General features: G+C 36.8%; 2 protein-coding genes across 2 annotated transcripts; one reads left to right on the top strand and one right to left on the bottom strand.

The window, feature by feature from the left end:
* Nucleotides 1–27,948: 27,948 nt before the first annotated feature.
* On the bottom strand, nucleotides 27,949–61,420 carry Rpgr (retinitis pigmentosa GTPase regulator). The gene is made up of 15 exons (XM_077793831.1): nucleotides 61,344–61,420; nucleotides 58,126–58,251; nucleotides 57,605–57,697; nucleotides 56,154–56,216; nucleotides 54,908–55,066; nucleotides 53,346–53,495; nucleotides 49,740–49,898; nucleotides 45,170–45,325; nucleotides 41,987–42,111; nucleotides 40,231–40,416; nucleotides 38,937–39,096; nucleotides 33,284–33,381; nucleotides 32,825–32,890; nucleotides 28,407–30,564; nucleotides 27,949–28,373 (listed from the first exon to the last, which is right to left on the bottom strand). Exons 1-15 carry the CDS (start codon nucleotides 61,369–61,371, stop codon nucleotides 27,949–27,951), a joined length of 4,152 nt encoding a protein of 1,383 aa, XP_077649957.1. The 5' UTR covers nucleotides 61,372–61,420.
* A 21,858-nt stretch (nucleotides 61,421–83,278) lies between these two features.
* On the top strand, nucleotides 83,279–142,283 carry Otc (ornithine transcarbamylase). The gene is made up of 10 exons (XM_026387574.2): nucleotides 83,279–83,460; nucleotides 97,159–97,297; nucleotides 98,774–98,855; nucleotides 109,053–109,140; nucleotides 123,425–123,578; nucleotides 125,850–125,972; nucleotides 132,164–132,217; nucleotides 132,298–132,447; nucleotides 135,823–135,960; nucleotides 141,249–142,283. Exons 1-10 carry the CDS (start codon nucleotides 83,384–83,386, stop codon nucleotides 141,306–141,308), a joined length of 1,065 nt encoding a protein of 354 aa, XP_026243359.2. The 5' UTR covers nucleotides 83,279–83,383; the 3' UTR covers nucleotides 141,309–142,283.
* Nucleotides 142,284–144,179: the final 1,896 nt, after the last annotated feature.

The raw sequence follows: 144,179 nt of genomic DNA, 5'->3' as shown, positions 1-144,179 counted from the left end.
TCTTTTCTTTTTCTTCTTCTTCCCTTATTTCTTCCCCCCCCCCCCCCCCCCCCCCGCCGCCGCTGGTCTTACTGGGGACTGAATAAGATGAATTGATCTCTGACAAAGATGCAAAGGCAATGCAGTGGAAAAAGGCTACCCTTCTCAACTAACCATACTATAACAATCAAGCATCCATATGCCAATAGAAAAACAACTTTGATCCATATTTAGAAGAAAACAGAACAGAAAATCTCTGTGACCTTGGCAAAGATTTCTAGAAATGACACCAAAACCTCAATCCATAAAAGAAAAAAATAATAATGTTAAGTACACTTTATCAAAATGAAAACTTTTGCTCTTTGTGTAAGGGTCCGGTGAAGCGTCGGAGGAAGAGACCACAAAAGACTGGCTTCATGCAATAAGCAGGAGGGAGTTTATTGAAGATCAGCGCGCTGAGGCTCAAGGCTCACTCAGGAAGGGAGAGCGGCCCAGAGCCCAGAGCAGAGGTCAAGCAGAGCTTAAGTACACTTTTTGGGGAAGGCGGGGGGCTTTGTATACATCAGAACAAATCATCATGAGGCGCGGGAAAATTGAACAACAACTCTGAGACATGATTAGTACATTCATTGGCGGGAACAGATTGGGCAGGGGTGATAGGTCACTTCTAAGCGGGGTACACATTGAAACCGATTGGTTTTAGGGCCTAAATAACTACGTGACAAACTACACAGAGTCCCAGGTTATTAGACAACCAGGGAGTCAGTGGAAATATTTACTGGGCAGTTCGGGTATTGTCCTAACAGAGGATTTTAACATTACCTGGTCCTTCACTTTTTAACCCAGGCCTTGCAGTTTAGAAACTTTACAATGCCCGGTCATTTACACTTTAACTCAGGCTTTGCAGCTTAGAATCAGCTTAGAAATTTTACCTTTACATTTGTAAGTCAGCGCTAGGAGAAATAAAAGATGAGGCACAGATGGGAAAAATATTTTCAAATACATATCCACTATATATAAAGAACTACTAAAACCAATCATAATAAATAACTGCCCAATTTTTTTCTTTTGTACTTGGAATTGAACCTAGGGATGATTTAACATTGAACTGTATCCTCAGTCCTTGTTATTTTTTTTATTTTGAGACAGGGTCTTGCTAAGTTGCTTAGGACCTCGTTAAATTGCATAGGCTGGCCCTGAACTTGTGATCCTCTTGTCTCAGCTTCCTGAATTGTTGGGATTACAGATGTGCCACCATGCCCGGCTTTAACCCCTCGAAATATTGAATAGACACTTTAACAAAGTAAATATGCAAATGGCAAATAAGAGCAGAAACAATGTTCAACATCATTAGAGAAATTAAAATAAAAACCATAATGAAATATCACTAGATACCTACATTCTACATATTTAGAATGGTTAAAATTTAAAAGAATGAGCACATATTCCAATTGTTGGGGCAATATGGAGAATCTGAAATACTCCTACTTTTTGGCAAGAATATCAAATGGCACATCCAAAAGATTTAGGTAGTTTCTTTAAAAAATTGACTACCCACTCACCATATGATACAGCCATCCCACTTGAAATAAAGCTAAGTGAATGAAATCAGACAAAAAGAGTATATACAGTATGATTCCATTAATATAAATTTTAATTTATATTAAACATGCAAACTAATCTACATTAAGAAAATCTTTTAGTGATTGCCTGGGGTAGGGGAAGAGATGGGTGGAAAAGAAAGAATACAAGGGGGTATAAGTAAACATTTGGGAGTGACATATTTGTTCATCATATTAAGTAGGGTGATAGTGTGACTATATGTCAAAACTTGTTCAACTGTGAACTTTAAATACTTGCAATATATTATATTTCAGTTACATCTCAATAAAGCTCTTTTTCAAAAGTGGGGTAAAGATCAGATTAAATTTGTGGCTTTCACTAACTTCTTTCTTGCATAAAATTACTCAGGGAAAATTATGATTAGGATTATGGCTTTCTCTGTCTCTTGTAGACTCCCTCACCATGAAATCAAGAAAGAGAAAGAACAAGGATTAACAAAGCAGCAATATATGTGCCAGGTCTGTTAACTATATCCCCCAAAGAACTATGGATGTGGCCACTACATGGAATTGACTGCAATTATACACTAAGAAGCCCTGGACTTAGGGCTTGCCTAGCATGCTCAAGATCGTGGGTTCAATCCCCTGGTATTACGGGGGTGGGGAAAAAGGAAATCATACCTTTTAGTAGGGTCACTTTTAAAGTATACAATTCAGTGGTTTTCATTGTATTCACAAAACTATACAACCAATGCCACTAGTTGTAGAACAGTTTTATCATCTCAAAAAGAATCGCCACACCAATTAGTAGTCACTTCCTTTTTCCCTCTTGTCCCAATCCTAGAAACCATGAATCTACTTTCTTTGTCTATGTCATTCAGGGACCTTGGCTTCTATCATCTGGTGGTTTTCTCATTCTCTTTGGACCTTGGTGAAAGAAAAGTGACCACAACACTTGGAGCAACCAAGAGATCTTTATTACAGCAGTGCAACAGAGGAGAAAAGAGAGAAAGAGGAGAGAGAGAGAAAGAGAGCAAGAGAGAGACAGAGAAAGCAAGAGAAATAGCAAGAGAGATAGAGAAAGCAAGAGAGAGAGGGTCCCAGCAGGAAGGAGTTTTTATAGACCAAATCTAATGAGGTCTCTGGGTCTGCAAGCTGCCTTGTTGGCACAAGGGGGGTTACGTGTGTTCGGCCTTGAGCAGGGGGTTGAGTGTTCAGCCTTGAGCGGGGGCTTGGGTGTTTGGGCTTGAAGCAAATAGTTGATAAAGAACCAGACAGAGGGTTTGAGAGGCCAGGTCATCCTGCAGCTAACTTTGTTTGGCATGCCCTGCAGACAACTTACTCAGCCTGTCCTGTACCTAACACTTGGCATTCTATGGGCCTGAAATGGCTCATATAACTTCTGTCCACATTCCACTGGCATTCAGTGACATGAGTCCAACATACTGTGAGGGAAGTTGGAAAATGCAGGCTAATTGTGAGCCCAGGAAGAGAATGAAATTGCCTTCACTCAACATTCTTACTCTCTATGCCATCCAAGCAAATTCATGTGCTTGCACAATTAATTGAATGAAGGAGTATGGAATATCATTTTATACTTGTTATAATTTAAATCCATTTTTAAAAAGACAAACAGCATAAAACAGTCACGTTTCCAAAGAATCCTCTACTTTGCTCTTGAGGTCGGTCTCTCTCTGGAGCATGGCTGTGAACTTTAGTCCTGCCCTGATGGACTCCAGGGGATGCGGTCATGATTGTTTACACTGTGCCTTTCACAGGATACTTCTTTTTCATGGTGAACAGCCCCTCAGAACCCTCTTCCTCTCCTGCCTGCAGCTTCCCAATCCTGGTCTCTCCGATTTGCTTCAGGTTTTTTGACCCCTCCCCTCTCTTGCTCATCAGGTCCCAACTGCGGACCTCTTGCCCTCAGGCTAGCACCAGGTGGGCGGTGCCCTGGTCGCACTGCTCTCCCATTCAGCTGAGAGCGGTTCTTGCGCAGGGTAGTCACTGTGCGCATTGTGGCAGCTGGGGAGGGGGGCGGGGAAGGAAGGTGGGAACCAGGTGCCTGTTCAAGCTGAGATCTGGGCTGAGAGCCACGCCCACCAACAATGGCAAGAGAGGTTTTCCAACATGGAGTCGGTCTGCTTCCAACTCTAGGGTGTCTGGTGAGGTTGGGGGAGCTGGGATGGCCTTGTGCTATGGCTAGATTGCAGCCCTGTGGCCCGCCTGGTAGCGGGCGCAGCTGATTAGGTGACTCTGTTATGCTGCTTGAGCGCCGTGTATGCACTAAAACTGCGGACTTTGGTTCCAGAGTCCGTAGTCTTCCTGGAACACAGAGGCTCTGATTTCTGTGCAGCTGGTCGCAGCTCTGATGGTTTCTGCGAAAACCTTCTGTATAGGGGTCTTGTCCGTCGCTCTGAGATGTTGTATTCTGTCTAGGTGAGACCTTGTGGAGACACCCCCTGACTGCTTTCTTGGTTTAATTGCACGAGCAACCAGAATCAGTACCTCCTCTATTCCACCATCTTGAATACCCCCCCCCCTCTCTTTTTAATATTTATTTATTTATTTTTTAGTTTTCTCGGCGGACTCGACATCTTTCTTTGTATGTGGTGCTGAGGACCGAACCGGGCCGCACGCATGCCAGGCGAGCGCGCTACCGCTTGAGCCACATCCCCAGCCTCTCTCTCTCTCTCTCTCTCTCTCTCTCTCTCTCTCTCTCTCTCTCTCTTTAAAATTTAGAGACAGGGTCTCCTTGAGTTGCTTAGGACCTCGATAAGTTGCTGAGGCTGGCCTTGAACTTGCCATCCTCCTGCCTTTGCCTCCAGAGCCACTGGGATTACAGGTGTGCACCACTGTAAATCACCTTAGTAGAATATCACTTTTCTAGTTAATTCTTTAACTGTCTTTTGCCCTGGCAATTTGTCTTTTTTAAGGCTCAGAAATATTCCATTACATAGACCTACTGTGCTCTGCTTTCCATTCACTATTGAAGGATATGTGGGTTCTTTTTAGGTGTTGTGGATTGTGAATAGAGCTGCTAGAAAATATTTGCATACTTTTTTTTTTGTGTACTTAAGTTTTCCTTTCTCCAGGACAGTTTTTGTTTTGTTTTAACTTCAATATTATTAACACTTTGGGGTGGAGAATTCTTTTGTTTTGGGGGACTCTCCTATGCATTATAGGGTGTTTAGTAGCATCCCCGGGTCTCACCTCCCCAGATATCATTCTTTCCCTCCAAGTGTGACAACAAAAAATGTTTCTGGGTATTGTCAAATTTCCCCTGGGGTGTGGAAGGGGGAAAATTTCCCTGGCTGATAACTACTGTCTTAGGGGAACAGAAACATGTAGTATTACTTTAGTGTGAACCTGCTAGTGACAAATGCCATCTATTATCTTAAAAAACTTATATCTAACATTTCTGAAATTATGTTTCTCTGGATATAGAATTCTAATTTGGAAATCAGATATGGTGGTATACCTCTGTAATTCCAGCTACTCAGGAAGTGGAGGCAGGAGGATTGCAAGTTTGAGCCCAGCCTGGAAATTTTCACAAGACCTCATCTCAAAATTTTCAAAAAGGGGCTGGGGATGTAGGTCAGTGGTAAAATGGCTTGTGTTCAATACCCAGTACCTGTCCCTCCCCCAATCTTATTTTGGTTTATGATTCTGGAGACTGGAAAGTTCATGATCAGGTGACCACTCTGGTGAGGGCTTTGTTTATCTCTCTATTCATTCTTTCTATGAATCTATTACTAAATCCATACATGGATGTCTTAATTTCATTGCTTATAATTAGTTATAGAAAGTTTTATAGCTTCAATGTTTTACTAAAATCCACATTCTTATATTCATTCTTTAAAAATATTAAACCTCAGAAGCAATTAACAGTTCTTGTTGGACAGTAGCCCCAGGTACCAGGCACATCCATTTGGGCTTCCTTCCTCTCCCAAATGGTAGTCCCACAGTTCTTTACTGTCTTGGTAGCACTCTGATACTTGCAAATGCTTTTTAAATCTATATACTTTTGTCCAGCTTTTCTGTTCCCAATGGTAAGGTGGTCTCAGCAACTTATTAGGAATTACTGGAAGACTAGAGACTTGCTTTTTAAATGCATACAATATAAGACAACTGTTCCTGTTTGTAAGAAGTCATTGCCATGGACAAAATATGGGGAGGAAACTCTTCTATATTAAAAGTCATAACAACCTAATGCAATACATAGATTTTTATTGAGTCCCAGTTTAAATGAACTAGCTTATAAAAGACTTGAGAAGAAAGGAAACTTGAATATGAGATTGGGTAATAGCTGACATCAGAAAATTTTTCACTGTGTTAGACAAGGTACTAACATTGTGGTTATATACAAAAATATACAAAATGTCATTTTTAGAACTGCATCCTGATGTATTAAGGTGGCATGTCAGGATGTCTAGCTAAAATAGGAAGAAAACATAGCAAAGTGTAAATGACAAATCTATATGGGTATTTATTAATTTTTTTACGTTTCTGTATATTTTAAATATTTCAGAATAAAGAAGTTTTAAATAATCACAATGGATCAATTAATTTTTTTTTTTAGTTGTAGGTGGACACAATACCTTTATTTATTTATTTTATGTGGTGCTGAGGATTGAACCCAGTGCCTCACATGTTCACTAAGGTGATTTAAATTTTAATAAATATTAAAATAAGTTTTAATATTTATTAAAATATAAATCTATTAAAAATAAAATTTAAAATCTATTAAAATAAATTTTAATATTTATTAAAATTTAAATCACCTTAATAGAATATCACTTTTCTAGTTAATTCTTTAACTGTCCTTTGCTTAAAATCTGATATCTCTACTACTGAGCTACAACCCCAGCCCCATAATGGATCAATTTTAATAAATATTTTTTACAGAGTAATTTTTCTAGCTTTAATGTCTTATCTTTTTCTTTTTTGGAACTGGGAACTGAACCCTAGGGGCACTTTACCACTGAGCCACATCCCTAGCCCTTCTTATTTTTTTATTTAGAGGCAAGGTCTCACTAAGTTGCTGAGCCTGGGCCCAAACTTGTAATCCTCCTGTCTCATCCTCCTGAGTTGCTGGCATTATGGTGTGTGCCACCATACTTGGCTCTAGCTTTAATTTATAAATCTTATATTATCTAATATTTACTGAGGAAATCAACTTAAACATCTATGTGATGTTTGAAGTTTTCCCAAACTGGTTTAAACTTTTTTATAATTGTCATGATTTTAAATTGCTATATGTAGTGAATTAAATATTATAATAACAAATCAATATAAATGTAATGGCAAATTGGAAATTCCTATGCAAGAAATTTCAATGATTTTTAAATAACTGTAGACTAAAAATATACCAGAATTTTTTTCTGTTGTAATAACTTTCAGGCCACAGGGAAAAATCCTATAAAATCCTTAAAAGTAGTTTACTACTATTTTTACAAGTTCTCAACAAATTAGGTGGAAAGATTGCTTCTGAGAAATCTCAAAAGGTTTTCTAGAGATTCAAAAAATGATGTATTTTGGGGTAGATTTTTACCACTGAAAAATATAAAATTTTTCTTAAGTAAAAATAAGGTATCTCATTATAACTTACACATTTCTTAAAGTTAGAGACAGTTTTCTAGTCCATTGCTACTAAAAATATCTCATCTAAGCTGGGCATATTGGCACTTACATGTAATCCCAGCAATTAGGGAGGCTGAGGCAGGATCACACGTTTGAGGCCAGCCTCTGCAACTTAGCAACACTCTCAAAATAAAACATTAAAAGGACTGGAGATGTAGCTCAGTGGTAGAGCACCCGTGGGTTGATTCCCCAGTAAAGCCCCCAAACCTGCACCCCTCAAGACATCTCATCTATTGTAATAAACAAATTATCCATACCAGATGAAAATGGAAGCTGTTGAAACTAATGGGAATGCAGCTTGCCCTGGTCAGGTAAGTTTTCCTGCTGAATTATTTCAAGGTTAGGATAATGTTTCCTGATGTTTTCCATAATTAATAATGAGCTACATCCCCAGTCCTTTTTATTTTGAGACAGGGTCTTGGTAAGTTGCTGAGGCTGGCCATGAACTTGTCACTTACTGACTTCTTATTTATTTTCAATACTGGGGATTCAACCCAGGGCCTTGCACATACTAGGCAAGCAATATACCACTTAGCTACATCCCCAGCCTGCTAATTCTTTATTTTTAAAAAAGTAAAGCACATTTTAAAGTCTATCTAAGTACATACTCAAAGCTTTTAAAGTATTGAGCCTGCTCTCTCTTTATTGTAGCTTCTTTTTTTTCAAAAGAATTAGCTTTTATTTTTAAATCATACATGTTCATTAAACAAAAAAATAAAATAGAAAAATACTTAGTGCCATTAATAATGATAATAGCAAAACAATGAAGATGGCTACTCTTTTTTTAATGTTTTTCTATTTATTTATTTATTTATTTATTGACATATCATCTTTCTTACATTTGATTCAAGTGGGTTATGAACTCCCATTTTTACCCCAAATACAAAGTGCAGAATCACATCGGTTATACATCCACATTATTGTAGCTTCTTCCAGCAGAAATATCTTCACTACATTCCTTCAACTCTTCACATGAAAAATCTTTAAACTATGTGCCCTGGAAAAAGGGATTTTTTAAATATGGAAGCATTTTCAACTTTGATAGTCTCACAAAATCAAAGTGGGATGAAAAACTCTTAAGTTGATGAGTATAATAAAGGAAATCAGTCTGGCTCTGTCCCAAAGTAATTATTGTGAGTCTTATCTCTAGTTCTATTGCCATTCCATTCTCCTGTGGGCAGAGGTCTGACAAGAACTTGGGTTCTCATTCTTATTGCCAGCCCCAATGATTATAAAACTAGCTGGACAAACTTTTCCCTTTTGATGGTGTTCACTGCTTCAGTCGGAAGAGACAGAGCCTCTCCTGCTCATGGAAAGACTTTGTTTTCCCTCTATGGATTTATAATAGCCTAAGGGTAAAACTATACTGTAATGAACCATATGGTAAATGCTTTAGAGGAATACTTTTTAAACCTTTTTTTTTTTTTTTTTTTTTTTAGAATTTTAATATTTATTTTTTAGTTCTCGGCGGACACAACATCCTTGTTGGTATGTGGTGCTGAGGATCGAACCCGGGCCGCACGCATGCCAGGCGAGCACGCTACCGCTTGAGCCACATCCCCAGCCCCTTTTTAAACCTTAAAAGTGTGGTGCAGAAATTTGTAAGAAATAAATCCCCATCCAACTCTAAAACCCTAACTGGGTCAATTTATTTGGTAATCATTTAACTTTCAATACTTGCTCACTATGTCTGGAATCCCAATAAAAGTGACCTCACTATAATTCCTGCTTTGATTGGTGTAACTGGTGACACATTAAATGCAAGTTTCAACACACACAGTGTATCTCTATTAGAGATGTATCATTAAAGATCCAGGATTTAGCAAGAGTCTCTGTATTTTAGGAAAGCAATACTAAGAATTTAAAGCACTTAAACTATAAACAACTGAGGTTTATTTTGTATGACCAGGAATTCTCAACTTGAAGCACTATTATGGGTTGAATTGCATACCCCAAAAAAGATTTGCTGAAGTCTTCACCCCCAATAATTAATTCAGAAAGTGATCTTATTTAGAAACAGAGTCTTTACAGAGGTAATTAAGTTAAAATGAGGTAACTATAGTGGGTTCAATTCTAATATGACAGGTGTTATAAAAAGGGAAATATATAGGCTGGGGTTGTGGCTCAGCGGTAGAGCACTTGCCTTGCACGTGCGAGACCTTGGGTTCAATCCTCAGCACCACATAAAAATAAATAAGTGAAATAAAGATATTGTGTCCAACTACAACTAAAAAATAAATATTTTTAAAAGGGAAATATGTATAGAGATACACATAGAAGACAATATGGAGAGACATAGGGAGACACCCCATGTGAAGACAAAAGATTGAAATGATGTATCTACAAGACTGTCAGCAGTTAGGAGACCTGGAGGAGATCCTCCCCTAGTGCCTTCAGAGGGAGCATGGCTCCACCAACACCCTGATCTTGGACTTCTGGCCTCTTGAACTGTGAGACAATAGGTACCTGTTGTTTCCAGTTACCCAGTTTGCAGTCCTTGTTAAGGCAGCACCAGAAAACTAATATAACACCCTCCCAGAACTATACATTTTCTTCTTCATATATAGGAGGGTCTTTCATGACTGTTAATTTTTTCTTTTATCTTTCATGTTTTGACATGGATTTGTAGGATCTTTTATAAGATCTTAAAAATCCTACAAACTACTGATATTTTAAAAATTAATATCCATTTAACATTGATCCTGAATATATAAGAACAATGTCAATGATCCCCCAAGTTTCGTATCAATGGTCTCTATTTTCAGGTCAAATTAACATTAATAAGAAAGTCTGGGGCTGGAGTTGTGGCTTAGTGGTAGAGCACTTGCCTGGCATGTGAGGCCCTGGGTTTAATCCTTAGCACTGCATATAAATAAATAGGTAAGTAAAATTTAAAAAAATGAAGGTCTGAAGCAACATCTTTATAGAGAGGAAAGAGGAATAAATAAAGATAAGAAATATGAATAGTTGGGTGTTAAAATTCATTTAACTTTTTGTAAAGTTATAAGGTAATTAGTAAATGCAATTTGTTTTATTTGATTGATTGATTGGTACTGGGGATTGAACCCAGGGGTGCTTTACACTGAGCTACATCCCCATTCCTTATTTTTTATTTTGAGACAGGGTCTTGCTAAGTTGCTGAAGCTGGCTTTGAATTTGCAATCCTCCTGCCTCAGTCCCCCCAGTCACTAAGATTATAGGTGTGTGCCACCATGTCTGGCAAATACTTTTATTTTTGAAATTAGTATATTTAGTTCAATCAATGTTTCTTTTAAAGCATTCTCAAATATGTTAGCTTACTTTTTTGTTTTAAGTTTAATATTCACTAATCTCCTTTCTATCTAATTAAGAAACTTAGGTTTTAAAATTTCCCTATTATCTCCAACTGATCATTAAAATCATATCCCATATTCTTCATTTTTCTTCCACATAACTGTAACTTTCCATTTTCTTAGTTTCTGGCATAACACCTAGCACATAGGAAGTAGTATTTCTTCAATGTAAAAGCCAGATAGGAAACCAAATTTAGAAAAGAAATATAAGCATTCACAGTCCAAGGGTACATGATTGGTATGTTTTTATGAGTTTTTGTAAAAGCATTGACTCTCACCATTAAAACTGACACTTGAGTGTTGATTCTCAAAAAACCACCTTATATATATAAATTACTTTAGGAACCTCCAATAGAGCAGGGTTATTTTATCAGTTCAGTGAGGTTTCTCTCATGTACCTCTTCCAAGTGTTTCTTTCCTTGGAAATCAGCTATTTGATTTCTTTCCTTCTTTTATTTGTGGACCCAAAGGACTCCTTACCACTGGCCTACATCTTTTTTTTCTTTTAATTTTGAGATAGGATCTCACTAATCTGCTGAGGCTGGCTTTGAACTTGTGATCCTCCTGCTTCACCCTACTGAGCCACTAGGGACACAAGTGTGCACCACTGCACCCAGCTCACTTCTCTTTTTTAAAATAAACTTTTCCTCTTAATTTTTACTTACATTTTACCTATTTATTTGTAGTACTGGGTATCAAACACAGGCCTTGTACATTAGGCAAGTACTCTGCCACTGAGCTATGTCTTCAGGACTGACTACTTTTATGTTGGAACTCTAGAGTCTCTTTTGTGAAGGGGCTCACCTGACTTAGGTCAGGGCCACCTTGGATCAACACTTTTTTCTTTTTTTAAAAGAGGGAGAGGGAGAGGGAGAGGGGGAGAGGTAGGGGGAAGGAGAGGGAATTTTTAATATTTATTTTTTAGTTTTTGGTAGATACAACATCTTTATTTTATTTTTATGTGGTGTTGAGGATGGAACCCAGCGCCTTGTGCATGCCAGGAGAGCACGCTACCGCTTGAGCCACATCCCCAGCCCAGCATTTTTTTCTTTAACTTAAAATTAATCAACTAGGAATTTTACTTATATGTTCAAAATCTTTCACTCTTTCCATATGATGTGACCTGACCAAGGGAGTGTCATCCAATTGTATTCAATGGTCCCATCCATATTCCAAGGAAAAGGATAATTCAAGGGCATGTGGCACCAGCAAGTAGGAACTTTAGGGTTATGTTAGAATTGTGCACTACAAATGGTATGTCTTAGTACCATTTGTGAGCTGTACTTCTACTTGGCTCTTATAGTTTGTCTTGGTATTTTTTGCAATATTGTACTAGTAAATATCCAGAGTTTTAAAATTGCATTTACTTTCAATAAAACTAGAATTCTACTAAATGTAATATTCACACAGAAGACTTTGAGATTTAAAAATCATATCTACTCTGGATTAACATTCTTACAATCCTTGTGCATGAAACACAAGAGTTTTGTTCTTTGTTTAAATGGGGCAACGATTAATGTGATTAAAGAATAAAGTGTTTTATTCACAAGCTACATGGGGAAAATGAAGGTGGCTTGAGCCATTAAGTAAGTAGCACCTATGAGAAAGGAAAGCAATATTTCTATCAGAATAAACTTAAAATCTTTATCCTTCCCATCCTTGTGGCAGTGCACTGTGTCACTGAACCAAATTTGATTACCACTGTCAATGCTAGAGACAATGGAAATGAGCAAGCCTGCCTATGTTTGGGTCTTTTAAGCTAACAGTCTGTGGCAGGGTCAAATGCTCCAGATCACACCATATAATCTATAATATTTTTAAGGTCTTCAATCACCTCCCTAAAGAAAGGAATGAGAAGCAAAGAAATTTCAACACTTAGTAGTTTCTCCAGAAATATGTTAACACAGTTGCATTAATATTTTCTTTACTCAGGGGTAAAGATATTTTGTGTCTTTCAATATTTAAAAAATTAGATGTTTTGCTTCCATTTGATCAATAGAGAACTCCATGTACCTCCAAATTTTATTCATACTCATCCATTTTCACAGCAGAACCGACCAAAGTTTATTAAAATAAATCATTACAATTTTGTTTCAGTTTTTAAAAAGTGCAAATACATTAAAACTGTTAGTGTCATAAGATTGCAAACATTGTCTTATGAAATTATAAAGATGTAAACCTGTTTAGTAAAAATTATGAAATATTAATTCAGTTTTCACATATAAAAATATATTGTTTTATGAAACACTGAACAGTTAAGGCCACAACACTTTTTAAGAAGAGTTTGAGATGTACATATTTTGAAACTGCTGTTAAAAATTAGCATAAATAAATATCAAAACTGGTCGTACTATTTAAACAGATCCAAACATATTAACTTATATTTTTAAAAGTCTTTTATCAGAAAATTTCCTTCAGAAGTCATACCATTTTTTCAAGTATAAATTATGAATGTGCTCAGTGATCATGAAAACATAAATGTATATTTATAGTACTGTACAGGATTTTGACTTTGCCTCCATAGTTGGTGGTGAAGTATCCTGAAGGTTTTGTCCCATGTGGTTCTGGTTTGCATCTTTCTTATTGCTTTGTAAAGCTATTTGATCTCCTATTGGTTTTATCTCTGGGAGTGGCTCGCTATTATTCTGCGTAATTTTCTGACCTGTCAATGACATCCGCTTAAAGAGGAATATCTGGAAAAGACACACAACCAAGATATTTCATTTCAGTAAATCAACTGTTCACTTAGTATTGAGGGGTATCATTTTTTTTTTTTTTTTTTTGTGTGTGTGTGTGTGTGTGTGTGGTACTGACTGGGATTGAACCACTGAGCTACATCCCCCAGGCCTTGGTTTTTTTTTTTTTTGTTTGTTTGTTTTATTTTCAGACATGGTCTCACTAAATTTCCCAGGCTGGTCTTGAACTTGTGATCAGCTTCTCAAGTAGCTGAAATTACAGGCAGAGCCATGGCACCTGGCTAGGGGTATAATTTTTAACAAGTACAAACATGATTTTCTCACACCTTTATGGGGCTGTACATGTATAATGGTATGTTCTTAGCATCCATCTGTCTTTTCTCTTTTACCAAATTGCGGTCCTGATTCCACTCTAAAGCAAGACCTTTCAGGATTTAACATCTAACAACATTAGCATCTTGGTAATATATTATCATTTTTCTTCAAAGGACACATTTAATATTTCATTTTGTTGCATTATAAGAGGAAAAAAAGAGGAAAACAAGGATATCATTTATTATAATATTTAAACTTAACCAGGATGGGTTGTTTTGGGGCATTTCTGCCACTGCCAGTGTATCACAGTTACATTGAATTTCTATTGTAATGTGCTGGTGAAGGAAGATATATTTCCCTATTCCTGTGGATCAGATCTTTTGGCAAAATGTTAGTGCTGCCAAATAATAGCAGTCTGCATCCTGTGGGACTGAGTAGGCAGTAGGAATATAGAGATGCTGCTTAGTTGAGGCCAGGGCTGTAGATATGCAGAATACTGATAAAATTCAGTAACCTAGGGATTCTTGGTATGCAGAAAAGAAAATATTAATAAAAGAGACTGAAGAGGAGCAAAATATGAGAGGCAAGCTCAGGGAGAGGAGCCAACATTGAGGATGGAGGTTTGTAGGAGCAAAACTGGGAAAATGAGGCAGCTTGGAAGTCAGGGGAAGAAAATACAAGAAGGGAGTGGCCAACAGGCCTACATACAGGAGAGATCAAGCAAGATGATGACATAATTCATCTAATTTAGGCCCTTTGAAGATTTAGCCAGAGAGATAGATAATAGCATTATTTAAAGAGTTACAATACAAATAATGGTTCTGACAATATGCCAAAACCCGAAAAAGAGGAAATAAACACTAGATGAAAACGTGTCTCTTTCAGAAGCCAAAATGGTGACAATAATAGTAGCTAAACCTTTATCTTTAAAAATAGGAGAACTAACGTGAAAACTTGTAACCCCAAAAGTTTAGGGTCTATGAATGAAAATGGAAGCATTTGGAGGCATTTCTGTTTTTGCTACATTGGAAGAATACACATCTTGAAAAATTCTGCCACCACTAAATACCAAGAAATGCTAAGTATAAAAAGTAGAGTTTTATAATGTGTGAGTAATCTCTGAAAAAAATTAAAGGAAATCCCCTGTGGATGAAAAATAAGGAAGGAGCTTCAAAAAGCCTCAGAGATGAGTATTGACATAGTTTGGACTCTTGCTCGGGTTTAATCTCACAAAATGTGGGAAATTGGAGCTGAGACCCCTAAATAATGTGGGTATCCTCTAAGGACTATGTCTTTAACATAAGGCCACAAACATTGGGGGATAACAAAATGTCTCTCTTGGCCAGACATTTGAGTGAAGAAGAAAAATGTTTGGTTGAGGTGAGTTTCAGGTTCATATTACCAGTGTGAGTGAGTGACCCTTAACCCTTAGGTGCTTCAGAACAGACTAATAAACATTCTCTATGGATAGACTCACTTTAATCTGACTTTTATAGGATTTCCACAAAACCTGATTAAACATGAACTTATAATCCAAATTCCAAAACACATATGGAAATAAGTCATCGCTAGCAAGTCAGCCAAAGCAAGACACAAATTTCAATCTTAAGGATGAATGACATTGGACTTAAGAAACAGTACACTTAAATTATTTAAAGCACAAAACAAGATACTAATTTTTAAGATAAGATTGGTAAGAGAAACTATGGAATCAATAAGAACCCTGAAATTACCCAGAATATCACTTAGATATAGAAAATATGGAACTGACATTGAAAGATATGGACAAGGGCTAAGAATGTAGCTCAGTGGTTGAATGCATGTCTAGTATGAGGGAAGCCCTGGGTTCAAGTCCCCCGTACCCCCCAAAAACAAAACAAAAAAACCCTAAACAAACCATAAAAGACATGAATAACAGAATGAAAAGTTTTATATCAGAGTTTGAAGAGGAAGAGAAGAAAGAATCAAATATATAATGGATGAGAATTTTAAAAACTATAAAAAATGTTATAAATTCTCAGAGTTAAGAGTAATAAAAAATTTCAAGAAAGTTAAAATAAAAAAATTTTCACCTAGGTAACTCATTGTGACCTGAAATATATCAAAGAATCTAAAAAGGCAGCCAGGGAGGGGCTGGGGTTGTGGCTCAGAGGTAGAGCACCTGCCTTACAGGTGCAAGGGCCAAGGGTTCGATCCTCAGCACCACATAAAAATAAACAAATTAAAAATAAAGGTATTGTGTCCAACTACAACTAAAAAGTGATTTTTTTTAAACAAAAGCAGCCAATGAAATGACAGACTACATACAAAGTTATCAGCAATTACATTAAAGCAATATTCTTAACAATGGAAGCAAACACTAAGGAAAAATAACTGCCAACTAGTCATTCTATCATTCAAGAACTATGGTAAAATAAAGATGTTTTCAAATGAACAGAAACTCAAAGTATGAACTACCAAGAGACACCTATGACAACAACTTCCAAAGGATTTCTTCAGGAAGAATAATAAGGATGCCAGAAAGGACATTGGAGATGTAAAAAGAAATGGTGAGTAAAGCAAAGTAGTAGAGAAGACAAATAATAACTTGATTTGTGAAATGAAAAAAATTAAAACAGGGTATGATATGACAGCTTGTAAAATGGGAAGGAAGAGGTGATAGGAAAGAAAACTATTCTAAGATCCTATCTTTCAGGAAAAAGATAGGAACTCCGATTAGTTTTAGATTTTAGGTAGGCATGTCAAAAATTTCAAAGACAAAATCCAGCTGTATAGGTCATTTACAAGGTATCTAAAACACAAGTAAAAGGTGGAAAGAAGATCTATCAAGCAAATGCTAACTAAAGGAAAGATATTTTATTAATATGTAAAACATCAATCTGAAATTCTTCACATATTTTTGGGACATAAAAACTTATATTAAGATAGTTAAGGGGCTGGGATTGTGGCTTAGTGGTAGATCACTTGCCTAGCATGTGTGAGGCCCTGGGTTCGATCCTCAGCACCACATAAAAATAAATAAATAAATAAATAAATAAATAAAGATATATTGTGTCCAACTACAGTTTAAAAAAAAGTTAAATGTTGTGGATCACCATATGAAAAGCAAAAGGGGCAATTTGATACTTGGTTCTTAACACTACAATGGAAAATTCATTTCACTCACCTTTTTGGTTTTTTTAATATCCTTATTTGGTGTTGATTCACTAACTTCCGAAGCTTCTGAAGAACTGCTCTTTGCACGATCATACACGCATCCTACAATTGAATACAGTTAAAAATATTGTTCCAACTGATGAGGAAAAGAAAAAAGCTGTTTACTTCAGCAAACTCTATTGACCTTGACTTATAGGGTAATATAAAAAAAAGCTCACCACTGGACAATGTCTATATAGTTGTAGTTCCTAAAAAGGTGAGTTAAGGTTAAATGCCCAGAATGACTTGACCAGTATTGAAATGTTTCAGTGATCTGTATCTAAATATGGTCACAAAGGTAATAGAAAAAGTTAGAGAAGACTTCTGTAAAAACATAAATCACTTTTTAAAACTTAGCCTAGTTATATTTAGATTCTTTGTACTCAAATGGACTTGTTATTTTAGGGTGTTTCAAATTTTCAAATTAATCCACATATTATGTGGTTGAATAACAATCTTTAAAGTACACTTATAAAGCATGCTAATATTTTAACATTATAGACTTCTTACAGCTTATATTTAATTTCTTTTTTGGGAGGATAACAGGGATTGAACTCAGGGGCACACTGAGCCACATCCCCAGCTCTATTTTTTTTTTTTTTTAATTTAAAGACTTTAGCACCTCACTTTTGCTGAGACTGACGTTGAACTAGTGATCCTCCTGCCTCAGCTTCCTGAACCGGTAGGATTACAGGCATGCACCACTGCGCCTGGCTTAATTACTTTTTGACACTATTGGCTATATGCTAAAAATATTTAAGAGGTGATAAATACTTTAACATTTTGCTTAAAATATTCTAAAACTTACTACTCTTTTTGTAGAAGTTAGAAGGACAAAAGGATTAAAAAAAAACCCCTATTCCTTCCCTTGCTTAAGTTTAGACCAGATAGGCAGTATTATGGACTTTTTTTTTTTAAACTGATTGACTAATTGTGATACTGGGGATGGCACCCAGGGCCTTGAGCATACTATGCAAGCACTCTATCACTGACCCACATCCCCAGCCCATGCACAGTTATTTTTAATGAGAACATGATAAAAACCACACCCTGGTGTAGGGATATTAAAACATAATGTAGGGACCATGAAGCAAAATCACAGATGATTTGGGTCTAGAAAATGTAGGTCTTGAGGGCAGTGACAATTTGCTCTATTCTGTGGCACTTGTTCTCTAATGCCAATAGCCTGGCTTGGGAAAGGACTTCTTTTCAATGCTCATGTAAGGCTGGAGACTCAGGTCTGGACCCCGGCAGAATAACTGGATGGCCACAGGGACTCTTGGCCAACATAACATGGGTAAAGAGATCCACAGTGCTCACCATAGATATAAACTGGGATTTGGGGCAAAATCTCAACTTAATAATACTGATTGAGTTGAAAAAAAATAGGGAGTAAAAAAAGCTGTCCTAAATCTCTGAACACTGACACATGAATACACACGAGTACAGTGAATATCTGTATATGAAAGAGCTGTGGTAGTTATGAGATCAGATAAGGGTGTGTTACATATTTCATAACTTGCTATGAGGGTCCTCTGACATAGAAATATAAAAAGCGGGGGCTGGGGTTGTGGCTCAGCGGTAGAGCGCTTGTCTAGCACGTGTGAGGTACTGAGTTGATCCTCATAAAAATTAGTAAAATAAAGGCATGTGTCCAACTACAACTGAAAAAAAAAAACTTTAAAAAAAGTAATGTATGTATTATAGTTACCCAATCATGGTGCACGCACAAGCACACACACACATACATGTTCATATGTATGTATGTTATGTATCTAGATTTTTAAAAAATATGCTTTTGAAGTGAAGTATGTTCATACCTTTTGGATTTTCATTGTATTCACGAATGGCCCGTTCCTCTAGGTTGGCTTTTTTCTCCTATAAATAACAAAGAAACAATATGACAAAAAACATTTATGTGGTGGTAGAAAACTTAGTCTTAGTTTTAAAGCAGGGTTCCAGAACAAGCCTTTATAATGACTTAAATGTGTGACAACCACTTAACTTTACTGGGTTCTTATAAAATGGGGCATTTTAGATGTTGATTAACTGCTAATATCCTCCTAGCTCATAACTGTATGATATACATATATATGGATATATATTTATATATATCATACTTATACCTACATATACTATATATTATATATAATTATATAGCATATATATTATATACATTACATACATATAATATATATGCTATACAATTAAAGAATTCTCAAAGAAGATTCAGGAATACCAATTAGTATATGACTTGTCTTAATATTTTAAAATGTCAAATTGGTGTTTATAGAACAGTGATATTTTGTTAAGTTAAAAGTACATGCATATAAAACAAGGCATGTTTCACAACTACACATTCAAATAAAGGACAGATATGATTCAGTAGTTGTCTACGTTAGGGAAAAGGGAGACAGGCAGAGGCCTAAAAGGGAATGAATTTAAATATGAGAGAAGACCTTGGGTACAGAGCAAGGATGAGAGTATTTCAGCTATAGGCAAGACTAACTCATGTTCTTCATGAGAGTCCCAAAAGCGCAAATGAATTAATACAATGTCATTTAGTTTTGGGTTTCAGAATTCTGTGCCTCTGAAATGAATCCACAGTACTGTTAGCAAAACAAATGATTTCAAACCTACCAACTGTCTCCTAGAAAGGTCATTCTCAGACAAAACCACCAAATGCAGATTATATTTTTGGAATTTCTAGTTCCACTTTCAGAATAGTCTTTGTTTACTCAGTGATTCTCCCTCTTATTTCTCCTACATATACTTTTGTCTAGAGTGCATCTAAGGAAGAACTGATCGCAACCTCAGATACTGCTGTGACCAACTTTCTTTGCCTATATACATATACATGCGTGTGTGTGTGTGTGTGTGTGTGTATATATATATATATATATATATATATATATCCCATTTCTGCCACCAGCACGAGGCTCCTAACTTTGCATTTCAGACTGGGTGCCCAACTTTTTGGTTCACTTCCCAACAATGTACTATTGTGGCCCATACAAGTTTATTTCCACTCATGTAGGGAACAGAATGCTACCAAGCAGTGCAGCAAATATGCTCTAGATGTTTGCTTGACTCATAAACTAGCCAAAGCCTTTTCCTGGCACATAAATGAAGTTATTCACATAACTATTTCTGTTCCCAAAGGAAACTGTAATCTTCCCTCTGCAGGGACCAGGGAACCCCATGCTTCTCTTTGACATGATCTCAGGACTTAAGCATCCATCATCATACCTCTGTATCAACTGCAGCTGGGCTATCATGGATACTGTTCAACTTCTCTGTTTCACCATGGTCATCTGCAGAAATACTCTCATCACTTCCTACAGATTTCTTTTCTTCTGTCAGATATTTGTCATTAATATCCTTATTAATGTCTTCTGATTCTGTTTCAGTTTCTGAAGATTCCTCATTCTGTGACAAAATTGATCATAAGAGTAAGAATTTCTTTTTTAAAAATTAGAGATTTGATACAGCTGTCATAAATAATTCATACCAGCTAAAAGAACATGTAGCAAATAAAATCACATACAGAAGCTGAAAGAATAAAATACTGTATAATCCATGATGAATACCAAGTTACTGTATTTTATGCATGCTTCTCTATTTCAATTACTAAGATTCCCAAAATTCTATTAGTACCTATGGCAAGGTTAAAATGGGAAAAAATGAAATTCATTTTCTTAACTGTCTCCAGAGTGCTTTTAAACTTGAGAAGTTAAAAAGCTTTTTATTTACTATAGCAGCATAACATTATTATGCTCATTTTCTAAGACATAGGGATTTAGAATTCCTCCAGTGGTCCAATTCACTGATATTCCATAAGAGAGGCAAGTATAACTATTTACATTTCAGGCAAAAAGATAAAAGGATATAGTTTAAATGCTTTGCTCTTGGTTATTAAAAACAAAGGGAAAACCAACTGGAGATAGAATTTGGTTTATCTGGCTACTATTCACCCAATCCAAATTATAAAACACCCAGTGTAAGGATCAAACAGATGGTTAATAAATCATATAATGATATTAAGACATAAAATATTAATTTTAGTCTTTGTTCTATACTGAAAAACATATTTGCAGTCAGGTTAGGTAGGGTTAACCATGAGGTAGATACCACTTACCAAAGACTTCTAAAACTTTTTTTCTGCATGTTTTCCCTCTAAGTGTATTATATGGTATATTATGACTAGCCAGATACACATTGTGGGTAGTTAACATTATCAGGGACAACTTCACTTTGAAAGGGAATAAGGAGCAAGGCTACTAGATCAAAGGGTAATGGGTGATAAATAGATATATTCATAAATATATATAAATGAAAGGCTAACTAGAAATAACAGTGCTCCTGAGAAATAGAATTCCAGACTATGCCCCCCATGCCTCCACCCCCATCTCACAGAGGGAGGGTCAGTGAGCATTGTTCCCAGAATAATCCTCACCTGGAGAGCCGGCTAATCTAGCACCTGGGTCAACTCCAATCAGGCTTGTTAACTAAGGTATTAATGTCATTATAGGATAAGAGCATGCTATTATAAAAAGGGATTTGGAGTTTTACCTTATTTAAAAATAAGCAAAACACAGCATCTGGTGTAATGAATTACAATCTTACTCATTAACTAAGAAAATCTATAATAAAAAAAAAAACTTTTGGAACTGCATCATTTTCTAAAATTTGAGAAAGCTATTAGAAAATGACATTGTTCACTAAAAATTACATCAATTGTAAGACTTTGAGCTTACTAAGCACATTTAAATTATTCTATACACATCTGGACAACTAGTTTAAATCACAGAAAGCACTTTACCTTCAAACTGAAACAATTTAGGAGAGATTGGCAGAATACTGTCATTTTATAAAAATAAAGGGTGAAGTTTAAGCACATTCTTGGCACTAGAACCATATAAGGCATGTAAGGTAGTCTGAAATGGTCAAGTATGTGTCTTATGTTAGGACATCAGTAAAGAAGCAAGTGGGCCTTGACCTCTTGGTTCAGACACAGCACAATGAGCTGAAGTCTTTGGTATGGTTCCAGGTAACATTTAAAAAAATATTTCTGAAGGAGATTATCAAGAAAGCCAACATTCCTTGTAAGTTTCAGTTTGTATAAGAATATAATTACAGGGCTTGGGGTGTAGCTCAGTGGTAGAGTGCTTGCCTAGCATATGTGAGGACCTGGGTTCAATTACCTGTATTTTTAAATACCAGGACATTAAAAAATCTACATTGCATATTTTAAGAACTAGAGATTGGTGTCAGAAATCAGCATGGTGGTTACCCTGGGGGGGGGGGAATGGTAAAAGACTGGAAGGGAGCTTCTGGGGAGTTGATAGTATGCTTTTTCTTGATTTGGAAGCTGATTAGTTTGTAACGTGTGTTCAGTTTGTGAAAAATGCATTCAACTATGTATATATGGGATATGCATTTTGTGCATAGTATAGTTTTATACAGTTAAAAGAACCCTAAATTCCACAAAATTATAAAGCATAAAATTCTGTGCTATAATTCTGTATTTGTGATATGCTTCCATGTCACTTAGTGAACTTTTTCCAAATAGGTTATTATAGCCCTAAACATTTGCATCTTAAGTTATATCTGTCAGGAAAATGTCCTTATTTTTAAACTTTAAGTTCAGGGTTTTTTTAAGGGTAAGTTTTATTTTTTTCTTTGTGCATTTGGGTGTGTGTCTGTATGGCACTGGGGACTGAACCAGGGCCTTGTGCATACTAGGCACATGCTCTACCACTGAGTTACACCCCCAGCCTTCATATTTTAACTACACTAGAAATTACCAAGGTAGTAGTGAGGAGTGGGAAGGACATTAAATACAAAGGTTTAAGCACTGTTTTCTAAGCCTTGTTCTATCACTCACGGCCTCAGCATGACACCTAATCAATGTACTTTACAGGCTATCTGTAAAATGGGAAAATAACATTAGCAACACCTTATTCGGAGTGTTTGCGTAAAGATTAAAAAGACTACTTACACAAAAATAACATGAGTAAATAGTGTATATATTGTACATAAATATTAGTTATTTTATACAGGGCCCTCCATAAAGAATATTTCTAGTGTACTGAGGACTGGCAAAAAATAAGTTGGACATTTTTTGCCCTTATGTCCTAGATCTTGTCATTAGAAAATAGTTTATTTAAAGTACCCTTGTATTTATTCTACCCTCATCCGTATATCCTTTTCTTCTGAGCCAGGAGTCCTGCAGCTAAGCATGTGAGAAGGCAGCTGCATACCTGTTAGAAGAATCCATGGGACCTTAGCAAATTGGGGGTGCGTCAGCCTTGACTCTACTTCAGGCTAGGGTTGCCCCAGAGAATGATGCTCCTAGGCACTCAGGCTTTCCAAGCGAAGTCCAACTAATATTTTAATAATGTAAAATCTCCCCATATTTCAACATTGGCAACCAATCCAAATTTCTAAAAAATCACTGTGTACATAGGGCAGATCACACTCATGGGCTACCAGTTGTGACTTCGAAATTCTTGTCTTGATACCATTTTAAAATCTCTTAAGTCTTCCTTCTTTCTAGGCACTAATCTCTTATTCCATTCTTAATTCTGTATTTTAATTGCTGAATGTATTGTAATTTAACTCTGAAAGATACAGACGTTCCTGCTGATAGGCATTTTCAGATTTATTCTTTATTTCCCTCTCTTTTTCTTTAGACAATTTATTTCCTTTTTGTATCTTAGATAAATATATGATGCATGATCATACTTTCTGTGCTAATTACTTTATATAATTTGACAATAATGTTGGTACACAGGAAAATCTGTTGTGTGACAGCACTAACACCTACATTTTAGGTTAACCACTCGAGTGTGATCAGCCTTTCACTGCACTTCAAACATGGAGGGGCATTACTGACCCACGTAATGGTGTATAAAAGCAGTTTTACTCCACTTCTTGCTAAAGGGTTATCAATATTATAATCTAATTTATTCCCAAAGATCTATTCCCATAAGTCATTTTTGGTTGGTATATTGTATTTAAACAAAAGCCAAGTTCATAGGACTAAACTCATGCACATTAGTCAGTGACTTGAAAATTCCTGACTGTACCTTTGTGTGTGACTTGGTGTGATCAGAAACGATAATTACAGTGATACAGAATACTATTGCTGAGCGCCCATAACATACTTCATGTACTAAGTACTCTGATCAAAGGACCCCTCCTTTATTAAAAGAGGAAATAAGACTCAGAAAGGTAAACAAAACAATAACTAGAAACCTTTTCCAGTGATGCAGGGCTAATCAGTGGAAGGCTGAGATTTGAATTCAGGTCTGGACCCTAGAACCCATATTATTTCCCAACTCTGCCCAAATAATTTGAAGATCATATGGGCTGCCCTCACAACTATTTTTCCCCTCCAACACTGATATTTAAAGTATCACAGACTCTTCTTGTGGTTCATAAGCTCCTGCCAATAACATTGTTATGTACCACTGTACATATTAATAAACAAAAATTTAGAATATTTTCCTCAAAGTATCCAAGTCTTCAGAATATATATTTCCCTTTCTAAACTGAGAAATATGCCAGGAGCACTCTATGCCTGATATTTATTTTTCTAAGTTTAGAACTGATTCCATTCCATGCAAATGTCCCCTGTCTTCATCCTCCCTATCTTATTCCAGGCCCTCTTCATTCTTTGTCTGGTTACAACTGCCTCTTAACTGGGACTCCCAACTCATCCTGTCCTCTTCAAATCCATCTTCCATATTGCTACTAGAATGATCACACAAAAAACCTTTAACATCTTGGTTAACAAATACATCAGGCCCTTTGCCTCTCTATTTCTAAGACCAAAGTATACCCTAGGCTGTCATTACTTCAAACTTTCTCATGACTCCCATCAGCCTGGAAAGTCCTCATATCTCCTTGACCCGTTTACCTTATTGTTTTATTTGACATGACTCAGTTCAAGTTTTCCCACTTGTTCCTAGGAAGCTCTTTCCTAACCATTGTCTAGCAGCTGAACTTCCATGCCAAACAAACACTAATTTCCCATTCAGACTACAGAGTTCCTTGAGATCAGGAGCCACATCTTACTCCCTGCATACCCAAAACATGAAAAACTTTTCTTCTTACTCATTAAGTAATTTAATGGAAGAAAAAAATCATAGAGTTGTTTTGGGGGTCATATTGTCTGGGCAGTCCTGGCAAAGAACACAGGGGTACCAGGAAACAAATAGCACAGTTAAGAAACAGTTAAGGCAGAGCTGCCTTGGTGTTCCCTGATGTCCTTTGGAGAAATATATACCTAAAGTCCATGACAGGTAAGAGGGCCATAAGAGGTGGATTGTAAACTGTTCTTACTTTTTGAGATTGACCTGACTTGGGGAAGCTTCTGTTGCTTTTTGGTGTTTGGTACATAAGTATTTGTTGAATGAATAATAGGTACCAAATATTAAGCCATGATTCAGGTACTGGAACTGAATTTGCACAATGAAAAGAATAAAGGAAGTAACTACAGCACCTTCTTCTGGGTGCACATTTTATTTTTTATATATACATGAAGAGCAGTTTATCTCTATCATGAATTAACAAAAGACATTTCAGTTGTACTCACCTCAAGTGCTGCTGTTCAGCAGCAGCAGGTGCTTCTGCCAGTACTCCTCAGCAGCTTAAAAAGTCTTTTTCTGCCAAAGTCCTTATTAGGAAATAGTAACTCAATGGATTCTACATATATAACTTATACTTACTTCCCTCAGTAATGACCAGTGATAAGCTATAGTAAAAGCTCAAGAAACCAGCAGATAGGAATGATAAAGAAGCAACCAGTGATTTTAATCTAGGTAATCCAAGTGTTAATTCATGAGGGGCAATGTGGTCTCATTCTTAACTTCCTTTCCTTTCTCTCCTTATCTTTATATAATATTTACAAATATGCAATTTATATATATATATAATATTTATAAATAATCAAATCCCTTCTATTCATAAAGGTCTCGGTTCTTTTACCCACACCATCCCACCACTAACTAGCAACAAACTCCCTTCCATAAACTTCAGAGGGCAGGAGGCCTGCCACATACATGATTAAATAAATGTTCATTGAGCAGTGGGCACTGAAAGTTTGCATGCTTAGTTTAGTCTAACTGTTAGTATGCTTGAAGGTGGGATGATTTTGGTGATTGAGACATTTTTTTCTGAGAAAAAGAGATACCAGCAATTCTGGTTCTGACAAAGCTGTAGTTGGTAAGGAACACTTAGCGTTCCTATAGAATTACTTAACTTGCCCATTCTAATTTCATACTTTTCCAGGTAAAGAAACGAAAGCCTGCAAAGGTTAAAAAAAAAAAAACTGGCTCAAATTCATATAGCTTTAAAGTACAAATCTAGAAGCAGGGCCTTGGCCTCAAAATGACTAGTATACTGATTTTGACCAGAACATTATCCCTATAGAAACTACTGCTTCTAAGTTTTTGGCCATGGAAATGGAAAGAAATGTTGTCTAAAAGTGGATATCCAGACCAGCTGAAATACTAATACGTGGACACATTAGAACATGATTTCAGTATTGCTGGCCGGTTATCTCTTAATTGGAAGATGAATGCCGCTACCTTTAAGTTTAGTAACTTGAGTTTAGAGTTTCTCATCTTCCTTGAGTTCCTTTATGGGCTTCCTTTTGAACTCTGTCTCTATCATCCATCTTACTTAATCACTTTAAGTCTACTTTTTCAATAACCATGTTTGGCACATAAATTTTATTACAATATTATTAATCCCACTTCTCAAACACTTAATGAATGTGGTAGAATTTGGTTGAGGGCTGCAATGCCAAATCAATGTATTTGGTTAGATATGGGAAGCTACCAGAGATTCCAGCAGTTAAGAGACAATTTATAGCTGTTTCTAGAAAATTCTTCACTTTGATTCTAGTCTTTCTTCTCTTTTTCATTTTTACCTAAGAGAATCGAATGTGCAAAGTATTCATCTACACAAATTTCATAGGAAGTTTACCATCAAGTTTACTTCTTTGATTAAAATATAAGAAATCCCTCATGTCCAAAATATGGAAGTGACTGGGAAAGGAAATCAGTTGAAAAGGGAGCAATAAATACACAACAATCAAACTAACTGCATTTTATACACTGAAAATTTATGGGAAGACTAAAATTACTCTAGTGGAAATTAGTCTAAATCTACTTTAGCCTCTTTAAATTTCAATATCTAGTACTAGACAGTTTCTTTTCACACACAATTACTGACTGTATACATTTAATCTTTATTTTACTGGAAACATCCTGATATACAATAGACAAACTGAGAATTACAGGATAGTTAATGAAGAGTACATACAGGGCAGGTAACAGACACTGAGTTTGAAGGTTCTGACAGTACAGTTAGAGCTCAGAAATGATAGTTTAGAAATACAGAAGACAAGAGACATTAAAGCCAACAAAACAACAATTGTTAAGAGTAGAAAACAAAAATTTATAAAAACTTAAGTTAACTTTAAAGTATATATTTTTCTTCCTTAAAAACATTATACAAATTACAAAAATGATAGAGCAAATCTGCTTGTCAGAATGGAAAGAATGTTAAGAATTAGAAAAGACCATAGTTATATCATCTCATCCACTCTATTTCATGAATGAGGAAACGAGCTTACTGAATCACTTTGCCCATCTGATAAACACTTAAAAGTTATACATACTTTCAGATTACACATTTAAGTAAATCTCCATTTCATTAGGTATACTAATGAAATGGAGAGCTCAATTAGGAGGTAAGCCCTGAACATAGCTGTCACTTTGTAGACACAGACTGAAAAAAATGTGCTAACACATGTATAAGAACTCAGAAATTCTGATAGCCCTTAAGAATCTATACTATTTTTAAATGGACTGATTATTAATACAAACAAAATACTCTTGTAGTACATTTCTATTTCCAAAATGTGACTTAATGATGAAAATATAATGTCAATTATCTGTTATGGTCTTTTAATATTTTCTGGTTATAAATTTATAATTTGGGGCAAAACTACAATGAGATGCCAGTTTAGAAGAAACTAATTTTGCAGTGCCTCCTTCTGCCTTTGACCCCTTAACACAACCTGCATCAGTTGCTTCTTTACCACATGTAAAATAACCACAAAACAGAATCAGTTTAGTAAAATGAGTGCCAATCACATGCAAGGTGTTCAAATGATTTAGCTGGCCATAATCAGGTCAAATTTAAAGTCTATTACTTTAATTCCAAATAATGTGGTAATACATTATTCCAGAATTTTTTGGAACCTGGTGGCCCATTCTCTAAAAGTTGTTTTGACTGCACTGGCCTTTTGAACCTCTGCTCTTTCCCCTTTCCCTGTGAGTTAGTAACAGACTTTTTTTGATATGTTCTATGTCTGTCACATTTCATAGATCCTTTTATTTTGCTCTCTTTTTTGGACTCTTTTCTGTTACCCTGACTTTCCTTCTCTTTTTCACCAATTTCCTGGTATTTCCCCTCTTCTTCCTCATTGTCTACCTCTTCTTCCTCCTCCCCTTCCCTCTCCTTCTTTTTCCTATTCTCCCCTTCCTCTTCTCCCTCTCCTTCCCTTTCTTCTTCTTCTTCTTCCCCCTTTCCTTCGTTTTCCTCTTCTTCCTCCTCTCCTTCATTTTCCCCTTCTCCTTCTTCCTCTTCCCCATCTCCTTCCTCACTCTCCCCCTCTCCTTCATTTTCCTCCTCTCCTTCCTCTTCTTCCCTCTCTCCTTCATCTTCTTCCTCTTCCCCCTCTCCTTCCTCTTCTTCCTCCTCTTCCCCCTCTCCTTCCTCTTCCTCCTCTCCTTCCTCTTCCTCCTCATCTTCCCCCTCTCCTTCCTCTTCCTCCTCCTCTTCCCCCTCTCCTTCCTCGTCTTCCCCCTCTCCTTCCTCATCTTCCTCCTCTCCTTCCTCTTCCTCCTCTTCCCCCTCTCCTTCCTCTTCCTCCTCCTCTTCCCCCTCTCCTTCCTCTTCTTCCTCCTCTTCCCTCTCTCCTTCTTCACTTTCCTCTTCTCCCTCTCCTTCCTCATCTTCCCCTTCTCTTTCCTCTTTACCTTGCTCCTCTTCTTCCCCATTTTCCTCTTTTCCTTCCTCTTCCCCTTGTTCCTCTTCCCCCTCTCCTTCTTCCTCTTCCCCATTTCCCTCACTTTCCCCTTCTCCTTCCTCTTCACCTTGTTCCTCTTCTCCCTCTCCTTCATTTTCCTCTTCCTCTTCTCCTTCTTTGCCCTCTCCTTCCTCTTCATCTTCTTCCTCTTTTCCCTTTCTTTCTTTCTCTACCCTCTCTCCTTCCTCTGTTTCCCCATCTCCTTCCTCTTCCTTCCCCTCCTCTTTCTCTTTTTCTCTAAATCTTTCCTCCCCTCCATTCTTTTCTCCATCTTCTTTCTCCTTTCCCCCTTTTCCTTCCTCTTCACTTTCTCCTTCCTCTTCTGCTCTTTCTTTTCCCTCTCCCTTTTTCTTCTTCCCATCCTCCTCTTCTTCCTCTCCTTGCCCCTCCTCCTGCTCTCCTTGCTCCTCCTCCCTTTCCTCCTGCGCTCCTTGCTCCTCCTCCCTTTCCTCCTGCGCTCCTTGCTCCTCCTCCCTTTCCTCCTGTTCTCCTTGCTCCTCCTCTCTTTCCGCCTCCTCTTCTTGCTCCTCCCCTTCTCCATCCTCCATCTCTTGGTTTCTTTCTTCCTGGTGGCCTTTGTCCCCCTCCTTTTTCTTCTGTTTTACCTCATCTCTTTTCTCCCACTCCTCCTCCTCTTTTAGGTACTTGCCTTCCTTATCCAGACTCTCCATTTTTCCTCTTCCTCCATCTTTCTCCCCTTCCTCCTTCCCATGCCATTGTTCCACTTCTGAACTACCCTCCTCACAGATTTGGTTCCTTTCACCTTCAGTCCCATCCTCCGCCTCTCCCTTGCCTTCACTCACCTCTGCTCTGTCTGAAAGGTCATCTGTCAGGGTTCCTGCTTCCTCCTCCTTTGTTTCTCCTTCCACCTCCACATTTTCCTTATGTGCCTCTACCACTTGCTCCTCTATTCCACTTCCTTCTGAATCCTCTGTTCCTTCCTGCTCCTCTGGTATCTCTGACAAGTGGTCACACTTAAAATCATATTTTGTCATGAATCTGGATACTCTGGGTTCAGTCTCGAGTCCTTGTTCGACATATTTTCTGCTGAACCACATGTGATGATCAGTTTCCAGTTCATCCTCTTTCTCTTCACTATCAAATTCTATTGACTCAGGCTGATCCAATATGTCGGCTGTACCCATCTGTCTCTGGCTTTCACATTCCATGTAACTGTCTGGCTCCTCTATCAATTCTCTTTCAGGGTCAAAGATCATATCTTGCTGCCTACTTTTCCTTTCCTGAGTAAAGCCTTTGTCGTCTTCATCCTCAAAATTCACATCTTTTTCTGGTAACTCATCAAAGAATGTATCATATGGTAAACATTCTATATTCTCTTTTCTTTCTTGTATATCTTTCAGACCTGCCATTTCCATCAGCTCAGTTTTCTTCTCAGACACTATTTCTTCTCCATCACTTTCCTTTTCTGTGTCCTTAGTATCAAGTTCATCAACCTCACTTTTACTCTCATGTCTAAATATCTCTTTTTGCAAGCCCTCTTCATTGATGTTGGCCTCAGTGTCCTCCTGGTCTGAGTCATTATCTACTTCCTCATCTGTAAACGTTTCCACAGTCTCAGCTGCTTGCATCATGAAGATCCCTTCATCTACCTGTTCCTTATATGATTTCCCTTCTTTCATTTTTGATACCTCTTCATATTCATATTCATTACTATCATCATCATTTTCAGTACAAGCTGCATGCTGAATCAATTGGTCAACTGCTTCTTGTTTCTGTAAATTTTTTGAAGTAATCATCATACTACTATTAGTTGACAATGGCAACTTTTCTTCTATAAATTACTGCTACAGTTTTACATTTTTAAAAGTAGAATAAAAACATCCAGATAGAATAAAAATATCAGATATTTTGCTGAGGTTTTATTTTCTTTAGGAAAATATAGCAGTATATCTAATTTTGACTTAGTAACATGTATCTGTGTTTGTTTAGCTTTCAGTTTTAATCATGTGCCTTAATTCTGCCAATCACAATTCCAATATTTATTATCTACCCTTTTTCTCAATTGGAGTAAAGCCTTACATTATGACATTTCCAGATTGATTTTGCAAGATGCTATTTCAAAATTTACACCGCACTTGCATGAATCATTTCAGTATAATTTTTCTACCTTCTCTATCATTTTTAATTTCCAAAATTTGATTAGTCTTTGAGTTCATGAAATCCACAAAATTAATCAATATATGAAAATTTTTAAAATTGAAAAATGAGTAGCTTATTTTTAGAAGAAAAAAAGGAAAACTGCACATGAAATTTTTTTTTAAATCTATAAGCTAATAACAATGTTTTTCTTTCCTAAACAAAATCTTTGTATGAATTTTCAAAAGTTTTACCCTATTATATTCTTTAAAATAATTTGCAAACATGAAAAATCACTAAAAAGAAAAAATACTTAGGGCAAAATGTAAGATTTAGGTAAAACTATGAAATCACACATTGAGATTTGAATGATATATCAACAATATAAAAATAATTTCCTGCTGAACAAAATAAGGCAAAACCAAATTGTTGACCTAAATTCTATAAGTTAATGAATTCAAATATTTGATGAATTTGGATCTCTGGATGGTAAAAGCTCACAAAATCAAATTTTATAAATTGTGATGAGTGTTAAGGCATAGGAAGAGGTTGAACTTTTACCAAAGAAATAATTAAAACAGGACAAGTTACGAATTAACAAACTGATATAGAGAAATGGTATAACAAATATGTTTTACTCACTAAAGTAGGCCTGATAGAGCCTAAACTTAAAAGGACTATCTAAAGTATGAAATACATATCAGCTTAAAAGGAAGTACTTTTCTCTTCTATTATGTTCTAGGTCTGTCATTTCAAAAGTGCTAAAACTTGAAAGTTCTTTCCAGAGCCCTAAGAGAAACAGGCCCAACAGTCAGAACTGATTTCTAAATGTATGTGCCTTTCTTTTCCCAGAACAGTAAGGTAGCCCAGAAGAGGCAGAGCCCAGAGTCTAAGAGCAGAGAAAGGAAAGAGGAAAGATGGAAGTACAGTCAGTAACTAAAGCAGTTAACATTCATTGAGCTTCCACAACTGCGGTGGAAGCCATATTCAAAGGCATGCTGTTATTCACCATGACTCTCACTGATATACACAGGACTAATGAAGACTGGCTCTAAATTTTTATGATTTATCAAAATGCTCTTTCATTTCAGTGGCTTTGGTTTGAAGAATTTTTATCTTAATGTGGCAAAGACACTAGAAATAGAAAATGTTTTTTACAGCCTCCTTCCTTTAATTTACATTTCTCTGCTTTATTTTCCTAATCTCCAAACTCCTCATCCTTTTATCCCACTAGTTCTTAAAGCCAGGGAAGGCAAAAAATCTAAGGGAAGGCCTTTATTTCTCCAGGGTTGTGGAAGACATAGACTACTCCTTCCTCTTGCTATTTGTTATTCATTAAAGGTCTCCTTTTCACCCATAAACAGTCTCGAGTTTCCAAATATTTATTTTAATAATGTTTTATGCTATCCATTCCTTGATAAATTAAAGACAAATCTAAAAATTAGAAGTGATTATCAAATATTTTTACTAAAATCACAAAATATCAGACCTAGAAAAAAATGTTAATATCACCCAGTAAAGTCAGCATAGTAACTCACCCAAAGTCATATTCAACCAGTCAGAGAGCCACTCTGATAAACAGTGGCCTCTTTCTATAAGTAAGAAATACAATTATGAACTATTGCTAGACAGAAGAAAATATAATTATCACAACTTAAGTTAGTAACTCCAAAGAACAAATTTCAGTAATGAAATTCTAGCATTCTTGCTGCATCACAGAAAATACATACCAACAGAACAAGCCAAATGGAGGTCATCTACATTGTGCTCCTCTGTCCTTTAAATTCTTAAATAAATGAATACTTACCTTTCTTGTGGTCTTCCCAGAAACTTTCAAAGCAAAATAATTTAAACTGTTCTTACCTACCATAATAAAAATAACACTCTATATTATACCTTTTGTTTTTGAATTGGCGAAAATGTTAATGACTTGTCATCAGAATTCAGGTTCATCATATGTGTCTGAAATAAAAAAGAAGTATATGTTCTCAAAATATAGGCTATATATAGGCTAATGCAGGCTATATATATGATCGTGCATTCTAAATACACACACACACACACACACACACACACACACGCACAGTAAAATGAATGCCAAACAGTTCAGACAGTAATATAATCTACTCTCAATTGCCATGCTAATGGTGTGAAGATAGAAATAAATTTTATCATACATTAATTGAACTTTGTTTGCTAATTTTTAACCAATAAAGTTGGTTAAAATTAGCAAAACCAAAGAAATAGTTTTTTTTTGTGCACGAGAATATAGAAGACATATACATACATGTTCACACATAAACACATGAACCAAAATTTATACCAAACTCATCTAGATAGATACAGAATCATTACCATATTTAAGATATCATTAGTTTCTTCAAGGCTTTCTGAATCTGCTGCTGAAGAATTTTCTGTCTCTTTCTCTTTGGTCATGTTATCTTGAAGAAAGTCTGAATGATGAGAAGGAAAAAGGAAATCCAGATTTCAATAGAAATATAAAAAGCAACTAGACAGAAATTCTATAATACAAAGTGTGAGTACAATTTTACCAAAGGTCCTTTGATTTAATGTCAGGGGAGCTGAATAGAAGTCAACCACAGTGATAATGTGTTTTAAAATCTCTTTTTCAAGGTTTAAAAATTTTAACACCAATTAGATAATAACTGTGTCATTCATATGGACAGGTTAATACTGTTCCTTTGGGATACCTACAACCCACATATTGAGCACTGGATGCTAGGCCAAAGAAAGATCCCAATCACCCATATATTCCTGGATTTTTACCCCAGTGTAGCTCCCCTATACATCATATCAGGTTGTATGGCCAATTAAATAAAGCAGACATAACTATGATGTCATTCTAGCTCTGCTTTGCTACACGCATGCATGTTCTCTCTTTTGGATCACTTGCTCTGGAGGAAGCCACTTTGTGAGCATCTTTACATAGAAGCCTATGTGAAGAGTACAGGAAGCCCTCTGCCAATGGCAACATGAATGAGCTGGAAATTCAACTACAGCCCTGTATGACAGTGTGACTTTAACTTGATGAGTGAGCCTGAGCCAGAATTACCCAGTTAATGCGATCCTGGATTCTTGACTCTCAGAAACTATGTGAAATAGTGTCTGTCATTTTAACTTGCTAAGTTTTATGGTCATTTTTAAATGTAGCAACAAATAACTATCTCAAGTACCTTTCACAGAAAATGGCAAGTTATTATATCATAAAGCAGAAAATTAAAAGTCATAAGCTCTATTTGGCCTTACATTTTTCTAAAATTTCTCACTATATCCTCTTTGATCACCTGTCTACTTATTTGAGGGGAGTTTCTTAAATGAAGTCTTAACTACAAAATGCCAGTCCACACTGATCTCTCCATTTTAAATCTATTCAACTCCATGAGCAAGTACTCATTTTGTATCTATTCCATGTGTTGTAATATGCAGAGACAGTACTTAAATTTTAACTGCTAATTCTTTTGTTGTTCATTATCTATATTTAAGTTTTACAACAGATGTTGATATACATAGACTATAAGTTCATTAAGAAGTAGCAATTATCAAGGGAATATAAAAACATAGAGGAAAGAGAAATCATACATGAATGTTGGGAATCAGGAATGGTTTCACTAAAAAAATACATGGGAGGATGAGTAGTATTCTGAGAGGCAGGCAGAGATAGAGCTGGAAAGGGAATAAATGAATTCCCATTCCTAATAAAGCCAAGGAGTAGGAAGAGAAGCACATGGAAGGAAGCAACTTGTGTTGAAGGCTGCCAATGTCCTAAGAACATATACTCTTTTGTGTGTTGTATTAATCCTATGATAACAAGAAAGGTTAAACATTATATTCTCATTTTGAGAATGAGAAAAGTATACTTAATTTACCATTATGGTACTTAATGTCAATCTCAGGTCTATGTAACTCCATAGCCCATATTCTTTCCAGTAAGTCAGACTCTGAATTGCTCAGTTTGATCAAAATCAGGGGTTACATTTTTTTTTCTCTAAAAGACCACACAGTACATATTTTATGATTTGTGAGCCATACAGTCTCTATCCTAACTTAACCTCTGACATTGTAGAATGAAAACAGCCATAGACAACACATGAAGGAATGGGTATGAATGGGTTCAAATAAAAGTTTATTTACAAAAACAGGTGGATGGCTAGATTTGGTCCATGGGTCATAGTTTCTAGACTCCTGATTTAAATAAAGGTTATAAGAAAAAAAAGGTTACTGAGAGAGAGAGCCAGAAAAGCAGTTGAGAGTTATAAGGAAACATTTATTTTCATAAATATCAGGGATCCTCTGAAGACAGTGGAGCAGATAGGATCTGAACTGGACTTAAGGGAGATTAATGTGAAAAGTGTTACACTGGATATACTGGAGGTAAGAAAATGTAGGTTTAGAAAATAGAGTAGCTTTTTTAAGCTGATGGCTTTGTCTCAGATGAGAAAACAGAAATCACTAGACATGATGTGCTTGATCTTCTCACCAACATACACTATTACCTAAATTTGTGCCCAAGTTCTCATTTTCCTGTTAATGTAAAATGTCTTTCCTATTACCAAAGACTGCTCTGCATGTCAGCCTCTTCTGTCTTCCAAGAGCTTTGCATCTTGTCTCCTAGGGCTACCAAGATCTCCTGATTATAGGTATACACATGTGTTCCAGTTTTTCCCATGGATCCCACAGTTCCCTCTAGCTGCCTGCCAAGTGTTCTGGACTATCACATGACCAAATAAGCAAAATAATGATCTATACAGCCTATCTCCTCTTCACTTCCTCATTCCCTATTCATGCTTTAATACTTATCATTCTGGCTTCTGTGATCTTTCCTTGGAACTGCTCTTTGTTGAGGTCACCAGTAATCTCCAGGATACCAAATGCACTGGATGTTTCTTTGAGTTCTTTTCCCTTAATCTTTGAGCAGAGATTTGCATTCATGCCTCTACTTTTTCCTAATTTTCCTCCTCCTCTCTTACTGACTGACGAGATCGAGAAGGATAAATATTCTTATGTCTATATCCTGGTCCCTCTTCTCTTCTGACTACTCTCTGTTGATTTCACCAACTTTGTAGATTTTAAATACCATTTCTCTACTGATGGTTTCCAAATTTTATCACTAGTTCAGAGCTCTTTTCTGAACTTTAGGCTATTTTTCAACCGCCTGCTTAATATTTCCATTTGCATGTCTCATAGATACCCTAGGCTCAATTCTTAAATTTCTTCCTCAAACTTGTCCATCATCCTATTGCTTAGGAACTACCCTTGATTCTTCCCTTTATGTCATCCCTATATGTAATCTATTAATACGATAAGCAAGTATAGTTGGTTATATGTCTGAAACATATCATCTCAACTGCAAAGACCTTGGTCCACACATTGCTATCTGTTGCAATAAAAAATCTGACAAGTATTCTTCTTCTTCTTCTAATATGGCTTCCCTAGAATCCACATGGAGGTAGAAATGATCATTTTAAAATATCAATTGGATTGGAACATATCAGTCCACTCTTTAAAACCCACTAATTGCTTTTTATTGTATTTAAAACCATTCAAGCTTGACACAGTAGTGCACACCAGTAATTCCAGCTACTAAGTAGTGCACACCAGTAATTCCAGCTACTAAGTAGGTTCAGGCAGTAGGATCAAAGTTTGAGGACAGCCTCTACAACTGAGAGACCCTGTCTCAAAATAAAAAAGACTGGGGATGTAACTGAGCAGTAAAGTATCCCTGGGTTCCATCCCTAGTGACATACACACTAACACACACACACACACACACACACACACACACACACACACACACAGAGAGAGAGAGAGAGAGAGAGAGAGAGAGAGAGAGAGAGAGAGAGAAAACCATTCAAATTGAATAGGCTCTTTCTGGCCTATAAACTGAGGAATAATTTTTCACTGTCTTTTCTCCAACATCATCCTGTTCTGTCTTTTCCCTCACTTTATAGCCCTACTGGTCTTTCCTTTTCTTTGCCTCTTATTTTCTCTTCCAGGAATGCAACTACTGTCAATTTATGTGGCTATCTCTTATTCTTTATGTTTAGCATGAATGGCATCTTCTCAGCAAGACCTACCCTGATCCATTTTCTTCCCTTATAAAGACAAAAGTCTGCAAATGATTTAGAACAAATCACATTATATACTGAGTATAACTTATAAGCTACTTATTATAAAGAAAGTTTTATCAGTCACAAAAAGATAAGGGAAAATTTTCCTTTTGATCTAGGTACAAAAATATGTATATATTTACATTTAAATCTCTTGAAGTGGGAAATGACTTTCTTTCCCCAAACCACATACTTTTCTTCCCTGTGTACAGTGCGTGTCAGAATCTACTACTACGCTTTCCATGTCTAGGACTGAAAAGCATCATTTGACATTGATTTTTTTGTGGGGTGGGGGGTCCTGGGGTTGAACCCAGGGGCATTTAACCACTGAGCCACATCCTCACCCCCCTTTTTTTTGCATTTTATTTAGAGATAGGGTCTCACTGAGTTGCTTAGTGCCTTGCAAAGTTTCTGAAGCTGGTTTTGAACTTGTGATCCTCCTGCCTCAGCCTCCCAAGCTGCTGGGATTACAGGTGTGTGCCACTGCACCCAGCCTTGACACTGATTCTTATTTCAAAAAGACCATACAGGAGAATTAGGGTTGTAGCTCAGTGTCAGGGCACTTGCCTAGCACATATGAGGTACTGGGTTCAATCCTCAGCACCACATAAAAATAAATAAATAAAATGAAGGTATCGTGTCCATCTACAACTTAAAAAAACAACATACAAAAGTTGTGGTGAAGAAACTCAGCTCATTATCAAGGTCCTGTGTCTAGATGATAGATCGAAAACAATAAAAATTATGTACCATGATTCTTAATTCCCAATGTACAGGTTTATCTTTCTCTTTTCTTTTTTGGTACTGAGGAGTGAACCCAGGGGGCATTTTATCACTGAGCTACATACCCCATCCCTTTTTAGTTTTTGAGATAGGGTCTCTCTAAGTTGCTTAGGGCCTTGCTAAGATGCTGAGTCTGGCTTCAAATTTGTGATCCTTCTGCTTCAGCTTCCCAAGTCACAGAATATGGGCCTGTTCCACCAAGCCTAGCCAGGTTTATCTACTTAAATTTCAAATCTACTTCTTCTTCTGATCTCCTGGTCCTGTGCCCATCATTCAAGCATACACCCTCTAATACCATACAGACACTCCTTCAAGATATAAAGTCTATGAACACAATCATGTGGAAGAGGTGTATAGTAGTAAAAGAGTTGGGATTACAATTTAAAGTATGAATATCTAATAGGGACTAGGATAGAGGTGTTACTGATAATCATAAGTATATTTATTTAGGGGTTTCTAGAGGTGATGAGCTCAATGCTAAATATTTTACATTCCTGATATCACTTAATCATTGAAATCATTCTCTGAAGTAGGCATCATTAAACCTATTTAAATGATAAGGAAACTGAGGCTTAGATTTAGTCACATAGTTAATAAATGTCAGAGCTGGCATGTAACTCTAGATCAATTTTAATTCCATATCCCATGCTTTAACCACTATGAATCACTGCTTAAATATAGAACTTGACATAGATCCAGAAGACCTGCATTCAAATCCTGTCCACTTCAGATATAAACTGACTGACCTTGGGTAAGTCACTTGATTTCTTCAGGTCTAGCTTTTCTCATTTGTAAAATAAAGAATATAATTCCCACTTATTTCATGTAGTTGCTTCAGATTTTATAGAAATATAATAATGGCATGCATATTATCTCCATTACTCTATAAAGACATGCTGCTATGGTTACAAGATTCATTGATGGTGCTTTGTATTTGTAAGGGTATTTTTGGGTTTGAGTTCAAGTGGGTGATATCAGGCTCTAATTGGGGATGAAACAATTTAATGAACTGGAGAAAACATCTTAAGATAAAACATGAAAGCAATAGGAATAAAAGGCACATTTCTCCTAAGAGCAGGCAGGGTGACAAGTATTACCTGGATCCAGTGGCTCCATGAAGTCAGAGGTGCATTTCTCTGAGAGGTAATTCATAGGCACAGGGAAAGAGATTGAAGAAGGGCAAAAATTAGGTATGGAGGCAGTCTCCTCTAATGGAGGTAGTGTTCGAACCATGTGAATAGATTCTGGGGATTTCTCCTTTAAAATAAAATAATAAATATCTGTCAAATGATGTTATATATAAAACATTGGCATAAATTTCCTTGCAGTTGCTAAAAATATTTAAGAGAAAGAGTCCAAAGTCTACCAACATTCCATAACATTCACTTCTTAATAATCCCCAGGGGATCAAAAACGTTTTGTTCTGTTGTCTCTGTATCTTAGTTGCTCTAAATTGTCAATTGGAAAGCCGGTTTTTCACATTTTGGGGAAAAAAATGTGTGTGTGTGTGTGTGTGTGTGTGTGTGTGTTTTCTCTGCTTTCTCTTATAGAAACAAAAATTTGCTCATGAGATATAAAAAATTATAAAACATGGGTGGAATATTTCTCAACCTTTCCATATATACTTTTTATAAATAAAAAGTCACACTTAACTTCTACTCCAAAAGGAAAGAATTTAAGAACTTAAAAGTAATTTTCCAAGAGGAATGTCTCCTTTAAATATTTGGCATTTTCATTTTTTAAAAAAGTATAAGTGTCACTGAAACAGTAATTTTAAAGCACATGAGAATCTCTAAATTTAATTCAAAGAAAATATTTCTTTTCTCCAACTAAAGTCCTTCTTGGTTTTTCATGTTTCATAGTTTATAGTATATAACCTTCCACCACATGAGGTCTAACTAAAAGATAAAAGAATATAGCATTAGGCAAGAGGATGAAGTCCTAGAGATGTGCCGTACAACATAGCGTTGTGCCTATGTTAATAATACTGTATTGTATACTTAAAAATCTGTTACAAGGGTAGATCTCATGTTCTTACTACAATAATAGAAAAAAGGGTGTGACAAGTTAAAGTAGAAGATGAATCACATGAAGTTAAAAAAACAATGTAGCATCTACTCTGAGGTGTAAGAAAGGTCTGTAAAAGGATGCTTTGTATACTATCACTGTCTACAAGCAGAGGTTATCCATGATAATTTGAATTATCTAATTTGTGTCTTTAATGGCTTATTCTGCACTCACTTTAAAAGTCCAAAATCTTCAGCTCTAATCACTTTATTAGCAGTTTTATCTGAGAAGAGCCTTTGATTTTATAAAGAAAATAGATTTTTTCTTCATGTTTTCTTAGCAGTGCTATACAATACTATTATATAGAATAGGCCACAACTGTACCCGCTCTCTTCGCCGCAGACGTGCTGATAAAGTTCTATGCAGTAAATTTCCTGAGGTCAGATCAGTGGTGGACAGAGAACTGGCTGCAGGTGAGGAAGAATCACTTATTTCATCGAATTCAACTTCTCCTGATATATTGAGCCGTGGAGTGGCAAAAACTAGCATGTGACATCCACCACAGGCAACCTGCAAGCATAAAGCCACAGAAAAATTAATCAACATTGGATTCAAACACAAATGGATTTTGTAACAATTATCAGGTCAGCTACAAGAAATTTACTTAGTGGAACACAGCAGACTTCCTAAACTGACCGACTCACTGATCTCTTTTAATCTCTCTTCTCCCTCTTTTCATTTAGATATACATGTGTGAGTGTGCATGTATACATCACATGTCTGAATTATATCTATGAGAATTAATGTATATATTCTTTAAACACTACAATTGAAAATTAGAACAAGTTTAATTCACCATTTGCTTTCATTTAACATAACAGAGGGAAAAAGTACTTGTCACTACATGTTTCATTACAAGTTAGAAGGTGTTGTATTTTCAACTGGAAGCAATATTAAAAACTTTAAAAAACTATTCAGAGAAGATCTACTGGGAAATAAAATGAGCCAAGAATAAAACAGTCTCCTGAGATAATTATATATCCAAAGCTTTTTCTTTACATGAATATTTTCTACATTTAAAGCTTAAAAGTCCTTAGAGAAAAACAAGAATTCACAATGATGGAACAATGAAAAATAATTTTGAGATATCAATGGCTTCTAAGAAAATGCCCAAAAAGATCCCATAGTGTATTTTGGGGGAGGTACTGAGGATTGAACCCAGAGGAACTTTACTACTGAGTTATACCCTCAGCCCTTTTGATTTTTTATTTTGTGATAGGGTCTCACTAAATTGCTCAGGCTGACCTCGAACTTGTGATCCTCCCACCTCAACCTCCAGAGTCACTGGGACTACAGAGGTGCATTACTATACCTAGCCCCAGTGTTTTTAATACATAGATTCTAGCCATTTTATAGTGTTTTGACTATATCTTTATTTTATAATATTTTCAAATTTAAAATTCATGAACAATTTTATTTATCACCATTTGAACGGATAATCTCTGTAAGATTATAAACCCAATGAATGAGGATTAGTTTCTTCATCACTGAATACTCTGTATTCCTAATAATTAATCCAGTATCTTGCACATAGTCAAATCAACAAATGGTGCTCCATAGTATGAGACAATGCATCTTTGGAGAAGTAAAATTATTGTCAAATAAACAGAATTTTCACAAGTCTATATAGCTCTTAACAAGCGAAAGTATTAGAAACAATAGACATACAATGTGTGATGGTAATGTTAAACTAAAGCCACACATTCTTATCTAAATAATATTTAGTCAATAAAACATTTCCACACCTCTTCATTTGTTATCAGATTCCTCTGGTACAGGATTTGAGAGTCTCAGTAACATTTACTGAATACTACTGTGTTTCAAGAGACATATGGAAATACAGCAGAAGAGTTAAGATTTCAACAAAAAGGAAAATGTTAAAGGAGGAAAATTAGGAAAGGGACAGATTTTCAGAGTGGCCTAATGTATGAAATTTGACTTTTAGAAACTAGTTGTATTGAGTAGATAAATATATGATAGTCTCTAATATTAACATAAAGGTAAGTATTATCTATGAAATACTGAAAGACTCAATTATAGAAGTATAAAAAACATAAGGAGGAGAATGTGATAACCTTACCAAATGAACTGTAAATTTCAAAAAATTAGAGCACAAAGTTGGAAAGAATTGATTGGTAAAATTCTCCAGTCCAAGTCCTAATTTTCCATGTCGGCCATCTCCAAAAGTATACATAAGGCCTACATCTAAAATGCAAAAATAAATAATTAAATAAGGAGAATTATACAAGTGTTACTTGCATTCATCTATTTATACTCAGACGAATATATTAATTCACACTGCAGTATAATTTTCCCATCAAATTCTACATTGAACACTCTGGTCCATTGATCTTTCCACACACACTGATTTCTATGGTCCTATACATAACAATATGCAGTAGATATTCTGAGAACAAATCACTAAACCCTGGTGGTTGGTGAAATTGATGCCTTGTGGTGCAAGAAATTATATGGAACACCAACAATACAGCATGAGATCTTGTGATGTACATCATATTCTCAAGGAGAAAGAGATGCTTGTATTCTGATCTCTTATGTTGTGATATAACCTATTTTATTTTTTCCTCAGATCACTGATTGATCAGTTTCTCAACCTCAGCACTGCCGACAGTTGGGCTGAATTATTTTTAGTTGTGAGAGTCAGTCCTGTTCAGTGTAGGATGTTTAGCAGCATTTTTGGCCTCTGCCCCACTACATGCCAGTAAAACACTCCTCTGCAGCTGTGACAGTCAAAAATTTCTCCAGACATCACATCTGTCTCCTGGGGGGAACAAAATTGTCAGTGGTAGAGAACTACTGACTTAGATCAATCCAACCCCTCTCTTTTCTTAGTTAGGTTCCTGGACTGAATAATGCTGCCTAAAGAACTACCTACCATAAGCCAATCAATAATGCTGACCAGTCCCTATACCAATAACTGGGTCTCACCTATAGCTGAGCTGCTGATAAGTGATCTGGTTACTTCTCTCCAGTTATCTTTTTGCCTGCTACCATAGCAGATATTCTGAACCTCAGCTCCTCTTCTCAGGCCTCTCCTCCATATACTGCATCTCAAGTGAGGTAAGTGCCATGGAAGCAGAATTAATGAGTGACAATGTGTGTGCAGAGAGGGATTTCCCTATAGTTTGAGGATTAGGGAAAGCATTCAAACTGAAACCTAAAGGATGACTAGGGTTTGGCTGGAAGAAGAAAGGAATGAAGAATTCTCCAGGCAGAGTCAGCAGTAAGTAGGAAACACCTGAATCAAGAGAAATCAGAGCTAAGACAAGAAGGTGAAGGCAACCAACAAGCCCAAAGCACAAAGGGGAAAGTGTATGAGATGAGTCTGAGGAGGAAGATGGAACCATACCTCAGAGGATTCCATTAGTTCAGATTATAAATTTTTGAATTCTAAAGGCAAGAAGAAGCCAAATGAATGGTTTTAGGCTGGGAAATGATTAGATGATATTTAGGGACTTCTGGTTTAAGAAGGCAAAGTAACTGTCTACCAAGAAAATATATAAAAATTGACTGAAAAAAATGACTGTAAATAACATAATTCAATAAAGTGATAAGTTCAAAAATTAACTTACAGAAATAGATTTGTATAAATAAGCAATAACCAGTGTTTAGATGTGTTAGCTCTTATAACTCTATTTCCTTTCTTTATATACTCTATTACTGTTATCCCTTCCTCTCCCTTCTTTTGATCCCAATTTCTTTGTTCAAAAGTGATTTTTAAGGCTTGCCTTTCTAATTTGATTATCTTTTGCCTCAAAAACTAAACTCTGATCCAAGCTGCCTGATTACACTTCAAACCTCAGAGTGATTTAAAAAATATGAGCCACTGGCTATAATGAGAAACTGATAAGAACTTATAGATAACTCAGTATACACATCTCATCAGTCTAGAGGGGAAAAAAACTACACTTGTCCTCTGGGGAGGACAGAAGAGCAAAAAGGCAAGTGAAGTTTATGTTCAATTATTTGTGATATAACTCTTTTCATTAAGAAGAAAGATATTATGAAATTTTAACTAAATAACCTAATTGTATATTAGATGATACATGAAAGTCTGTTTACCATCAATTGCAATTTGGAGTTGATGAAAAATGGCACTAAGGACAGACAAACTGAGATTAGGACCCCACAGTAAGGGACACATATCAACTCTAATGAGACAACAAATGAATAACATTTCTTTACATTCTATATAGTACTATTTCATGCCATGTTAACAAAAACAAATAATTGATGATAGGCAGGTCATCCTCTCTGAAGAGTTCTGTGGGGAAAAAGGAACTGTTTACCTTGTGTGTGCTGATTCCTACACTTCCCCTAACCTGTTATCATTAGATGAGCTCCACTGTAGCAGTAGCATTTTTAGAAAGAGGGAAAAAGTAGAAATACAAGTATCTGGATTATTTCAATATACTAGATGATTTCTGAATATTTGGTGCTTTATTTCATCTTCAGATAGAAAAAGTGAAATTACAGATGGTTTTCTTATAAAGCACTTAAGTTTGTGGAGTCTATCAATTACCTATAAGTAATTGACTGAATTATTTCGGGGAAGCATTTTCTTGAGTTCTACACTATTAGCAGAACCTAATTTCTGAAGTTAAGAAGCAGGCCCAAAGGAACATCTCCCTGGATAAAGGAGAAGCCACACAATTGAGAGATGTATTCACTTGGGGGTCTTTGAGGTACCTTTCTCTCTATCACTGTGGAAAGAGGAGTTATTCCTGAAAACGCCTCCTGGTGGCAAAAGCAGCATAAAGAATTTACTCAGCCTGAATGTAGCTCTGTCAAAATGAACATGAGAATGTTCTGAAAAACTTCTTTCTTTCTTCCCTGTGGCTTGCACAGCGTTAAAAGCCTTCAATTTCAGTAAGATTCTAACTTTCCGCCAAAGTACAGTATATTATGGTCTTTTGACATCAGTTGGTCTATTTTGAGGTTCTAAATCTTTAGATCTTTTACTTTTTTTGTGTGTTGGGGATTGAGTCCAGGGTCTCATACATGCTAAACATGCATTCTACCACCTAACTAAAACCCCAGACCCTACATTTATTTTAAATTGAATTAAAATAATCAAAATGACTTTACAACTTTATACTTTGGGATATTAATCAAAGAATTCCAATTTTCTCAATTATTAATTCTTTTACTTAAGTTAGATACATTCGTTCCCTATATTATTTAGTTTATAATAAAATACACCCAGTTCTAGAAATATAAAACAGAAAAATCTAATCCATACCTGTTATCAAAGCTGTGTGATTTTCTCCACAGGCAATATCACTTACTCTCTGGTCCTTCATATTTGCAATGACTTTGGGTTCTGAAGTTTCAAAAAGAAATGTGCCAAGGCCCAACTGACCAAACTGCCCTAGCCCAAAGGTATACACAGTTTTCTCTGAAAGGAAAGGCACAATACAAGAAAAGAATTACATGGAAGCAGACACTGTCACCATCATATCTAAAAAGATTGTGACATTCTTCCTTTTATATAACAATGGTAACTTTTCTCTGAAAGAAATACTCATTTAAGAATACTAATACTGAAGTATAATTTTTTCAGTGATAAAGACAAAAATCAAAGGCACACAATTAGTTGCGTGTGGCAGTGCATACCTGCAATCCTGCCTACTTGGGAGGCTGAGGTAAGAGAATCACAAGTTGGAGGCCAGCCTTGGCAATTTAGCAAGACCATGTCTCAAAATAAAAAGGGCTGGGGATGTAGCTCAGTGGTAGAGCATTCCTGGATCCAAACAAAAACCAAAAACGAAGAAATAATAAAGAAAAGGTACACACTATAAAAAAATTATGGCAGGTGTTCAGTTTTATCTTTCATATCCATAACCACAAAAGGAACTTCTATAAGTAAGAAACTGATACAATAGAAGATACATAACTCAAGGAACTAATCAACATGTCCCTATAATTACCATGTCAATTCAAAAATCATAAATTTTCATAAAGGCAATTTCTTTCACTGCCACAAATAAAAATGTAAATAGTGTCTCCTACAAAAATAAGCGTCTAACTTTTAAAAGAAGTTTAATAAATCTATTTTATAAAACATAATTTCTGAAAATAATTTGCAGAGAAATTAAGATTTATGATGGATATGCTATATTCAGTCATTAGTAAAGCTCCTTTATTAGGAAATGCAATGCTGAAGAAAGGACAGGAGAAGCTTTCCTTTATACTGATACTTTTGGGGTGAATACAAAGGACCTCAATAACTCCATTAGCTCATATATTTTCTAGAAATGCACAAGTACAAAAGCAGGATACATGCATGGTGACAAATGGGTTCTTTGAGACCCAATTTCCCTGGTCAATGTGTTAGGAAGTACAGTGTCCTTGGTTCAATCATGTGAAGAAAGAACGAGAAATATGCATTAGGGCCCAAACTCAAATCGTGGTTATTACCAGCTGTGGCAAGTAGATAAGTTTCTTAGATTCTCTGATGTTATAATCTTTATTTCAGGTAGATTTGAAGACATTTAGTTTTAAAGAACAATTTATCTTTGAAAAAGTCATCATTTAATCAACCCATCTAATTCTGGCAATTGCAGGGGTTACTGATGAATTCAAAACTGTCTAATACCACATCATTTTACATCATTTTCTGCCTAATAAGAATGTTTGCTTTATCAGTAAAACATAGATATTACTCCTTATAGAAAATATGCTGTGTCAAGGACATGAAGCCATACTGAGGCAATGGCAAAACACATTCTTGTTTTAATATAAAAAATCTTTTAGTTAATTAATAACCACATGGTATATTTCCAGTTCTAAATGTTCAGCTTAATAGTAGAATGTTGGGTAAATTAAAACAATTATTTACTATTAGCTTATCAACAATTACTCAACTTTCCTTGGGCTGTCTGATATTAGCCTGTGAAATGAGGCCATTTAGGTAGGCAGCTTAATCATATTTTAAAAGTTTCATTTTATCCTGTTAGGTTCACTTTCAAGTGCTTGGATGATTAGTGATGACAGCAGTTTCTAGTTTTTAAATATCTACAACTCTTTCAACTAAAAATAGTACATATAAACTTCATTGTGGACCCCTCTTATAATTGGCCTTTCTCATCTTTTGGTAACTGCTATGGGTAATGTAAAAGATTACATCTATCACTCTGTCTCAGTGTGTCCCAAGTTCCAGTCTGGCCCTTTCTCCACAGCAATCCACTGTTCCTGCTTCTAAGGAGAAACTATAATCATGCCATCACTACAAGGCATAGTTGTATTTTCTAACCTACTGTGGTCACATGCCTATAGTACCTTTTAGATAAATTGATCAGCAATGATCTGCTTATCTTTAAAATGGTTTAATGAGTGATATCCAAACTGATTGTAAGATCAGAGTTATAGACACAAAAAAACAAAGTTGGGGAGGGAGTCCGTAGAATCATCTAATCACTACTTAAGTGAAAGGAATGATCGAGAATAGATGATTATTTATTTTACCGTAAGTTCTCAGAAAGTATTCCATAACTTTCTTAATTATCCAATTTAGTACTTAGTGAAAATGATGATCAACATACTCTTCAGGTCCATTTCTTCATTACCTAGGACTAAATATTAAATATTTCTATCTAATTCCAGTACACAGGTTCCTCACCAGTGGTGGCTAATAACAACAAAGCTCTCATAGATTCATGGAGCAATGTGGAAAATAGGCAAAATAGTGAATTTTCCATATATATAAATTTGTACAATCTAACTAGATATATTTTATTACAAAATTAGGAGCTTTTGTTTTGAAAATGGTCCTTATTTTATGACATGATAGTGAAAACAGTCACTTTTTTCAATGCTTATATTTAAGCAAATGCAAGTCAGAATTTGACAGCCATCTGTTATTTCTCATTATTTTTCGAACTTAAAGTTTAAATTCTACTTAAAAAGAAAACAAGTTCTTCACTGTTTCCAAGGTTACTTATAATTTATACAAATTTTATCTTTATATTTTCCCCTGTATTACAAGTTTTTTTTCTTCTATTCCCCTGTTCAGTCTACCACAATCAGAAAGACAGGAAACACACAAAAAAACTTTTTTTCCTGCATCTGTAGTAGAAACCTTTGCAGTAGACAGTAATTGCTCTAGATCTGTCAATAAATATATCTCATATTTAAAAAAAAAAAAAAAACCTTCACTGATCTGTGAGATCCCAAAGTGCAAAAATCTGGAGAGAAAAATCAATTTCTGGAAACATGATTTGTAAACTCAAAATCAAATTCACAAAAAGCTAAATGTATAACAGTACAAGAAAAAAATCACACTTTAAGTGTATTCATAATTTTAAAGAAAAATTTAAAGTATCATTGATTACTTTCTTGTTCACATTATATATTTTACAATATATAGTTGGTTTATTTTAATTATATAATCAATATCTGTGTCATTCCAAATAATCTTGAATCACCCAGTAAATTTTCTATGTTTGTAAAAATTAGAGAAAACACATAATGCATATAAACTAAGTTGTCTTTTTAACTATAGATTAGATTTTCAAACAATTTATAAAGATTTAATTTAGAATACATCTTTTAAAATTACATGAAAGCTCATTTTGTAAGCAGGAATTCAAAATAATCTTAAACCTTAGAATTATTTCCAAATTTAGAGCAGAGGTTTTGAAAAAATTATTTCTAACTTAGAAAAGATTCCATCTAGAAGTTTTAATTCTGGGTAACTAAAGTTTAATATACATGACTGGGACTAGAATAGGAAGTCAAAGAAAAGAAATACAACAAAGGAAAATCTAAAGATAAAATACTGCTCCTCCATTTTGCAGCATTAAAAATATCATCTAAGAATTGGTTATTCAGAATTTGTCTAGAATACTTCTAGCTTTAGGTTACTAAAGATTAAGTAGTGACTACAAACTGTTAATTTCTTAAAACTCATGATAATAATTCACTATTTAACTACGTTACTCCTATATTACTCATCTAAAATAAATATAATACTGAATAAATTTGAGAGCATCAATTTAGCAGGCATATTTTCAAATGTCAATATATTTCAATATATTGACTAGAATCCTAAGAAATGACATGTCACACACCAAATATGAAATTCAGAAGCCAAAAGTGACATTACTATTAAGGTTCTAATTTTTGTTAACTATAATTTAAAAACTTACCACTTTTTAATGAATTACTATAACAATGTAAAATCACAAAGAAATCCCTAAGTTATATATTGTGATTATCACAAAGAATTATCAATGACGTGTTGAAAATAGCATGAACAGGAAGCTTCTCCAAAAGAAAGCATTTTAGGAAAAATAATATCAACTTTAGATAAATAAGTAAATATATATATGAAGAAAACTGTTTGTCCTTGAAAATGAGCTAAAACAACATTATTTGCTGACATTAAAGGTAATTAAGGCCATGAAGATATCAATTATGTTAGCAGAAACAATTCGACAAGATTCATTTTTTTCTACTTAAAAATTCTTCCATAGGCCAGCAATGTATATTAACTATAGAGTTAAAAGGTGGGGATCTTAGATGGAAGGCTACTTCCATAAAAAATCTAAAAGAATCGAGCTCATAAAAGCTAATAATCAAATGGTGGTTGATAGGAGCTGGGGGTGGAAGAAAGGGGAGATGCTATACAAAGGTCACAAAATTTCAGTTATACAAGGAATATTTTAGAGATCTGCTGTATGATATGCCTATTATACACTTAAAATTTTGCATAGAAGTTAGATCTTATATTAAATGTTCTTACCACAGTAAAAAAAAATCATCAAAAAAATGTCATGAGCCACCCCAAGAAGCAGGGATTCCACACATACCTGTGAGAACTACAGTATGCCCTCCACCACAAGCTACTTGGATCACCTTCTCAGGAATTTTATCCACCAGCTGGGGTATTCTGTGATTGATTAGCATCTGACTGGGAAGACCTAACTTTCCATTCTCAGGTTCTCCAAATGTGTACAGTTCACCATCCACTATTGAAGAAGGAAAAGTAGAGTGATCAATGATGGCATAAATATGAATAAAACAATGGTCTTGTTAGTATATGTTCTCAAGCTCCATAAAAAATTTAGACAATGAAAACTTACTAAATTTGACCTTTATTGAGATATTCTTACTATATGGTAAAGAAAGAAACTAGATTTTCTTTTCCTTGATTATTTTACTTCAATAATCTTCATGAATTCATGACTATCACTACTAATAAACCACCAGAAAACAGTTTTAGCTCTTTTGCAAAAGATATCATCATCTGATCATTTTTTTTCCCCAGTGCTTAGGAAAGAACCCTGGGCCTCCCAAATGCCAGGTTAAGTGCTCTACCACTGAGCCATACCCCCAGCCCTCTATTTGCTTTTAATAAAGCAGATGACTAGATATTAAGCTCCCATAACTACACAGATTTTTGTTTTTATCATCATGGTATCCCAGAAACCCAGCTGTCAAGCACAAGAATTTAATGAATACTTGTTGAATATATGCTTTCTAAGAAACTCATTTTAGAAAACTCACTTTATTTGTTAAGTACAAATGTCGACTGATTCTTAAGATAGCAGACTTTACAGTTAGATGGCACTTTCTCCAGACTCTCTTACCCTAGGAGCTCCTAACACTTATGACTGCCTTATATGTACTAACACTAATGATATGCTTTTGTATTATTCCACTTATAACACTATATTATGACTGTGAGTTTCTTGAAAGGAATTTTATAAATTTCTGTAATACTGCCACTTACTCATTGAGTCATACTGAGCAATCACTGTGCCTGTAAAATGGGAATAAAAGTACCTATGATATAGGGTTGTTATTTAATAGGAATAAGTTAATTAATGCATTCAGGAATACTCTTTAGAACACACAGTCAGTGCCCAGTTGTTATGAGTTGCTACTACATTCTCCTCCTCCTCATGTGGGTTTAGAAAAACTGGGTGCCAACAAAAGTCCTTTAGGCCTATAGAGTCCAAAGATCAAGGTCCAAATTCTGGTTCTGCAACTCAGCTGCAGCATCACCTTGAATAAAGCATGTTCTAAACCTGCTTCTACATATGTAATCAAGAAACACCACTGCCTCTCTCACAGAGTTATCATGAGATTAAGTGAAATGTAATTTGTACTTGAAACACGTTGTAGATGGCAAAACCTTATACATTTTGGAGTGAGTTGACTGTAAACTCTGAAAGATAAGCACTTGCTTTAATCAACCTGGCATTGTAAGAAACATACTTTAAGATGACTTGTACATGGTAAACTGCTGAATCATTTCTTACAGTGTCAATTTTTTAAACCATTTACACCTATAAAGGGTTAGAAAACACATTTCCTGTAGCTATCACTAAGACCCTCTTTAAAGGTGAAGGTAAGTGCTTTTATCTGTATAAAACATTCAATTTAACTTCAAATTCTTTTTCTTATTTATATATAAAAATAAAATAATATCATGATAAAGAAATAGTAATTTCATCTTACTCATTTTTACTTTATTTGAGCCTACTAATTTTTATAAAATCTGGATTCCTCAAACTACCTACCTGGCTCTGATATCTGCCTTCTCCAAGATTATGACCTTAACCACCCTGCCATATGTCTCTTCTCCAGGCTCTGAAGCCTGTTCCACACATCCCTGCCCTGAGTCCCCACAGCCCCAGCTCTTATATTCTCTATTGTGTTGCACATAATTCCCTCTTTACTATATGGTCCATTGGTTGCAATGCTCAGACCCCAACTATTAACGCATCAGATGAAAGACATAGAAATCAGTGATAACACCTGAAAAATCCACATATTTTATTTCAAATATTTTAAATTAAATATTTTATATAATTTAAAACTATGGACTTGAATTTAGAATGTGAACATAAGCATTCAAATACACAAGTAAATTAAAAATTTGTAGGAAGCCTTAAATGTGACTATCTCAGTGATATGTTCTGCATTTTTATTAAAAATTAAACTCTTCTTTTTGGTCTCCCAGCTTGACATACAAAGACAAAAAGATAACTACAGTCCTTTTCTATACAACATTTTTATCTATCATGAAATATATATTAAGTAAAATCTCTTATACTTGGGTTATTTCCAAGATGTGTAAAAAGTTGCTTTTAAACTATTAAAGTCATAAAATAATGGCTAGTGTGAAAATTACTCACAATTCATATCAGTTGTTATAAATGAATCTCCAGCAAAATGTTTAGTATAACAGTTCACGGTATATACATTTCTGTGAATATACTAAAAAAAATCTTCAACTGTATACTTTAAATGGGTGAATAGTACAGTATTTAAATTATATCTCAATAAAGCTATTTTTAAAAAAAGATATAAAAACAAAAACAAAATAACTCAATATAATGCTTGCTGGCTTAAGATAACAATTCTATGTATTCCTCTAATGGCTAAAGCAGAGTTTATTAATAAACTTGGCTTGCTCCCTTAGTATTTATTAAGTCTGTGCAATAAACCAGAGATACAGTGATGAACAATACCAACAGTCAGGTTTGCCCAATCTTGGTATCACGCTGCTACCAATCTGTTGGTAACTCTGGGGGTACTGGGATTGGTCAGTCAGCACTTCTAAATTTCAATCTGTAGTATACAGAACAAAGAGTAAACACTTATTTATTTTTTAAATAATTTAACCTTTATTTTTTATTTATTTTTAATGTGGTGCCAAGGATCGAACCCAGTGCCTCACCCATGTGAGGCAAGCATTCTACCACTGAGCTACAACCCCAGCCCCAAGAGTAAGTATTTAAATAAATATTTAGAGAGGTATCTAAGAGGGTTCACAAGACTATTTTCTCTAGTAAATTAGATGGAAATCCATAACCATACTTTTCCTATTATTAATAGTGTAGATGCAGACTATAATAGAGCCCAACATTTCAAATATTTTAAGGCAGAAGAGATTGTCAGTAGGCCCAGAGAAACTGGAGATGCTGAGAAAAGTCCCACCCAAGGAAACTATTTCATACTGAGCTCTCTTCCTTTTTGATCTAGTCTTCACCTCACTTCCCATTCATTTACTTGAAATAATAAAATAAATGATCAGTACAAAAGAGTAGAGGTAGGTTAAGGTACAGAGGCTCATAGGTCTTTTTTTCAATGCCAAAGGGATTTAAAAAGCTTGAGAATCAATATTTAGAAAGGTTTCAATTATATCAATTGACATAACATTCAATTATATCAATAGACATAACATTCACCTAAAAAGCCAACATGTCAGAGAGAATCTAAAATTACAAAATTTATTATAGAAATAGAGAAATACTGTGATGTAAAACAGATGGAAATAATTTCATTACATGGATAACCATGGCACTATTTCTACAGAACTGTAGAATATGTTAATATAATTTTATTATTAATTGAATATTTCAGAAATGAGAGATAATGTGATGAATCCAAAATGTTCTGCTTACTTGTTACAAAAGCTGAATGGTAATATCCACAAGAGATCCAGGAGATTGGTTTCCCAATGGTCACTTGATGAGGCACACACACATTACTCATATTTTTTAAACCAATTTGCCCTTCAGAATTGTCACCCCACATAAAAAGTATTCCATCCTCTGTAAAGAAAACACAAGGAGAGAAAAGTTTTAAAAGGTAGTAGGGCTCTGCAGCTATTGTAATTCCAACAGGCCATTTATTTTTTTAATTTAGAAAAATTATATGTCTTAAAAGAAAAGTACCAAGACAATTATATCAGCTGGCTACTAAAGAGTTCAATTTCTATTATGAAATACATCAGTAACAATAAAAAAACAGAGAATGACATGATTGTAAATCTCTTTGATTATGTTCATACTTTTATCTCGATAGCAAACCCAGGATGTCATTTCCTATAATCACCTTGTCTCATTATAATGTCTCTAAACAGAAATATTTTCCTTCTTCCAAGCAGTCTACCTGCCACTGAACTGAGAGCCAGCATGAGTCATACAAAACATCTCCAGAACAAAATAGCAAGTTCCAGGTCAAAAGTGAATGGAAGACCTTGCTCTTGAGAACACTATATAAATGTTTTAAATGAAGAAGAAGAAGAAGAGAAAAGAAATATGTTTCACTAATCTCTTTTCTTTATACCTGAAAACACAAATTCTAGTTTCAGAGAATGAGGAGATATATTACCATATCTAGCATCTCAAAAACATGTTCATTTATGACTTTTCTGATAAGGGTTTTCAAAGTTGGAAAAAGTTAAATTAGGATAAAAAATTTAGAAAAGAATTACTAATGCTTATTTGCATTAATTTTTTATTAAAAAACTTTAAAAATCTTTGAAGTGGTTTAATAATAAAATGATAACTGAAAACTAGAACTGAAAGAAGAATATGAAAAAGCTAACTATCTGGTTGACAAAACTGAAGAGAAAAGCTTCAGATACAACTCTGACTTTCCTAATAGAGCAACACTGGACATTTATAGTCTCCTATTTGGAACAAAACAGATAGCAAACAGCTTCAGTGACACCAAGGTGATCTTGAGACCAACTTTTAAAGTTCTTATATGTGCTTTTGACAGGGAAGGCTGAGATATGCAATAAACATTACAAACCATAATATTTTTATAACGTATGCCCAACAGGTTTCTATAGATTGCTTCTGATTAGTAACTTCAGTTAAAACTGGAAGTATATCAGCACACAATTAAGATAATATTTCAGATTATCTAAATTAGTAGATGGATAGTAGAGCTTAAAATTTATTTACCAATTACCTCTAAATATATGTTTATATCCCACTAAAAATATATTGAAAAATGAGGCACACCACATTACTCATATTTTTAAAACCAATGTGCCCTTCAGAATTTACACCCTACATTAAAAAGTATTCCATCCTCTATAACAAAAACAAATGTCTTCTGAAAGCACACAGTCAATGCAAGAAAATTAAATGACAATGCTGTCTTGAGTTTACCAACTTGGTATATCTTGGTCTTATCTTGTGTCCCAGATTGAAATTAAAATACATCTTACCAGTTAGGGCAGCTGACGTGTTAGATCCAGCAGAAAGCTGTTTAATATTATGCTGGGATGTAAAAAAGCTAATTCGATGAAAGGTGTTTCTCTCTTCAGTGTCACCAAGTCCCAATTGCCCTTCATTATTTCCTCCAGCTGCATATACACTGCCTCCTTCTGTACACGGAAATGAAACATTGTAATACTATAGTCATCTTGCTTACAAGACAGGTTAGTGTATACCAGATATTCCCTCTATTAACAGTGAAGAAAAGTATAAACAAAGGCAGACTGGTGAGGAGGAGCTGAGGCAGAGAGAACAGCCTAAAGATAGAAGCAGCTTAGGGATGGAGGAAAGGAAGGAGTCAAGAAGAACTGTTAAGTAGTCAGGAACTGCTAATTGTTAAATTTGTTGAAAATACTTTCCCTGGGTGCAGTGGTGCATGCCTGTAATCCCAGAAGCTCTCGGGAAGCTGAGGCAGGAGGATCATGAGTTCAAAGCCAGCCTCAGCAAGGGCGAGGCACTAAGCAACTCATTGAGACCCTGTCTCTAAATAAAATACAAAATAGGGCTGGGAATGTGACTCAGTGGTTGAGTGCCCCTGAGTTCAATCCCTGGTTCCCCCCACCCCACCCAAGAAAAAGAAAAAAAATACTCTCCACTGATTGCCGTAGCACCTTTGTCAAAAATCAGTGGGGCACATATGTGAGAATCTATTTCTGTACTCTATTCTATTTCATTATCTTTCTCTATCTTTTTGCTAATGCCATGATGTCTTGAATATTATAGCTTTATAGGTCTTGAAATCAGGTAGTATCAGTCCTATAATTTGGTCTTTCTCAAAATTGTTTTGGCTGTTTTATGTCCTTTGATTTTCCACATAAATTTTAGAATCACTTTGTCAATTTCTACCCCCCCCCCACACACACACAGCCTGTTTGGATTTTGACTAGAACCACGCTGACTTTGGTTGGCTTCCACTTACCCTCAGTAAGGAAGAGGTAAGAACAAGAACAGAAGCAACTAGATCTTGAGGTGTGCCTATAGGTAAGGAGATGCTGTCCCTTGATATAATTTAACAAAGGCTTTTTCTTTAGTCATTTAACATTTATCTGCATATTTACAAAGGCAAACATGTACTAAACACATCTATCTATTGCCAAGGTACCATTTTCTATTAATTTTATAAACCCCAAAACATTACCAGAGTGAGATCTCAGTTCTCAAAGCCGGGCAAGAAGTCATACCAGTTAAATACTATACCTGTTGAAACTAGGGTGTGGTTCCTTCCACAGGCAGCAAGTTTTACTTTTTCAGGTTTAAGAGCTAAAAATATATGAATATGACAATTAAAATATTTTATGGTTATGAAAATAATAAATAGTCCAGGTCAAATGGTAACTAAATGGTAAAAGAAATTGTTTATTTATTTTGGTGTTGGGGATCAAACCCAGGGCTTTGTGCATGCTAAGCATGTGCACTACCACTGAGCTACATCCCCAGCCCCAGAACTGAGATGAAAAGCAGGTTTACCTGATTCCAGAGTTGATGTTCTTAACTAGTTTTGCATTATAACACAGTGAGTCACTGAAAACAGTGAGTCAGTGGGTCTGAGGTAGGGCTTAAGTATTGGTATATTTTTAAAATCCCACAGGCAATTAAAAGATGCCACAATCCACTGGATTCTGTTGTGCTGCCTCCTCACCAACCTGATCCATTACCTAACCTGCCATCACCATTATCAAGCTCATCTTTTACCATATCCAATGGAAAACCATAAGTCCAATATTCATAGGCATACACCTATGTTAAAGTTGTTCATTAATTTATCTACATATTAAAAAAACATTTCTAGAATATCTTCTAAGTGCTGGGCATAGCATCTACACAGATGATTAAAAGCCCCTGGTCTCAAGGATCTCCTTTTAGACTATTAGATAAGATATTAAAGAGTAAGCACTATGGGTACCGTGAATAAAGCATTTAGCAGTTTGACCATGTGGAATATTTCAAAAGTCCCACAACAATACCTATATAAAGAACATGGATAAGATAAGCTTGCACCTGAGATTCTGAGCTGCAATTTAAATTTTAGGTAGAAAGATAAAGAATACTGTTCTAAGGAATGTCTATCACCCTTCAAATTTAGTTGATGTTCATGGTTATACCCAGAGGCTTTGCTTGTAACAGTTAGAAAGGTTTTCTGGGACAGTCATGATTTCAGATGTTTAGTCCTGAAATTCTTGCACACTCGTACTAATCAATCCCAGTCTTAATGTTTTGTTCAGTTCATCTACTCATTATGTACTACAGCATAAAATATGTTTTACAAAACTAACAACTACATATGACCATGATATATGAGAGCTCAAAACTCTAGCACATTATAATGTCTGTTATCTATGTATGCAATAACAGTAATATTTAAGTAGTTTTACAAAGAAGCAAAAAGAGGATGTCCAAATGTAATACTGTAAAATCACGACTTCCTTTGTGATCCCTGGGTTTAAAAATCAGTGTGATTTTTAGACTTTACCACATAAAAGTAGGTTTGAATTTCATATAAAGTTCTGATAATATTTAACTGAATGTTACAAAATGAAGAGCTAAAGACTTTATCATTTATGACATTAAAAGAACTACACAATCAGTATGGAAGTACTTTATGTAGTTTGTTAAGTATTTAAAGTGATAAAGAAGACAAGACCCCAAACCTTTGACACATGTTGGCTTGCTGATGGTTGACTTTGATCCTAATCCTAACTGACCCCAGTTGTTACTGCCAAACATGTACAATTTATTATTTCCTAGTGGGAAGAAAAGAGAAATAACAAATTAAAACACTCTTCAAATAAATAATGTGAGATAATATTATCACATGACAATAAAAAAGTTATGCCTAAAAAAGTCACTAATTTTCTATGTTAAAACATATTACCTTCAATGTATGACCATATTTTATTAGTAGCTTCTAAGATTATACAGCAACAATTTTTATTATATTGAAATAGACTTATTTGAAGAAAGTTGTATGTATAGGAAATCATATTTTAATTAAATATATTAAAGTAACTTAAAATCAAAAGACTCTTGATGGAATCAGTTTGTGAAGAATTCTCTGGCAAAGTAAAAAACAACACCTTTTATTATCTTCAACATGTTGAAAACACAGCACATCTATACTATTTAGAATTCTCAAAGTATTATTGTTCTGATTAAGGATTGTAATACTAACCTGTAACAATAGCAGTATGTTCATCTCCACATGAGAGATATGTAGGTATGTCATGTTTAAACCAGAATTTACTGGGCATGTTTTCAGCAAATTTAGTTTTTCCAAATGTAAACACAGCACCCGAATCTGCAAATATAAGACAATTTCTATTTAACAACTTTTAATATGCTGCCAGTTATGAAAATACACTTTTAATAATATATCTACACAAATCCCTGTCTCATGACAGTTCTACCTTTACTGAAGCACTCTTTAGGGGGATGGTGGGGTTACTATGGATTGAACACAGGGATGCTCTACCACTGAGCCATATCCCCGGCCCTTTTTCATTTGAATCTTGACACAGGGTTGCACTAAATTGGTGAGTCTGCCTACAAACTTGCAATCCTCTTGCCTGAGCATCTAGAGTAGATGGGATTACAGCCATGCACCATCATACCCAGCTTCAAGCACTTCGAGTTTTCCTTCTTCCCCCTTAATTCAGTCTTACTCCTTAAACGTCATTCTAGTTTGACCTATAAAATCTATTAGTGAGAAATATATTATCACAAAGAAGTCAGTCATCTATTTCTAATAGTTCTGCTGTCATCAGGTAGACATCTGATCCTGGGAATGAGCTGGTACAATGTGTGCCCTATTTACTCTGGTTAACACCTCAAAGTCTGGTCCCTGGACCAAGAGCTCTTTTCTACATTCAGAAATAGGGCAGTATTGAGTTTCTTCATTAGGCTCACCAGGACATTTTAGGGGAGGATCTATATAAGTCAGTTTGAATTTTCTTTGGTCCAGTTTTTCCAAAAAACCTCCAGTGTTCTCATGCTAAGGGAAAGGAATGTAACCACAAATGGTCAACTCTTTATGTGTCTATTGGTAATCACCACGAATACCCATAAAACCAGGGTCAAGACAGAAACAAATTATTTACACAATACCTCTTTCATTTGTACTATGGGACAGCAGCTAAACAAAAAGGCTTTAAGTGTAATTAGGTATTCAGATTCTTACTCTGAATAATTAGCTATGTGATCCTGAACAGGTTACTTTACTAAGACTTTGATTTCTCGTTGATGATTAGTCTTTATTTGATAGTGTCTAAGTACCAATATTCCATCTTATATACCCTGAATCTCACACAGGTATAAGCAGGTTAGTGAATGAATGTAAAATGCATTTATAATAGTGTAAATACAGGGCTACACCAATTTCATAGGGTTGTTTTGAGGGTTAAATGAGATAGTATATGTAAAGAATCTAGTATGTTGCCTAGAATGGCCAATATTTGTTAGCCCACAGCCACCTTCATAAACACTTCCTTTATTCTAAGAGCTGGAAGTGATCATTGGTTTCTCTGAATTATGAGATGTACAGAATTTATATGGCAATTAACTATGCACTATTAAGCAACCTCTCCAATCAAATCATTACACACATCTTTTGTTGCTCAATATTTTGTTTTCTCACTTATATTCTAAAGTTTCAGAGAGTGTAGATTGTCCTCAGTACCCATACTCCCTTACACAAAGTGGTCCTTTAATAAACTTCAATTATTTTTAAGTCTGTTACCTTCTTACACACATACATTCATAACTGTTTTCAGGTCATCTTAATGGTGAGCAGGCAGTCAAACATAACTTTCAACACTCTTAATGTTAAAGATAAGATTAAGTATTTAACAGAGAAACTTTTCAGTTTCCTGCCGATTTTATTGAGAATTGAGGATTCAGTTTAAGGATCATGTATATAATGAAAAGATTCTCTCAATAGAACTACTCAGGAAGCTTCTCATTAGTTATAGAGATGTTTTTTTTTTCTTTCTTTTACCATAAGCTCTGTAAGGGAAAGAATGGTTTATTTTGTTTCTTCAAACACTATAACAAAATGCCATGATTCTAGGAGATTGGGGGCAGCAATGTAGAAATTTAATATTCTTAAATTAAGTCATTACTTGATTTGAGTAGTATTCACAAATTGTTTTGGCCCAGTACCATTTTGAAGAGAGACTGAAAACCCCTGTAAGTTCCCAATAACCATTTAAATACAAACACATGCCTGTACTAAATAGGCCAGATCCAGCTTCTGAGGAAATCTCAAGGAGGATCATCACATAAACTAATTGGTACCAGAAAGGAAAATGTAGCAAATGTAAGTATTAATAATAAATATCAATGCTCATGAGACTAGCCACTATGGAAAATCTTTTGAGAATCCTTGTGAAGCATCACACTTCAAATTAATAATTGAGAGTTGGGAAGCCAGGATCAAGAACAGTTTCCCCAGAATGAATCACTGAACTGTTTTGTCCTGATTCTCCAGGAAGCCTCCCTCTGCCACCCCACCCCAGGCTAGGGTTTAGTGGCTCTGTTCTGGTCCCCTGGCATCTATTGTCAAACTGCTCTGTTACTTTTTTTTTTTTTAATTTCTTGTCAACTTTCATAACTCCAGGAGGCCAGGAATCTAAGAATGTTTGAGCCTGGAACATGGCACAAAATGCAACACATATTTCAATGACTATAATTCTGTTCTAGTCAGTGCTTTTTTTAAATTCAAACTGTTGGTCGTGATCCACTAGTGGGTCAGGAAAATCAATTTAGTAGACTACGACCAGCATTTTTAACAAATGTATTATAGAAAACTCCGAGAGCATCTCAAATGGTTATAACAAGTAGTGCTTCGTGAAACGTCTATTATGTCGTAGAAGGTACAGGTCACAATGTCAAATGTATTTCAAATCGTAGAGCTGATGGTGGGGGTCTTAAAAAACAAATAAACCCCAAATCACTATCTCAACCTTTCCTCTTCTCCAATTCGTTTTTTCCACTCCCTTTAACCCGAACCCCCTCATCAGCTCCTTTTTTACTGCGCTGAATATGTAACCGGGTCCTGCCGATCTCCAAGGCGCCCAAGTCTGAAGCCTGTCGTACTTCGGGAAGTTTGTAGTGAAGAAAAAGGTGTCCCCGCCTTGGAGAAACTCATCAAACGTTTATTTAAAACTCAGAAAGTCAGGAACCCTTTTCCCCACTGTCCCCTGTCCCGTCCGTCCCGTCTGATCTTGTCCCCTCAGTTACTCGCGGAGGCCGGGCAAGAGATCTGGTCTCAGTCCGGTCGCTAAGCCTCAGGCCTGTACCCCGACCGGGCCCGCCCGGAGGCGGAGCCTGGCAGCTCGCCCGCCCGCGGACCCTCCCTCCCGGCCCGCCGCCACCGTCGAGGGCGCGACTCACCGGGCACCAGAATCTCGGGCTCCCCCATGCCGAGGACCGTAAGGGAAGTCTCCGTCAGTTCTGGGAAGAGCGCGGGGGCAGCTCGGGGGAGCTTAAGGCAGTGCCTCAGCCACAGTGCGGGCTTCTGTACCCCCGGGGGCCCCCATAGCGACCCTCTTGGCATTGGCCGCTGCCGCGCTCCCGGAAGTCAACAAACAGCCGCTATGGGCAACGGAGGCGGAGCGTTAAGGCACGAGGCGGGACGGGCGCCCAGTGTGGGACGGGGGAGGGGAACGGAGGCAGGGTGGCCAGTGCGGCGCAAGCGCAGATGGCAGCGGGCGGGGCGGAAGAGACCGCGCGCCCTCTGGCGGCTCAAAGGGGAGGAGCGGCCCCACGGAGCTGCGATTCCTGCAGTGAGCGTTTCTGCTAGGAGGAATACTGGCTCCACAGGGACCCTGCCTGGATTAGTGGCAAACGTCACAAATCTCACATATTTGATCACTGGGGCTTTGTGACACATGCGAATGTCGATGCGCAGCTATGACAACTTACTAATGGTAACCATATATAGCATTAAATGAGCTAGGCTTTCTGCTAAACGTTTTATATCCTAAATTACATTTGTACCCCCAGTATGTCAACCAAGACATAGCATACACTAGATGTTCATTAAATATTTATTAAACAAATGAGGGCTATTATAGACCTGTAAGGCAGTTAATGTCACCCTATTTACAAATGTGGCAGATTATATATGGAGAGAGTAGGAGTCCCACTTAGCTTGTCCAGTTTGTAGTCTGAACAACCTTGCTTCCCAAAGGAGGGGAAAACTGAGGTGTATAGAATTCACTCAGTAATATTGTATTTTTACAAAAAAATCACATCTTGTTTTCCTATGCATTCATATGTAACCATCATAAAATAAAGAGGCAAAAAGTCATCTTCCAGAATGAGTACATTTATATATCTGTGGTAGTTGTAAGCAAGGGCTCTAGAATCAGACCCAAGGATCCTTGAATTATTTATGTGAATTAGAGCATGTTCCCAACTCTTTCTCAGGGAATTCACATTAAAATGGCAGTTTAAATTATCCATTAATCATTCATTAATCATTTACTTACAAAGCACACTGAGGCGTGCTAAGAAACTGTTTAACAAGAAACACTGATCTGGTGTGGGATGTTAAAAAAGACTTATTATGTAACCCAATTGGCCATGCCCTTTTTGTTGATACACTTTTCTATAGGTTCTTCCTTTATGGTCAGTTTATCTCCTTTTCAGTTTAACCATCTTTTGCTGAGCCATTAAATTTTAAATTCTATGCTACTTATAATAGCCTCTTTTTCCTTCCCATTCTAGTTTACCTGTCCCCAAGGTTGTTATCACCACATAAACCCAGGAATTCACCAAAAATGTGCCTCCATATGGGGCTTCTGCCTACCAATTGCCTGCTCTGCTCAAACCTCCACTTGGATATCTTAGTGTGCTCAAGGCTGAACCCATCTATCTAACCCAGAAAGGACTTTAAGTCTAAAAACTGAAGAAGGGGAAGCTGAAAGGGAAATGAGACCTCTGGGCAGAGTAAGTTGGCTGTGTGGCTCATAAGGCAGTTGGTTCTTTCCAGGAACTCAAAGTGTCTGGCTCCAGGTGAGGGGCAGGGTTTGGGGCCTGTTAAAGAATCTGAGATTTTATCCTCAGGAAACCACTGAGGGGTTTTAAGCAATGGAGGGACAGGACAGGATCAATTACATGTGTTCCTGAAATCATTCTGCCTGGTTTGGCTACTCTGTGGGGAGTAAATTAGAGCAGCGAGAACAGTTCAAAGACTATCGCAGGTGCTGATAAATGGTCAGGCTGACTTGGATTTCAGTGCATTGGCACTGGAAAGGAGCAGGCAGATTTAAAAATATTTTAGGTGGTAAAATCTATAGGAAATGGTGTCTGTGTATCAACTCTTAAAAAGTGCTGGATTACCAAATAACAGATCAACAGCAAAAAAAGGGCCCAAAGGATTTGTTGTTCACTTTTAAAGGATCATAATAGTTACTATGGGAAAATCAGAATTCAAAAAAGACTTACATTAGTTATGATATGCTTTCATTTGCTTTTTTAAAATTTTCAGAATGCAGTAAAGCACATTTTGATGCTGAGCACTTCTGTAAGTATTAATGTACCCAACACTCAGGTTCCCAACATAAGCAAATTGGAGTGGGGTGGCACAATTATGGATATGGGGAACTCTGAGGAAGGAGGCTTGGGTTAGATAGATGGGGTACAGTGAGTTCAGCCTTGAGCACACTAAGATATCCAAGTGGAGGTTTGAGCAGAGCAGGCAATTGGTAGGCAGAAGCCCCATATGGAGGCACATATTTGGTGAATTCCTGGGTTTATGTGGTGATAACAACCTTGGGGACAGGTAAACTAGAATGGGAAGGAAAAAGAGGCTATTATAAGTAGCATAGAATTTAAAATTTAATGGCTCAGCAAAAGATGGTTAAACTGAAAAGGAGATAAACTGACCATAAAGGAAGAACCTATAGAAAAGTGTATCAACAAGAAGGGCACGGCCAATTGGGTTACATAATATGGACAAATAGGGTAAAAGCCAAATGGCTACTTAATTGTGCAATGTGGTGATCATTAGTGTTGTTGAAAAGAGCTGTTTGGTAGGATGATTTGAATAGTTGCAGAATGGGAGAAACTGAGGGAGACATCAAGGTGATAGCTTTGGATAGGATATAGAGATGGATTCAGTGGGAAGGGGAGACAGTAGTCAGGGAAGTTAGGTGGATGGAGGGCTTTTGTGAAACTTGGAGAAACTTGAGAATACTGAGGACTCAGATGGAATAGATGGAAAGAGAGTGTGCAGAGTCAGGAGAGTGTGAGAATGATCAATAACATAAAGCAGGAGGAGATGACATCCAGACCCCATGTGGAGGAGCTGTGTTAGTTAGAAGGAGACAACATTTCTAGCATACAGGAATTGAGGGAGAAAGACCCCATTTCACAATATAATTTTGATGTATATGATACATTTATATATGTAGATAGATGACATCTATATACTGTCAATATATATGATCTAGAGTTATGTCATATACATCATACTTATAGCTATGCTATAGTTCTAGATCATATATGATACAATATATGGTGATACTATTGTCCAGCTCAGAAGGCTTTTGGGAGATATTAGGTAATGCATGTGAAACAGCTTGGAGCCTGGTATAGAATAGCACTCAATCATGTTAGCTATTATTAATGAGGCAGAGTTGACTATGCCAACTGTGCTCATCAGCAAAATTTAGGCTGTGCCTCAGTACTAACACCCAAATCTCAGTGGCCTAACACAAACAAAGAAGTTTCTTTCTCATACATGCTACACGTTCAATGTGGGTCAATGGGGAGATCTGCTCCTTCTGGTTACACAGGGACCCAGGCTACTGATGGAGGGTCAGTTACCTTGTAGCTACATCATATACAACTTGTGATCTCTTTGGATGCTGTAGCAGGGCCAGAGAGATGGAGCAGGAAATTAAATGCTTGAGGCCAGAAGTGACATGTTTCTCCTTCTTATAACCCATTGACCAGATCCAGTGTTATGTGCCTCTGTGTTCTACCAGGGGCCTGAGGAATGTGGGAGAGCCCTTGAACATTTAGTGAGCAGTAAATACCTCTGCTGCAATCATTGCAGTCAGATGGCTTCAGCTCATGGAGTTTCCTCCCTCATGTTGGAGAAGGCAGGGTGTTCCGCAGTTTATGACTCTCAGCAGCAGTCATGTGCTCTCTTTTGATGTCCTCTGCATACAGGGCCAAACACTCAGATACTCCTCAGGAAATCGTGTTGATACACAAAAGTCATCACACATCTGAAAACATGTACAAGACTTAGCAATTTCCTCTATTAATTCTAGTTGTTATTCATTTCTGGAGCATTTTGTGTCAACTAAAAATAGAGGCATTTATGAACAGGGAAGACATTTGATAGATTATGCTTCCTAGCTGAATTCATTTCTTTTTTTGACAGCATTCATCAAAACTTCCAAGGTCTGCGTTCTGAGCTGCATTACAGTGCAGCTGCCATCACTGTTTATTTCTCTCTTTGGAACCAGATAAACCGATGTGTCTCCACTTTGCAACCTCCATTATGAAATTTCCACAAGCATCCAAAATTTCAAAACATATTCTAATAGCTTTTTTGATTTCTGAATTTTTTCATGCAGCCCTGAGGACTCACGAGTCCAAATCTTGGCTAAAGTTTTACTTATGAAAAAGACAAAGGTAGGTGGGGTGTACTATGCTACTACCCCACCAAAAAAATTTGCATTTTTGTTTCTTTCATAATTAGTTGGTATTTAAAAATCCTTAATTTGTACACTGATCATCTAGAGATCTTGTTAAGATTTTGATTCTACAGATCTAGAGTAATCTGAATTTTTAAAAAATTCCCAGCTGCTGCTGTTGCTGCTGATTATAGATTACACTTTGGGTAGTGTGTTAATCAGCATTTTATCACTGGGATCAACATATCTGACAATAACTACTTAGAGGAGAAAAGGTTTATTCTGGGCTCATGGTTTCAGAGGTTCAGTTTATGGTCTGCCAACTCCATTGCCCTGAGCCCAAGATGAAGCATAAGATCTTTCTAGAAGAGCATGGCAGAGAAAAGTGGTTCAACTCATAACAGACAGAATAGGGAGCACAAGGAGCCAGGAATGACCCACTTTCTCCAGTTACACCTACCTGTCTACAGTTACCACCCAGTTAGTTCATTCAAATTATTAATCCATAAAATCTGATTTATCTACTGTCTTGGTTATAGCTCTCCTAATCTAATCATTTCACCCCAAACATTTCCGCATTAATGCAGGAGCTTCTGGTAGATATCTCATATCCAAACGATAGTAGGTAACAAGAACTTAAACTGTGGAAAGGTATCAAAACTAGTCTATAGAAGCCAGAAAGGAAAAGATTGATATATGTGATTGTAGGTTCTCCCTTTATGGTCAGTTTCCTTTTTAATGGACAAAGAGGCTAGTATTAAGAATATGTACAGGACACCAATAAATCAATAAGGAAAAGGCAAAAGATGAGAAAAAATGGGCAAAGGAGGGGCTGGGGTTGTGGCTCAGTGGCAGAGTGCATGCCTTGCACATGTGAGGCATTGGGTTCAATCCTTAATACCACATAAAAATAAATAAAAATAAACAAAAATAAAGATAAAAATGGGCAAAGGATATTGCCTTCATAGAGGTAAAAATCCAAATGGCCAATATATTTACCAAAAGCTATTCAACCCTACTGGACATAAGGGAAATGTAAAATAAGTAATAATTAGATAACATATTATACTTGTAAGATTGGCATTAAATGTAATAATATCAATAACTTTAGTTTTGAGTGTTTATGCAGGATATATCTGCAATCACATTAGAAATTAATTTGCTAATGCTAATCAAATTGAAAAGGTAACCTGTGCCAAAGAGGCATACATGAGGATTCTCATTACAGCAGTAACCTAGGAAAAAATGGATATGATTTGCATCAGTTTCCTCCAAAAGAGGGAAGTGTGTTAAAGGTTTGTTTGCTAATCTACTACAATAATGGGAGATGGTGGAATCTTTAGTAAGTAGGGCCTACTGAAGGAAGTTAGGTCATTGGGGGCATGCTCTTGTAGTAGATATTGAGAGACCATGATCTCTTCTCATTTCCTTTGCTTCCTGTCTGCCATCAGGTGAGAAGTTTCCTCTGTCATACCTCCTTCCACAATGTACTGCCTTGCCTCAAGCCCAAAAGCAGTGGGGCCAACCAACTGAATCTATGAAATTTTGAGTCAAAATAAAACTTTCCTCCCTAAAAATTGCTTATTTCAGATATTTTTGTTGCACTAATGGAAAGCTGACTAACATTTAACCTAAATGTCCATCAGTAAAGGAGTGGACACACTGTTTATTTATATAGGAGGATATTATGTAGCAGTTAAAACTAACGAACCAGTTCTACATGTATGAAAGTGAAGAATTCATGAAAACATAAATTTTGAGAGAAAAATAAAATCACAAAATGATGTATATTATATTATGCTATTTTATTAAAAAATTAAACTCAGAAATACCTTCCAGTGGCTACTGTGTTCATTCCAAATGAAAACCAAAGTCTGAAAGCCAAAGTCCCAACTATAGCCTACATGACTGCATTATATGGCTCTCTACCTCACTGAGCTTATCTCCCACTCCAAATCTGAACAGCAAGGAATAATTAAATCACTTTACATATGTTAGTGATTTGTGATTCTGCTAGCGAATATTGAACCAGGATTTAAACCTAGTTTTATTCCACACTGGACTCCTTCCATTACACCATGCTCTAATAAGATGGTGATTTTTTTGCTCTAATATGAGCATTACTTTTTGCTAGACACAACTCATATATCCAAATGAGACGAGTCCCTTTCTTTGGGAGGTCACCTAGCCTAGCATTGCTTCAAATTGCTGAGAAAATTCTTGGACTCTTTTTTTTGGAAAAGACACCAAAGCATGGGATATGTTTTGGTTAAAAAGCTATGGAAATGGAAAATCCTTAATCTTCGAATATAAGAAAGATTTTTAGAAAACAATTTTCTTTTGATTAGATTTTAGGAAGCCAAGTTATTTTGAAGAAAATTTGAAGCGTAAATTGATGAAAATTTAAAATATTGTCAAGAACAAAAATAAGTTGCAAATATAGGATGACTACCAAGAAGTAGATCTGATGATCTTAGATGGCTCATAAATTAAATCAGGATGCAATTCCAAAAGAATTTTTTTTTAGAAAGAGTGAGAGAGAGGGAGAGAGTGGGAGAGAGAGAGAGAATTTTAATATTTATTTTTTAGTATTTGGCGGACACAACATCTTAGTTTGTATGTGGTGCTGAGGATCGAACCCGGGCCACACGCATGCTAGGCGAGCGCACTACCGCTTGAGCCACATCCCCAGCCCCCCAAAAGAAGAATTTTCCAGTAACTGTGACCATAGTTGTATGATGAGACAATGTCCTGGATAGCTACTTTGAAGGGCCGTGTAGTGTGGTGATTATAGCTTAGATTAATCTCTCTTATTATGCACTAGCTATTTCCTAAGCATTCTATGTATTAACTGTTTATATATTACAGGAGAGAAAACCAAGGTATACAGAGATTATGTTACCCATGGTCTCTCAGCTAAAATATAATAGGGCTGAGGTTTGAACACAGGCAAACTGGTTCTAGAATCTATGCTTTTAAAAACTACACTACTGTCTCTTGAAACAGCACTGAGCAGTACCTTTCAAATTTTTTAGATTACACGTCTTCACTTCTCATAAACCCAAAGTCAGAAGACTTAAGAGGCTATTGATGTAGCCATGCAAATCAGCTTTCCTGGGTTGATATTTGGCACTTAAGACTATCCGCTGGTGCACAGACTCGGGGTGGGGGGAGACTGAGGAATGAGGCTCAGATGAGAGGGCAGAGATCAAAAGATACTACCCAGCCAAAGCAGTAATGTGTATTTACATATTTATATGTATGTACTACTGTTAATATGTTGTATGCATTGTAAAACATTCATAAAACAATAGAAGATTTAAAATGGTAAGATTAAAAAAATAACTAAAAGTTCCATTATTTGTTTTGCTTCACTGAGATGGATTGTCTTGAACATCCCATGGGGGACACACATCCCAGAATAGGCTTGGGATAGCAAGGTTTTGAATCCAGGTATTACCCTGGTACTCTGGGCAGTTTCTTGCTCTCTGCCTCTGACTCTTCATCTGTTGAATCAGGATAATAACTTCTAATTTGCAGAATTATATAGTTTAAATGAGATGCTGTGAACAAAACTATAGTTCCTGTCTTTTGGCAAGCTCTTTACATATTACTTTGCCTCATAGTTTTGATTCCCCTTATTTGTGTTTCATGGTCTGTGTTTTTAAAGTTTCATTACTTTGTACACACTCCTGTAATTAAGTTGGAAGCAGCCTTGCAGTTAGGCTTGGTGCATCTAGATGGAGCCAGATTAATAGCTTTTTCATGCTGCATCATTCTAAACATGGCGCAGCTGTTTCTCTTTCACAGCAAAGAAAACTGGGCAGGAGACATCTGGAAGAACCTGTGTGCATTTTACTTTGTGTAAAGCACTATAGGAATCGGGAGGGAGAGAGGGAGGACTTAATGACTATCAGACACTTAAAAATGAATGGCCCAACTGTTCAGCAATTGTGTCTGTGAACAGAGGTTCCCTTTTACATCAGCTGTTTGTCATTGCCCTTTGTGACTGGGAATCAGGCTTGAAAACTCTCTCAGTGTATTCTGAGCCATTTTTATCTCAGCCTTTCCATGGGTCACTTTTTCCTAACGGGGTCGCTTGGATACATTCAGCCCATTTACCATTACCATTCACTGAAAATTTCACCTTTGATCCCAACTCTGAACTTTTGTTCCCTCCTTATCCTCCTCTTCAAATGCTAAGTCTATTGGGTTTCCATGGCATAAAGTTAACTAGAAAAGGAATGTACTTGAAGGCCCATCAACTAGGTTTCCAATTAACAGATGACACCCTCTTGTTAGGATAATTTCATAATTTAAAAGGAACCAGTTTATTGGATTAGACAAAGGGGGATGAAGGGAAGGGACCGGGGATAGAAATAGGAAAGACAGTGGAATGAATCTGACATAACTTTCCTATGTTCACATATAAATGCACGACCAGTGTAACTCCCCATCATGTACAACCATAAGAATGGGAAGTTATATTCCATGTATGTGTGATATGTCAAAATACACTCTACTGTCATGTGTAGCTAAAAAGAACAAATTAAAAAATTTAAAAAGGAACCAATTTTAAAGGTGTTGGCACAAACCCAAGGCATAGTGCTAATATCAATGTTGGACACACCCAAGGCTAACAGCAGTGAAGGTGTTACTATCCTTTGGCCCAAAGACATAAAGGGATGGAGAGTTTATTAGAACTTGGAAAGAGAAGGAGTTGTGTAGAGCAGGTCACCTTGAAAGGAAAAGTAAATTTCTATTGAAGAGCAAGCCAACCCATGATATCCAGATAGGGAGAGAACAATGAGAATAAACAATCTTCACTTGACCTTTCCCCATTTTTCTGCTGGGATTCCAATAGTCAAATCCAACCAAAAGCTGGAAGAATAAGAGAGCTCATTGATGTAGCCCACACAAATTAACTTTCAGAGGTAGATATCTAATATGTGGGGCAATCAACTGTGGCAGAATCAGTGCAAAGGCTGGGGATGACACGGGAAGGAGGCTCAGTAATAGCAAAGACAGAGATCAAGAAAGGCCACTCAGCAGGAGTAATCTAGCTCAGACATCACTTCTGGATGTAGCTGCTGCTTTCACCATACTTCTAATTTCATTGATTGTCCCTTCACCATTTGGTCACACTCTCAAGAGCAAAGTCCTGAGTGGGAACATTCAATTGGTTGAGGCTAATTCACCTGTCCACACCCTCTTTTCCTAGTGCCTGGTAGAGGCAATATTGCCTGCCTTTGGCTTTCCTGGTGGGAACAGGGAAACTGCCTTTTGAAACTCACACAATTAGAGATTTCTAGGTATTAAAAAAAAGTTCAGAAACAAGGCTGTGTCCTTTCTAAAAACAGACAAGTCGTAGTCTACTAACAAATGACCTCCTTAGTCTTTATTTTTATTAATCTGCAACAGTAAGACTATCAAACAAGAGTACTGACTTTTAAAAATGTCTAGTTCCCTCCCTGTCCTCTCTCTCTCTCTCATTTCCTTCCCTCCTCCATTTCCTGATCTCAGGAAGGCCTCTTTATCTCTCTAGATCTTTATGCAAGAGAGCAAGACCATGATACCCAAATTTAGTTAGGAGTTCAAATGCTGGGCAGTCAAAAATATATACAGGTCCATCTAATAGAATTCTCTAGTCAATATTTTCTTGGTAGAATGCTTAAAACCTTTTGGGCTATGGATGTATAAACGTCACTGAACATGCATTTCTGCTAATACAGTATTGGAGTTTTTCAGCTGCTATCTTTATAGGAAACATTTATATGATAGATATGTCCTTAAAATGAAATGCAACATTTATTAACTGAGTAATAAACATGACAGACATAAGAGGCTGCCACCCTACATGGCTTCTGGTGTGTACTCATAGGGACATCAACATTCCTACCCACTGAGAAGTCTGTCCACATTTTCCGTAAAAACCTTCTTGTCTCCAGTCTTTAATCTTGCTCTTCCCATATGCCTAATTATCTGGCCAAATCATGAACCACTGCTCATGAAGTGGTATAGATCCATGCCTCGGATTATCTTTCCTTTCAGGTAAAATGCAGTGAGGCACACTGCTTGGACTTGTGCTCACTGGGAACATTACCTTATTCACTCCTTGGATTCAAGATGGCTGCTCCTCAGTCTACAATGATTCTTGAATTATTGGACCAATATAAAATTACATTTCTCATCCTTGATCAAACATCGTTATATTCTATTCCCATATACACTTCTCAGAGTTTTACCAACAAAAACTAGAAATTTGGAAGTTCATTGACTTTCTTTGGCTTTTGCCTTTGTTAGTGCCACCTCCTTCTCAGGGTCATGCTGACATCTGACAATCTTGGGAATTGATGGGGGAGGGAGGAGGATGAAGTGAACTGGCTTCATTTTGCAAGGTAACTCCCTCAGGTGAAAGAGCATCTTCAATCAAGGGAAGAATAGTCTCATCAGGCAAGGTAGGAAAGGTTTCTTAAGCTGGCAAGGAAAATTCAATGAGAATTAAGGGTTCAACGTTCGTAGGGTCCTCTAAATCCTCTCATATATTTCCATGTCAATTTTCCAGCTTTCAATCTAACCCAGATAATGCCACAATATGCAACTCAGAAACCTGTCAGGGCTGTGAATACTACTGATATTGTAATTCATCAACACACTGGATCAAGTCAAAGTCTGAATTTATCTTCAACCATCTCAGATCTGCTGAGGCAAATGACTTTTTTTTTTACACCATTAAGCTATTTATTATAAGAAGCAGTCACCTCATCAGCTGCCATTGAACTCCTCGTGCCCTTCATACTATTCTCCTTTGAATTGGATGTTCATTGGACATTCCAGGCAACCATAGGCAATTGTTTAATAAACTGGTTTGCTGCTGTGTTTCTAAGGGGGAGTTTTACTGTCAGTCAACCAATTCCAGTTTTATCAATTTTCTCTGAAGGTCAGTTGCCTCCAGCTTATTTTATGATACCAATTTCTGAATCAGGGTTCTTGGAGGAAAAAAAGATTTAGTGGGAAACCATCAGGGAACTCATAGAATTAACAGGAAAGCTGGAGAGGAATGCTTGGGTAAAGGTGGGAAACTAGGGAGGGGAGGCAATAGGAGATTAGGTTGGGGTGTAGCCAGTATCTTTGCTGTATTCCACAGCTACTACTGGACCTAGTCACTAAGGCAAGACCTTGCTAGCCACTGGATATGGCCAGAAATACTGGTGGATACAAGCATGGTTGTCAGGATCCATTCATGGGTTGCATGTGGGTGACTGTTCATGGAAGCCTCGTGGATAGAGACATCTGGTGTCTGGGAATGGCCAGTGGACATTTCCTCTGGTCAATTGTCCAGGGACAATGGGAACCTCTATCCCACTCTGCTGTGGCCCACACAGCACCTGAGATGGGTGTGTCCTGCCAAGATGTCAATCAACCTGCTGACTACAAGACATCACAAAGCAAAACTCTGCCTTTGAAACCTTATCCCTGCCTCTGATGTGCCCCCTTAAATAAACCACTAGATGTCATTTTGTCTTTGTCTAGTTTCAGAATCCATGTGGACTAGATCTATCAGGGGCTTGCTTTCTGTAAATATATTTCTGAGTATTTGTGTTTTGTTATTTACTAATTATTTGAGATTGTTTTAGGGTAGATTATCCTGGGCAGGAAGAGGAACCCCTTAATGAGCCGATGGTGCTCTCCCCAACCCCATACATGGTAAATTTCATTTCACTGGATCTTTTTCTTTAGTCATTCAAGATTCAAAGCCCAAGGTAGGAGCATCTACTGGACTGTGTGCCAATAAGTTATATTTGTGAAGGGTGGAGAAAGAGTAAAACTTTATACTAACTGAAGTGGGGGTTTAGATGCTGGGCAGTGAAAACCCATCCTTTTCCCTCAATCAAGAGTAAAAAGAGGCGAGGCGCAGTGGCACACGCCTTATCCCTGTACAAGGCTAACATTAGGAGTTTAATGCATGCATAATTTAAGATCTTACCTTTTATCTAATGAGTTGTTTCAAGTGATCGTTTTGACCCAGTTGTTTATTAAATATAATATTTCTACATATGTCACATTCTACATATTTATTGAATTTCCCTATAATATTAAATACTGAAGCATTTTTTACCTTACTTGCCTCATGACATTTCTTGTTGATTTTAATAATTCCCTTGGTAACCTCCTCCCCTGCCAATTTAAAATGAATATAAAAATCAAGGTGAATCTTAGGGAGAACAGTGATAAAGGAAGTTGATATTCCAGGAGGCCTTAGGGTCTTATCAAGGTTGATGCATCACTTTTACTTTAAATCTCTTATCTATCTAATTATTTCACCACTTTGATTAAATGAAGCTAAAATTGGTATTGATGAAAAGAGAAAGCACAATCAAAGAAGCAGATAAGCAAATAATTGAACACAAATAACTTTTAATTATACTCTCTTAATAAAGTTAAGGAATGGTGTCAGGTGCCAACATCACTTTGTCAAATCAAAGGGCAGAGTCTGGATGAAAAAGAAGAAAATAGCTCAGAATGTTTTGAAAATTGTGGTCCATTTCAAAAGTATAAAACACTTCTATAATAATGTAGCTCCAAAACAACCTTAAATCCTGGGCCAAGAATATGTTCATGCCCTCCAATGAAAACTCAATTGTTTACATCCCTCCTCATGTCTTAACCCTTTGTAGAATACTACTAAAGTCTCCAGGATTCTTTAAACTCAAAGAAATAGGTGGGCTTCCAGACATGACAGTTATACCTGGCAAGTTTAAAATGCAGTTCAATTTGGAATTAAAGTAGGGAAACTAGCAAATAGCTTTCACTTTAAGTTGATCGAATAGTTTCTTCTGAACTCAATAATGCATTTACCCTTTGCCCCCTTCCTAACCCAAGGTTATCTGGATTATTTATTCTCTCTGTCTAGTGTTCTGCTGCTATGATGCAGAGAGTATGAGAACAAATACATGGTAGTGATACATAGATGTTTCCTAACTTACAGTGGTTTGGCTTTTTTGTTGTTGTTGTTTGTTTTCTTTATAATGGTACAAAAATGATATGCATTTAACAGAAACTGTACTTGCAGTTTTGAATTTTGATCTTTTCCTGGGCTAGCTCTATGCAATCTGATACTCTCATGATTCTGACCAGCAGCAACAAGCTCCAGTTCCCAGTAAGCTACATAATCACAAGGGGGAAACAACTAACAATTGTGGTGTGCTGTGTTGCTAAGCTAGGATAGTCAGTAGGTTAGGTGTATTAAGTACATGTTTGACTTAAAATTATTTTTTTCTATTACTGAGGATTGAACCCAGGGGCACTCAACCACTGAGTTCTAGCCCCATCCCTTTTTATTTTTTTATTTTGAGACAGGGCCTCACTAAGTTGCTGAGTGAGGCCTTGAACTTGTGCTTCAGCCTCCAGAGTCACAGGAATTACTGGCATGCACCACCGTGCCTAGCTTCTAAAGGTGATTTTGATGTGTTATTTCCACATGGACTTTGTAAAATGTATTGTTGATGTCTCCAGAGTCATTTTGTGTTCAATTGATTGGGGCAAACCTCCTTTAGAAAATGACTGCCTTGTTTTCATGGCCCTTATTGCTTTGAATAAGCAGACTGTAATTGTAAATTTTAAGTGGCAAAAAGAGTAGTGGCCATGATAGTGAAGAGATTTTACGATCCATTTTTATTATACTTCTTTACACTGGAAGGCAATAATCACTCTTGGCATTTATAGAGTGCTTTGTATTTTTGAAGCACTTAACAATCATTAATTACTTTATCTCATTTTCATCTCAAATGGGATAGGTTGCTTATGTGACAGGGTCACAGAAGGACAATAAAAGATTAGAAACTTACAATGTTAGTCAGTTGATGTATTGAGGGAGAACAAAGTTCTTTGTTTTCACATCATTTATGGGAAAAAGGAAAAGAGAAAAAGAAGCCACACCATAGGTACTCACTGCAAACCAATGCACTTGTTTCTTATTTTTTTTATTTAGAGAACAACAGGGTGATTTGAAATTTCATACAACCCCAAAGAGTAGATGAAAGAAAGTAAGGCCCCTAAATACTTTTATTTCTAGGAAAGTGACTATTATAAAACAATCACAGGACCAGAGGTGGGGGCTCTCACCACATGTACTGATTGTAGTAATTTACAAAAGCTAATATTTATTGAACACTGATGGGTTAGGCACAAACATGGCTCTATTTAGTCTCCTTTGCCAAGACTTCTGAGGGGCTATGTTATATTTTTAGTGTGTACCAAGGCTGGGATTCAGTTATCTATGGTTAGTTAACATTGTGGTTCAGTGTTTAGATTTAAGGTCATAAACATTAAGTTGTAAGCATGTGCCCCCTTATGTAACCTGTTGGCAGTGTGCCTTCTTTGTTTGGCCTGCATATAAAAGGGATAGGCTAATTGGGACAAAATGAGGACTAAAATGAAACTGGCTGGTGGTTGAAGCTGAAGCTGGGGGCTTGCTAATGGCAATGACCGCCTCCAAATAAAGGATGACCAATATCCCCACCATGCCTCTCATCTTTCAATTGCCAGAAAGAACCTCCAGCCCTGTTTCTTGGGTCTCATGACAAACACTGAGCCACGTACCCTACAATCCACTATCACATTCCATCCTTACAACACAGCTACAAGTAGGAACTAATAGTGCCACCAATCAACAAAGGAGGGATCTGAGGCTTAGAGAAACTAATTTGCTTAAGATAAATTGCTCCCTCCCAAATCCTTGGATTAACTCACCTACACTGCTTCCCAAATGATTTGCTTATTCCTTAATGGCAATACACTGGGTAACAATCAAGGGTGACCTGGGAATGAACTACTTGGTTTTCCAAAAGAAATGATCCTGAACTCCAGTTGAAAAATTCTGGAGGATGAAATCAGTGATGATGAGTGCCCAGTCTCATAACCTGGCCTCCAAATATTCAACTAAGTTGCATTAAATGGCTTGTTTCTCTTTCATATTAGAGACAAAAGATTCCCATAGTGTATCTTCTAGATACTGGATAGGTTGCATCTTTACAGGCCACCGAGTTGTTTCCAATGGATCAGCCTTAAGACAAGAAGGCTGTGTTTAACCAACAGCTGAAGGTGAGGGCTGAGCACTTGCTTAGCACATGTAGCCTAAAAAAACAATCAAGAGCAAGTTAAGATGACTTCCCAAGTAGGGTCTAGAGAGAGACATCAACCACAAAGATGATTGCATGTTTCATCAAGAAGTAGAAATGGGCATAGAAGGCATTCAATAAGCATGGCTTTTGAGTACATCTAAGGATATGTGTCCTGGACTTGAGGGGAGAATATTGTCATGGAAATTATTCCCGACACAGTGCTTGTAGACTAAGTAGGAAGCAATGCCAATGATCTCACAAGGTCTTCATTACTCAGGCCTGGAAGTGTCTAGTAGTCCCAGGGAGCCTCATGGATGATGGTTGAGACACTGGTGAACTTTGAACATCTGTGATTTCCCTGTTTGCTTAATGCCTGATAGCCTTTGGTCTGCCAATAAATCTCCTTTATGCACAACTTGACCTCTGCACTTCCAAGGGGAGGAATTGGAATCAGCCTATGGGGGAAGAGATGGCTCTAGGATTCTGGGTGGGAGCTTGAGCAAATAAAAGGGTACCCTTGAAAAAGAACTTGCCCTTTGTATCTCATCTGCCTCTGACATGAGGTTGGATCATTAACCATAAAATTTTTACCCTTTTCCTATCTCATAAATTGTGCTGTGCATTTCTTAGTCTTGTCTTTTATGCTGAAATTTACTAGATCATAAAATAAAAGGCATTAGGCATAAAAACTTGAGATTTTTGTCCCTTCTAAGCTCTGGAAAATTCAGAGCTCAGATTAAAACCAAGAACTGCAAGATTAAGTGATCATCAGAATGACTTCAATGGCAATGTGGTCTATATGTCAAGAGAAGAAAGATTATATTTTCTTCTCTTTACATCAAATTTAAGATTTAAGCCAATCTTAAATTTGATGAACAGCATTTCACACTCTGTTCAGAATTTTGGACTTCATGGGGAAACTGATTACCTTCTTCAAATGCCTCAGTTGAAAGTATACAGTGGGAAAAAGGGTAGAGATAATCTTTACCGATTTCACAATTTCCCTTAGGGCCTGCCATTTGAACAAACACTTAGCAGTGTCGTAGCAAGAAACACCCCTGAATCAATATTTTTAGACAAAGTACCATTACCATCTGTTAATTGAAAAGTAATTTTCAGATTTTCTGTAAATCAGGAGCTCCTTGGGTAACATATAAACATGGGGAGAGAAAAATATAACCAGCTGATAGGTGATTTCTTTCACTACCATAATTCTAATTTTTTTCTTATTGCCAGTTCCCATGAAGATCCAAGTCACATAATAATTCTTCCATAGGGCAGAGCTTTACAGCTTACGAAGCATTCCAGGGATATTAATGCATAAGAATTATTGGATTCTTCCCCATACTGGATTTGATCCAGGACATAGAGAGCTCATAAGAAAAGGGAAATTGGACATCAATATGTTGGGGGAAAAATCCTCAATCCAAACCACAAACCTTAGATGAAACTTATCTCAAATAGATCATAGATCTGAATCCCAAATGTATGGCCATAAAACTTTCAGAATGCAGAGAAGAAAATCTTTGTGACCTTGGGTTATGCAAAAAGTTTATAGATATAATATCAAAAACTTGATCCATGAAAAGAAAAAAATGGTAAATTGAACTTGATCAAAATTTAAATTTTTTTTCTTTACAAAATATACTGCCTAGAGGCTGGGTTTGTGGCTCAGTGGTAGAGCACTTGCCTAGCATGCGTGAGGCATTGAGTTTGATCCCTGGCGCCACATAAAAATAAACTAATAAATAAAAGTATTGTGTCCATCTACAACTAAAAAACAATATTTTAAAAAAACTTAAAAAATATATACTGTCTGACCAGGGGGAGGGAGAACGGAAGAGAAAGGGGGAATACTGGGGAATAATATTTGCTAAATTATATTGTTATATTATGTGCATATACAAATATGTAACAATGAATCCTTACTTTATATACAACTATAATACATTAATAATAATAAGGAAAAAAGACACTGTCTGGAAAACAAAATACAAGCTACAGACTGGGAAAAAAGTATTTTTGTGTCATATATACAATAAAGATCTTGTATCAAGAATATATATGTATGTGACTATATATACACAATAAGAAATAAATTACTTTTTAAAGGGTAGACAATAGGTTCTAACAGAAATTTCACTAAAGAAGACATGGATGACAAATAATCACATAAAAAGATGTTCAAAATTATTAACCTTTATAGAAATGCAAATTAAAACCATAATTTGCACTACATATCTGAAAAATAGTGACAATACCAAGTGCTGGAAGGATCTCTCATGCTTTACTTCTGGTGCAAAATGGTGTAGTCATTTTGGAAAACAATGTGACAGTGTTTTCAAAAGTTAAGCATATAACTACAATAAGATCCAGTCTTTTTACTCTTAGATATTTACCCTAGGTAAATCAAACGTATGTTCTCACAAAAACATTTACAGAAATGTTTATAGCCGATCTATTTAGTATAAGCTCCCCAACCAAGAAGCACCCAAGTGTCCTTTATGGGGAATGGATAAATAAACTGTGATATGTTCTCACAATTGGGTACTATTCAACAATAAAAGGAAAAAACTAGTGATACATGCAACAAAGATAAATTTTGAAGACATTATGCTGAGTGAAAGAAGCCAATCTGAAAAGACTATGTATGATTCGATTTATGTTACATTCTGAAAAAGGCAAAGCTGTAAGGGAGAGAAAAATCATCAGTATACAATGGGTTAGAGGAGAGGGTGTGATTACTTATGGATTTAGGGGCAGGTTTTCTGGGGCTGAGGTTGTGGCTCAGTGGTAGAGCACTTGCCTAGCAGGCATGAGGCATTGGGTTTGATTCTCAGCACCATGTACAAATAAATAAAATAAAGATCCATCAGCAACTAAAAAAATAATAATAAAGGCAGGTTTTCTGGTGTGATGGAACTTGTTTCTATTTATAAATAAAGAAATTGACTTGCTTAAGGTTATTCAACCAATAAGCAATAGGTTCTGAACTAGACATGATTTTTTCCATGTTGTTATATAAGAAATAAACCTTCAAAACCTAATCCAAATTGTGTATTAGTAGGCATTTGGCAACAAGTAACTAAACCCCATTTCGGAGTGATTTCAAGAACAAGGACAGTAATTATTTCACATAATAAGGTGTTAAATGGTAGTGAAGGTAATTATGTTGGTTGATTTTAAAATTTAATAATCTCATAAATGACTGAGTTTTTTTCCTTTTTCCACTCTGCCAATCACAATTTCATTCTAAGGCTACTTCCTCTCATGTTCATAGGATGGACACTGGGCTCAGACAAAGATACAAGGTTTTTTGTTCATATCCAGTAGAAAATACAACATCTGCAACAATTCCACAGAACTTGGAAGACAACTAAAGGGTGTATTGCATGCAAATGCTGTGGTTTCTTTAGGAGTCTAGACAACTGGCTATAAACATTATTTATGTAATTAGTCAAACTCAGAAATAAACCAGAGCTTCTCACTATAGTAACAACTATATTCCTTTTGGTATAGAGCTCAAATTTGCAATATATGTTTTTTGTAATAGCTATACCATGCTGTTAAGACACTTTACCTCATGTTTGGTAAGCATGCTAAGGTTTCCCAAGCACTGTCTAAGTCATTTTATAAAAACTTTTGTTGGATAGATGAGGATTCTGAGGATCTCAAGTGACTCAATCAAGTTCACCATCAGTGACTGAGTCGGAGATCACATTTGATCTTCAAACATCATTCTCTTCATTCTTTCTTTTACATCACATTGATTCCCTGTCTAGTGCTCGGATTTTACTAGGGATGTAACTGGAGGGACATCATGTTAAGCAAAATAAGCCAAACATAGAAAGACAAGTATCATGTTTTCTGTCAATGAGGAAACTAAACAAACAAGAAGATGGTCTAAATATAGGAGAGGGACTATGAGGGACTGGGAAGGGGGTTGTGGGGAAAAGGAAGGATGGACACAATAAAGCAGAATATATGCATGTATGGAAATATCCCATTAACTTATACAATTAATATGTGTTAATTATAATAATAAAAAGGAGTGTCAGGTATGTCAGGGAAGACTGAATGCCAAGGAGATACAAACAGGACACAGACACTCATGGTTTTATATTTTTCATGACGTTCTTTGTGGTAGCAGGACTTCATTTAAATGGTCAATGGATGGGGTGGACCCTTCTTTCCACCTGTGAATCATTGGTCGTTACCCTATATACTCTATTTGTTCAGTCTTCTGTGTCTATTCAAAGCTTCTTCATTTGCTATAAAATCCTTTTAGATCCTTCCAATTTTGAAAATTCTCCAGTTCTTGCAATTCATTGAAGATCAGGACCACCTCCTTCAGAAAACCTATCTAATCCCTATCCTCTGATGGTGGAAGCTGATTGAGGGTCAAGCCAAGCTGGGGGATCTCATGTGGCCTGAAGAAGGGAGTAGGTAACAAACCCCTCTCCCTTAGTTAGGATGTACGGAGTCAAAGGACAGAGACAAAAGTTGTATCCCAGAGTCATTCCAAATGATGAACTCCAGATGGGAAGGGACTCATCTCTCATCACTATATTCCTCAGAGCCCACCCAGCACAGAAAAAAATATGAATGAATGGAAGACAGAATAAACAAAGGGAACAAGGTAGGAAGTCAAACTAGGCAGTTGAAGCTGGATTACAGAAATCACGGAGGGGTCAACAAGAGCCCTTGGATGAATTCTGAGGATGGGCATCAAAGCCAATAAGGTAAATAGGCTCCAGAGATGGCTTAGTCAGTGAGAGAGCCTATCTTTTCAGATTCAGTGAAATTGCCTTTAATCTCAACTCACTTCAAGTGCAGCTACTAATTTCTATGGGCAGCATCCATTTCCCTCAGTCCCCTCCAGCTTTGAGCTCCTACTTCCTTAGAATAAAGATTTGTGTGTTGTTTCAGCATCTCAGAAGTGGTACCCACGTTCTCTAGCTCAGAACTACAAACACAGAAGACAAGAATGACTTCTCCCTGAGAATTGCTCATGCAAGTTGTTTGTGTGGTTAGCACAATTTGCTGAGGATAACAAGGTGATGATATGCACTCTTCCCGTGCAAACATCCAATTTCCCTCCCTTGTATTACGTGAGCAATTTGACTTTTCTGAAACCTGTCCAACAACTGGCCTCGTTTTGCCTCTTTAAAGATGCTTTACTGTCTTTTCAAACAAAGCAGCCATCTATTCTACTTGGCACATTTACTTTCTAATGTCTCATCTCTGTGCCTTTACAGTTGCTTCTTCCTGGAATATTCTTTTCCAGAATAGAATATTTGGCAAAGGTTCAGAATTTGTCTTTCTCTTTATCTCACATCATTCTCCATGAGTAGAAGGGAATAGTGTCAAGATTTATTCCCTTGCTAACATCAATTATGGCATCACAACTATCCTTGTCCCTGAAGTGGCCATAGTTGGTTTTAAAATCACACTCATTTTTGTATTGTTCAGACTTCTAGAAAGTGCTTTCCTAGGTTGGGTAAGTCATATAAATTGGCCAGAAGAGGTGGCACCCACCCTTTTCCCTTCTTCCTAGCCTTCCACCCTTCATATCTTGGAACATTCCCCCTTCCCTGTGATGCAAGACAAATTTATCTGGACCGCTCCTGTGGGATTGTATTATGGATGTTTATTTACAAATATTATCATCTTTATTGAAATGTAAACTTTGCAAAGGTCAGATCATTTCCTTTTCCGAAATTCTAGTCTAGCCCACTGTCTAAGACACAATACACTTTGGAAACATCTGATTTATATCTATGGATAAATAAATGAATGTGAAGCTGTGGATGGTCCCTTGGTGATCTGGAGAGACTGCTGGTGGGGAGGGAGGACAATATAATACTCCCTCCTCACTTCTACTGATGGTCCGATCCTGCTAGAACTAATAAGCAGCTATTTATTTATTGAAAACCTACTATGTGCAAGGAACAAGGGAAGCTCCAAGACAGATCTTTTTATCATACCTCTTTCCTATCTCTAGATTCTCCTCTCTCTCTCTCTCTCTCTCATTCTCTCTCTCTCTCTCCCTCTCTCTCTCTCTCTCTCTCTCTCTCTCTCTCTCTCTCTCTCTCTCTCTCTCTCACACACACACACACACACACACACACATACACCTTCCAAACCACTTCTTTCTGTTTGCTTTTGTGGAAAGCCTGGGACAGAGAGGTAGGAAAGTGGAAATACTCAGGGCTGTCACATCTACATCTGGGGTTCTGCACTGCCAGTTCACATTTTCTGAATGAGTTATTTCTATGTACCTTCACAGCAGCCAGCACCACAGTGCCTTGCATACATTATATGCTCAATGGGTACTTGTCAACTGATTTTATACAAGCATCTGACAGTATAAATACATTATGAAAAATGAGGAGGCTGGGCACTAAAAGAGTCATGATTTTTTTTTTTTTCAAAAAATACACAGCAGTGGAATTAGGCTTAAAGTTCAAATGCTCTTGCACCCTGCCCTGTTGTATCTGTAACCAGAACAAACGGATAAGGTGGTTGAAGGGTGATTCAACCTTTGCCCCCTCTCTGCAATTGAAAGCATTCACAGCTTTGAGGTGGCTCCCACTGGCTGACTTGCTGTGGAGTTGTCAAGAACATAGAGTTATTCTTTACACATCAAAAGAAGATGCTGTTTAATTTGAGGATCCTGTTCAACAATGCATCTCTTAGAAATGGTCAGAATTTTGTGGTACGAAATTTTCGGTAAGTGACAGAGATTTGGGTCTGATTTAGGAACCATAGTGATAAATGAAATTGCATTCTGCAGAGGAGTGCAGTTGCAAAAGATCTCTTTCTGCAGAGTGTAACAGCATGGTCTAGCTTATGTGAGACAGCTGTCTCTAATTCCAGTGAAGCTTTCATTTCTCAGTCTTTCTGTAATCAGATTTCATTGTGCACTGGGTTGGGGGAAGCTACCGGCAGCAGGTATAATAGACTAAATATTCTTGACATCTTCCATTTGTGTACATTTTAAACAAGCAACTGGCCGAAGGAAATGAGAGGAACTAATTTACGCAGGGCCTTCAACTTGTATTTGGGTTTTCTGGAAAATAATATATCACTCTAGGGTGTTGGGACTAATCAGTTCCTTTTAAAAACAGACTACAAATAGCAACCCGAAAAATATTTACAAAGCTACAGTAAAGGACCCTTATATGTAATGAGGATAACTGGTTTTTTTTTTTTTGTTTATAAAATCCAAATTTGAAATTCATCTCTGAAATTGTTGGTGGCATGTGCAAAGGAGATTGCCTACAATGAATTCATGATAAAAGCTTACATCCTGCTTGCAGCCATTGAGCATGTGGTTGAAGGTGACATGGAGGGTGGCAGTGGGGAAGAGGGAAGAGAGAGCAGGAAAATGAGTTAGCTGGGTAAGCAAGGCCATGAAGTACAGACATGAGTGCCAGGAAGCTTCTAGAGTATAATTGCCTGTTGACAATCAGAATTTCCTCAGAGCCTCTTTACACTCTAAACCAACCTCCTAAAGGAAGAAGGTTCTGGTGTGAAGTTTTCTCCTACTATTAGGAAGTGGACCTAATCTGACAGTGGCCCTGGGCCTCACTTCTCTGGATCACCTGACAGCTCTAGGTTCTCTGTACTCCACTGTTAGCTCTCCTTCTCCTTCTCCTTCTCCTTCTCCTTCTCCTTCTCCTTCTCCTTCTCCTTCTCCTTCTCCTTCTCCTTCTCCTTCTCCTTCTCCTTCTCCTTCTCCTTCTCCTTCTCCTTCTCCTTCTCCTTCTCCTTCTCCTTCTCCTTCTCCTTCTCCTTCTCCTTCTCCTTCTCCTTCTCCTCCTCCTCCTCCTCCTCCTCCTCCTCCTCCTCCTCCTCCTCCTCCTCCTCCTCCTCCTTCTCCTTCTTCTTCTCCTCCTCCTCTCCTCAGCCTTATTTTTCTTTTTGGTACTGGGGATTGAACCCAGGGGCACTTTGCTACTTAGCCACACCCCTAGCCCCTTCTAATTATTTAATTTTGAGAAAGGTCTCTCTAAGTTGCTTAGGGTCTTGCTACATTTCTGAGGCTGACCTTGACTTGGCATCCTCCTGCCCCATCCTCCCAAATTGCTGGGATTACAGGCATCTGCTACTACGCCTGGCTAGCACCACTTCTTTGGTGAGGCTCTTGGAAGTCAAAATGGCATAGTGACTGATGATGTAAATTAAGCCCATAGTATTAGACTTAGGTGAGACTTCATAGCTATGAAATAATGCCTTCTCTTATTTTATAGAGAAGATCAATGAAACCCACAGAGATTATGGGGTTTACCAACTAATGCCAGAGTTAGGCTATATAATCCAAGAATCTGGAGAAAAACTCGGATTTAAGAGCCTAAAGAACTAAGTTCTGGGGCTGGAACTAACTAGCTATATGACCTTAAATAAGTCATTAAACTAATCTGTAATGTTGCTTCCCCTACAAAATGGGAAAGGGATAATACTTGGCTCTGCCTACATTACAAGGTAGTTCGATCATTAAGCCTACAAACATTAATTGAGCACCATTTCATGCCATGCCCTATGCAAGATGTTGGATATATAGAAGTAAATAAGGTAATAAGATATTTCATGCCGGGGCTCGGATTGTAGCTCAGTGGTAGAGCACCTGCCTTGCATGTGTGAGGCACTGGGTTTGATTCTCAACACTACACAAAAATAAATAAACAAGATAAAGTAATTGTGTCCATCTACAACTAAAATAATACATTAAAAAAGATACTTCATTCCAGCCACATGAAGTCACAATCTAGTGATAATCAATGAGACAGTGTGTGAGACCTATAAAGTAACAGATCAATGTCCGTTGTTTCTTTATTATCTTATTCCAGTGAGTTATATCAGATAAAAATGTGATGGAATTTTATTCCATACTTTTTAAAAAAATTTAAACAATGTTTAGTTGTTTATGAACCTTTATTTATTTTATTTATTTTTATGTGGTGCTGAGGATTGAACCCAGTGACTCACACATGTTAGGGAAGTGCTCTACCACTGAGCTACAACCCCAGCCCTTATTCCATAGTGTTTAACAAAGAAAAAAACTGTTGAGATGAAAATACTCTAATGAATGGACAACCAAAACTTGATACTTGTACTCTTCTTGGAAAATTACAGTTGTTTGATTTTTTTAAACTATTATTGCAGATTAAATTTGGCATGTAGAACTTCTTCCAAATAACTGGGCCTTTTTTGAATATGCACTAATATTCTCTTCTCTATATCCAATTAGCTAGACTACATTTCTGAAAATCCTGGCTAGCTATCTTTCATAGTGAAGGAGACAAGGGCAAAATATGGCGAAAGCAAGCCAAATCTATACTTTCTGTTTGAAAATAAGAAAGCCTCAAGCCACCTAGGTTGTGAGAAATCCAATAGTACGTCTCCATTGAAAAAATAAGTTATCCTTGAAATGGTTTCAATACGGTGTTCTCGTGTGGCACAGGTATTTTTCTTTCCTACTATTTTGTTTAGCCATACTACCTGCCAGCTAGATGAATTCAGAATTGCTGGTCTTTAATAAGACCTACAACCTTTCATTAAAAAAAAAAAAAAAAACTCCCCTCAATGAGAGAGAAAAGCTCCTGGGAAACTTTGTGTTATATTCTATTTTGATTTTCAGCCTTCCACCAAGATTTGGGTTCTTTGTGTTTTTTTTTTTCCCATCTCTTGGAGAAAGTGGAAGATCTTTGTTATGCAACATACCATATGAGTTTACCACTAGAGAGTAATGGGAAATAGGTGGTTAGGGTTTGGCAGTGCTACAAAAAAGAAATTGCACAGTTTTGAAGTGAGGAGCCATTTTGCCATGGACAAGATAAAATAACAGCTGAAGTGAGACTGTAACCATCTACACAGGCCCCTGGATCAATCATTTTTAGTCAATTAATTTTTCTTTTTTACAAAATCAATAAGATCAGACACTAAGACTGCTGAAAACATCCAATCCACAGGCTTTCCATCTCACAAACAAGGCTCTGGAGCCTGGCTGTGTTTGGATAATAGTGTCCTATGATTTGTTGCCTATTAGGGAAACCACTTAGAGCTTTTAAAGAAACCACTAAAAATCTCTTTCTTTATCAGAGAAGACCAATTTGTAAGCGCAGTTCAATTTCATCTCACAAATAGAAATTTCTTCAAAGAATATTGAGCTAAGCCACCAATTCTGTAGAGGTTATGGATTGGAGCTGGAGGTGACTGGTTTTCAGCTATTTCATTCCAGACCTCTATAAGGACTCACATAACTCATTATGTTCCCTTCATCCCACACACATGCCCATCTGTACACACATGGACACACAGATGAAGCAATTACAGACCTTCCATGCTCTTGTATAGAGGAGAGAAAACAGTGCTCTTTGATTATTCACATTTTATGTCAAAACTAAAATGAATGCCTTTTGAAAAAAACATACATCTTAACTTGACTTCAGAAAAACATGTAAGACATGATACTAGGACCAGAATAGAGACATGATGTTTCCTTTGGCCAACAGCCAAATTGTTTCCTAGTTTGTTGTTTTTAGCAATTTAACTAAGAAAAGAAGCCATGTATTTTTAAGCAGGTTCAGGTTTCCAGCCCTTTCATAATAAATCTACCTAAAGTAAGCCCTCCTCTGATCTTCAAGTCTTAGAGAATTTCCACAAATTTAGGATATTAACAATGGAAGATATTTTAGAAACACCCTTTTACTTCGTTATTAATAATAATTTACACTTCATATGGACATACTCTTTCCATGAGTAGAGAAGATTTCAAGTGAATTCTGCTTAAAAATGATTATAGCTGCTAAAAATAAAATCAATAATTTCAGAAAATATTTGTATCTTTTTATATATACATATATCCACGGAATCATTTCAAAAGTATTGTGAAAATAAAGTTGCTTTCCCTTGCTTACTTTCTAATATACCTTTTTGAGAATGAGAGAAAGGGATGAGATTAAAGAGAACTGAGAATTGAGAAATATTGTGTTTATAAACATCATGAGTATTGTGGAAGACAAAGACATGGAGAAGCACTAATTTAGTTCATTTTCTCAGTTTTTTCAAATGGGCAATTGAGACCAGAGATGGCCGATGACCTTCCCAAGGTCATAGTTTATTCCTGCAACTGGGCCGTAGTAGGTCATACTCAACTATTTAAAGCCACAGTTCTTTTCAATATGCTAACTTTGGTCCCTCCAAATTGATCAGGTTGGCCAATCTACCCTTGCCCCTCCTTTTTTAGGTATGACCAGAATAACTCAAAAAAGTAAAAAAACAAGAAAATATGCCTTAACTCTTGCATTAATAAAAGGTTAAGAAAATATCAATTTCAGGCTTCAGGCCTTTTGGCCCTCTCTTATGACTCCAGAAGCTAAAGTCTTTATCTCAGATTCTCAAGGGAGTTCAGAATATCATTTGACACTGAAGTTTTTTTCTATTCTGGCAAAGTCAGTATCTGACTGACCATATTTTACTCAAATCAAACACTTTCTTTTCCAACAAAATACAGTTATATCAGAGAACCCCTCCAAATCTCTCCCATCCCCCAATTTACCAGATTTGGAAAATGCAGACTGTAGCAATGAAAGGCTTCATTTTGCCAGTAGCAAATTCTCTTCCATTTTCTAACTAGGAAGATATTTGGGTAAAGCTAATTCAAGAATCTATTATTACCTTGGCTTAGCTTCTTAGCATTCAGTGATTTGAGGTTAAGAAATCTCTGTAATTACTTTTTCAAGGGGTAAAATTAATATAAAGAATGAGTCGTGCCTTTTTTTTTTTTTTCAAAGGCTCTGGCTCTAGCCAGGCTGCAAATGACATTTTAAAAAAATCTTTATTTTATTTTGTTTTTTGATTGACACATAATATTAGTACACATTTATGAGGTACAATGTGATATTTTGATTCATGTATATATCGGATAGTGATCAACTCAGGGTAATTAGCATATCCATCACCTTGACAGTTTTGATGGAAAATCTGTAAGTGGCTCCCATTGTTTTCCCAAAAGTTGTCTCCTCCTTATTATATGTGAGCTAAAGAATGATAATGTGCTGTAGGTCTGGTTTAGCAAGGCAATTGCTTATTTCTTTCTGGCTTACTTCTTATACACTCTGATATAAGAAGACCAAGCCTTTGATGGAAGGATAACATAGTGATTTGGGCCTTGGTTCTGGAGCTTGTGAGCCAGAGCAGACTGTCTCTAATTGAGGCATAGAGTCTCTTTAGGAACTTAATGACCTTATGCCAGCAGCTGTGACTAATTCAAGTGTGCATTTATCATCAGAAAGCAAGAAAATTCTTGATACAGACCAGATAAAAAGAAGCCTGTATTAGAGGCATTTCTATGTGCTCCAATTGTAGAGCTCTAATTCTCTAATTTTTATTAACTTTGCAAAGAGGAGTGGCAGCTTCATTTTGGAGCCAAAGGGAGGTCTTTGAGGAGATAATAAACAGGATAGGAATTTAAAGTTGGACCATTGTGTTTGCTTTCCTTCCAGTGATAAATTTTCCTGGTTAGTTCTTGATATCTCTGAAAAACAACTCTTTCCCAAGCTAACATTTCCTGCCCCACCTCTTGGATAGAATGGAGGGAGGTGGTGATTACTATAATGACTTTTCAACCATATAAACAGCATGGCCCCCTTCATCAGTAGAGCTATAGTTTTTTTAAAGTTTTCTAGTTAATCACTCAAGTCCTCACACACTGGTGTGACAAAATGTACAGTATCCATCTCTCTACCATTTTTGTTCCCAAGAACCCTGAGGATTTATTCTATCCAAAAGGGGTTTGTCCATCACTATCACTGTACTTCACATTCAACCCTCACCATGCTGTGGGCAAATGCTGGTCCTACTTGGTCTTCTCACCAGTTTTTCGGGTTTGGGCACTTTATTCAAAGAAATGTTCTTAAGATACAAGGTTATAATGCTCTTGTTTCATGAATATATGTCCAACCCTTGTTCCCAGTAGGACAACTAATATATCAGACTAGTTGGGCTCTACAGCCTTTCAGCTTTAGCAACACTCTAGGCCACAATCAATTGTCCTCCATGACTCTCTTATTGGTACCAGGAATTGAACCCAGGAGTTCTCAACCACTGAGCCACACACCCCAGCCATTTTTATTTTTTTCTTTTGAGACAGGGTCTTGCTAAGTTGCTTAGGGCCTTGCTAAATTGCTTGAGGCTGGCTTTGAACTTGAGATTCTCCTAACTCAGCCTCCCCAGCCACTGGGATTACAGGTGTGTGCCACTGTACCTGGCCCTCCATGACTCTTAAACCTGTGTTTAGCCTGGTTCACAGCCTATACTTGCTCTTGCTCAACTTGTTTTGAAGGTTCTTGGTGTCTTGGATCAGAATTTCGTTAAGACATTGAAAATCCATCATGGTAAATCTCTCTAAATTCATTCCCAGAAATCTACTGAATTTGGTGGTTCTCTACTATCATTTTTTTCATTCATTTACTTGAATTATTTGTTGAGTGCCTACTCTATCTCAAGTACTGTAATAAATACTGGGTATATATTAGTGAATAAAACAGGCAAAGTCCCTGACATCATGGATCATATAATCCAATAAGAAGTTTAAAAGTAAGCAACAGACAGACATATGAATATATATTAAAAACCATGACAAATGTTATGAACAAATTGAAGGTAAAATTAAGAACACTTAGCACTATTAGGGAAGGAATCTCACAGGAGACAGTATTTAAACTCCCAGCCCAAAGAGAAGGAGTCAGCCTTGGAACTGAGGGACGAGTGTTCTAGACAGAAGAAATGATATATCAAAATGTCCTGTGTTGAGAAAGCATTTGGAGTAAAGGCCGCCTTTCTCTTTCATGGTTCTAATATGCATGAATTTTAACCACCACAGTTTAGTTAATAGCACTAGTATCCCAAAAATACAGTTTGAATTTTTTTCCATTTTTTATTTGCTTTTTTCTTTTTTTAAAATTGATTTAAAAAATGACAGCAGAATGCATTACAATTCTTAATAAACATATATACCACAATTTTTCATATCTCTGTATACAAAACATGTTGACACCAATTCATGTCTTTATACACGTACTTTGGATAATGATGCCCATCACGTTCCACCATCCTTGCTAGTCCCCTGCCCACTCCCTTTCCCTCCCACCCCTCTGCCCTATCTAGAATTCATCTATTCCTCTCATGCTCCCCCTCCCTACCCCAATATTAGTCAGCCTCCTTATTTCAGAGAAAACATTCAGCATTTTTTTTGGGGGGATTGGCAAACTTCACTTAGCATTATCTTCTCCATCACCATCTATTTACCTGCAAATGCCATGATTTTATTCTCTTTTATTGCTGAGTAAAATTTCATTGTGTATATATAATGCCACTTTTTAAAAAAATCCATAACTCTGCATCTAATAGAAGAAAAAATAGGCCCTAATCTTCATCATGTGGGATTAGGCCCCAACTTCCTTAATAAGACTCCTATAGCACAAGAATTAAAACCAAGAATCAATAAATTGGATGGAATCAAACTAAAAAGTTTCTTCTCAGCAAAAGAAACAATCTTTGAGGTGAAGAGAGAGCCTACATCCTGGGAGCAAATTTTTACCCCTCACACATCAGATAGAGCATTAATCTCTAGTGTATATAAAGAACTCAAAAAACTAAGCACCAAAAACACAAATAACCCAATCAACAAATGGGCCAAGGACCTGAATAGACACTTCTCATAAGAGGAACCAACAAATCAACCAACAAATATATGAAAAAATGCTCAGCATCTCTAGCAATCAGAGAAATGCAAATCAAAACCACTCTAAGATATCATCTCATTCCAGTCAGAATGGCAGCCATTATGAAGACAAACAACAATAAGTGTTGGTGAGGATGTGGGGAAAAGGTACACTCATACATTGTTGGTGGGACTGCAAATTGGTGCAGCCAATATGGAAAGCAGTATGGAGATTCCTTGGAAATCTGGGAATAGAATCACCATTTGACCAGGTATCCCTCTCCTCGGTCTATACCCAAAGGACTTAAAAACAGCATACTACAGGGACACATCCATATCAATGTTTATAGCAGCAAAATTCACAATAGCTAAACTGTGGAGCCAACCTAGATGCCCTACAGTTCAAATTTTTATTACCATAAATTGTCAGTAATTGTATAAAGTGAAATCTATATTGTTAGCTCTTCAGTCCACAAATCAGTATGCAAATAACAGATATGCATCATGATCAGTGACCAATCGCATCACTTCTTTCAAGTCTGTTGGTAATTGGTCATTGCCTATCTGTTACTCAATTCAAATACAGACAGCAAAGAGTGTAGTTGTGCAGCCTCCTTTTCTCCTAGTGATAAATCCATGGATGTTTTATGGAAATGGATAATCAAAAGAGGGAATTTCCAGCTGACAAGAAAGTTCAATAGAGAAATAAAATGTGATAGCACTGCAAATTAAATTTGAATTGAATGTAGATAGAATTATGGAAGAAAAAGCTGATTGAGACATTGTCAACATTGCCTCTGTTTGAAAAGCACTAGATACACAGCCAGAGGAATTTAGTGAAGGCAAGGCTATTGATGTAAATGCTGAAAATGGTTGTGATGAAAAGGATAGAGATGTCCCAGAGGATGTTATTCTTTGTGGATTAATAAGAATAAAGTGATTTTCTTCTGCTTCTTCTTCAAAAAAGATGTCTTAGAGGAAGTGACAAAACACTTGACATTAAAGGAATTCTAAGAGATGTTATTAAACACTGAAAGTGCAAAGGATAAAATGTTGGAAGTTAGTTCAAACTGGGAATGGAATATGATAATTCACCAAAGCACAGAAAAGATGCTTGCTCTATATGCTAAGTTATATGATTAGAAGGCAAGCACTTTGCAAACTACCTCTGACAAGAGATTTTTGCAAAAAAATAAACTACTATAATTCTCAGTGTTTCTTTTAAAATTGTGGTGTAGCAAATATACATCAGTTTTACTTTTTATCACTTCCCTACACATTTGAATGGGCCATAAAAGAGTTTTCTATGCTTTAACAAAAATTTTTAAAGTCATGGAATGAAGCTAGGCACAGTACTACAGGCATGTAATCCCAGAGACTCAGGAGGCTGAGCAAAAGAATTGCAAGTTCAAGGTCAGCCTCAGCAACTTAGTGAGGCCCTGTCTCAAAATAAAAAAATACAAAGGGCTGGGGTGGTAAAGAGCCTCTGAGATCAATACCCAGTATACAAAAAAAAAAAAAAGTCATAGAATGATCATGATTTTCCCCACTATTAAGGTTGCTTTGCACAGTTTAAGATTTAATGGTTATTTATAGTCTCACACTACTATGCAAAGCCAAGACAGCCTACCTGTTTTTCTTTTTTAAAGCAAGCTTTGGAAGACATTATGCTTAGTGAAATGAGCCAGTCACAAAGACATGATTTCATTTATATGATGTGTCTAAAATAGTCAAACTCATAGAATCAGGTGATACAATAGTGGTTGTCAGGATCTGGGGAATGATAGGTATGGGGAGTGTTCAATGGATATATAAGGTTGCAGTTATGCAAAATGAGAAAATTCTAAAGATCTGTTGTATAACTTAGTGTCTATAGTTAGCAATATGGTATTGTACACTTCAAAATTTGTTAGAATACCAGACTTCATGTTAAATGTTCTTTCTGAAAAACAAACAAACAAAACCAAAAAAGGACACAAGGAAGCTTTGGTGGAGTGAGCTTATCTGTTACCTGTTTATTGCTGGTGCAATCTCAGGGCAACAAGAGTGAGAAGAACATCATCGGAAGCCATTATCATGGAAGAGAGATTCTTCTGATCACATATACACCCAGGAGAAGTATTTAAAATACAATTTCTGTTCTATATAAATTTGAATATCAAATTTGGCAAAAGTGAAAGATTCAATCAGGATGTTTGTTCTTTCTACCTTTGTACTTATATGCCTTCTGTTAGTGGACACAGAAATGGTTCTATCTCAAATATAATCCCAACAGCAGAATATAAATCTGAACCCTAAACACAAGCTTAACCCCACCTCCAACCCAGAAACTTCGCAAAGTGTGTAAGAAGAAATATAAAAAAGCCACAGAGATTTTATATCTCCTTCAATCTGTCTTTTATTTTCTAGCAGGGGAAGGGTAATAAGAACTGGAAGTTGGAGATTCTGAAGTAGTAAAGTTGGTTCTCCCTTTTTCTGTATCCTTTCATGAAAAGTGGGGAGAAAAGTTTAGATCCTTGAAATTTTACCTTTTCCTTTTTATTTCTACTTGGATTTCTCTGAGGCTCAACAAGAACAACATAATTTTAAAATCTATGATATTATTTTAAATGAAACTTGGAATCCTGTGATAATTGAGAATGAAGGTATATGACAAAATCCTACAGAAGATGAGAGTGGCAGAGAATATTGAATTCCTTATATTCAGTTTTCATGAGCTCCAAAGTAACTAGAAGTCTGAGCTTGAGTTCAAGGGAAAAATTAAGGCCTTGAAATTAGAACCGTAGTTGTTTTTCCTGTTGTTGGTGAGGTGAGTTCTACAGCTATGGTGATGCTCCCCAAATTCCTGAAACATAGAAGTAGGGTTTTCCAGAAAAGTATTTAAAATAATGTTTAAGGAAGTCTTAAGCCATGGAATAGAAACTTGTTTATGTAAAAAAAAAAAAGAGTCAAGAGAGTATATCTTCTTCAATTATATGTTGCTTTGACCTTATTTCACAATTAAAAAAATATTTTCAAAACTGCCCTAAATGTGAATTATTAAAGATTAAGCTACTGTGCCTTCATTCCAGGCCAGATATGTAAAATAGGTTTTACAGATCCTCCAAAGCCTCCAGTTAACCCTGAAAATGCATGAATATCTGTCAATGGGTCTACTTCTCAACAGGGTCAGTATTGCTATATTACAAGTGTTGCTTAATATTATCACTAATTAATATTATCAGAGCCAAACATATAACTTAAAATCTCACATAAATTCAAATTTCCTACCAAAATGCCATGCTTCCAAAGCTGTTGAAGTACTATGATTGAGATATTATGTACACTTAAATATGCTTTTTGCTAGGGTTCCAGTAGAAGGAAGCAAATGAAGTCCTGTTATAAAAACTTCTTTAGCCATCAGAATGTTTTTGTATATATACAAACTAGTTTTTAAAATATTTTGCTCTTCTTAGTCTCAATATTTTTGTTTAGGTTTTGCTACATGGATTATCTATTAGTATAATAGCATATATATTATAAATAAGTAAGCATAAACTATGAACCCATGCTCATAATTTTTTAAATGCAAGGGTATGTAGTTCAGAAATTAAGGTCATTATTCATTATGACCTTAGTTATTATGTAATGTATACATGTACTTGAACATCACATCATACTCATAAATATATACAATTATTATTTTTCAAATAAAATGAAACAAAACTTTTTAAAAAAAAGAAAAGAAAATCATTAAAAACAAAACAAAGAGAGGGGATAAAAGGAGGATTTTTAGAAAGTGTTACCTTTGTGTATGATGTGCCCTCCCATCAAGTGGGTACTCTTTCTTCAGTTTAAGCATAGGGAAAGTGGTTCCAATGGGGCTAATATCCTCACTAGGAGAGTTTGGGGGCCCTGCAAACAGATGTCAGTACTATGACTGAGAAACTAAAGTAAGAAGTACTGGCTAATTAGCTGTTCTGAGGACAAAACAAGAGAGGTGTCTATTCTGAGATGGACCTGACTCTTGTCAGAGCAATGAGTATGGAAGATATGGAAGACTTCACATGAACCAATATGGTGTAGCAAAGAAACCTACCATCATATTGTTTCAGATAGGACCAAGAGATCTCCTGGAGAAGTGGAAAAATCTTAGAAACAAAAAGGTTGGTGTATCTCTTCAGTGACAGAGGAAATGTAATAATGTAATTGTCCACATCAAGAACTGGTGTGAGAGATTCCTGGTGATGATGGAACTCTCCAAAGGATCCCCCAGAGCAACCTGCAAGACAGAATCAGCCTCAAACCCCTAAACCAACACTAGATAGTCTGAACATAAGCTTAGAACAGAACTGGACTTTCTATTGGCTCTTAACTTCTCACCTTCCCTTGGCTTCACTTGGAGAAATGGATGGCAAGGACACAGAGGAAACAGCTCATAGCCCTTCTTACCCCATAGAGAAGGCCTGTTTGTATCAAGCATGAGTTAGAAGATAAAGGTGTCAACTTGCAGGAAAGTTCTTAAGCATTTTAAAAAAATCATTACTGTTATTATATTATTACATGTTATTTTACTTGTTATTTTACTGTTATTAACTCTTTGGGTTAATATAATAAGCAGAGGTCTTCTTGTTTGTGAAAGTTACAAGAAAAGCTACAGGGTCCATTGTATTTTCATTCAGGAACAAAAAAACAAAACCCAGAGCCAAAAGAACAAGTCTTAAGAACACATTCAAAAGGGAGTTGTAGAGGGAGTGTGAAATGGTATCTACAGTGCATTACAAATTCTGCTTATACAGTCTAATAATTTTAATAATAATAATAGTTAAAATGTATAAAATGCATATTATATGCCAGACACAATCTGTTTTATATGTATTAAATGATTTCATCTTTGCAATAACCCTGTGAGATTATTATACTCATTTTGTCAGTGAGAACTTTAGATACAGAGAGAAGTTAAGAAACTTGCCGGAAATTCCATGACTAGTAAGGGTCAAAGCTACTCGTATGGGCTATTTCAAGTGAATCATGTTTTGGTTTGGATATGAGGTGTCCCCAAAAAGCTTATGTTTAAGACAATGCAAGAAGGTCCAGAAGAGAAATGATTGTGTTATAAGAGTCTTAAATCAGTGAATTAATACCTGATGGGATTAACTGAGTGGTAACTGAAGGTAGGTAGGGTGTGGCTGGAGGAGGTGAGCATTGGGGGTGTGCTTTTGGGGCATATATTTTGTATCTGGAGAGTGGAGTCTCTCTACTTTCTGATCATCACGTGAGCTGCTTCCCTCTGCCACACTCTTCTGCCATGATGTTCTGCCTCGCCTTAAGCCCCGAGGAATAGAGCTGGCTATCTATGGACTGAGACCTCTGAAACCATGAGCCCCCAAATAAACTTTCCTCCTCTAAAATTGTCCTTGTCAGGTCCTTTAGTCACAGCAGCAAAAAAAGCTGACTAAAACAAATCAGAATCCAATTTCTTTCCTCAAATTCTTCTTTTCTTTCAACCATTCAAAGTACTTTTCTTTCAACCATCCAAAGTACTGGATATCTAAAATATAAATCATGGCCATATCAGTTTCAAAACACTAACACTTTGTAGGCACACACCAGACTACAATGAGCATTGTCATATTTTGTTTGAAGAATAGAAAAACAGACCACTGTACAACATGGTTTTTTTTTCTTAAGTCAATTTTTCTCTTCTTTTTCTTCTTTTATAGGTGTGGACAACAGCTACAAAATGAAGTACGGCTAAAGGGTCGTGACCTTCTGACTCTAAAGGACTTTACAGGAGAAGAAATCAAGTACATGCTGTGGCTATCAGCAGATCTGAAATACAGAATAAAACAGAAAGGAGAAGTACGTAACATTTGCTTTTTACATTCCATTAATGTAATCAGCCTTTTCAAAGGCAATCTTCCCAAAGAAAGAGGGAAAATAAAATACATTAAAATTCCTTAACAGTAGCTAAGTAATGAAACCTCACAGTCAAGGTAATTGATTATCACTGAGTGTACAAGCATATAAAAAGCATAAAAATCAGTTATTCTATGACAAGTCATTGCAATTCTTTCATGTGGAATGCTGAAATTCATTATTAACTGGATCAGAACCTAAGGAACCATTTGTCTGGAAAGATTTTATTTTTACACCTTTTTTCTGTGTATTTTCTATCAAGTTAAAAATAAGGATGGTTTATTTTTTTCTGGCAATAAATTCCAGTTCTAGATGCATATCAGATGTAAGATCATTAGGATAATACTTTAAAATTCTCAACAATGTGATGGTGTTTAAAAAGCATTAGATTAGCAAAGAAACAATTAAATGGTAGCCAAGTAGGGAAAGAGATGGGATATGGTGCTTAGCTATAAGCATTATTCTGCATTTTGAGCAATTTATGTTTGAAACACAGTTAATTAATGCAGTGGCTTCATTTAGGCTGCTTAATTGTGAAAGCATTTTTGTATTCCAAGCTTGTTCAAAAGCTTTCTAAAGAGCTTGTTTCAGGTTGATAAAGTTCGACACAACCTTGATTTTCTTATCTAGTTGGCTAGCTCTCCAAGCTTCAATGTACAAACAGGGGACGGTAGTGACTCCAGCTGCTGTGGGTTGGTGTTCCTATGGAACCCTTGAAATGAAGAGAAAAGGTGTCCCTAGATCCCAGGCCTTTGTTCTTCACAGTCTGTACATGAGGAAGGTTAGCTGGCAGAAATCTGTTTGTTGTAGAACTTATCCTATCAGGAAATCCATCAACAGGAGAGGAAGGAGGAAGAGCTCCACCCCACACCCAAACTCTCCAGATTGTTTTCAAATGACTTCCAGAAACAAAGCCTTTGTATTCCCACGAGAATGTGAGATGAGCGTCTAGCTGAAAATCTGAGGCTTTCACTACTGACCTAAGTAGGAGTCTTAGTGCTTAGTGATCTAGTAGCTTATTCCCAACTGAGAAAACACCATAGAACCAAATATTTTCAAGGTCATTAACAATTGAATGGGGATTTCAACAGGGTTAAGTATGACGATGGTTCCAATATGAAATATCATTATACTTTGGAACAAATGCCCAGGTTGAACCCATAATAATTAATATTGCTTTCCTAATTACATGTCAATAAGCTGTGGGAGTAACTATTCCCTTTCCCCATTTGTATTGAAAAAGAAAAAAAAACTGCTTTAAATTCACTTTTTAAACAATACTGTGAATATTTATTTGGAAGTGGTGATTAATTATTCTATATTTCTAGTAGTGTAAACAATAAGTTTTGAAACATAATCCTCCATGTTGGATAGGAAATATATTTTGCATTTTAATTATATTTTGTCCTTGATTTTCAGTATTTGCCTTTATTGCAAGGGAAGTCCTTAGGCATGATTTTTGAGAAAAGAAGTACTCGAACAAGATTGTCCACAGAAACAGGTGAGTCAACTGAAGAACTTCCATTTGTGTTAAAGAGGACTTAAACCCACTTGTTGTCCGGTAAGGACTTGGGAGTGTCAGTGGGGGAGTTTGTTTGCCTCTTTAGCAACCACAAATAGCAAACATTTTCACTGGGAGCAGTAGTGTAAGCCCATGAATGCTTCTTCCAATTCTCATAAAAAACTGTGAGCAGAAAGATTAGCTTCATCTCTTGGAATTCCATGACGATTTGAGTACAAGTCCAACACAACTCTTCATGTTGAGGGCAAAATGTAGATGGATGCAAAATCTCAGGCCTTAAACTCATGTGAGTAACTGATGTGTTCATTTTTATGACACATGAAGAACTTTTTCTTGTGTGTCCCATTTCTGCTGGTGGGTGCAAATGATCTCTGCCACATTAGGCAATCCTCAGTTGTTTTAGGGTTTTCTTTGTCAATTTCAGGTCTTCTCTCCCTTCCCCTACAGGCAGGGCTAATCCTGGAGGATATCTGAATGTCAAGATATCTAGGGATCTGGTTCTTGGTCATCAGAATTTCATCATCAAATGTCTATGTTAGAGTCTGCTGGGACTTCTATATTTCTGTTGGATCTTGGCAATCTCTAATTTACTGCAGGGTTTGCTTCACTCTAATCAAAAGACTGAATATATCTTTGTTTGATTCTCTATCCAAGCTACAATGGGCACAGAGATACTGCAAGGTTGTCTGTGCTCTATTGTCCTTTCCACAAGCTGGGTGCCAGGGAGATTTTTTTTTTTTTTTTTGCAGATGGGTACCAGGGATTGAACTCAGGGGCACTTGACCACCAAGCCCCCATCCCCAGCCCTATTTTGTATTTTATTTAGAGACAGGGTCTCACTAAGTTGCTTAGTGCCTCACCATTGCTGAGGCTGGCTTTGAACTCGTGATCTTCCTGCCTTAGCCTCCCAAGCCACTGGGATTCAGGCGTGTGCCACCATACCCAGCCAGAGAGCTTTTGAACTGTCACTCCTTTGTAGAGCTCTGTTTTAAAAGCAAGAAACAGTTGTTTTCAGTTCTGGGGTTCTTCAAACTCATCTGAGATTTCTATCATGTTCCCTACCCTTTGGAAATTGGCCTGGGGAACACACATCTGGTAAAGTATCAATTCTATTTCTGTTGCTTCCTCTCTCTTACTCCCCTTTGAGTTCCCAGTGTTGAAGGCCAGGTGATAAAACAGGAGAAAAAACTGGTTCTGACTAGCCATGTGTTTTTCCAAATCTGTTGTTTGTGCCTAGAATTCTAGGCTGTGAAACTCAAATTTTCTCACTTTTTTTTTCTCAAGCTATTATCTCTGTGATGAGTTTCAAAAAGCCTATTTTGACATTTATAAGCCATGAATTGCCTCTTTCTTTCTCTCTGTATTTCTGCTCCATCAGACCTCCCTTAAATCAATAATATGACTGCTTAAATGGACTATCAGACAAGGTTGAGGAGGAAATATCAAAAACAAAAACATATCAGCTGGGCTGGGGTTGTGGCTCAGTGGTAAACCATTTGACTAGCACATGTGAAGCACTGCATCTGATCCTCAGCACCACATAAAAAATAAATACATTGGACTGGGTTTGTGGCTCAGTGGTGGAGTGCTTGCCTAGCATGTGTGACACACTGTGTTTAATTCTCAGCACCACATATAAATAAAGAAATAAAATAAAGGCACATAAACAACTAAAAATATTAAAATAAATAAATGCATAATAAAATGAAGGTATTATGTCCATCTACAACTAAAAATAATTTTTAAAAATATCAGCTGGTTCTTTTAGTATCTTATCCTACTTTATAAGCATCAGAGCTTTCTAGAGCTTAGATGTAAACCACTACTGTACTACATGTGATTTTTGCCTTCCTTGTAATGAATGATCAATAATGAAATTCACCAAATAGATAACAAAAATGTTTATTATCTAGGGGGATTAAGTGACTTCTAAGTTCACTCAATTAATACAAATAGCACCAGAATTCAAATATCAAACCCACTTTTCTTATTACTGCAATCCCTTTGCTCCTTGAGAGAAGGAAGCTGGAAGAGGAGAAACATATATAAGTTTTTCAATCAATAGTTCTCAAATTCTGCTCCCTTCTGACACCAATCTTTTATGAGTTGAGCTGAATTTTATTTCATCTTTTTAAAAATTTTAGCATTACAAATTAAAACTACACTGAGATCCCATCTCTTTACAGTCAGAATGGCAATTATCAAGGATACAAGTAGGGCTGGGGTTGTGGCTCAGTGGTACAGTGCCCACCTAGCACATGTGAGGCACTGGGTTCAATCCTTAGCACCACATAAAAATGAAATAAAGATATTGTGTGCCCACCTACAACTAAAAATCCATATTAAAAAAGAATACAAGTAACAATAAATTTTGGTGAGGATGTGGGGGAAAAGGTTCACTTATACATAGCTGGTGGGACTGAAAATTGGTGCAACTACTCTGGAAAGCAGTGTGGAGATTCCTCAGAAAACTTGGAATGGAACCACCATTTGATCCAGTTATCTCACTCCTCCCTCTATACCCAAAGTACTTAAATTCAGCATACTACAGTGACATAATGGATCAATGTTTATAGTGGCTCAATTCACAATACCCAAGCTATAGAACCAACCTAGGTACCCTTTACCAGATGAATGGATAAAGAAAATACAGTGGAATATTACTCAGTCATAAAGAAGGATGAAATTATGGCATTTGCTGGTAAATGGATGGAACTGAAGATTATCATGCTAAGTGAAATAAGCCAGTCCCAAAAAACTAAAGGCTGAATGTTCTCTGTGATATGTGGATGCTAATTCACAACAAGGGAAGGAAGAGAGGGGAAGAACAGAAATTCATTGGATTAGACAAAGGGGAATAAAGGGAAGGAAGAGGGGATGGGAATAGGAAAGATACTTAAATGAATTGGAAATAACTTTCCTATGTTCTTATATAAATACACAAATAATGAAACTCCACATCATGTACAACCACAAGAATGGGATCCTAATTAGAATAAGTTATACTCCATGTATGTATAACATGTCAAAATACACTCTACTGTCAACTATAACTAAACAGAACAAAATTTAATAGCAAAAAAAAATAGCATTAGTCCTTAACACAGGTGGTCTTCTTGGAAGCTGCCAAAAGAACTGTTGAATAGAATTTTGAGTTGATAGATTGACTGAAATGGACTTTTCTTTGTTGTTTGTGTTTCTACCACTTTTCTCTGTTCAACTGTTATGTTTAATATCAAAATGTCCCTGAAGAATTGATCAATTTCACCATTCACAATAATATGGTAGTTAAGCTACGAATGAAAACAAGAGCGAGGATTTAACATGGTTTTGGATGTAGACTTTGTGCCAAGTGCTCTATATTAATTGCATGGATTATCTCGCTTAATCCTCACAACAACTCTATGAGGGCAAGACCATTAATGAAAACAGGCTGCAATGGATTCAGGAAATGACCAGTGGAGACATAGTTAATGAACAACAGGCCCAGGATTGGAAGCTATTATTAAATGTATTTTTTTTTTAAATATCCAGTTTAATTCAGGCATGTAATGGTCATGTTTTGTTCTAGTAAGCTTTTTTTTTCTACAAATGGCATTAAGCCTTTTGTTAAATGATGGCTTTCTCTAAAGAGGTGTTATAAAACCTGCACATAATTGCAAACCATCACAATAAATATATGAGGGATGTTTGTCCCTTAAAACTTAGGGTTCACAGAGTATTTGTTATTATCCTCAATAAGTACCTGTGGGTCTAATTGCTTATGGCATGCTGCCCAACTTGGTAGTAGAACAACCTGGCAGAGTGAGAAGCTGCTCAAAAGCTTATGGAAATCATAATCATGGTAGAGCATTTCTTTGTGTTTGTGCATCTCAATAGTTGTCATTCAGTATGATTTTTTCAACAGATAGAACAGGTCCGACCTGTTTCATTGGTGTTTAGAATGAAAATAAGATGTAATTAACTGTCTATTACTGCCCTCAGAGTTGTACCAACCCCTAGGATGGGGTAATCCTCACATGATGGTCCTTGAGGATTCCATCTCAAGCTGGACAGTCAGAGATCCAGGGGCCAGGAATGTAGCTTAGTGGAGAGTGCTAGTCTAGCATGTGTGCAGTCTGGGGTTCCATCCCCAGCACCACAAACAAACAAAACAGCACAGATATTTTGGGGAATATAATAAAATTCTCTACTCAATTTAAACCATATTAATTGTTTATGTAACATGTTCATTAAAATGTAACATGTCAGCCAGGCACAGTGGCACCCTCCTGTAATTCCAGCAGTTTGGGTGGCTGAGGCAGGAGGATCAGGAGTTCAAAGCCAGCCTCAGCAACTTAGCAAGGCCCTAAGCAACTCAGTGAGACCATGTCTCAAAATAGAAAATGAAAAGGGCTGGGGATGTGGCTTAGTGGTTAAGTGCCCCTGGGTTCAATCCCTGGTACCAAAAATAAATAAATAAATAAATAAATAAATAAATAAATAAAAAAAATGTAACATGTCTATAGAAAAACACACAAATCATTAAGTGTACATGTAATTCAATGAATTCTTATAGTGAATTCACTGTTGTCACTAATACACAGGTATAGAACTAGAATATTATTAAGTACCCAGAAACCCTCTCCTCCCCCCTTGTATTTCCTTCCACTTGCCCCATCCAAGGGTAAACATTATCCTGGCTTCTAATGCAGATTAGTTTTGCAACTTCATGTAAATGGAGTCATTCAGCATGTATGCTTTGAGTCTGGCTTCTTTCAGCATTTGTGTTTGTGAGGTGTGTCCTTGTTACTGTGTGTGCTTGGCTCTTTCCCTCCTCATCCGCTCTTGTGTATACCTCCCTGGCCAACCAGGCAATTCTCCTGTGTGTCTGATGATTATATTCTTTTATTCCAAATTAATTGAGCTGATGGGCAGATACATTTATTAATCTCAGGAAGTGCAGTAGCTGATAGAAAAATGCACAGGGCATTTTAAGAGATGGTTCTTTTCATCATTTAACAGATATGATTCACTTTCAAGGTGAAATAGAAGTTGGTGCCTTAGCAGCTGTTTCAAGTTCATCATCTTTGAAAAGAGGCTAATACGAAAATTGTGATACTATTCTGCAGCTATGAAAGTTAAGCACAGAGAAGTTAGTAAGACCCTGTCTTAAACAAATAAGCAAAAAATCTGGGAGTTTGGCTCAGTGGCAAAGTGCCCCGGGTTAAATCTCCAGTCCAAAAAAAAAAAAAAGGTTATTGGTTATAATCATCATTAAACTCAAGTATCTCACTTCAGAGATAACAGAAATTTGTTTATTTTTTTTTTTTGTATTAACAAGATGAGGGAGAATTTGCCAATGTGGAAAATGAGCCCTTTCTCCCAAGTCCTTCCTTCCTTCTTTTCATTCAAGGAGTGTTTCTTGAGCACTTACTATCCTCCAATATTTATTTTAAGTGCTTGAGTAAAAGATACATGAGTGAGCAAAACAGGAAATTCCCCACGTTTGTGGAGCTTGCCTTCTAATGTATACACAGACAACAGACATAAGAAATAAATGCTTGATATAATGTGTTGGAAGGTGATAAGTGCTCTCAGCAAGCAGAAGAATGTGCCCAGAACTGAGTGGGAAATGTACGCCATTATTGGGACTTTGGTTTTTACTCTGAGTGAAATATGGGCTCATTGGAGAGTTTTGAACAAAGGAGGGACAAGATCTAATTTGCACTTTAAAAGATCACTTTGATTGCTCTGTTGAGAATAGGCCTTAGGGAAGGGGGGTTTGTAGAAACAAGATACAAGCAGTGAAGCTTGTCAAGAGAGGGGAGAGGGAGGGACTGGAGCCAGGGTATTAGTATCGAGAGGGGTAAGAGGGGCACATTCTAGATATGTTTGGAAGGGAGAGCCATCAAGATGACTTATGAGGGGCTGGGGTTGTGGCTCAGTGTTAGAGCACTTGTCTAGTGTGTGAGGCACTGGGTTCAATCCTCAGCACCACCTAAAAATACATAAATAAATCAAAGGTATCATGTCCACTAAAATTTTTTGAAAAAAAAAGGTGATTTATGAATTTGGCAGAAGAGTGATATCTAGAATGACTTCAAGATTTCTGCCTGAGCAACTTGAAAACTGCTGCTGAGGCAGATTGAAAGGGGAAGATCAGGAGTTCAGTTTGGGGTGTATTGAGTTTGAGATGTTTATCAGATGTACAAAGAAAGGTGTTGAAAAGGCAGTTGGATACGAGTCTGGAGTTTTGGAGTGAGATCTGGCTAAGAGAAATTTGGAAGTCATCAGTATATAGAGGGCATTTAAGTCCATGGGACTGGATACTGGATTTGAAATTTTTGCTAGTGCTAAAGCAAGGAACACCTGCATTTTCCTAGAATACCCAGATGTAGGGCAGAAGAGGAAGGTGGAAAGGTGAGCTTGAACACTTTCAGGAGTCAAACATCAAAAATGGCATCAGACTCTTTATTACTGGACCTATGGCAAGTAGGACCATTTGGGTGTTTCATATTCTCTAATTCTACTTGGAACCTAGCACATCTAATCTACAAGGGATCTCAGGACTTTAGTCATTTTCCAGAAGAAAAAAACATCTGAGTACAGTTTCACTATGTTGTCCTGTTCCTGTAGATCACAATGTGGGCAGGCTCAGAGGGGAGCTCCCCTACAGGGATTATAAAACAATCTTCCACGATTTTTTACATTCTTTGATTCTCAGAACCCCCGTCTATACAATTCTTATAACAGCATATACTATGCACTTTATCAGAGCAGAGGATTCAGTAGAAGGATGTTTATAAAACTCTCGCACTTGACTGTGTTCTGTGAATAATTATTGCAAGTGTCAGAACATGGTGGCCTCTGGATGAAAAACATTTGGTTTGGATTTATTTCAAGGAGAATTTTTAAGTATAAAATAGGTAGAATATAATTATTTCATTTTTATACAGTGACAGAAACAATGACAAGTTTTCAAATGAATAGAAAAATAGAAACATTACCAGAGGGAGCACACTAATACTCTTTTTATCAATCTAACAATTGCCAATATACTGCTGTCTTTAATTTATTTTTTATTGCTGAAATCTTTTTGATTTTTTTTAGTTGTAGATGGACCAATACCTTTATTTATTTATTTATTTATTTTTTGAGGGGGGGGGTACCAGGGATTGAACCCAGGGGCATTTGACCACTGAGCTACATCCCCAGCCCTATTTTGTATTTTATTTAGAGACAGGGTCTCACTGACTTGCTTAGCACCTCACTGTTGCTGAGGCTGGCTTTGAACTCGTAATCCTCCTGCCTCAGCTTCCCAAGGTGCTAGGATTACAGGCAAGCGCCACTGTGCCCGGCAATTTTATTTATTTATTTTTATGTGGTGCTGAGGATCGAATCCAGGGCCTCACACATGCTAGGCAAGCGCTCTACCACTGAGCTACAACCCCAGTCCACTGCTAAAATATTTTAAATTGAATTAAAAGTACAATATTTTTATCCCCAAATACATCAATTTGCATCTTTTTAAAAACAAAGGATATTTTACTATATAGCTATATCATTACTTACATAAGAAAAATAATGATTCTTTAATATCATTTAATACCAGTCCATTTTCAAATTACATTATTCTAATTTTGCTAAGGCATCAGAGGAGAATTTCATAAGTCCTTGAGTCAAATTCTCATTTGTGGGTCTAAAACAAACTCCTCATCTCTCGTGTGGGGCTGTGGCTCAGTGGCAGAGCACTTGCCTAGCACATGTGAGGGCCTGGGTTCAATCCTTAGCACCACATATAAATAAATAAATAAAATAAAATTGTTAAAAAAAAAACTCCTCACCTCCTCCAATTCACTATGCAATTAATGATTTCCTCCTCTTTCATGGAAAACAGATGGGATTATCAAACTGTGACTGTTGCATATTTCCCAAAAGATAAATTAGGCACAATGTAGTATGAAAGGAAAAGTAATATTTGCAAAATACCTCAGACAATTTTCTATCTTGTAATTATGCTTATTTGCCTTTAATTATGTTTTGGAGGAAGTCTGCCCGTTGAACCTGTCTCCAATGAGATAGCAATGTTCTGGCTGGATGTCACCATCTCCCACAGTTTTGCCCCAGAGGAAGTGACAAAAGGCTCTGCTTGTGCCTGCAAGTTTAGCTGTGACTTGGAGCAGAGTCCTCTGTGTAGCATTCTCTTCAAAACAATAGAATGTGTTACAAGGGCAGTACAGGGTGGGAGCCATCCTCACCTGCTCAGGTATCCACAATACTCTCTCAATGCAAGGGTGATTGAAAAAGCAGTGAGCATAATGTGTGAATGGAACTTCACAAGAAAATGTGAATGTCTTCATTAGAAAATGTAGAAATCAGTAAAGTGACCCTTTAACACTTAGTGACTTGAAAGCACAATCTCTTTGCTTACTTTATTTTACTTTTAAAAAATTAAGGTACTTATAGTAAAATGCATAGCTTTTAAGCATATACTTTAATCAGTGTTGACAAGCGTGTATATCCATGTAATCCACAGTAACCCACACTGTATATAAAAGATATAAAACATTTTCATTGCCTGACACAGTGGTGCACACCTGTAATCCCAGTGGCTCAGGAGGCTGAGACAGGAGGATTGAGAATTCAGGGTTAGCCTTAACAACTTAGGGAGCCTCTAAGCCACTTCGTGAGACCTTCTCTGAAAAGAATAATAATATCAAAATAATAATAACAACAATAGGCTGGTGTTGTAGCTTAGTGGTTAAGTGCTCCTGAGTTAAGTCTACAATGCAAAAACCCACCAAACAAACATTTTCATTACCCTAGAAAATTCCCCAATACTCCTTCCCACTCAATCCCCCACTCCAGAAGCAGCCACTGTTTTAATTTTTGCCACTCTAGGTTAGTTTTTTTCGTTTTTGGTACCAGGGATTGAACCCAGGGACCTTAACCACTGAACAACACCACCAGCCCCGTTTGTATTTTATTTAGAGACAGGGTCTCACTGAGTTGCTTAGGGCCTCACTAAGTTGCTGAGGCTAGCTTTGAATTTGCAATCCTCCTGCCTCAGCCTTCTGAGCTGCTGGGATTACAGGTGTGCGCCACTGTTCCTGGCTCTATGTTAGTTTTGCCTAGACTAGAACTTCATATACATGGAATCATAGTATTTATTCTTCTGGATCTAGCTTCTCTCATATTATGTTGGAAATAGTTTATTCCTTCTTATTACTGAGTAGTATTCCATTATAATCCATAATAGCCCATATAACTATTTTATTTTTCTATTTTCCTGGCTGGACAGCTTTCTATATTGAAAGAATCAAACCTAGGCATAGTGTAAGGGACCAGCGAAACGTCGGAGGAAGAGACCGGCTTCATGCAATAAGCATAAGGGGATTTTTATTGAGGATCCTAATTCAGCGCGCTGAGGCTCTAGGCCCACTCAGGAAGATAGAGTAGCCCAGAGCCCCGGGCAAGGGTTGAGCAGTGCTTAAGTACACTTTTTGGGGAGGGCAGGGGCTTTGCATACATCACAGTCTCTTTTAACAAATCACCATACACCGCGGGAAAATCAAACAATAATTCTTAGACTTGATTAGTACATTCATTGGCGGGAACAGGCTGGGCGGGGGTGATTGGTCACTTCTAAGCGGGGTACACATTCAAACTGATTGGTTTGGGCCTTGAATGCCTACATGCCGGGCTACACAGAGTCCTAAGTTATTAAACAACCAGAGGATCAGGAGGAATATTTACTGGGCAGTTCGGGTATTGTCCTAACAGCTACAGGAACTCCAGGTTTTGGGGGTAGCTGAGGAATTTAACAATACCTGGTCCTTCACTTTTTAACCCAGGCTTTGCAGTTTAGAAGCAGCTTTACAATGCCTGGTCCTCTACATTTTAACTCAGGCTTTGCAGCTTAGAAACTTTACCCTTTCAATAGATCCCAAAAGGGAACAATGTTCTATCACTGCCATGTCCCTAACAAATAGATGCAAAGATAAGTATACACCTGAAGGAAAGTTAAGACCTTATGCACAAAATTTCATCCACTTCCCTCAATTCTTCATTTTGCTTTGTTTGGAAATTCCCTGTCAGAGAGGTCGAGAGCTTTAAAGATGGTCACTTGTCAATTGAGATGGTGTCAATTGCTCGTAATTTTGTTTCACATTCCAGTTCTTTTTTTTATTATAGGTTTTGCACTTCTGGGAGGACACCCTTGTTTTCTTACTACACAAGATATTCATTTGGGTGTGAATGAAAGTCTCACAGACACAGCTCGGTTTGTAAATCTTTTCTTCTCTCCAAATATTATTTCAAAATTTGATGGATAAATTTCAAAAAGAAAATGTGCTACTCTGTAAATAATGGTTTTCCCTCTGAGAATCCTTTGTACCATTCTCCATTTTGTCTTTCTCTGTTTACCTGATATTTGGACTGCCTCTTCATCATCCTCTGGCCACTTTTTCATGAATTAAGATTTTTTTTTGTGTGGTGCTGGGGATTGAACCCGGGGCCTTGTGCATGTGGGGCAAACTCTCTACCAACTGAGCTATATCCCGAGACCAAGATAAATTTTTCTTAGCATTTTTTGAAGAATTTCTGATTATAAAATTTCAAACAATGAAACTCGGAAACCATGAAGTATGATTCTTACATTTAACAGTTGTGAAAATGGAGGTCCAGGAAAATTAACATAACTAGTTAGTATCAGAGTAGGTAATAATATGAATAGCTAACATTTATTGAACATTTATTATGTGCCAGCTACTGTTCTCAGTTTATCTTTACAACAACCCACAAAGATTATCAAAAAGATGTTAAACAGTCTAATTAGGAACATACTAGCTGCTCTAACACAACATTTCAAATGTCTTAACATAGTCAATGACTTAACTTAGTGCAGATATTCTTGATTGCTAAGAGGGAAGGACAGATTATTAAGTTACAGATTCATTCAGCAAATGGCCGAGAGTAGCTCTGCCATCTTCAACACGTGGCCTCCAAGGTCACTCTGGATGTCAATATCCAGCTAGGACCTAGGAGAAGAGAGCATGAAGAAGGGATACTTGCTTCAAAGCCACCTTAGCGGGGAAGTGGCACAATCACTTCCATTCACATTCCATGGGCAAGTACTAGGAGCTCAGCCTAACTTAGATGAAAGGAGAGATGGCAAAAGGCTCTTGTCCTCTATGTTATAGTGAAAGACTGAAACAGGCCTTCCGACTCCACATGCAATGCTCTCACCACTACAGAATGTCTGGCTGAGAAATCCAGAGCAAACGTCTTTGTTAAATGTTTTACCCTCAACAGAGAAGACTAATGTTTTTTTTTTCCCCTGAAATGATATGCTGTAAAGTAACTCCTTGCAGACACTGTCTGCTTTTTATGGCAATAATCCAAACGTACACTAAAGAATTCACCTTATTTGACTTGCTGAAGAGATTTCAAATATCTCATCTTCAAAACTTTTAGTTATGTTATTTCAGGTGGGGCAATGCCAGAAATAAGAAGTGTGATTAGCCTCTGGATACTAGAGACAGAATAAATGAACATAAATGAGTTTTTCTTCCAGATATGCTGCCACTGACTGCGATTATATTTGCCTAACGATTTTGCTTATGCAAAAGCGAAACATATTTTATTCATAAGCAAATATTAAAATCAGGTTGAAGGATGAAGTCAGTGAAACATATAGGGGAGAAGTTTCAGTGGAGATTCTCCACTCAGGACCAGGTGAACCATGGTGACTAAGTCATGTGTGAAGTAGTGGCTGGAAAATTGTATAGTTAAAAGAACATGGAGCACCCAATAAAGACTTAAGCAGGGCAGATTAGCATCCAGAAAGAGGTCAGGGCCTAGAAATCAATAGAGTGGGAAGGATCCTATAAATCAGAAACAAATAACCAAGCATAGTTTGAAATTTGAGGATGAGTATAAACATGCTCATTTTCGTGCCTGCTGTCCACACAATTCCCATTATGAGTCCTTGGATAGAGGAATTCTAGAAAGATCCTAAGGAAAATTGTGCTCAAAAGTTCCAACATGATTGCAGCTTTCTGAGTTCATGTATTTAGTTCCATGGCTTCATAAATATATGCACACATAGGACTGGATCCACATAATTCTAATTGATCATTTCATCTGATCCAAAAGACTGAATGGAAATAATCGGCACACCTTAAAGGATAACTGTTATGGACCTCTTATGTCATTATCTCTAGATCATTGTAAAGATCTTATAAAGTAAATATTATTGGTCTGTTTTTATAGATGAGGAAACCATGGCTCAGAGAAGTAATGGAACTTAGAAGCTAATTTAGGATTGAAGTCATGCCATCTTTCAAGGCCAGGTTGTTTTGATCACCCCAAATGCTTCTTCTATTTAGACCATGAGAAGGACAGTGAAATAAGTTATGGAAAGCATTGGATTATGTGTAAGGAGGCCCCCAGGGCCAGTAGAAGGCCTCAGGACTCAGCATAGTCATATTCAATCAGCAAGGGGAAAAGACACAGGTGGTAAAGTCCATAGGAAACCAGGTGCAAGCTTCCAAAAGTCTTCCCCTAGTGGGGTCACGTAGGGAACACACGTAATTCTCTTAGTAATGGATTCTGACAACACATGTGCAATGTCAACAAAGGAAACTCATTAGAGACTGTGCACCGAGGGTTTTTATTGGAACCTGGTAACATTGGAACCCTCTCCTTGGCATGTACCCAAATTCCATATGTCCAAAAGGAAAACAGGTGTTCACCTTATGCCATATTGTTTGTAAAAATGCTTGAGGCATGGTGAGTCATTCTTATCAATCCTGGGAATGGTGGAAACTCTTCCCAGAGTGAAGTTCCCAGATGTCATCCAAGTGCCAACCTTCAAGGAAATGTTTCAAAGAATAGCAGTCAGTTATATAGTTAGTGCATTTTGGTGAGGCTTGGAAATCAGGATACTTGAGACCTAATCTCAGCTTTCCAACTTACCTACTCTGATTTCATAGGAAAACATTTCACTGGATCTTCATTTCCTTTTCTACAAAAGGAATTCATTCTGATTTTTAAGGTCCAATTTATCCTCCTAAAAGCATACAGTATATCAGATAACAGGTGATAGTCCTTAAACAGAGTTGTGTGTCCCAGTATAAACTATGTGTAGACAGATGCAGAGGAATTTAGATCAGGGTAGAGATAGTAGGTAGAGAGATTAATTCCAGGGTTTCTAAAACCCAGTTTGGGGATTATATTGGGGCATTTGTTAAAATGTAGAATTCTGGACCCCACACTCAGAAATTCTAATTCTCTATTTTAAGTTTCATATGGCGTGAGGTAATCTACATTTTTTACAAGCTTCCCACGTGATTCTAATGCAAGAGTAGGTGAACTATACTTTGAGAGATCCTGAGTTGACAGATGATATAGGAAACCTGGGCTGTTGTGCTGTGTATGTAGACTAGTAAAGTCATGAATAGTAAAGAATGGATTGATCATAAGAGATTTTTTTGTGATTTCATGTCAACTGATTGTGACAGATGATTAGATAATGGAGATGAAATGATTCCAGATTCATTACTCTTAAAGGATGTGTGTGTGTGTGTGTGTGTGTGTGTGGGGGCAGAAAAGGAAAGAGAAAGAAGTTTCTGCTTTGTGGAGAAGGTATATAGATCAGGTATTGGACATACTGCATTAAAGATTGAACCTTTAAATGTACCATGTTCACAAGCCACTGAAGATAAGCACCTTGGGTGACACTGGGAACTGGAAAAATATAAGTACCTATAAGCTCAGTGGTAAAGAAAAAGAAATGAGCTCCAGAGTCTCTTGGGAGAATTGTAGAAGGCTATACCTTGAGGGCAGGTGCAATTAGAGTAAAATGAGAATAAAGATAGTATAATATTAGAACAGTCTGGAATAGGAGATGTGGGGTGTCAGAAAAGGGGACAGAGCAGCTTACTGTGGAAATCTGGCTTTCTCCTGTGTGTCCCAGTATTGCTTAATCTGCCAAAATACCTAACAAACAAGATATGCTGAGACTCAGAAATTCAATAAACCCAAATTGAAGAAGACAAGAAAAATCCACTGCCTTTTACAGAAGTAATTGAACAGGAGAAGTAAAGAAGCAGATCTTAATGACATCTATTCTGCAACATGGACCACACAACCCTTAACAATTGCCTCTTTTGCTTTTTGTAGAAGTTTAAATTTTTAAGATGTAAAGGGATTGGGTGATGTTTAAGTGACAGTGCTTGCCCTTTCAAATCAAGAAAATAGTGCACACCTGACACTGATTGATGGTGTCGCTTCTTCAATCTACCTGTCTAGCTGCTCTGGGGGCCTGGTAGAATAAAAAAGTGCCTGCACATTGGTGAAAGAAGAAACTGAGGGGGAATTTAGTGAATGCAGTAACAGAAATCGGGGGAGTAAAGCCAGGCCAGTCTCTTGTAAGGTGTTAAATGCAATTTCCAAAGTGTCACTTATTTTTCAAGTGATTTAATTATTCATTTATTCAAAAACAGTTATTGAATACCTAGTTTTTCTTCCAGACATTTTAGCACTGAGAATAAAATGATGATCAAATCAAACAAGATCCTTGTTGGAGTGGAAATAAAATCCAGAGTGAGGAGGGCTTTTAATAAATAAACAAAGCATGAATAAAAAAAGCAGGTTGAAATATGTACTATAATGAAGCTAAGGCAAGGTGATCTGTCAGTGGAGGTGACCATCAAGTTTAGAACTCAATGAAAAGACAGAGCCAGAAATGCAAAGCTATGGGAAGAGCATCACAGACAGAAAGAACTGCTGGTGCAAAGGCCTAAGGCAGCAACACATTGCATGTATGCAGGAATAGAAGGAAAAGCAGCAATGTTGGAAAATGTCCGAGTTGTGGGTGAATTCTCCTCAGCTAAGTCTGAGTTGAATATTGTGAAATCTGAAGGTAAGTGAAGGGGAGCACTGATAGGAGCTGTCTATTGACATTTTGGAGGAGCTGGTATATCAGGGAGCCCCCAATTCCATTCCCAAGTTCAATGATTCATTAGGATTTATAGGGCTCAATGGTTATATTCATGGCTAAGATTTATGACAACTAAAGGATACAAATCAAGATTGTAAAGGATGGTTAGGAGTATAAATCATTGGTAGAGCCCTTGCCAAGCATGTATAAGGCCCTGGGTTCAATTTTCAGCATCACACATACGCACACACATGCACACACGCATACACACACACATGCACATTATCACTCCATCACGCATATGCATACACATACTACAAAGGAAAAAGGCACATAGAGTAAAGTCTAGAGGAATCCAGGTACAAGTTTCCAAGTCTTACCCAGTGGAATTACACAGGGTGCACTTAATTTTCTCAGCAAACCAGCTCTCAGAGTTTTTACTGGAAACTGGTCATTTAAGCACCCCTCTGCCTAGGACAAACCCCAATTTCAGTCACTCAGAAAGAAAGAATATATTTAGCCTAAATAATAGTGTGTGTACCCCCATTAGTTTGGGGAATGGTGGAAACTCTTCTAAAGTCCAGGTTCCAAGATGCCTGCTGAGGGTCACCCTTGTAAGCAGGTCTTCAAAGGATAGCTGTCTCATGGCCACCATATTAATTCTTTTCTGCACAACCAGGCTCTCATCTCTCTTCTGCATTTTGAAAAGAAAAAAAAAATCCATATGTTCTCTAACTGGTAAGGATAGTCTTAAGATTTGAGTTGTTTACTCAGTTCAATGCTGATCCCTAGAAGCCAAGGCTCCCATCAAATAGAATCAACCTTTTTGCTCACTTCCCTCTTTTGAGAAGTCTCTATCATTAACTCTTTTCCACCCTCTAACATATCAGAAGGCACCAAACATATACCTGTGCATTGAGATAAATTTGCTTCACATTGGACAGCATTTTCAGATTTTGTCAATACTCTGGTGCTCTATTGGGGTTAAGAGATAGATACTCTATTTTTTCCCTTGCCCTGGGCTTGTACTTTTAGATGTAACAGCAGAAGTGACACCTTAGCATGACTCAGATCGCTGATTCTTTGGAAATTTAAAATCAGATGGAACTTAGCAACAGCAGTGGAACATTATCACTCCAGTTTCAAGGCTTTGTGTTTCTTCCATAATGATAGCTGTTCATGCCTAATGCTCTGAGTGCACAATTGAAAGGTGCATAATAGCTTCACAGTCATTTGCACTTTAATACAGTACTTAGTAATATGGCTTCAGGAACCATGTGTATGAAAGGCTCCATATAAAACCAAATAATGTAATGTTGTTCTACTCTAATTACTTTCCCTATAGAAGTAATTTACTTACGGTAGTGATTGTTAAAGTGTGTTCTACTAATGTAAAACTAAGAGAGGAATCAGCATAAACCATCGTACTAGTTTCCTAGAGCTGCCACAACAAATTATCACAAACTTCAGTGTTTAAAATAATAGAAATTTATTTTTTTACCATTCGGGAGAGTAGAAACCCCAAATCCATGTGTCCACAGGACCATGAGTCCCTTTGTGGTGGCTCCTGTAATCCTTGGCACTTCTTCACTTGTAGTTACATCACTCCAAAATCTGTCTCCATCTTTACCCTGGCTTCTTCTCTATGTGTCTCTGTGTACCCTGTCCTCTTCATAAGAACAGTCATTGGATTTAGAACCTACCCCCACACCAGTATGACTTCGTTTTAACCAGTTACATCTGCAAAGGCCCTACTTCCAAATGAGATCACATTCTGAGTTTTTAGTCATCAAGAAACAGGCCTTTTGGAGGGACAACATTCAACTCACTCTGCCCATGCAGCATAATGGAAGAGTTGCCAACTGTTATTCTGACACCCCAAATAACGGAAATTATGGAAGAATTTCTACATGAGAAGCAGTCAAAAGAAACAGGGAATCATGGTCATATTTAAAGGAATGTTTTTTAAAGTGTTCATACCAATGGTATAAAGATCAAAAAGGTAAAATTTATAGTCTTTATTGGCAAAATATTTTAAAATATTGGTACCTAATGGGAAATATTTGCCTAATTAGGTACTCAATAGATCGGTGCCAAATGAGGAATATGACGTCACCTTGAATCTTTACAGAGGACACCAAGACACCACACAGGACAGTTATATATCCTTAGGTAAATGGTGACAATATAACAGTTCTTACAGCCTGAACTATGTTATATTCTCTTAGAATCATGTGTTGTAGTATAAAGAACAAAGGCATTGAAGCAGAGTCAGGTTTTGATTCAATTCATAGCTCTCCTACACACTGGCTCTTGTGGTTTGGGCCAGTTGCTTCTGAGTCCCAGTTTCCTGAGTTGCAAAGTAGAGATGTTTTATGAATCATATGAAGAGAAATGTGATCATACTTGTAAAGTATGGGCATACAGAAGAAATTCAAGTTATGTTAGTTGAATCAAGTTATGATCTAACCCAATCTTGGGACAATCTCCAACTCAAATCTGGCCTTCTATGTGGTTTCCCAGATGGCTCACACTGAACTTCCTCTAGCTCATTTTGAAGAGATCATTCTGAATGCCATAGTGCCCTACTGATTTTTCTCAAAGGTTCTCAAACTTGGAATCTGACATTTAAGCCAAAACAATCTGGTCACTGTAAAATATTTCATGAATGAGTTGAAAATGGCAATTTCATTCCTTCTTGGCTTTTTCCAATACTGGCCTATTTGATAAGGCCCTATGTAGGCTTGATGAAGGTTTTCTTTCTTTCTTAATCATTCTTATATTGATATAACTAAAATGATAACTTGAGTATAAATACCAGAGGGTTGGAATATTCTCCCTCCTCAGGGGAGACTCAGAGAGTTTATCCTTTGACCAATTTACATTGCATATCCTATTTCTCCTCTAGGGCCTTGACCCACTTTTATAACAAATAAAATTAGGAAACATCCATTTTGGAAATGATGACAGTACTCTCAATGGTGTCATTATATGCAACCAAAGTTCTTCTCAGTTTCCTAGTCAGCTATTCAACTAATAAATGTTGTCATTGATAACAAACTGGAGTCTAGATTGCACATGGTCTAATTTGAGGCAGAATGGAGACAAAGGAGAGAATGAATAGCAAGGCCCTATGAGAATACAACTTCTGTTTGTCTTTGGCTTTTGTGAATCTGTAGGGATCCAGCTTGACTTATACATCTTGAGTTACAATTACCCTTGTTGCCCCTGAATAACCCTGGCTTGTTTATAGATAAACAAAGCCATTAGAATGGTATGTACTGCACATGCCAGGAATGTGCCTGATGTCTTTGATGTAAGTTTGAGATAATCCAGGTACATTTCAGTTTAAATGAAAACCATTTTTGCTCTGGTCACCATCTAAGCCCCCTCCATCTTGTCCAAGTCTTGTTGCTGCCCTTGACTGTTACAGGGCTGGGGTCTTCTAGGTGCAGCCTGAGCTGCCACTGAAGTTCTTGGGTGCTTGTTCTTATGAATCTGCTGATTCATAAGAACACAGAGTAGTAAGAGAAACACAGAGTAGTAAGCAAAAAGACAGTGAAAGGACAGGGTAACATATGACATAGGACCTGTACAGACCACCTGGAAGAAAGGGCAGTGCAGTGCTCACAGATTTGGAGTTTTTAAGGAAGTTCCTTCCCTGTTCTTGCCTGGGTTCTCCTGATTCCTTAATTGGTTTATTATCCTTTGGATAATCCTCAGCAAACTTTCTTTGTGAGGTCTTGATGTTCTGGTTGACAGGGCGATTGGGGGATGTGACATAGTTTCAGTGACAGGGGAGGGTTCTGGTGACTTGGTTACAAGAGGTAAGGACATTATGGTCTAAAAACAGTGATGTCCCTTGAGGAGCTATAATCAACTATAGCTGAGAGAGGTCTTGACATCCCAAAGCCCACTTTTCTGAAGCATGTGTGCTTCAATTAGGTTTCCCCATGATTTTAAGTAATAGTTCCCTCAAAGGATCATAATTACCTACATCTTGGGGAAGGTTGGGCATTCCAGCCCACATTCCCAAATGCTTGCCTGTTTAGATAAAGTTCCCTGTGGTTTCGGTTTTATGACTCTTGCATTTTTCTTGGTGCATAGGCCTAATGTCTGTCCTGCATTGTCCTTTTTCCCACTCACCTGTTCATGGTTAACTAAACTACCTAACACTGACCACACTTCTCTCAGTGAATCCTGAATAGATTGCACTCTGTTCAATCCTGAATCTATCTCTTTCTTTGTTCTCCTGGTACCTTGTAGCCAGTTCTCACGTATCAGCAGTGGATTTTCCCAAAACAGTCATAGTCAGTGCGTTCTATTATTTTAGGAACAATTCAAGTCCTTCTAAGGACATTAGAATTGCTGGGGATCATCCATCTCCACCATATCCACATTTGCTCTTAATATTTGTCCCTGGAGCTGGGGATGTGGCTCAAATGGTAGCGCGCTCGCCTGGCATGTGCGGGGTGCTGGGTTTGATCCTCAGCACCATATAAAATAAAATAAAGATGCTGTGTCCACCGAAAACTAAAAACCAAATATTAAAAAATTCTCTCTTCTCTCTCTCTCTTTAAAAAAAAAAATATTTGTCCCAGCACACTACGTGTGTGTGTGTGTGTGTGTGTGTGTTCACTCAACCCCACAGACTCTGCACTAGGCCTCCTGTGTGTGTGTGTGTGTGTGTGTGTGTGTGTTCACTCAACCCCACAGACTCTGCACTAGGCCTCCTGGAGGACTTTGCTTACTATGTTTTTTTTTTTTTTTTCATTTGGGGCTTGAGGGTGTTTTAGTTAAGTCCTAAGCAAGTTTCCATCTTATACTAAAAGAAAAAAAAATCTAATACTAACAGAAATTCAGGGTTGGAAAGGATTTATTTGATTCACTTTTTCTACATCACTCCTTAAAAAAATGGTCATTGAGCCCTGCATGAAAATATACAGTATGAGAGCACTCTACATACTAAGCCATCTTGTTCCATTTTTATGTAATGGGATTGTTCTACCCAAGAGTTTATATAATCTGAGAGTTCACTTTTATTTATATTTTATTTTTGTTACAGCATTATATACTGTGATATATATATATATATATTTGGAATTTGATTTCAGTCCCTGTTCCCTGCCCTTTTCCTCCCTTTTCTCTTCCCCTATTCTCCTCCCTTACTCTACTGATCTTCCTTTGGCTCATTTATTTATTATTTTTTTGATTGGTTGTTTCTACTATACATAAAGGCAAAATTCCCTACGGTATATTTATATATGTGCTTAAAATGATTTTTAAATTTTTTTAGTTGAGGATGGACACAATACATTTATTTTATTAATTTTTTAAAATGTGGTGCTGGGGATTGAACCCAGTGCCTCACATGTGCTAGGCAAGTGCTTTACCACTGAGCTACAACTCCAGCCCCACATAACATGATTTTGTTAAATTTGTTCTATATTTCCCCCTTTCTCATCCCTCTTTCCTCCCTTTCCATCTCCTTGTTCTAGTCCACTGATCTTCCCTATATCTTTATAATATCTGATCCCCACTCCTTCTTTACTTTATTTTGGAGAGCCCTCTTTTAAAATAAGTTGAAATTGGTCTTGTTACTATTCTTCTCAATGTTCTTTTGATTTTTAGTATCTTTATGAACTCATGGATTTTAATATATTTGAAGGTTTCACTTCATTCCGGTTATTACCATTATTGATGCTCAGATGTGACCAGTGTAATATGTGTTCAGATTAGGTTATTTTGACCGAGCTCCATTTGTCTTTGATAATTCCCTTGCTTTTTTGTATAACAGGATGTTCCCAGGCTCATCTTGTACATTTCTTTGCCAAGGCCAAAAATTAGCCATTGCTCTAAGAAGCCTTAGTTCATTTTCATTTATTTTCAAAATGATATTTCAAAATGATATTTGAGAGAAATTTCCCTTTTGAATGATGTTTTTCTGATCATTACAATAGTACTTCTTTTGATAGAAAATACTAAAAGAGATGAAAAAAATCTTATAAGCCACTGATACCACCATTATCTAGAAATAGTCAATGTTAGCATTTTATCTCACAAACCATCTTTTCATTTAAAGTCCCATACCATGCCTCTCCTTTTTCTAAACAGCAGAGAAATAGGCCACATATTAAACATTTAGGCAAAATAAATCGAATAACTTATTTTGAAAAATCTTGATATTGGCTATTCAACATCCAGAACAAACTGGTATGTGTGAAGAATGTGGATAATGTGGGTTTTGCAAAAGCTGTTTTGGCACCATTGTTGGCAATACCTAAAATCGTCTCCAAAGTTGCAGGAATCTGCTAGAAGGCAAGCAGAACTCCATATTTTCAATGAAAATGAAAATATACCAAAATGGAGTCTCTATGGAGCCAGAGAGTATTTTTAACTTGTCAACCTTTCATTTGTAGCACATATAATAAAGTTCTTAAAATGTTTAAAGCTGGGATTTTAAATTACTGGAGAGCTATATAAAGCTTAGGTTACTATTAATGTGCCTGTAGTCCAGCTCTAGTTACAGGGTTGTCATTGTTTCTGATGACAAGGTTTGTTTTTATTTTTTCAAGATCTTTAGTAGCCTGGAAGAATAGGAATGGGGTCCTCTCCATGTTTACAGCAATTTTAAGCATAAAGTAGAAACCAGTGTCATGGACAAAATCATATGAACTAATTATCTAAAGTGTTTTTAATATCTTTGTTCCCCCAAGTGTTTCCAACGTGAAAACAACCTGGGAACTGCTTTCCCTTGCCCCACCCCCATATCACTGGGTTCTGCTTCACCTGCATCTTCCCTGGTTGAAAGAGGACCAGGTGGCATTTACTACCAAGTTTTGTTCCTTTTGTCTACAGACGCTTCAATGTCCAAAGGGCTTTTTGTGTCTACAGCAATATTCCTATAATCCCAGCAATGCAGAAGGCCGAGGCAGGAGGATCACAAGTTCCAGGCCAGTCTGGGCAATTTAGTGAGACCCAGTCTCAAAATATAAAATAAAAAGAGCTGAGGATATACCTCAGTGGTAGAGCCCCACTGGGTTCAATCCCTAGTATCACACAAACACAAACACACAAAAAAATTAAAATCACTCCAAGTTACTCATGAACTCCAAGATTAAAGTTAAACAACGTTACCTGTTTTGAAAACTATACAGTGGATCTTTTATTTGCCTCTCTCATGTGCTAATATATAATATGCTTAGATAGTTAAGAGCAGTGGTTTACAAATCTTGCTCCCTCCACTGATGCCTTACTATGGAGAAGCTCCCATCAGTATTGAAATAAGAAAAAATTTAATAACAAAGTACATGTATGAAGACATGAATGGGTGTGAATATACTTTGTACACAACTAGAGATATGAAAAATTGTGCTCCATATGTGTAATAAGAATTTTAATGCATTCTGCTATCATATATAAATAAAAAATTAAATTAAAAAAAGAATAATATGGGAGTGGTTGGGGTTGTGGCTCAGTAGTAGAGTGCTTGCCTAGTATTTGTGGGGCACTGGTTCAATCCCCAGCACCACATAAAAATAAATAAATTAAAGGTCCATTGACAACTAAAAACATTTTTTTAAAAAAAGAATAATATAGGAAATTTCATAAAGTTCAATTGATTCATTTCAAGGATTATTCTTTATAATTCTGTCTTTTCCCTTTTTTGTGTTCAAATGTTCTTTTCTTTATTAACTGAAGGTAATAACATATTATACCTCTTTTTCACACAATTACTTTTATTTTTGTGGCAAGTACATATTAAATATACTCTTTAAGCAAATTTCCAGTACACAGCATACAATGTGGTGTTAACTATAGTTTTCATGCTGTACAGTTGGATTCTAAACTTTTATCCTGTATAACTGCAACTTTGTATCACATCTACCCCTTTCTCCTGCCTCTCTGGATCCTTGTAACCATCTTTTGTTTAACTCATTTGCTTCTTTGCAGGGGTGAGCAGGATACTAGGGATTGAACTCAGGGGCGCTCAACCACTGAGTCACAACCTCAGTCCTATTTAGTATTTTATTTAGAGACAGGGTCTCACTGAGTTGCTTAGCACCTTGCTTTTGCTGAGGCTGGCTTTGAACTCATGATCCTCCTGCCTCAGCCTCCAGTGGCGCTGGGATTACAGGCATGTGCTATCAAGCGTGGTTCATTTGCTTTTTAAAGATTCCATGCATAAGTGTATAAGTGAGATAATACAATCTTTTCATTTGCTTTAGCATAGTATCCTCTAGGTTCATCTATGCGATCACAAAAGGCATGGGCTTCTCTTCTTTTTTCTTTCTTTCTTTCTTTCTTTTTTTTTTTTTGGTGGTGCAGAGGATTGAATTTAGGACCTCATGCATGCTAGGCAAGCACTATACCACTGAGCTACATTCCCTGCCACTAATGGTCTTTCTGTAAGGTTGGACAATATTGCACAATTTCTTTATTCATTCATCTGTTGAAGGACAATTAGGTTATTATTTGCTTGTTCCTTGTGCCCTTATTTTGTCAAACAGAGAGTTGAGACTCTTATGTTGATCTCCACGTGGTTTTTGGAAATTTTGATGATTTGTGAAATCTGAAAATCTAGGAATTATGGGTATGAGAAATCTGAAAGTTTAATGAAAATTAAAAATTTGAGGAAATGTTGCAATAGGAATGTGATTTTCAGTCTTTGATCCTCTAATCCCTGGGGTAAGGAGTCTCTTGGAGGATCCCTGAGTTTTCTAAGCACCGAGTTCATTGTTGACTTGACAGTTCAGGTCCACTAAGTAGCAGAATTGAAGATGGAATTAGAAGAGATTTATTATAGGAAACACCTGTGAGGGATAAAGAAGGGAGGGAGCAGGAGGGGATTCTGGGAGAGATGTATTAATGCTGAGATGCAGGTCTAACCTGTGTGGAAGAAAGGAAGTAAGGTGGGATGGGTAGAAAGAGCCCCAGAGAGCAGCACACTTCTGGGAAACATCTTGGCCAGGCCAATGGGGAATCCCAGAACAAAGACTGCCCATCAGAGAGGTCTCATGTCAGGCAGGCATGGTCCAGCTCTAGTCCCAAACTGTTCTCACTTCATGACTGAGCACTGATACAGCAGATCCTGAAGGTGCAGCAGCTAGAGGTGGTAAGTCAAGAATTTTCCTCACAGAAAGGGTTTTCCTCATAGAGCAATCTGTGTGGGCATTTCCATGGCTGTTACATAGGTACTTTCAGTTTTCACAGAGAGAATGTATATTTCTCTCTTGGATAAAGTGAGAGAAAATTAGCCACACACCAGGTCATTAATGTTTCTCTGTATATCTTGCTTTTGGTCTTGTCCCTTTAAATTTAACTAATGGCCACTTATTGATTATAATTTATCATTATGTCTGCTGGGCCCACAGTTGATTTCTTATTTGCATAAAAAGTGTAAAATCCTGGTGACTGTGGAAGATATGGCTGGAACAACATCTGTCTTCTGTAAGGACTATGTTTCATATTAGCTTTGAAATCTTTCATGTTGCTAGGTAGTTATATAATCTAGTAAAAATTTTAATATATTAACATTTCTTATTATTGTTTAGGACTTTGTATTAAAGAAAGAGTTTTTAAGCATAATTTCTGTAGTGTGTCTTTTCTTGGTTTGCCACAGTGTGTTATCTAGCATGACAGATGCAGTGTTGGCTCGAGTGTACAAACAATCAGATCTGGACATCCTGGCTAGAGAAGCATCTATCCCAATTGTCAATGGACTCTCTGATTTGTATCATCCTATCCAGATCCTGGCTGATTACCTCACACTCCAGGTTGGTGTATTTCTTTGCCTTAAAAAACAACAAAATCAACAAATAATTCCAGACTAGCACCCAGTGGAACCATTTACTTAAGTTATAGTAATAGTGTTTCATTTCATATAACATCTTGACAAAGAATTGTAGCATATGTGTGCACACTACAAATCTGGGGAGGAAAGGGCATTGTGAAAAACAGACTATAAGATTCTTCCACTCTCAACCCTGTTCCCAACCCTGGTTCCCAAGTTTGATTCTTTCAATTACTTTGCTGTTTGGGTGCCATATTTAACACAATGGATGAATAGGGAATGCTGGAACATTCTGAGTGGACTAGTCTTGTGTGATCCTACACACATTGGACTACATGGCTTGGGTTTGGAGGCCAGGGGATTTTGCTTAGAATATTCAAAATGGTAAAAAAAAAAAACACATTGAAGAAGGGGGCAACTTTCTATCATTTTAAGTCAAAATGAAGCTGTTCAGAGATGAGAATAAGATCCATGGAGAGAAGAAACAATGATTTCAGATGCCAAGGTTCTGTCTGCAGGTGTGACTTTGCATAGATACCAAGATTATTAGTAAAATAAATTCAATGAGGTGAAATGAGCTGTTCTGTTCCTCATAGTGTTCCCTGCAGGGTCTTGTGCAATGCTTTTATATAGGAGATTATAAAGTAGGATTTCAATGAATTGGAAGCTGCTTATCAAGAACATGAGATCTAAGTCAGATGAACCTGGATTTAAATCCTAGCTTAGGGGGGCTGGGGTTGTAGCTCAGTGGTAGAGCATCACTTAGCATGTGTGGAGCCCTGGGTTCAATCCTCAGCACCACATAAAAATGAATAAGTGAAATAAAGGTATTGTGTCCAACTACAACTAAAAAATAAATATTAAAAAATAAATAAATCCTAGCTTAGCTACTTAGTTCTGTCATCTCAAAACTGGTTAGCCTCTTTTATTTTTTTTTTATTTTAAAAAATTTTTCTTTGTTCTTTCTAGATATACACAGCAGTAGAGTGTATTTTGACATATTACACATACATGGAGTATAACTTCTCATTCTTATGCTGGTCATGTATTCATATATGAACATAGGAAAGATATGTCTGATTCATTCTACTGTCTTTCCTATTCCCATCCCCCCTTCCCTTCATTCCCCTTTGTCTAATCCAGTGAATTTCTATTCTTCCCTTCCCACCCTCTTATTGTGTGTTAGCATCTGCCTATCAGAGAGAAAGTTTGGCCTTTGCTTTTTTTGGGATTGGATGTGCCTCTTTTTAAAATCTTATCTTTATAAATACATAAACATTGGTAAATACATGAAACCTATAGACACTTCAAGAAAACTAAAGCAAGTGCCATGTGACCATTATGCAGTTTTCTAAAAAAAAAATTTTTTTGTACTGGGGATTGAGTCTAGGGATGCTTTCCCCCTGAGCCACATCACAGCCCTTTTTATATTTTATCAAGAGACATGATCTCACTGAGTTGCTCAGGGCCTCACTAACTTGCTGAGGTTGGCTTTGAACTTGCCATCCTCCTGTCTCAGCATCCCAAGCTGCTGGGATTCCAGGCATGTGCCACTGTGCCCAGCAGTTTTCTGAAATCTCAATGTGATGAAGCAAATACTTTATAATAATTTATTGTTTTGAAAAAAAAACATTACAGGTATATTTGAAGCCCATGGTGTAACTGCCTGATCCTGTATACTCCCACTCTACTTAATTATTATTTTAATGTTTGTATTTATAATTCCCAGGTATGTGTCACACACATCTATACCCATAAACAACAACAGTATTGTTAGGCACGTTTTTTAACTTTACATAAATGTGAACATACTCAGAACACCACACTGGTGTTATGGGTGCATTGGATTTCCCCTTTCTTATACCCAACAGTGAAAGCTCTGTAAAAGCAACAATTTTTGTCTCCTTTGTCCTTTGTTATACCTCCAGGGACAAGGACAATGTCTGGACACTGTTGGTGCTCATTTCTTGATCGACTATGACTGAGATTCAGATTTCGAATGTGTGAAAATCTGAGTCTCTGTACAAGGTCATCTGATGTCTTGGTTTAAGATATTAGGATTCTTTACTATTGTTTTGTGATTGTTTATTCATATTATTAAATCATTCTATACAATGCAAAAGTTTAGTAGTTTAATCATTCCAAAAAGCATTAAAATTGAGGTGAAAAATGCATCCTTTATTTTTACCTAATAATTGTTGCACAAAAGTGGATTTTCTCCCAGACTGAAACTCCTTCATCCCTTGCATTTTAGGAACACTATGGCTCTCTCAAAGGTCTTACCCTCAGCTGGATAGGCGATGGCAACAACATCTTGCACTCCATCCTGATGAGTGCCGCGAAATTTGGGATGCACCTTCAGGCCGCCACTCCGAAGGTAGGGAAATTTTCTACCTTGAAATGAACTCCCACTTAAATCATATGCAATTACCTAGTGAAAATAAAGCTCTCTTCCATTCAAGGGTAGCATAGGTGAGGCCACAAAACTTAGGTTATGTTACCAGCCCTACTATTAAATAGTTATCCGGCCTCTTAAGAGCCCCATTTCCTATCTCTGCAATAAGAGCTAATCTTGGATGGTGCCTTTCATTCTGTGAGTCTGTGTTAAAAGCATGTCTGAATTATCCCTTTGAATGCCCTGATACCGGCCATTATGATGACTGGCATCCTTGTGCATTACCATCACACAGGCTGTAGAAAGCAGCAAAATCCAGCCAGTGTAGAATTCTCAACATATAGGAATGATACTGTCATTTTTCTAATATTGCAATTTGGTAGAAAAATTTCAATCCAATATGAAGGTCACAGTGATGGCATCTACACCAGCTTAGTGTTTCAAACCTCAACTCCAGGGGTCCTTTGGCTTTTTAAATCTGAGTCTTTTGTGGCTGTGAAGATGATCCCTGCATACTTTCTACCATGCTGCTAATCTCCCACAGATTGTATGGAAAGCCTGACATCTTTCATAGGCCCAGGTTAACCCTCTTGATTCACAAGAAAATGGTAATAGTTGTTGCCTTTAAAGAGAAGAACTGGGAGGTTCAAGGATAGAGGCAGGAGGGAGATATTATTTTCACCATTTATCCTTTCATATAGTTTGAATTTCTTCACATGAAATTATTTGATCTATATAATAGTATGCATGAATAAATTAATATACAAATGTGCAAATCTCTCTAGAAGAAGCCCCATTTTAAGATACTCCAGCCCCATACAAAATAAATAGCCTTTTTAGAGGGTAAAATTAATCCTACAAGAGACTCAAACACAAACCAGCTTTGAATGATGCAAAGAACCTTTTAAACACCCTATCTTTACAGATTCTCTTCTCTATTATGTTTTTCATCAGCTACAAATATCTTATCAGGAGTCCTTTGAAAGGAAAATTCCCCCAAATAAAAACGGGATCCCAAACAAAGTCTTCACTTGTGATAAAAGATAGAATTGACTCTCTCATTAAGAGATGATGCCTGTAAGTTCAGCGACTTGAGACCCTAGGGCAGGGGGATCCCAAATTTGAGGCCAGCCTTAGCAACTTAGCGAGGCACTCAGCAATTTAACAAGATCCTGACTCAAAATAAAAGAATAAAAAGGGTTGGAGATGTGGTTCAGTGGTGAAGCTCTCCTGGGTTTAATCCCCAGTAGAAAGAGAGAGAGGTGGGAAGGGGATTGTTTACAATTATTGTGCACTAGTGCATCTCTGACCAAGCATATGTGTTCTATTATCTGCATAGTTACTACAGTGGTTAAACCTGGAGAAGCTAAAGCATCCTGAGGTGAATATGTGGAGTTTCAAAATCCCTTTCTGTTTCTGATTCTTGAGTTTGTGATGTGTATTTGCCAACCACAGGGAACATAAATTACACAATGTGGATTAATGGCTGAATTTCTCCAACAGGAAATATCCAAATCCTTGAGTCTCTCAAGTACTTTTAACCCCCTTTCTGATCCCCACCAGTATTTTAGACCAGGTTCCTCACAAGCAGACACCAAATGGGAATTTGTGCACAAGTGATTTACTTCTAAGGGAGACCTATACAGGGAAAACAGGGAAAGGGAAGAATTCAAACAAGGGTGCCATTTATGGTGGCCAGACTTTCTGAAACTGAGGAACTTCTGTAGGAGAGGAGCTTTCACTGCTAAAATTGGAAGAATCTTGGGTAGACCAGATGATTTGGTTCTCCTAGTGTCATGTCAGGACCAGTCTCATGGAAAGTAGCTTCAGCTTGATCCCACAGATGAGCTCTGGAGGATAAGTCATTCCTCAGAATTGTCTCAATCAGGGGTGAGGATAGTGGGCTCTTATCCTTTTGAACCTTTTATTGATCAAGGGCAGCAGAAAATGTGGAATGGTAAATCCCCTGTCACTTTTGTAGGAAAGCAGCCTGGTAGCTGGAGGGTTGTCTTCTGAAGAAGAGCTGAAAGTACTAGGTGTTAAAAACCCACTGAAATTGGAGGAAGAAGCAAAAGTCATAAAAGCGGATCCTCTGAGGGCACCTGTGTAGGGCCCCTGCATCATCTGTTGCATCTTGCCAAAGCAAAATGAAACAATACTAAGTACTTTTCCCTCGTGTTCTTGCTGAACCAGTTTGGGTCAATGCATCTTGCTATCTTAGTTTCCAAGGGTGGCCATAAAAAATTATCACAAAGTGGGTGGCTTAAAACAACATAAATGCATTGTCTCACAGTTCTGGGGGCAAGATGCCTGAAATCAATGTGCTGGCAGGGCCACATTATGTCTGTTACTTAGCTCAGGACTACATCACTCCAATCTCTGCCTCTGTCATTTTCCCTCTTTGTCAATGTGTATCTCTCTGTAAAAATGCCCCTGTTCTTATAAGGATACAAGTAATTAAATTTAGGCCCACCCTAATCTAGTAAGCTGTCATCTTAACTAGCTATATCTGCAAAGTTCTTATTCCCAAATAAGGTCACATTCTGGGATTATGAGTGGGCATGTCTTTTTTCCTTTGGGCAATACTGGGGATGGAACCCAGAGCTTCCCATATACTAAGCAAGTATTCTACTGAGCTATACACACAGCCCTAGATACACATTTTTTGAGGACAGTATTCAATCCAATGTACCTGCCATTAGAAGAAATGGCATACATATGTAATAGCAGGTACTAGAAGCCCTCCTACTATGGTAAATTTTTGTGACTCAGAGATATTACCCCTATAATAGATAATTCTCTTCTTTTATTCAGCTTGAACTGAAATAAAGGGTCAGATATGACATGTGCTCACAGTGGGTTTTCTTCACTTATGAGATGAGCACACTCTCACAACAAATCTAGTTTGAAGAAAGGCTCTGAATTAACGCTATCTATTATTGCATTTGGTTCTATGGATGAAACACACATTAACAATAATTGTTTCCTGCTATAAGGTGCTTTTAGGGAGGCCTTATTCTGTTGAAAAAATATATGGTTTAAACATTTTATTGCATGTCAAAGATGTTTTATTAACATGAAAGGAAAAAATTCCAATATTACAGAGTAATTTCAGTATTGTTCTTATGCAGGAACTCATTTAAATGATAAAGAGTACTAAAACCCAGTTAAATCTTGGTGGGAGTAAGAGTTTTAAAAAATCTTCTGGAAAGTCTGATAATGCAGAAGTCAGTCCATCAATTTGTAATTCTTTAGTTGTTAGTAGACCTATTTCCTTTAAAGATAAAGCTAGGAGATTTATTGTAAATTTAAGAAACACTGAAAAGTTTCCATGGCTATAACTAATCCATTTCTCCATTTTTCAACCAACAATAACCTACATGTTCAAGAAAAAATTTTGTCCGTGATTGTATGATTACTCCATAAACTATCAATGGTAATGATTTTAACATTGTTCTAAGTGAATATTTAGACTGAAGTGGATTTGTTAATCACTCTCATCATCTGGTTTTAAGATTTATGTAAAGGCCAATGAGCGATTTAGTATTGAAAGCTGAGATGTGAGTAAAGAATTTCTCTCTCTATTCTAAGTCATGGTCCAGTGCCTGCAAGGTTGGGTGATTTTCTAATTTCCAAACCTCTTTCGGTTCTCTAAGTACTTATTGATTCCTTCTCTAAGAATGATTATACTGAGTATAAAACCTGCTCTCCAAAGGGAAGGCTAAATTTTCAGGGCAGGAGGTACCTGGGGTAATATCCAAGACTCTTCATTTATGTTTACCAGTATGACTGTTCACAGCATTAGTTATTAAATTAGCAAGGCTTTATTAATCACTTTCCCCAAGCTCATATAAACAGTGGCCCAGAATCCATGGCCATTAGATAATGGCAAAATGTCTTTAAAGTGTCTGTAACCACTATCATCAACATTGGAGTAGTTTTTAAAGAAGTTTGTAATTTGAGAGGAACTATAGTAGACAATCACATCAATCACATGTAAGTAAATATGGTTACAAATGAATAAACCAGGACATGCCTGTCACATGTTTCCGTGTACCAGAAAGCAGAATCTGAGAGTTCAGTGTGCAGGATGTGCAAGATGTTTATCACAGTGTGCCCTTGAGATCAACAACTGTGGAAAGGTAGAAAAGGAATTAAGAGTGGACAGAGGTAGAGGCTGATCTGAAAAGCAGGCCTAACAACAGTCTTGGCCAACTAGGGAGTATTCTGAATCTGAGATGGCCATTTGGAGCTTTCCAGAGCTGGGCAGAGAGGGTCAGGTTTTCATACTCTCCTGTTAATCACTCATTGAATATGGGGCCCTGGAAAAATGCATGACCTGGGGTGAGGTAGTTCTCTGCAGCTCAGTCAGTACCCAAAGGGAGCCGACAGCTAAAGGCAGTCTTCTGGCAGCACCCCAGCAGCTAGAAGGAATAATTCTTTATGCATAATTATTCACGAAGGGAAGGGGGATGGGAGACCACAATACTCCACTGAAAAAAACTTAAAAGTCAAGAAATGCTCGCAAACCAGGAAGATGAGAAGAGTGGACGAAGGTGAACATAATCATGGTATTTGAACTGACTAGTTTTCCATATGGGAGGTCCAGAGGAAAGACTGAGCTGGAGTTTTGAGGAGTTGGCCTCTTCTGATGAAGATTCCCAGGAGGAGACAAAGGGGATAGTGTTCAAAGGTGAAAGGCTGTGGTTGGGTTGAGGCTCAGACCCAGAGAAACAGATTTAGGATGCTGGCCAGTGAAGGAAGATGCAAGGCACAGTTAAGACAGTAGACATACTTTATTCAGAGGCAGCAGCAGCCTCCATTCCCCCAACCCACTCCAGGCTTTCTAGAAGCCTTTTTTTATATGTAGGTCCAAAAAAGAAGGCACAGTACCAAAAGGTTACATAAGTGAATGCATGCTTATAAGGAGATATTTATGACCTTGAGTACATATGCTGGATCAGGGTGATTATGACCTTGACTACATACTAAAACATAACTGGCTGCAAGTCCCAGTGAGGGAGCCTAACTATAGCTATCTTGGGCCTTTCCTACAGCTGCAATGGCAGAAAAGAACAGAATGTGTCTAGGGATGACAAGAAGATTGGCTTTCCTATAGCAAGATATTGAGACGAATTAGAAGAGAGAGAAGCAGGGATGTAAGTGGGAGATCTTGATACTCTTAATCAGTTTTGACTTAAGAAACAAGTAGTAAACATGGAGGACTTCAGAGAAAACAATTCTTACTACTGTGTACAGAATAGATTGGAGGGTGAGGAAAGGCTACCTGTTAGAGTCTGGAATAGCTTGGGTAGATTTAGTTTCCCCAAAATGTCCCTAAACTTGGACTAGGGTGAGCAAGGAAGGCACCTCGAATGCAAAATTTGTGCTTGTACTCTAAGAACAAGTGCTTTCTAGAATTTTTGAACCTTATGCACCTTGCCTGCCTCACCATACCAATCAAAAAATAATATTGGTAAAAAAAAAAAAACAGTGTACTTGTTGTGTGAAGACCATTTTAAGGCAAGTACCCTGCAAAAGAATAAGGTTTTGTGGGGGAAGTCTGGTAGTATTTAGCTGGGTGGTCAGTGAGGGTTTTCTGAGCAGGGTTCATTCAAACTGTGATCTGAAAGCATTATCTACATGGGATGGGTGGGGAAAAGCATTGCAGACAAAAAAGAACAGCATGTAGAAATGTTCAAACAAAAATGCACGAAGTTGTACAATTATGTATATAATCCTCTTAAGCTCTTAAGGGAACAAGATGAAGGTCTGCCAAGAGCTAGAAAGCATACTCCATGTTTATCTTTATGACTAAAAAGAGGTCAAAGATCATCAAAGAAAGGTGAGCCAATTAGTTGCCTTTTTAAATTTCAAAAGGCACTATGAACGTTTGAAATTCTAGATATAAAAATCAATTCTACTGAATGTGGTTGGGCGATATCTTTAAAAATGGAAGGAGAGAGGGCCTACTCTCAAAAATAAAAAAGTCCATGCATTAAAAAAATGTATAAAACAATTACTTAAGGGAGGGTGTATCTCAGTGGTAGAGCACTTGTCTAGCATGCACCAAGCCCTGGGTTCCATCACCAGCACTGAATAAAACAAAAACCAAACAAAAATTAAAAAAAAAAACAATTACCTAAATAACAGTTAAATTCTTCCTCCTGCAGGGTTATGAGCCGGATCCCAGTATAACCCAGTTGGCAGAGCAGTATGCCAAGGAGGTATGTTCCTTATTTGTAAAGCTATGATTGCCTCACTCTGTCTCAATAAGTTGTTTAACCAGCATGCTTATGTATGCTAGAATGGTACCAAGCTGTCACTGACGAATGATCCATTGGAAGCGGCACATGGAGGCAATGTATTAATTACAGACACTTGGATAAGCATGGGACAAGAGGAGGAGAAGAAAAAGCGGCTCCAGGCTTTCCAAGGCTACCAGGTTACAATGAAGGTACAAGTTGATGCCTCTCTGAAGGTTCATTAATTCCATTCATAAAGGCCACAATCATCTAATCACTCATTCATTTTAGGAAGAGCAAACTATCCTTTCATACTCCAAAAAGAACTCATGTATCCCCCAGGGATTTCTCTCATCCCAGTGATTACCTGTGTCCTTTGGGAAAGACACTTTTTTTGCTGGACAAAGAAATTTGAAACCCAGGCAGCAGAGAGAAGCGTGCTGTTCCCTGTTACAGGAACAGAGATATCAGAATATCATACATCCATGTATGTTTAGAGATATTAGGTCACTTCTGATGCATGCAATTTCTTCTGATTTCTCTTGTAAGAAAAGCCCCATAATCATGCTCATTCTTGCTTCTATTTTCTAAGGACCCTACATTCAGTTTAGTTTTGCCAAATCCTTCAGGGCATTCCCAGCAAACTCATTCAATTTGATACCTTCTGGTAAGACCTGAAGCAGTGTAATTTTGATCAGGCATTAGAATCACCTGGAGGAAATGTTCATGCATTGCTATCTGAGCCCCTCCTCCAAGGGTTCTGATTCAGTAGGTCATGGGTGAGACCTGAGAATTTGCATTTCTATCTAGTTCCCAGGTGATGTAATACTATTGGTCCAGGGCCACACTTTGAGAACTGCTGTCTGGGCTGGTCACAGTACTGCATGACCGTAATCCTGGTGACTGGGGAGGCTGGATCACAAGTTCCAAGCCAACTGGGGCAAAAAATAAAAATAAAAATAAAAGGGTTAGGGCTATAGCATGATGGCAGAGTGCCCCTAGGTTTAGTCCCTAGTGGTCCCACCCCAGATACCCTAAAAGTCAGGTGCACATGGAGATTTTGTCAGCAGAACAACTGATCTACTTTGTTGAAGAATGTGATTAAGCAAGTACAAAAAATATTTTAGCCTGACTTGCTGGCGCATGCCTGTAATCCCAGTTGCTCAGGAGGCTGAGGCAGGAGGATCGCAAGTTCAAAGCCAGCCTCAGCAACTCAGTGAGATCCTGTTTCTAAATAAAATGTCAAAAAGGATTGAGGAGGGGCTGGGGATGTGGCTCAAGTGGTAGCGTGCTCGCCTGGCATGCATGCAGCCGGGGTTCGAGCCTCAGCACCACATACAAACAAAGATGTTGTGTCCACTGAAAACTAAATAATAAAAAATATTTAAAAAAAGGATTGAGGATATAGCCCAGTGGTTAAGACCCCAGGTACCAAAAAATATATATTTTATTGGTAAGGTATATGTATACAAGTTTCTTATTATTTCATGTCAAACAGAGTGAAAGTTTGAAAAACAGAAAGTGAAAATATATTTTTATTTTCCCTACCTTCTTAACAAGTCACTGTTTCTGTAGGTATCCTAACAATTCCATGTGTTTCTTTGCAGACCTTTTCTGTGCATTTACATATGTATGCCTACACACACACAATCACATTATGACTTTTCATAAGTATTATTTTAGACCTATTATTCTGACTTACTTTTTCCACCTAACAAATATATTCATTGAAATATCTCCATTCTTTTTAATAGCTGCATAGAATTCTGAAGTAAGAATGAAACATAACTTGACTATAATATTTCCTATTGATAAATTAAGCTATTTCCAAATATCCCAGTTGCGAACAATGCTAATGTACACAATTTACAGATTTATTTGTACAAATGTTACTGGAAAATAAATCCCTAAAAAATTTTCAAAATATGGAAGATGCTGTTAAATTGTCCATCTAAAAAGGATGAGCAATTTATTTTCCACAGATGCATATGATACTTTCTTTCTCCACATGTTTTCCATTCTTAGTTATTTACACTTTTAACTTTTGTAAATATGAAAGGAAAAGGTAACTCATGTTTTTTAGAATTAGAATTTGCATGATTGCTAATGAAGTTAAGCATCTTTTCATGTTTATTGGCCATTTTCACTTCTTTTTCTATGAATTGCTATCATATCTTTTGCTTGTTTTCTAATTTTTGCCTTTTAATCACTGATTATAGGGGCTTTTTATATGTTACAGTGAATCCCTTATCATATATGTTGCACATATTTTCATGGAGATATTTTAAATTATCCATGGTTTCCCACATAATTACCTTGACTACTCTTAGGTGTTCTCTGGTGTCAGGAATATAGGTGTGAAGAATGGTTATTCACTAATGTATGACTAATATAAATGCTACTCCTTTTCCTTGTCATTTTTCTAGTATTTTAGAAATTAAGAATGTTCTGAACTTAAAGCTAGGGTGGAGGTAGAGAAAATTTTTAGTACAAAAGTAATGCTTTTAATGTAAGAAAGTATGAGGAAATATAATTTTGAATCTGTTAAGTGTACTATGGAAATAGAATGGAAAATGTAACTTTCAAAAATTAACTGTTAGAAGCCTGGCATGGTGGCACATGCCTGTCATCCTAGTGGCTTGGGAGGCTGAGACAGGAGGATTGTGAGTTCAAAGCCAGCCTCAGCAAAAGTGAGGTGCTAAGCAACTCAGTGAGACCCTGTTTCTAAATAAAACACACACAAAAAAAATAGGGCTGGAAGAGTGGCTCAGTGGTTCAGTCGCCCCTGAGTTCAATCCCCAGTACCCCCCCACCCCCGTCAAAGCAAAGAACTAACTGTTAGAGAAAATTGTGACATTAAGAATGAACTATCCTTAGAACTGTAATAAATAAATAATGTTGGTTTTAAGTAAAAAAAAGAACACATTTGTTATTACTGTAATTACCTGTTATCTGATATTACTACCAGTATTTTCTTAACGAACAATGTAGTGGTGGTTAATATGAATATTGTTGACTATAATATTTTTGTTATTTCTTATAAGTAAATAAAGTATTACATAATTTTTAAAAAAGAATGAACTATATAGTATACAGTGTTCATAATCCTGTTTAATGCACTCTTACTTTTGGGCTTTTTTTTCCCAAAAATGCCATAGTTAGACACAATGTATGCTTCAAGTGCTAAAATAATTCTTTGAAAAAAAGCTTAAAATCGAATATTCAAAGCAACTTCTTAAATATATTGAGATAAAATTGGTGACTTTTGCTATCAGCCACATATTATACTAGTAGAGTTCTTTATTGAAACGTCCACTATCCCACTAGACAGAATACCAGAAAATCAAGTTTAACTTGGAGGTGATGATCTCCCAAATAAAATAAATGATTATTGAAATGCCATAAGGTTAAAATACTATATACATTTCCCTTGGGTGTCTTGTGCTAAAAACTTTACTCTGCCTCTTTGTCTCTCTCATTACATTGATCCCTGACTCCATGTTATATGTGTTTTTAAATACTGAAAAAAGATAAACATGACTGCCACATGTAATAGTCAAACTGTGATCTTGTCTCCATCTCTTTAGACTGCCAAAGTTGCTGCCTCGGATTGGACATTTTTACACTGCTTGCCCAGAAAGCCAGAAGAGGTGGATGATGAAGTGTTTTATTCCCCACGGTCACTAGTGTTCCCAGAGGCAGAAAACAGAAAGTGGACAATCATGGTAAGCGAAAATGGGAAATTAAGGGATAAGAAATTCTTTGTGTCATTCCAACTTGGTTGTTCATGCCTTCTGGTAAATAATAAGCAACCAAGGTTATCCAATATATTACTTGTTAATATAGCATCTATTTCTTTTCCAGAAAACTCATGATAAATTGTTATTATTCATTAGTATTTATAACATATTTTAGTGAAGTAAAATTTTAGTGAATTACCTGGTCTTAATAGTTGTACACAAAAAATTGAGTCCATTCTAGGTGGATAAATAGAAAGGAATTTATTAAAAGATATTAAGCAGTTCCCAGAATCTCTCAGGAAGGGGATGTAATGAATCATTCTTGGACACATACCAGGGTCAACACAGCAGGAAATTTACTCGACAACATTGCAGATCACTTATAGCCAGAAAACCATTGATATAGTCACTCACAACTTAGTACCAAAGGTCTTTGAATTAGATGCCATACTCCAGCTAAAACAAATACTTCTTCCTGCATATGGAGCAGAAGATCCAATCTCTCAGAGTATGGCTTCTACTCCATGTTATTCACTTTTGCATCCAAGCGTTGAGTAGATGCAGCTGAGTCATATGCTTGCATCCTAGCTTCAAGGGAGTCTGGGATATGTAGTTTTTAGCTTTCAGTCTTGGAGTAGAGAAAAGTTGGAGATGACTATCTGCTAAGAATTTATAAGTAAGAATGTGGTGTTGTGAATATTAAAATGATACATGTAAAGAATTTAGTAGTACCTAAAACATTGTAAATATTATAATTATTATTATCTTCATTGTTGATTTGATACAATGACCAGCAGGAGTTCAAATTCCACTATGGCTGCTTAGAAACCAATCATGGCTTCTTTTTCTGGGGGAGGTTTTCTATCAGGCCTAAATTTGTCATATCCAATAATAATTATTATACTGTATCTATCCCACTTGTCACCTCAGGATACTAACTTTGTCAAATGTTAGATAGCAAATGAGTTTTAATCTTGGGTTCTTAATCTCATCAACTGGCCACTTGGAATCTGCCTGTGGTATGGGACAGAAAGAGTGGCATAACCAATTAATTAGTGTGTATGATATGGACACTGGAAAGGTACTCCTTATGTCTCTGAGCTGGATGATCTGGAGGTTTCTTTGAGTTTGGTTCATTTCAGCAGTCATAGCTTAGCATCTACTATGACAAATGATAATTGCCATGTCATCCAGACTGGATCTTCTGAAGCTTTTGTGCACTTAACTCACCCAGGTATCTTGTTAAGTGCAGATTCAGATTCAGTAGGTTTGAGATGGGGCCCCAAATTTGGCACTTCTGATAAGCACCCAGGTAATTGAGGGGTCACTGCCTTGTGAACCACATTTTGAGTAGCAAAGAACTAGATGACAAGAAAGAAAATGGAAGCTCTCCAACTGTATACCTCAGGAAGAGAAAAAAAATATATCCTCAAGTTCTGTTTTTCTCATCAGAAGACAATTGGAGTTACAAAGATAAATCAACCAAATCTATTACAGCAGATTGTAGAAATTCAGGGGGTAAAACTTGGAAAAAAACCCTTCTAAAATATTAATTTTAGAGATGCTCTACAATTCTAAATTTTTAGAGCCTAGTGAACAATATATTTAGATTCAATTTATTTAAAATTAAATAGCACATTCACATGGTTGAAATGTTTACAAGGAGACACAGTGAAATCTTATGTTCCATTTTGCATCCATATAGGTCTTGCTGCTGTCTCATCATTCCCTATTCTCCTGAGATACCCACTATTATTAGCAGAAAATGTGTCTAAAAAAACATGAAAGCAGAACCATGTTAAACTGAAGATAGAGAATCTAAAGTAGAAAGAATGCTCAACTAGGAGTGAGGAGATGACTTCTATAACTGGCTTCTGTTATCTGCACCATCTTGGAAAAGTATTACCTCTCTAGGTCCCAGTTTCCCCACTGATAAGTAGATTGAGCCATAGAGATGGAAAATGAGTTTTAATCTTGGGTTCCTAATCTCGTCAATGGGCCACTTGGAATCCTGTGTGGAAAAGGATTCTGAATCTGCTTGTGGTGTGGGACAGAAAGAGTGGCATAACCAATTAATTAGTGTGTGTGATATGGACACTGGAAAGGCACTCCTTATGTCTGAGCTGGATGATTGGGAGGTTTCTTTGAGTTTAGTTCATTTCAGCAGTCATAGCTTAGCATCTACTGTGTACCAGAACCTCTGCCCAGCATTGGAGATTTAAGAGAGAAAAAGAAAAGTATGCAGTCCTCACATAGACCATATAATTCACAGATGCATAAACTTTTCAAGTAGGATGAGGGCTTAGAGATCAACTGGACTAAGTTCCTATTTTATAGGCAAAGAAATTATTCATAGACAATTTATTCAGAATGGCCTTTAGGCTCAGCACCACCGTGATTGATTTTTTTCTAGGATCTCTAAAGGGACAATACTTGTTTACCTCTAGAACTGCCCTATCCAATATAGTTGCCACTAGGCACATGCAGCTATTTAAGTTTGAATTAAATTTTAATAAATTTGAAGAATCAATTCCTCAGTCACACTAACCACAATACTCATATTAAGTGCTGAATACTCACTGTGGTTAGTGGCTACCATGTTGGAAAGCACAGACAGAACATTTCTATCATTTCAGAAAGTTTCTATTGGACAACATCACCCTGGGGAATGATTTTTGCACACATAAATTCATTTAAGATGGAAGAAGGAAGAAAAAACACAATCTGGCCTCTAGTTCTGAGCTGATGATATCTATAATGACTGATGTAATGTAAAGTCTAACTAAGAGGGTGAAGAACTTATTCCTAAAGCATGTGACAACTTTCAAGCAGAAGTGTACTCTTTCAGTAGCTTTTATTTTTTGTTTTGTTTGGTTTTCATTTAGAGTAACTTTTTAACAGCTTCATGCTGGGTGATTTCCAGCAGTGATGCTCTGAAGGTTTTAGTAATCACACCTTTCTCTCCACAGCACATAGGTCTTTGGATCCCTTTGTTTTTAAAACAAAATTTACCCTTTTCTCCCTACAAAGCTTGCTCTTTTATTTTTGATTGATCAGTAAGGCAGTAGGTCTCCCAAAATGTCAGGTAGGTTTCTTCCCCTGCCAATAAATTTTGGAACTAAAGAAACATAAAGGGACTCTGCAAAAGGGCTGACACTTGATAACACTGTTATCTGAATGACCCTTAAGCACATAACACCATTGCAATTGTAGCTTACCGTATTTAGAGTCTAGGGTTACCAGATAAAATATAGACACCCAGTTAAATTTGAATTTCAGATAAACAATGAACAATTTTTTCCATAACTATGCCCTATGCAATATTTGGAATGTGCTTACAGTAAAAAATATTTTTTTTGTTTATCTGGCATCCCTATTTAACTGTCTGTATTTACTAAATCTGGCAGCCCTACCCCAAGTTGGCTTTCTAAGTTTTTTATTTGAAAATAAGTTTGACATGTCCAATGACTCTGAACCTTGAACAAAGCAAAACCTCAGATGTGATCCCAGGAACTCATAAAAAGCTTAAAATATTTTTACCTGGTAGATATTCTTATCCCAGATTTTAACTACTTCCGTCTTGTCATTCAGATCTCACCTTAAATGTCATTCTTTTAGCAAGGTCTTTCCAGTCTGGTTACTCTTCCCCCCCCCCACTCTAGGCTACCTATTCTTAAGTGGTTCCTCAGCCTCCTTTTATGCACTTAAACTTTTATTTTTCAAAGGTAATACCTGGTATTTTCTTATTTCTTTGTTACCTGTCCCTCTCCCACACACACCAAAATGAAAAATCTGTCATAAGAGCAATCATCTTGTCTATAATATTCTGCATTATACCTAGAAGAGTGCATAAAACATACCCTAAATATATGCTCCATACACTTTTATAACTTAAAGTCAACATAGGGTACTGATTTTAGTACACAGGCTTTGGAATCAGGTTACAATTATTGATTTCTGTGAGATCTGAAGCAAGTACTTTAACTTCAGTAAGCCTAGTTTATTCATATGAAAAAAATGGGGTTGAAAATAGAAACAACTTCATGAAGTCATGAGGATTCAATGATATAAGAGTCATCTGAAAATGGTCAGGTTCCAGGGACAGTCAGGTGCATATCCACCTTTTGTCATTACCACTCAGGAAAACATACCTCAGCTTCTTCATGTGTATTTTACATCTCTTACCACTTCTATTGTAGGAAAGGATATTAATTAGTATGAGTAAGCACAGGTGTCTGTTTAATAAATATATTCAATGAACACCTTTGAAATATAAAACCTGTTCTCCTGATACAGCCTAAGGACACTTGTGCAATACAGCTGAAGTATAAGAGCAAGTACCTGAGAGGCAGTGAAAACATCTCTTATGAAGAGTGAAGTCAGAGAAACTGGATTCCAATCCATTTCTCACAATCTGTTGTTTCAAGGGTTGGTCTCTTAGTCTACAAACAATGATGTCAGATGCCATCTTAGAAGATCAGTGCATCAAATGAGATAATGCATGAACTTTTCTCTCCAACTCACCAAAGTACCTAGTACAATGCCTGGCAAATAGTTTTTGACTGACTGACACATGGTAAGGCATTTAATACACTGTCTGGTACCTAGTAAGAACTCAATATATGTTCATCGTTGTTTCTGACATTGTTATTGTTGCTGTTATGGAGATTGGGAAGAATAAAAGCGAAAGTCACTATTTGTGGCTGACAGCCCAAGGGGAAGCTATACTCTTGGCTATAAAGTTAATGTTCTTTCAAGAGGACAAAAATTCATATTGCAGACGTTATTCATTAGCCCAAATAGTTTACTTTCATTAGTCTACATTTGATTTATCCTAAACTTCTCTAGGTTGCAAGTGACCAGACCACAGTGTAAACATGAGAACTGGGATAGGGGGGATTATATTTCTCTAAAACTGGCCAATTTATGGGTTTCAATTCATGATTGGAAAACGCAATCATGACAACCATTATGGCATTACATTTCATCTCTCTGACCTACTAGTCCTGGAATGAGGCCTAAGTAAGCATAGTGTTTGTGCTTATATTTGGGTCAGCTTGATCCCTCTGGACCTTCCTTTATCCGAATAAAAATAAATATCAGCTCAGAACTGTTCCCTTATCATTTCCTTGGAAAAACACATTTTAACTATAGACCTGCAAAACTGAAACCGAACTCCCCTTCCTTGGGTCCCAAAGCAGAATCTTACTAATGTTTGTTTCTCTCTCTCTCTCTCTCTCTCTCTCTCTCTCTCTCTTGTTGTACTATCCCAGGCTGTTATGGTATCCCTGCTGACAGATTACTCACCTAAGCTCCAGAAGCCAAAGTTTTGATTCTGTGTTGCTTGTCAAGAGAAAATGTTCTTCAGTAACAACAGAATGGGAGAAAAAGAAGAGAATCTAAGATATAAAGAAATCCCTAATACATGGTATGGGTGAACTGTATGATATTGCTTTGTCATTGTGAGACTTTCCTGAAACTCTTAATTTAAGTGCCAAGGCACTGTAATACCTGGCTTGACTTGGTTTATACTCTCTAATTCACAATTTCTGAGTTGCATTTGGGTATCATATTAATCATCATGTACATTTGCTTCAACTAAACATAAAATGCCATGTTCATCATGCATAATATCTAAGCCATTAAATGTAATCTATGCTTATTACTTTAATAAATGATAACCCATGCTAATTTATAAGTAAACATTTACCAGGCAGTCAGCTTCTGGTAGATCTGTGGGCTGTGTTCATGTCCCCCAGGACCAATGAGAAAGCCAAATGATATATCTTGCAGATGTGGTAGTTTTCAGACCAATGAGGAAGACAGATAGTCACAGAGACAAATCATGAAAGTCTTGGAAAACAGCTATTACTGTGTCTAAACTGGAGGGTTTTTTTTTTTTTTTGAAACATTTATGGGAAAGGACGGGAGTACTTCAAGACTATGCGCCTTTTCTCTGTAATGAATACTTAGTAGCACACTCTGAATGAAGCCTTTGCTAGCAAGTAGAAAAATCACAGCTACCTCGCCAGGAAGATAAGATCTAATAGAAAGTGAAATTTTCTTAGATTCATATTTTCCAGCAAGAGCAATCTAATTTTTTTCACATCAGTCCTTATCGTGCATCTATTTACATCACACACTGGATATTTCCATAAATCTACTACTTGCCACGTTTTTGCCACTGTTTCTCCTCTAATATTTCTTCAGGATAATCAAAACTTGCATTATTGAATTGTCATAATATAATTAAAACTAGATTTCTCTTGTGGGTAACCAAAATTTATATTGTTAATTATTGTGATATAATTAGGAGTGTTTTGGTTAAGACATTAAATAACATAGGCAGAGCTTTAAAAATATAACATGGTACAGAGGATAAAATAATCCAATTTCCTTTATATTCCACTTCTAGTGTTAGAAGAATGTTTCTAGGCTGGTTGACTGATATTCTTCAGCAGACAGCTATGACTTAATTGAGTAAGCAAGAGATGAATTACAAATTAGATTTGCAATGAAGATGCAATAAAACATATTTTGTCGGGCAGGGGGAACTCATGACGTTTGGGAAAAAATCAATTTTTCCAGTAAATGTCAAAGGTGACTTTCACATCTATGGTAATTTATTGGAAGCACTTTAGAAAGAGAGTAGAGTTTAGTGGAATCTTTTTTTTTTCCCCAGCAGAAAGCATAAGAACAATTTAACCAGAAGGTGACACACATGGATTGTAGAGCTTTGCCCTCAAACTGCCTACATAGGAAGGAAAATTCTTCCTCTTACCAAATGGCCCCCTCATGCTAATGAACTCTCATATATTTTCCTGGCTACTTTTTGAACCAAATGGATGGTATTTATCTTTTTTTCCTCAATCAGAAGGAACATGTAATCATTTTCTTGCTAAAATGTAATTGTTTTTTTCCTCAAAAAGCCCCAAAGCTTTCTTTTTATGTATACACAATTTGACATACTTCTCCAACCAAGCCCATAGGAATTTCTTTGCTCTTTAAACTTCTCCTCTTAACAAGATATTATTTATATCATCAGGAAAAAAGAAAACAGTGGAGGAAAGTTTGGCTTTCATTTTTGCAAAGCTATTTTTATCTAGTCTTTCTTCTTATACTTGCCTTCATCATTCAATTTCTTATGTAACTACTGCAACTCCAAAGATTAACAAAAATTCTAGCAATGACCTTTGGGTCCCTGGTGTATATATGAAATTCTATCTACTTAATTAATATAACTAACCAAAGAATTCTTTTCTTCCAGGCTTTCGCCTCTGTAATATTGGGAATATAAATCCCAGGTGATTATATTGCAATGATTTCAATGTTAAGGAAGAATCCTGTGTGTGTGTGTGTGTGTGTGTTTGAGAGAGCCAGAATGCAATATTAATTTTAGGGACTTCAGAAAAATAATTCAATGTCACATATGTCTAATGCATATTTTACTAATGATTTGGCTTATTGTAAAGTTCCCCAGGTACAGATAACTGCACAGAGGATTGACGTGGCAATGGCACTTTAGGCCTCCTACCCAAGTAACCCTAGAACCTCAGTGAAAATAGTAGGGGCTCCTTGATACAAAGCCAAATTTCTGAAGCAAGTCTTCTCATGTGATAAAAAAAAGTTATGGAAGAATACATAAGGTGAGGGTATCCAGAACACACTCCCTTTGGGCCTTTTTTGTTTTGGAAATTCTCATCAATGTCTATAGTGATGGTTGAGGTACATGGTGCCATTCAACAGTTCTGGAGTATTGATGTCTTTTGACAAATATGAAGGGTCATACTGAATAATGGAAAACCAGTCAAGTCACAACCAGGAGTGCCATATACTGCAAGTTGTGTATTGGGCAAAGGTCATAGGTGAAAGATGGGAATAAAAGCTGAGATGTGGTCTGCACTTCAGTTACCAAGTCTAGTATCTCCTTCCAGGCCTTCTAGCCAGGAGGAAAGAGTGCCTTTTTTGTGAATTGTCCATCCAGTATTTTGTAAGCTTGAATAGGTACTTTGTTTTAAGTTATACAGAGGATCAGTATTTGGTAGGCAACCTTGCCATCAACAATTTACAACAGGAATGTTTTCAATATCACCTTGTACTTGAAGACAATGACACACAGACACAATGCAGCAATGCTTTTAATGGTTTTGGGTTTTGCTAGATTCCTTAATATCCCATAGTGGAAATAATAGTATCTGTCCATC

Source organism: Urocitellus parryii, chromosome X, assembly GCF_045843805.1.
Source record: "Urocitellus parryii isolate mUroPar1 chromosome X, mUroPar1.hap1, whole genome shotgun sequence".
NCBI lineage: Eukaryota > Metazoa > Chordata > Mammalia > Rodentia > Sciuridae > Urocitellus > Urocitellus parryii.
The sequence above is the reverse complement of the archived record's forward strand: the minus strand, read 5'-3'. Positions and strand labels throughout refer to the sequence as shown.

Coding starts and splice junctions, on each gene's coding strand:
- Rpgr (XM_077793831.1), bottom strand. CDS start 61,371: ATGGGGGAGCCCGAGATTCTGGTGCCCG. Junction 53,496..54,907: donor CACGTCAGCTGCCCTAACTG/GTAAGATGTATT, acceptor TTTTCTTTACAG/AGGATGGAATACTTTTTATG. Junction 32,891..33,283: donor CTAATGATATCTTAAATATG/GTAATGATTCTG, acceptor TTTTTATTTCAG/ACACATATGATGAACCTGAA.
- Otc (XM_026387574.2), top strand. CDS start 83,384: ATGCTGTTTAATTTGAGGATCCTGTTCAACAATGCATCTCTTAGAAAT. Junction 83,461..97,158: donor TTTGTGGTACGAAATTTTCG/GTAAGTGACAGA, acceptor CTTCTTTTATAG/GTGTGGACAACAGCTACAAA. Junction 98,856..109,052: donor AAGATTGTCCACAGAAACAG/GTGAGTCAACTG, acceptor TTTTTATTATAG/GTTTTGCACTTCTGGGAGGA.